Raw genomic sequence first — 144,179 nt, 5'->3', positions numbered from 1 at the left:
AAGCTCTTTTGGAGGTTTGTTAGCACAGTGTCCAAGGAAGGGCCAGAAGTATACAAAATGGTGTCGTCTGCGTAGAGGTGGATCAGGGAATCGCCCGCAGCAAGAGCGACATCATTGATATATACAGAGAAAAGAGTCTGCCCGAGAATTGAACCCTGTGGTACCCCCATAGAGACTGCCAGAGGTCCGGACAACAGGCCCTCCGATTTGAAAAACTGAACTCTGTCTGCAAAGTAGTTGGTGAACCAGGAGAGGCAGTCATTAGAAAAACCAAGGCTATTGAGTCTGCCGATAAGAATACGGTGATTGACAGAGTCGAAAGCCTTGGCCAGGTCAATAAAGACGGCTGCACAGTACTGTCTTTTATCTATGGTGGTTATGATATCGTTTAGTACCTTGAGCGTGGCTGAGGAGCACCCGTGACCGCTCGGAAGCCGGATTGCATAGCGGAGAAGGTACGGTGGGATTCGAAATGGTCAGTGATCTGTTTATTAACTTGGCTTTCGAAGACTTTAGATAGGCAGGGCAGGATGGATATAGGTCTGTAACAGTTTGGGTCTAGGGTGTCACCCCCTTTGAAGAGGGGGATGACCACGGCAGCTTTCCAATCTTTAGGGATCTCAGACGATACGAAAGAGAGGTTGAACAGGCTGGTAATAGGGGTTGCAACAATGGCGGCGGATAGTTTTAGAAAGAGAGGGTCCAGATTGTCTAGCCCAGCTGATTTGTATGGGTCCAGGTTTTGCAGCTCTTTCAGAACATCTGCTGTCTGGATTTGGGTGCAGGAGAAGCTGGGGAGGCTTGGGCGAGTAGCTACGGGGGAGGCGGAGCTGTTGGCCGGGGTTGGAGTAGCCAGGAGGAAGGCATGGCCAGCCGTTGAGAAATGCTTATTGAAATGTTCGATTATTATGGAGTTATCAGTGGTGTTACCTAGCCTCAGTGCAGTGGGCAGCTGGGAGGAGGTGCTTTTGTTCTCCATGGACTTTACAGTGTCCCAAAACCTTTTGGAGTTAGAGCTACAGGATGCGAATTTCTGCTTGAAAAAGCTAGTCTTTGCTTTCCTGACTGACTGCGTGTATTGGTTCCTGACTTCCCTGAACAGTTGCATATCGTGGGGACTATTCGATGCTATTGCAGTCCGCCACATTGCAAAACAAATTAACCCAATGACTGACCAATCAACAGACTCTTGCAAAACCAATGAACAAATATGTGCCAAGCAACACATACAGTGGGGAGAACAAGTATTTGATACACTGCCAATTTTGAAGGTTTTCCTACTTACAAAGCATATAGAGGTCTGTAATTTTATCATAGGTACACTTCAACTGTGAGAGACAGAATCTAAAACAAAAATCCCGAAAATCCCATTGTATGATTTTTAATTCATTAATTTGCATTTTATTGCATGACATAAGAACAGTGCTCCGGGCAGCCGAGCGGAAATGGAGGAAAACTCGCCTCCCTGCGGACCTGGCATCCTTTCACTCCCTCCTCTCTACATTTTCCTCCTCTGTCTCTGCTGCTAAAGCCACTTTCTTCCACTCTAAATTCCAAGCATCTGCCTCTAACCCTAGGAAGCTCTTTGCCACCTTCTCCTCCCTCCTGAATCCTCCTCCCCCCCCCCTCCTCCCTCTCTGCAGATGACTTCGTCAACCATTTTGAAAAGAAGGTCGACGACATCCGATCCTCGTTCGCTAAGTCAAACGACACCGCTGGTTCTGCTCACACTGCCCTACCCTGTGCTCTGACCTCTTTCTCCCCTCTCTCTCCAGATGAAATCTCGCTTCTTGTGACGGCCGGCCGCCCAACAACCTGCCCGCTTGACCCTATCCCCTCCTCTCTTCTCCAGACCATTTCCGGAGACCTTCTCCCTTACCTCACCTCGCTCATCAACTCATCCCTGACCGCTGGCTACGTCCCTTCCGTCTTCAAGAGAGCGAGAGTTGCACCCCTTCTGAAAAAACCTACACTCGATCCCTCCGATGTCAACAACTACAGACCAGTATCCCTTCTTTCTTTTCTCTCCAAAACTCTTGAACGTGCCGTCCTTGGCCAGCTCTCCCGCTATCTCTCTCAGAATGACCTTCTTGATCCAAATCAGTCAGGTTTCAAGACTAGTCATTCAACTGAGACTGCTCTTCTCTGTATCACGGAGGCGCTCCGCACTGCTAAAGCTAACTCTCTTTCCTCTGCACTCATCCTTCTAGACCTATCGGCTGCCTTCGACACTGTGAACCATCAGATCCTCCTCTCCACCCTCTCCGAGTTGGGCATCTCCGGTGCGGCCCACGCTTGGATTGCGTCCTACCTGACAGGTCGCTCCTACCAGGTGGCGTGGCGAGAATCTGTCTCCTCGCCACGCGCTCTCACCACTGGTGTCCCCCAGGGCTCTGTTCTAGGCCCTCTCCTATTCTCGCTATACACCAAGTCACTTGGCTCTGTCATAACCTCACATGGTCTCTCCTATCATTGCTATGCAGACGACACACAATTAATCTTCTCCTTTCCCCTTCTGATGACCAGGTGGCGAATCGCATCTCTGCATGTCTGGCAGACATATCAGTGTGGATGACGGATCACCACCTCAAGCTGAACCTCGGCAAGACGGAGCTGCTCTTACTCCCGGGGAAGGACTGCCCGTTCCATGATCTCGCCATCACGGTTGACAACTCCATTGTTTCCTCCTCCCAGAGCGCTAAGAACCTTGGCGTGATCCTGGACAACACCCTGTCGTTCTCAACTAACATCAAGGCGGTGGCCCGTTCCTGTAGGTTCATGCTCTACAACATCCGCAGAGTACGCCCCTGCCTCACACAGGAAGCGGCGCAGGTCCTAATCCAGGCACTTGTCATCTCCCGTCTGGATTACTGCAACTCGCTGTTGGCTGGGCTCCCTGCCTGTGCCATTAAACCCCTACAACTCATCCAGAACGCCGCAGCCCGTCTGGTGTTCAACCTTCCCAAGTTCTCTCACGTCACCCCGCTCCTCCTCTCTCTCCACTGGCTTCCAGTTGAAGCTCGCATCCGATACAAGACCATGGTGCTTGCCTACGGAGCTGTGAGGGGAACGGCACCGCAGTACCTCCAGGCTCTGATCAGGCCCTACACCCAAACAAGGGCACTGCGTTCATCCACCTCTGGCCTGCTCGCCTCCCTACCACTGAGGAAGTACAGTTCCCGCTCAGCCCAGTCAAAACTGTTCGCTGCTCTGGCCCCCCAATGGTGGAACAAACTCCCTCACGATGCCAGGACAGCGGAGTCAATCACCACCTTCCGGAGACACCTGAAACCCCACCTCTTCAAGGAATACCTAGGATAGGATAAAGCAATCCTTCTCACCCCCCCTTAAATGATTTAGATGCACTATTGTAAAGTGGCTGTTCCACTGATGTCAGAAAGTGAATTCACCAATTTGTAAGTCGCTCTGGATAAGAGCGTCTGCTAAATGACTTAAATGTAAATGTAAGTATTTGATCACCTACCAACCAGTAAGAATTCCGGCTCTCACAGACCTGTTAGTTTTTCTTTAAGAAGCCCTCCTGTTCTCCACTCATTACCTGTATTAACTGCACCTGTTTGAACTCGTTACCTGTATAAAAGACACCTGTCCAGACACTCAATCAAACAGACTCCAACCTCTCCACAATGGCCAAGACCAGAGAGCTGTGCAAGGACATCATGGATAAAATTGTAGACCTGCACAAGGCTGGGATGGGCTACAGGACAATAGGCAAGCAGCTTGGTGAGAAGGCAACAACTGTTGGCGCAATTATTAGAAAATGGGAGAAGTTCAAGATGACGGTCAATCACCCTCGGTCTGGGGCTCCATGCAAGATCTCACCTTGTGGGGCATCAATGATCATCATTCCAGAACTACACGGCAGGACCTGGTCAATGACCTGAAGAGACCTAGGACCACAGTCTCACAGAAAACCATTAGTAACACACTACGCCGTCATGGATTAAAATCCTGTAGTGCACGCAAGGTCCCCCTGCTCGAGCCAGCGCATGTCCAGGCCCGTCTGAAGTTTGCCAATGACCATCTGGATGATCCAGAGGAGGAATGGGAGATTGTCATGTGGTCTGATGAGACAAAAATAGAGCTTTTTGGTCTAAACCACTCGCCGTGTTTGGAGGAAGAAGAAGGATGAGTTACAACCCCAAGAACACCATCCCAACCGTGAAGCTTTTCTGCAAAGGGGACAGGACGACTGTGCCGTATTGAGGGGAGGATGGATGGGGCCATGTATCACGAGATCTTGGCCAACAACCTCCTTATCTCAGTAAGAGCATTGAAGATCGGTCAAGGCTGGGTCTTCCAGCATGACAACGACCTGAAACACACAGCCAGGGCAACTAAGGAGTGGCTCCGTAAGAAGCATCTCAAGGTCCTGGAGTGGCCTAGCCAGTCTCCAGACCTGAACCCAATAGAAAATCTTTGGAGGGAGCTGAAAGTCCGTATTACCAATCCACAGCCACGAAACCTGAAGGATCTGGAGAAGGTCTGTATGGAGGAGTGGGCCAAAATCCCTGCTGCAGTGTGTGCAAACCTGGTCAAGAACTACAGGAAACATATAATCTATGTAATTGCAAACAAAGGTTTCTGTACCAAATATTAAGTTCTGCTTTTCTGATGTATCAAATACTTGCAATTTAAATGCAAATTAATTACTTAAAAACCATACAATGTGATTTTCTGGATTTTTTTTTTAGATTCCGTCTATCACAGTTGAAGTGAACCTATGATATAAATGACAGACCTCTATATGCTTTGTAAGTAGGAAAACCTGCAAAATCGGCAGTGTATCAAATACTTGTTCTCCCCACTGTATCTTGGTCCATCTTAGTATGAAAAACAGAATAAAGTCAGTTTATCTTACACTATGTCAAAATAGTGCATTGTATGTAAGTTTAGTATCACTTTGCAACAGAATAGAAGGTTCGTAGAACTATTATTATTTTTTTATGTTAAAGGATTCAACTACTGAAAACTGAAACTAACAAATGGATCAAACAGATCAATCCCACTTTTCCAGCCTGCTGAAGGCGTGTGGAGTGGTAAACATCAGTCCGGCTCTACCAGGGGCTTGAGGTGGTCTCCCACAGCTCTGCAGCCTTGCCGTTCCATGTCTTGACTGCCCCTGTAACACAGAAAGAAATATATTTAGTCATATTATATAAAACACTAATGGATATGGAGCATCTTTGGCCTCAGTTACACCTGGCACCTAAATATGATTTCTGTCATCCGATCACTCTAAGCTCCATTAGGTTAAGATCTAACAGGATGGGCCTTTGACATAGTCTGGGCGCAGTCAGGCCACCAAATATGCATAAGCAATGTAAAAAGATGTGGGGAAAAGTACATTCTACACAAATTGCCTTCATAATATCAAAGACCAAATGTGTGTGCCTGAGAGGAAATTAACTTGTATACAGCCAAAGAGGGCGAGAAATTGCACCAATATCAGTGGACAATTTGCACTAATGTAAATAAACATGGTTGATGGAACATAGTCCCTTTTGCTTACATGATGAACCACTAAAGGGGCATAAATATTTACCATCTAAACCATCTGTGACCTCTCATCTCTCTGGCTGTAGAAGTGTTCTTCCTAACCAGTCCCTCAACAGCTCTCTGATTGAGCTCCACCCTCACTGGGTCCTCAGAGGAGAGGAAGGCTGAGGAGGGATGGAAGAATGAATGGATCAGTCAGTCAATAACGTGTATAGCTGCCGTCTATGCTGTCTGACAAAATTACTATTTTAGTAGTTCATTAAAGTAATTAAGGCTTTATAACTGCTGAATACCAACTATTAATCACTTAGATCATATATTTTCAGGTAGAGATGCATCCTTGGGATGACCCTAGCCCGTTGAAGCTGACATTTAAAATGTTTAAGGTAGGGTTTAGGGTAGGGATGTCACAAGGATCCCGGACAGCATTGAACATTGTGCATTCTTCTGTCTCTTTTATGTAGCAGGTGATGGGTTCTGACTTCTGAACTTGAAAATATGAAATATCCTTATTATGTGAAATTGAATGAAACAATAATGTATGTTGATGCTAATATGATGTACAATATTCCATTATGTTTCTATATGATAACAAGAGCGTAAAATATTTAATATGTCATATACTATTTTTAACAGTTTCACTAATTAATTTTCATTAACTTAATCATTATGACACACCCCTCACTATTGTCATTGGTTACACTAATTGCACTGTTTGTCTACATAACCTGGTTCAAGTATTCATGACATCACCCTGAGGAAAGCACAGTGATCCCGAAATGATGGTAAATACCCTTTAAATTGATGGGAGTTTATACATGAAGTGTGCGACTTTAATTTGAAAGTTTATAGTTTATTCAGCGTTAGTCAGCACCTCCACACAAACTATTTTTCTGCGTGTGCGCCAGCTCATGTTTTTTAAGGGTAGGTAACAACACATCCCCCATGCTGGGGCCCCTCAAGGGTGCGTGCTCAGCCCCCTCCTGTACTCCCTGTTCACTCATGACTGCACGGCCAGGCACGACTCCAACACCATCATTAAGTTTGCCGATGCCACAACAGTGGTAGGCCTGATCACCAACATCTACGAGACAGCCTATAGGGAGGAGGTCAGCGACCTGGCCGTGTGGTACTTGGAAAACAACCTCTCCCTCAAAGTGATCAAGACAGAGAAGATATTTGTGGGCTACAGGAAAAAGAGGACCGAGCACGCCCCCATTCTCATTGACGGGGCTGTAGAGGAGCAGGTTGAGAGCTTCAGGTTCCTTGGTATCCATATCACTAACAAACTAGAATGGTCCAAGCACACCAAGACAGTCGTGAAGAGGGCACAACAAAACCTATTCCCCTCAGGAGACTGAAAAGATGTAGTCCTCAGATCCTCAAAAGATTCTTCAGCTGCAACATCGAGAGCATCCTGGTTGCATTCCTGCCTGGTATGGCAACTGCTCTGCCTCCGACCACAAGGCACTACAGAGGGTAGTGCGTACAGCCCAGTACATCACTTGGGCCAAGCTTCCTGCCATCCAGGACGTCTATACCAGGCGGTGTCCACCCCCACTCTCTGTTATCATCTATGCAAAGTCACTTTAATAACTCTACCTACATGTACATATTACAACAATTACCTCAACTCACCGGTGCCCCCGCACATTGACTCTGTACCGGTACCCCCTGTATATAATCTAGCTATTGATATTTAACTTCTGCTATTTAATTACTGGTTCCTTTTATTTCTTCTTATTATTTGTTCTTTTTTTAAAACTGCGTTGTTGGTTAGGGGCTTTTAAATAAGCATTTCACTGTAAGATACAATTCAATTTGGTTTGATTTGATAGACTCATAGTACAGAATGAATGACTGACTGCCCAGTTCAACATCAGTTCACCGTCTCACCTCATACTGTATTGGAGCAGCAGCAGCTGACTGCCCAGTTCAACGTCAGTTCACCGTCTCACCTCATACTGTATTGGAGCAGCAGCAGCTGAATGCCCAGTTCAACGTCAGTTCACAGTCTCACCTCATACTGTATTGGAGCAGCAGCAGCTGACTGCACAGTTCAACATCATTTCACCATCTCACCTCATCCTGTATTGGAGCAGCAGCAGCTGACTGCCCAGTTCAACGTCAGTTCACCGTCTCACCTCATCATGTATTGGAGCAGCAGCAGCTGACTTGATCGTTGATGCTAATCAGCATGTTTGAATCTGAGAGTAAATAGAGCCGACTACAACTCTAAAAATGACTGGAGTTGTTCTCAGATCCCCTGATTCTTGGTCAATGAAAAACAGCCCCAAAAGGTTCTTCAAAGAACTTGTTAGAAGGTGGATTCATCGAGGAAACTCCATTGTTGCTGGACTTCTTCCGGGAACATCACAAATACAACTGACAACGATGGTGACAAGTTTGGATGCGACAACAAGTTAAAAACGTTAAGTTGGGTTGATGTTTGGCTCTGAATATGTCTCGAAATAATGTATAATAATTATATAACGACGACAATGACGATTTTGTGTGAATGTCTTCCATATGCTCCAAGATGGCATAGCAGTTCAGACGTCATTTGTCCTCGTCTTGTCGTGTCCCGTAAATATATATATATATATTTACAACTTTCTTCACATACCTTTTTATATATATATTTTATTTTTCATAAACTCATCTTCAAAACACTCTCCTGCAACCCGCCTCACCAATTTATATATATTTTTAAAAAGAAAGTATTATTTACCTCAAATCTGTAATCCTCCATAGAAGCTAACCAGAAGCTAACCAGAAGCAAGCCAGAAGCTAACCAGAAGCTAACCAGAAGCTAGCCAGAAGCTAACCAGAAGCTAGCCAGAAGCTAACCAGAAGCTAGCCTGAAGCTAACCAGAAGCTAATCAGAAGCTAGTTAGCTTCTTTACTGGCTAATCGTTAGTATTCAGCTAACCACGGTTTGTGGTCATCCTTTAGCTCGAAAAATCTATCTCTAGTTTTGCACGGCTCGGACCGGAACATACCGGACCTATTTTTCTCTCCATGTCCCCGGATTTCAACCGCTAACTCTGGACATTTATACCTGGATCTCGCAGCTAGCTAGCTGCTATCCGTGTGACTATCGGCTTTCGTCGATTCCGGAGCAAACATCAATTATTCCGGAGCTAACCAGCTGAAGAGTTCCATCAGTCACTCCTGGGCTACAATCACCTATCACCTATCCCACCTATCCCAATCACAGGACTCGTTTCACGGCCAACGCGGAGCCCCACCGGGCCTTCACAACTGGACTACCGACGTTATATACTCAAGGAAGTTATCTGGCTGGCTCCTCCGTCGCGACGTTACCTGAACGCCCATCTGCGGTCCGCTAATCGTTAGCTGTCTTATCGGCTGCTATCTGAATAGACCTATCGGACAATTTAAAAAATCTATATATATATATATATATTTTTTTTTTCTTGGGCCTCTATAACCTCTTGAAACTCCCCATCCCGGATCCGGGATTGTGACTAAGCCTCAGGCTCATTAGCATAACGCAACGTTAACGATTTCTGAAAATCGCAAATAAAATTAAAATAATGCGTTTGCTCTCAAGCTTAGCCTTTTCTTAACAACACTGTCATCTCAGATTTTCAAAATATGCTTTTGAACCATAGAAATTGACTAATTTGTGTAAGAGTATGCAAAGCTAGCATAGCATTTTGTGTAGCATGTAGCACGCAACATTTTCACAAAAGCCAGATAACCAAATAAATAAAATCATTTACCTTTGAAGAGCTTCTGATGTTTTCAATGAGGAGACTCCCAGCCACATACCAAATGCGCAGTGTTTCCTGAAAGCGTCTGTGTGTAGGAGAAATCGTTCCGTTTTCTACATTGCGCCTGGCTACCGAAACGAACCGAAAATGCAGTCACCTACAACGTGAAACTTTTTCCGGATTAACTACATAATATCGACCGAAACATGGCAAACGTTGTTTGGAATCAATCCTCAAGGTGTTTTTTCACATATCTCTTCATTGACATGCAGTTCTTGGAAGCTTGCTTCTCTGTCTGTGCCCCATGGAAAAATACTGGCAGGTGACTTTTGCGCACCAATTTCGGCGCAGGACACCGGGCGGACACGTGGTAAATGTGGTCTCTTATGGTCAATCTTCCAACGATCTGCCTACAAATACGTCACAATGCTGCAGACACCTTGGGGAAACGACAGAAAGGGCAGACTCATTCCTCTTGCGTTCACAGCCATATAAGGAGATCATGAAAGACAGAGCCTCAAAAATCCTTGTCATTTCCTGGATGCCAAGTCATCTTGGTTTTGCCTGAAGCTCACGTTAAAGGGCACGCACAGAGAAGATATTTGTATTTCTGGACACGTCAGAGTGTTTTCTTTCGAACAGTAGCAATTATATGCATAGTCGAGCATCTTTTTGTGACAAAATATCTTGTTTAAAACGGGAACGTTTTTCTTCCAAAAATGAAATAGCGCCACCATAAGTCCGTCGCGACGTTACCTGAACGCCCATCTGCGGTCCGCTAATCGTTAGCTGTCTTATCGGCTGCTATCTGAATAGACCTATCGGACAATTTAAAAAATCTATATATATATATATATTTTTTTTCTTCTTGGGCCTCTATAACTATATCTATTGTTTGTTTTTTTGCGAATTGGATTCATCCCCTCTACCACACAGAACCCCACTAATCCTACCGACGGAAACGCACGAGGTGGCTAATAACAGACCTCCATCCTATGCTAGCTTGCTACCGATGGCCCGGCTAGCTGTCTAAATCGCCGTGACCCCAATCAACCTCACTACTCACTGGACCCTTTTGATCACTCGACTAAGCATGCCTCTCCTTAATGTCAATAGGCCTTGTCCATTGCTGTTCTGGTTAGTGTTTATTGGCTTATTTCACTGTAGAGCCTCTAGTCCTGCTCACTATACCTTATCCAACCTCTTAGTTCCACCACCCACACATGCAATGACATCTACTGGTTTCAATGATGTTTCTAGAGACAATATCTCTCTCATCATCACTCAATACCTAGGTTTACCTCCACTGTATTCACATCCTACCATACCTTTGTCTGTACCTTGAAGCTATTTTATCGCCCCCAGAAACCTCCTTTTACTCTCTGTTCCAGACATTCTAGACGACCAATTCTTATTGCTTTTAGTCGTACCCTTATCCTACTTCTCCTCTGTTCCTCTGGCGATGTAGAGGTGAATCCAGGCCCTGCAGTGCCAAGCTCCACTCCTATTCCCCAGGCGCTCTTTTGATGACTTCTGTAACCGTAATAGCCTTGGTTTCATGCATGTTAACATTAGAAGCCTCCTCCCTAAGTTTGTTTTATTCACTGGTTTAGCACACTCTGCCAACCCTGATGTCCTAGCCGTGTCTGAATCCTGGCTTAGGAAGACCACCAAAAATTCTGAAATTTTCATCCCAAACTACAACATTTTCAGACAAGATAGAACTGCCAAAGGGGGTGGTGTTGCAATCTATTGCAAAGATAGCCTGCTGAGTTCTGTCCTACTATCCAGATCTGCACCCAAACAATTTGAACTTCTACTTTTAAAAATCCACATCTCTAAAAACAAGTCTCTCACCGTTGCCGCCTGCTATAGACCACCCTCTGCCCCCAGCTGTGCTCTGAACACCATATGTGAACTGATTGCCCCCCATCTATCTTCAGAGCTCGTGCTGCTAGGCGACCTAAACTGGAACATGCCTAACACCCCAGCCATCCTACAATCTAAGCTTGATGCCCTCAATCTCACACAAATGATCAATGAACCTACCAGGTACCTCCCCAAAGCCTTAAACACGGGCACCCTCAAAGATATCATCCTAACCAACTTGCCCTCTAAATACACCTCTGCTGTCTTCAACCAAGATCTCAGCGATCACTGCCTCATTGCCTGCATCCGTAATGGGTCAGCGGTCAAACAACCTAAACTCATCACTGTCAAACGCTCCCTGAAACACTTCAGCAAGCAGGTCTTTCTAATCGACCTGGCTGGGGTATACTGGAAGGATATTGATCTCATCCCGTCAGTAGAGGATGCCTGGTTATTTTTTTAAAATGCCTTCCTAGCCATCTTAAATAAGCACGTCCCATTCAAGAAATTTAGAACCAGGAACAGATATAGCCCTTGGTTCTCCCCAGACCTGACTGCCCTTAACCAACGCAAAAACATCCTATGGCGTTCTGCATTAGCATCGAACAGCCCCCGTGATATGCAGCTGTTCAGGGAAGCTAGAAACCATTACACACAGGCAGTTAGAAAAGCCAAGGCTAGCTTTTTCAAGCAGAAATTTGCTTCCTGCAACACAAACTCAAAAAAGTTCTGGGACACTGTAAAGTCCATGGAGAATAAGAACACCTCCTCCCAGCTGCCCACTGCACTGAAGATAGGAAACACTGTCACCACTGATAAATCCACTATAATTGAGAATTTCAATAAGCATTTTTCTACGGCTGGCCATGCTTTCCACCTGGCTACTCCTACCCCGGTCAACACACAGCAACTCACCCAAGCCTTCCCCATTTCTCCTTCTCCCAAATCCAGTCAGCTGATGTTCTGAAAGAGCTGCAAAATCTGGACCCCTACAAATCAGCCGGGTTAGACAATCTGGACCCTTTCTTTCAAAAATGATCTGCCGAAATTGTTGCCACCCCTATTACCAGCCTGTTCAACCTCTCTTTCATGTCGTCTGAGATTCCCAAAGATTGGAAAGCAGCTGCGGTCATCCCCCTCTTCAAAGGGGGGCCACTCTTGACCCAAACTGCTACAGACCTATATCTATCCTACCCTGCCTTTCTAAGGTCTTCGAAAGCCAAGTCAACAAACAGATTATCGACCATTTTGAATCTCACAATACCTTCTCTGCTATGCAATCTGGTTTCAGAGCTAGTCATGGGTGCACCTCAGCCACACTCAAGGTCCTAAACAATATCTTAACCGCCATCGATAAGAAACATCACTGTGCAGCCGTATTCATTGATCTGGCCAAGGCTTTCGACTCTGTCAATCACCACATCCTCATCGGCATACTCGGCAGACTCAACAGCCTTGGTTTCTCAAATGATTGCCTCGCCTGGTTCACCAACTACTTCTCTGATAGAGTTCAGTGTGTCAAATCGGAGGATCTGCTGTCCGGACCTCTGGCAGTCTCTATGGGGGTGCCACAGGGTTCAATTCTTGGACCGACTCTCTTCTCTGTATACATCAATGATGTCGCTCTTGCTGCTGGTGAGTCTCTGATCCACCTCTACACAGATGACACCATTCGGAATACTTCTGGCCCTTCTTTGGACACCGTGTTAACAACCCTCCAGGCAAGCTTCAATGTCATACAACTCTCCTTCTGTGGCCTCCAATTGCTCTTAAATACAAGTAAAACTAAATGCATGCTTTTCAACCGATCGCTGCCTGCACCTGCCCGCCTGTCCAACATCACTACTCGGACGGCTCTGACTTAGAATACGTGGACAACTACAAATACCTAGGTGTCTGGTTAGACTGTAAACTCTCCTTCCAGACCCACATCAAAAATCTCCAATCCAAAGTTAAATCTAGAATTGGCTTCCTATTTCGCAACAAAGCATCCTTCACTCATGCTGCCAAACATACCGTTGTAAAACTGACCATCCTACCAATCCTCGACTTCGGTGATGTCATGTACAAAATAGCCTCCAATACCCTACTCAACAAACTGGATGCAGTCTATCACAGTGTAATCCATTTTGTCACCAAAGCCCCATATACTACCCACCATTGCGACCTGTACGCTCTCGTTGGCTGGCCCTCGCTTCATACTCGTTGCCAAACCCACTGGCTCCATGTCATCTACAAGACCCTGCTAGGTAAAGTCCCCCCTTATCTCAGCTTGCTGGTCACCATAGCATCACCCACCTGTAGCACGCGCTCCAGCAGGTATATCTCTCTGGTCACCCCCAAAACCAATTATTTCTTTGGCCGCCTCTCCTTCCAGTTCTCTGCTGCCAATGACAGGAACGAACTACAAAAATCTCTGAAACTGGAAACACTTATCTCCCTCACTAGCTTTAAGCACCAACTGTCAGAGCAGCTCACAGATTACTGCACCTGTACATAGCCCATCTATAATTTAGCCCAAACAACTACCTCTTTCCCTACTGTATTTATTTTATTTATTTATTTATTTATTTTTCTCCTTTGCACCCCATTATTTTTATTTCTACTTTGCACATTCTTCCACTGCAAATCTACCATTCCAGTTTTTTACTTGTTATATTGTATTTACTTTGCACCTTGGCCTTTTTTTGCCTTTACCTCCCTCATCTCACCTCATTTGCTCACACCGTATATAGACTTGTTTATACTGTATTATTGACTGTATGTTTGTTTTACTCCATGTGTAACTCTGTGTCGTTGTATGTGTCGAACTGCTTTGCTTTATCTTGGCCAGGTCGCAATTGTAAATGAGAACTTGTTCTCAACTTGCCTACCTGGTTAAATAAATGTGGAAAAAAAAAAACGTTACTATAGTTAATTACCGTAAATATTAGAAAGCCGGGTTTGACCGTCGGCGTTGTATGAGCTACAGTACAGTACCGTTATCTAGCTAGATGCCGTTATGTCCTAACTAGGCAGAACTAGGTTTGGATTATTTCCCTCAACTATATTCGTTCCCATATATTGTATATCGTTTCCATAAAGCCAACATGGCTTTACACTCATTAACGTAAGTTTCCAATCTAGAGCAGTTCTCACTTTTGTGATAATGAACTAACTAACTAACTAACTAACTAACTAACTAACTAAGGACGGTGACCTGTCCAGACAAAATGTTACAACGAACTGAATCGTCAATGGAGTTCTTACTCTTTATATAGCCTGCGACAACATGCAATACTATTAACTCACAAGGGGGCATAACGTTACATGGACAATACTATCCCATTTTGGAGACGTTACATGCACAATACTATCCCATTTTGGAAACATTTCATGTACAATACTATCCCATTTTGGAAACATTTCATGTACAATACTAACCCATTTTGGAAACGTTACATGCACAATACTATCCCATTTTGGAGACGTTACATGTACAATACTATCCGATTTTGAAAACGTTACATGTACAATACTATCCCATTTTGAAAACGTTACATGTACGCCCCCTTGTGGCGGGAAATTAATATCTTAGATGGTAGCTGAAGATGGGATTCAAATTGCATAATGGTATTACAGTGTCTAGACAACCTCTTTTGTATAAATACCGTTCAGAATCCAAACACAGTATTGCTACGCAGCAAAATGTTGTATATAATCTTTCAAGTCAGCCTGATAAAATATTGAACAATTTGTGTACAAAGATATCTTGAAATGTGATATTAGGCCTGCATGGCAGTACTGTTACTGTATGGCAGTACTGTTACTGTATGGCAGTACTGTATTGGCTAGTGCTTTCTCCAATATGTTCTTCTATTTTGCATTCAATTGTATGTCGATGCCATTTATCTTTCAATATTTATTTTATATATATATATGTTTTAATGCTTGTAAGACTATTCTTTGACACATTTTCTCTTCCTTTGAAATTCTTATAGGACAGAACCTGGACACAATGCAATTGGGATCAAGAAGAAGGTACAGATATGTTGTAGGACAGCTGCATTTGAAGTGTACATTTAACCTACATAGCAGTCAATACAAACTGACATATATTAGCATACAAATGTGTGCAAATGATCTTTTCAGATCTTCTCAGAAATGAATAGAGTCCATAGAATGGATAAAGACAAAAAGAGAATTGAAGGACTATCAGAGGTAGAGAGGCGAGGCAGGGGTGAGGACATCATCCTGCTATTTTGACAGTCCCTGAAGGACAATACAGAAGAGGGATTTGCCCTTATTCCTTCCCTTTCTCTAATGTACTTTGTAATAAAATTAGCAAGTGTAGTAAGATCATTGCTTTACTTTACTAGGACTGGAGACCACAGCAGCGATCCTGCTCTTTCCCAACCTCTTCAATGAGGACCCGAGTGGCCTTTATGTCCATCACAAGGTATGCCAATGCACCAATCATATGTTTCTTCATAAACATAAGTGTGCATGCTTATATAAAACTACAGCTGAACATTTGTTCTGTTCTTTGTTAATTGTATGTGTATTAATCTTTCCTTACTTTTGTTGACACAGATTTCACCACTCTTCTCTCCTTTACTGCACATCGGTGGAAATCCATTTCACCATGAGAGTGAAATCCCGCTGGCCTTTGATGGGGAGAACATCCACGTCCTCGAGGACGTCCCCATGGGACTTGAGGCTCTGCTAGGGCTGAATTTGTTATTTTCCCTTAAATTTCCCCAAAATTTCATAAAAACCCTTATGTTCTTAATTCTTAAGTTACTGTGTTCTGGGGAGAAGAGAAGTTGGGGTGGTCATAAAGATGGCAAACTTCCTAACTTAACTAAGTGAATATGATATACACACTAAAGCTGAGAAATCTGTATTTAGCATCAAGTCAACAATATTGTTAGTTTACCTATGATTCATTTTTAATGTATGTTGTGTTTTTATTGTACATCATCATTTCTATTTGTTTTAAATGTCATGAAAAGCACTATACAAAGTAAATGTATTATTTATTATGGTCTGACATGTCTGCAGAAATGTTGCAATTTTGTAATGTGCTTTGTTTGGTAAGTTGTTTTGTAAATATGAATTCACTTTTATGGTGCCACTAAATAAACAATTAATTATTTAAATCAATATTGTCAATATTATTATTATTAAAATATGTTTTTATAATGGAGGGAGGGTGGGCAGGGAGTTAAAAAAAATGAACCCCAAAAGGTTCTTTGAGGAACCATTATAAGGGGTTCTTCAGTCGCTCTGGATAAGAGCGTCTGCTAAATGACTTAAATGTAATGTAAATGTTCCCACAGAAGGTTCTTCAAATAATTTTAGGCGTGCCCCCACAGTTTCAATTTGAAGAACCCCTAAAGGATACTCCAGGAACCTTTGCTTTTTAGAGTGTATATTGATAAAAGTCACCTTGTCCGAGAGACATTTACACAGTTATACACAGCCCAATTTGGGATGACTATTTTGTGGCGAAATAGCGGCCACAACAGACAGACCTGATATCGCCCATAATTCAACGTCCTTGGACGTCACGTGCTGACTGGGTATGACCTAAGTTATTATATTTAGCTACACTTTGTAGTACATTTTTACACTATAATAAATGTTTGAGGCAAAATATTGAAAAACAATTGAAACCACAATTACATAATATGCAATGAACTACTGACTTTTTCATTTGTAAATCATTATTATAATCCAAATGAAACATTTGGTTTATAAGTGTCTACAACTCACAAGTATTATTAAAAATGTGTAAGAAATTGCAATACATAATATATGTACCCCATCTCAATTTTCACAAGAGACATATTCTGAACTTTTAAACAAATTTGTAAACTCTTTACACATACTTATGCTACTTTCACATAACAAAATACAATGTCAGTGTCAGTGTCTTCATCCTTAGATTCTGTGGGGAATGTGTTATATCATGTACATGTTCCCCACTATAGATATTCCTTAACATCATAGATACTAGTACATTAGTAGTACATAACCGTGGAATAATGTAGTACTACAGTACGGACCTGTCTTCTGGATATGTGTAGTACTGTATATAAAAACGTCAGTGACTCTAAGCTTTGAGGCCATGCAGGTCAATTTGTTGCTCTCTTTGCCTTTATACAGCTCTTTGACCTACTGTAAACTCCCTCGGTTGTTAACATCTGCAATAATCATTAGACGTACGAGTCAGAGTTATCATACCCAGTGTCAGGGTTCGCTAACTCTGGAAATTCCTTTGGTTTGTACAGAGTTAGGTAAAATCAGCTCTTTGCCCCTTGCATGGGGAATAATCTCCAAGCCTAAACATTGCTGTTTTTGATGTCTCTAGGTTAATCTCTAGACTGCTGATCAGGCCTGTTACAACATGCTTACAAAACCTTTAAAAGGAGTTTGTGATACCATTCAGTCATGGATGTATGTAAAACATATTTAACACGTATTGCATGTTACAGAAGACTACTGTTGTACATTGAATAGCCATTCATCCCTGTTACATCTTGATGTGATCGTTCTCTATGTCTGGACATGTTTATAATCCACATAGTGTGAATAGTGGTTTCCATATAGTTATTAACCCCCTAAACAGGAATATGAAATTACCTTTATGATCATTTTTACCACGATTACTTTGGGGTTCTAATCTCACTCTTTCAAAATCCCCACTGTGACCAAATTTCTAACATTCATGATCCTTCCCATATATTTTAACCCTAAACCTCCCACAATAACTATTGTCTATTGTTAGTCTCAGTGACCTTACTGACGATATCAACGTTTTATACATATCTAAATACATTGTTGGAGACAGTTTTCATGTCTTTCATTATGCAAACATTTGTTTATTAGATTATATTTCTCATTAAGAATACTGTTGTTTTAATTTTATATGGGTCATGCTTTGCCTTGGTCCCGTGTTCTCTTAGGGGTCATTGCTTTTAGTTACAATATAGCAATTATGTTCTCGGCTCAATTACTTAGAAGGGCTTGTGGTCCCAGCCCTCCCGTGTGTTCCCAGGTCCATATTTGGGAGCCCCTATACATTCAGGATGTAAGGCTTACTAGTTATGTCAAATGTTAGGACGACCTGTTGGTTGTAAATAATAATAATAATAATAATAAAAATAATAGAAAAATACATTTGACCCCATCTTTTCACACACTTCTTATTTGGGTCTTTTTAATTTAGCCTGTTGTATGGCTCCAGTCACTTGGAGGCTGGGTGCATGTACAAAGAAAAAGTACCCAATTCAACCATTGGTGGATGGTAACTAAAATAAGGACAATGCATGTAGTCATGTTAAGGTTTTCATTGTTTTCTTGTCGGAGTTTTATGGTTTTGCATATGCCTGTGCATATGTCGTAATAGGGAAGAGGATCAGATCATGCCTATTGGTATTTTTGATCAATTATTGATTCCCCCAAAAAGACACACCGGTTAGGGGTTAATTCCACAGTTGTTTGCATTGCTTGGTAGTGTATTAGCCTGGTATGAGACACGATAAATAATACAATTTAAGTAAAGTATAAATAAACACTATTATCTTAAATTGTGAGATGAATAAAAACATGTGTTATCACGTCAACCTCCAAAAATCTTTCAGAATGTATCTGTTTTCAGTATAGAATGACATGTATACATATTATATTACAACTTTTTGTGTTTTGTCTTAGTGATTGTTCTTTAGTAAATAGGAAACTCTACAGTGTGTTAGTCCGAGAAAAAGGAACACTGCCTGGTAAACACATTCTTGTAAGTTGTTTACGTTGACATTTCTGGGTATGTCTCGCAAGTAACATAATAATACTAAAGATTCTGATAATAATGTTATATTACTTTTTATAATAATACAAATCTGTCAACCAAATGTATTTCTGAAAACCCCTTTTTTGAATCTTCAGTAGTTGTCACAATGTGTTTTACAGATACCCTGTCTATAAAATCTAAGACCTATCAATGCATATGCCTCAGCACAGCCTCTTGGAAACACTCCCTAGAAGTCATAAACCTAGGAACAAAATTATAGAGGTACCATGCTTTGAGTGGACATTTAAGAGTACATGTGCCCCTTATGGTGATGTTCCAACGTTCGTAGATGACCCTCAGGGCCATATAACAACCAGGGTGGCTGTAGAGTGGGCATTAGTTCAACACTCAGGAGTCAATGTCCTATCTTATGTCTTTTTCATAGTCTGAGAGAGAGAGAGAGAGAGAGAGAGAGAGAGAGAGAGAGAGAGAGAGCAGCACAATTAGACCCAACCAAATCATGAGAAAACAAAAAGATAATTACTTGACACACTGGAAAGAATTAACAAAAAAACAGAGCAAACTAGAATGACATTTGGCCCTAAACAGAGAGTACACAGTGGCAGAATACCTGTCCACTGTGACTGACCCAAATGCTCACTGACTGAACATTCAAAATTACCATGGCAATTATTGATGCATTCACATGCCATCGGAAACTTGGAACCTCAGAAGTTAAAATGAATGTAAGAAATTAGCATAGAACTTCCTACTGGTTGATTCTGATACTTCACAAGTGGGGAACTTGAAATCATTCCATAACAAGTTAGCGAGTCAGAAATGTCAGAATTTCCTAGTTCCGACTTGAAGGGCCTTCTATGATGTAGGGCAGGTCAGTAACCAAATTGTTTTACTGTGCCCAGTCGCACACAGACTTTTATGGTCACACAAGTTGCCACCAGTGGATTCAAAATTAGTAGCCTAACAAGTATTTACATGGCCCCAGGTACATTTACAACCAAATAAGTTTTCTGTGAGAAATCAATAATAGTTGCACACATAGGGTAACAGTCAGCAATTGACAGTGAGCAATGAGCAAGATAAGCATAAACGGGAAGTTGACAATAGCTTATTATTAGGGCAAAGAAATTGTATTTATATGGTTGCAGTCCTCAAAGATTGAATTGCATTGAATTGACTTAATCAGATCCAATGATTTACAGCCCGTAGGGTGGGGTACCGCTAGTCATCATTATTATAATCACCATCTCAATCATTATCACCATACCATCATAGACTTATTCTTCTGTATCTAAGACTCATCTGACACTACCTTAGACATGGCAGTCTGCAACGAAAATACACTGCCCCTGCATGGTGTTCAGCGTCCCCTGCATGTGGTTAATCGAATGCTTAACATCGTTCAGCAGAATCTGAATCTCAAGCCTGCAAGAAATCAAGCGGTTCAACATACTGAGATGACGAGAGGCTTCAGACCATGCCCACTGTTGGAGGAACGGGAGCCAAATTAGAGGAAAGATATCTATAGTTGTTCGGCAATGAAACATTCATGGCATAATGGGGATTGTCCTTCCCTGTGAAAAGAATAACAGCTGGGGTTTACTTTCTCACTTTTAGATAATGTAAAACAATCTTTAAACCCATCAGAAGTGTAGTGCTTACCTCCATGAAAATAATGGTCCATGTTATTTATGGCTGCTTTGTCCCAATGTTGACCACTAGTTCCAACTTGTGATGAGAAGGTCTTGATGAAACGATCAAGTCAACATTTTGTTAGACATTTCAAAGATAACATTAACAATTGTACATGAGACTGTGTGTACATGAGACAGTGTGTACATGAGACAGTGTGTATGTAAAAACAATCTGGTGTGAGTACTCACATGAAAGGTATCCATGATTCTAGATTATGCCAATCATTTATGTGATTACCATCCTATGGGTCAGCAATGGAATGATTGCTACACAGCTTTCAGGCGACTTTATGTCTTGGGCCTGGATGAATCATTGAAATACAAGTAATATTGTGAATTTGTGATGCATAATTGCCATTGTAATTTGGAATATTCCATCAAAGTTATTTGTTTTGACAGTCAACACAACTAACTCTTACGATTAATCACTTGATTTGAGTAACTTGACTTGACGGAAATAGCATCTTTATATTCTGACCTAGACACGGACTTGTGCAGTTATTGGCTCATCATAGTATATAGCAGAGGGTCTCATAGTCCAAAAACAGCATTGGCCATTGGACTGCTCAGTCAAAACAACTCACTTTTACGATTAATCACTTGACTGGAGTAACTTGAGTTCGGATCAAAACATTAAAAGTTGGCTATAGCTTGACGCATATCCTTACCTTGGACAAGCGTATCCAAAAGGCCTATCCAGTCGTGCGTGAAGATACCTTTAGGCAAATAAATGCGCGGTACGGGTTGAGACACGCTCGGTAATGTGAATCTGTAGCACTGATATAAAAACACGTTTTAATTTATAATTTACACTGTAGAATAACCTGCAAACCAATCATAATCTAGTTTTAAACAATACCGTGGGTTCCATGGAACGTCACAAACATATTAGGCCACTTGCGTCACAGATTACAGTCACTGAACATGTGTTTAATAGCTATATTGGCTATATGTACACTGTATACACATCGTATTGAATTGAGATTACATTTACTGCGCCACTGTAATTATGTAGCCTAATCCTATGTGGATCATATGTGAGATGTCAGAATCATGGCACATGAAAATATAATGAAATTGACTGCAGATTATAAAATTCACTGTGACACAATAAACGCACTGGACATCAATGTTGTTTCCATGTAATTTCAATGAAATTACGTTGAACCAATGTGGAATAAAAATTGAATTCATGTATGTGCCCATTGGAAAGGGATCAATTCGAAATGATTGAATACATGCAGTATTACAAAGAAAGAGATACAAAAATGGCTTCTAAAAGCTCGAAAAAGTCTAATTTCCCTAGGCCACCCAAAAGTAAAATGTATATACGCATTACTATACATCGTTTTGGATGAAAGCGTCGGCTTTCAAATCTCTAACTCTCACACATATTTACAATCTCGCGATTATTATTTTTGGCGCTTTCACGTTTGCGGGATTTTGTGAAGTAATTGATGCGCACAAGAGCTCCATGAAATCAGCAGCATTAACGGGTCCAAATCGAGCAAAAGTGTTCAAATTAAAAGTCCTTCGTTTACTTGACCACATCATAAATTGTAGTGTATTCCCCTTTTTCAAGATGCGTTCTGTTTCGTTTCTCTGATCTCTGAAAAGTAATTTAGGTTTTCAGTATTCTTTATTAAATAATATCTGGAATTATAGTTTAATTTCCATTCCAGTAGATGGCACTATCATCTATGCTACGCCCTGTCAGGGGTCTGAGGATTTTGAAACAAAATAGTTTAGGCTCTTGAAACACATCGGTGCGTTGGTAGATGTGCATTGCTATAAAAACTTATTACACTGCTATAGACTTTTACTATCAATGACATTCACTGTTATAAACACATATTACATTATAAATTATGATCCTGTGTAGAGCATGCCGATCCCACCACCAGGGTTGTAGGTTCGATTCCCCGGGCAACCCATACGTAAAACGTATGTGCAAATGACTGTAAATCGCTTTGGATGAAAACATCTGCTGAATGGCATATATTATGACTACATTGTTTAAACAACAGACCTACAATGTGAAAGTCTATTGCTTTTTCAAATGAATATTTGTGTTGGAACTTTACATCAGTTGGAAAGGCAGCACATGTATATGTTTAATTACTACCTGATTAAAAAGTTGTGGACAGAAATGTGGGTATACTATAATACAAGTTAAAATAAAATAATGACAAGCACATCTTGTTCTTTTTGAATTCAGGTTTCATTAAGTCAGGGTAGCTTGGTTATCATGGCTATGTGTAACAGCATTTAGATCCCCTCTGGGACCAGAACTGAAATGAGTATTAATTCAATTTTTTTTTAATGTATTCCATAGACAGAACGAAATATATTTAGATGCATTTTGAATTCCTAAATGTCAATATTTTCTTTTCCTGTGTCATGTCTTTATGACCATTCATGTACATCCTGTATATGTTACCCTTCCAATGACCTTATCATATAAAATACAACGTGAAAAGTACGGTTTACTTCCCTTTTAATCATGTCAGCACAGGTCACAGCCGTTTTACAGTCTTTCTTTAGTTTTTCATTCATACTCTTCCCAATTCACTTAAACTATATTTCTTTATTTCCCATGGGCTTCACCAGAGTACCCCTAGTGGCTGGAATACAACTGTATTAAGCCCCTTACAACACCCCCCTGCAAAAACGAAATGTTGTCCCAAACATTTCACTGGCCTCAAAACAAACAGAAGATGTTAGTACTGGTCATGAGAACAACAGAGAAAACTGCCCTAACAGCCATATAACTATCTAGACATGTCCAGTCTGCCTTTATGGGCAAAGATGCAACCCCCACTAAACATTATCACACTGTGATTAGTAATGTTAAACGAGAAAATATATAGACATCAGAACATCTCTAGTTTGTATCCTGATAAGAGCTTGGCAACCCTAAAGTGCTGTAGGTTAGAATGTCTCTGGGCCTCCTCTGCCGGGCCGAATGGCGGGGCAAGGTCATGGGTGACCCCAATGAATCAGTGTCCACTTCATCATGAGATGACTGCGTCTCTGAGCCCTCAGCTGTTTCCATAATTACCCATGTCCTCTTCGGCACTCCTTCACACTATTATCTGATACTAGTTGTGTGCTACTCTGTCTGCTCTCTTCATCCCTACGTGGCCTATTGATGAATACTGGATAAGAATCCTCATCTGAGCTCTCAGACTCAGCACTCTCCCTATTTTGCTGATTTTGCTGGGGTGGTTCCCTTCTCCACAGACCTCTACTGGGTGATTCAACAGGTTCCTCAAATGATAGGGAATTACTTGACATGAGCATATTGCGATGCAGAACCCAGGCCCTGCCTGTACCCCACTCGGGTTTGACCTCATAGACAGGGCTGTCATCACCTTTCCTGGTTATCACCACATGTATTTGGTCCTCCCAGTGTGATCTTAGCTTTCACGAACCCCCACGTGCTGACATGTTCCTCACCAGTACACAATCCCCTGAGACCAGAACCGAACTCATTTTCTTCCAATCGTAGTAGGCTTTTCCCTTTGCTGTTGATTTCTCCATGTTTCTACTGGCAATGTCATAGGCTTCAGCCATCTGTTGCTGCCACTTCTTAGCATAATCCTGGTATTATTTCTCCTGTTCCTTTATCTGTAACCCAAAGACAAGGTCAACAGGTAGCAGTGGAGCTCTTCCGAATAGCAGGAAATACGGTGAGAACACAGTAGAATCACTGGTGGTACAATTATATGCATGAATGACCTTGTTCAGATAATTACCCCAGTTGGCCTTTTTCTCTTCATCTAGTGTGCGCAACATTGACAACAGTGTACGGTTACATCTCGGATTCCCCTGTGGATGATATGGAGAGGTTCTGGATTTGGCTATTCCCGTACAGTTCTGCGAGGTTCTGAAAAACTGATTTTCAAACTCTCTTCCCTGATCATGATGGATTTTTGACACAAAGCCAAACTTTGGGAAAAAAATAATCGAAAAGCTTTTCTGCTGCAGTTTTCCCTGACTTATTTCTGGTGGGGTAGGCTTGTGCAAGCTTTGTAAAGTTATCTAAAATAACTCAAATGTACTCGTAGCCCCCTCTGCTTTTCTCCAAATGCACATAGTCAATTTAAATCATCTGGAAAGGAGCTGTAGCTCGTACATGTTGCATTGGGGCCCTAGTTATTACACTGGGTTTCTTTTGTTTGATACACTTACACACTTTGGTGATAAAGTGTTCAATGCCATGTTGCATGCGTGGCCAATAAAAGCCTTCTTGTGCTAAGTTCAACACTCTTTCTGTACCTAGATGGGCAATTTCAGTGTGTAAGTGCTTGTAAATCAGTGTTCTATACGGACTTGGTACCACAACTTGTGTCCTTTTTGCTATTTTCCATTGTAATAATCCATCTGGTGAGACATGGAGCCTGTTCCACTCTTGCAGTAACTGTTTGACTTTGTATGACTCTTGTTGACATTCTGTTGGTTTAGGCTTCGTCCTTTGACTTTTCAGTTCCACGATTCCCGATACAGCCGCATCCTTTAACTGAGCTTGCATGATATCGTGTGGAGACAGTCAGTCGGTCTGTAACTGTCCCCCCCCCACCATGACAGCTCATCTTGCACTGATGGCCATAGTGTGACCATGGATATCCGCGTTACACAGTCATTCCGTTGTGTCTGAACCCCCAGGCATTTCCCGATGGATGTGTGTTGCCCCTGATCCTACATCCTACTGCCCAATGGCTATCACTGCCACATTTGTAGCAATGATGTCAAGTCTGTTGACCAGTCTCATAACTTTTGCATTTTCTTTTCTCCCTGTTGGTTGGACTTGGTTTTCTGTTGGAGCGATTCCTAACTGAACGGTCACCCTGGCCCTGCACTGACTGTACTAATGAGGCAACCTGACGGGTCAGTTCTTTGATTGCTTCATTGCGCGCATCAATTTTTACTCAGGAGAGGATTATATTTCTTTTGTTTTCGGACTGTGGTCTGTGAGGGCTCTGCCTGTTCACATTCCTCTCCTCTATCCCCATTATCCTCACTCTATACTGCGTTCACTCGTGTGAGTGTGAACTTACGGGAAATCCTAGCCTTTTGCAATTAACATTTTCTCAAGCAACAGTTCCTCACTGGTGTTAATATTCTGGAGATGCAACTCTGCCCTGACATGATCATTTGTTAACCATTTGTCAATGGCCTGCAGGTATTGACTCTTGACTAACTGTGCCATATTTCAGTCCTGACTGGGCACGAGCTGAGGCTGATAACACTTCCTGTCTCAGGTCAAAGACTCGGACCAGGAAGTCCAAGGCAGACTCTCCCGGCTCTTGTGTTGCTTTGGTCAACTTGTGATACAGTTCAGTAGCATCCTTCTCTGCATAATGTGTTCTCAAGATTTGCCTTAGTGTTTAGAGTGTCATGTCTGTTTTCCCTCCAGATAACTCCTCATTTTAAGCCCTGGGCTCACAGCTCTGATTACTGCTTCTATGGTTTGTAATTCATGATACCCTTTTCTCTGTCCATTTTCAATCTGATGTTCTAGGCTGCTGAAGCTGAGTTTATCTTTTTGATTCTGATCTCCGATCTGTCCATGAATTTTAAAGTCTTTGTAACTGGACCTAATCACTCCATTCTCGCTTCAAATAACAATATGTAAACTATATGCAAATGTTGGCCAATCACTATATGAAACACTTCTCATTCATCATCACCAACAAACAACTAAGTCATGTCGAACCTTTAAAACACGAAAGACCGCTTTTTAAGTTTTGCCAGCCAAGTGCAATCAACCCAGGAGGATCGGGTGATTCAAAGGTAGGATTCATTCTGGTAGGTTAGGTAATATCTGGCAAAAGTCAACATTAACCGGCACAACTACAGAGTAACGTTAGCTAGCTAAAAATTGCAACAGCTAACGTTACCGCGGGGTGCGAGTATGGGTGGCGTCGACTATGCTGAGTGTCATCATTGTAACTTTTATAACGTTTGCACATGTCAGATTTCAATCGTTCGGGAGACGGAATAAAGCTGGAGTCCAAAGGCGGCAAACCGGGAGAAGCAGGCTGATAACTATGAGGGTTTGCCTCATCGCTGACCCTACCATCCGGCAGCTGAACAGGATAGGTACATTTTCCCAATATCCATGTAGTACATGAGGACACAGTGCGGTGCACAGTGCTTGCTTTGTAAGTAAGCTAGGTGTGAATCTATCTTATGTTTAAACAGACTTATTGTAGGTTATTTGACAGATTTAAAGATCATGGACTATTTCCCTGTTTTGTATTAGGATACGTTTTATAACACTTATTTTAAATATACATACCGTCTCTAAACCATGACAGGTTCAAATATTGTCTCAATTCTCTTGGGCTGCTTTAAGCATTAGGGAACCACCCGGACAGCTTCCGAGCACTTTTTGTGTACTCCACAAAGCCTCCCACTGCCAGGGACCTGTTTAAAGTCATCTATTCCATACCCGGCGGCAACCAGCGGTGTTTGGAGAACGACACCATCTGCCACTGGTTCAACTGGCTGGCTGAGGTGCAAGGTAAAATGGCAAATTGTTAAAGTTTATCGGTAACTGTATATTATTCCATTTTGTGATTTAAATATGTACTTTAATGATTTTACTGTGTACCCCTCAGATGGCGATGGTGTTGGAGTTTGCTACTGGGGCAACGGTGGTGCCCCCCCCCTTGGGTTTGAGGACAGCCCGACCATCGAATTCCTCCACACAGCGCAAGGGCGTCTCGCTGGGCAGCAGAAGAAAAAGTACCCAGAGGCCAACACGTGTGCTGTGACACTAAGGCTCCCTCTTCATAGCACCTACAATGCCTTTAGGGAATTCATGACCTCCGGTATTGTGAATTCCCCACATTTCGGTGTTGCATAAAAACATAGTTTTCACGATATATAATTGTATCTAGTAGCACTAGATTACAGTAGCAATTGAGTGTTTGAAAATGTAACTGCACATCAACATTTAAGCATTTATCTACTTACATCTGTATTGTTTGTACAGTGCATTTGGAAGTTATTCAGACCCCTTGACTTTTTCACATTTTATAACATTACAGCCGTGTTAAAAAATGGATACAATAATTTCCCCCCCTCATCAATTTACACACAATACCACATAATGACAAAGCAAAAACAGGTTGATATTTTTGCAAATGTAAAAACAAAAGAGGGAAATATTACATTTATGACCCTTTACTCAGTACTTTGCTGAAGCACCTTTGGCAGCGATTACACCATCAAGTCTTCTTGGGTATGACGCTACATTATTTATTTAATACATTTTAGAACAAGTCTCTAATGTAACAAAATGAGGAAAAAGTTAAGGGGTCTGAATACTTTCCAAATGCACTGTATTTCCATATTGGCTGTTATTGTTCACTTAATGATCATTAAGTTAACAAAAACATCCAATATGGACTGTATAATTTAATATTAATGATCATTAAGTTAACAATAACAGCCAATATGGACTGTGTAATTTAATATTAATGATCATTAAGTTAACAATAACAGCCAATATGGACTGTATAATTTAATATTAATGATCATTAAGCGAACAATAACAGCCAATATGGACTGTACAATTTAATATTAATGATCATTAAGTGAACAATAACAGCCAATGTGGACTGTATAATTTAATATTAATGATCATTAAAAAAAGTAACCTTAACCTGAACCCCTAGCCCAGCTAATGCCAACCAGGTAGCTAACGCTACCCACCAAGCTAGAATTTGTAGCATATCATACGTTTCACAAATTCTTAACATATAATACGTGTACAAAATTTGTAACATATTGTACGTTTTGCAAATTTGGAACATAATACGAATTTTAACATATCATACAAAATTGACAACCAGAAATTAATACATACCATACGAAAGGTAACATATCATATTAACTGGGGTGTCTCGGATTTACATACAGAATACATACTGACTTGCCTAGTTAATTAAATAAAGGTAAAAAAATATATATATAATAATACAAAATGCTCTGAGACCAGGTTGGTCTGCCCCCAGAACAAAGTCTAGTAGATGGCCAGCATGCACGCAAAATTTGGTTCTGAGACTACTGAGCCATACATGGGTTGCCCGTTTCATCACAATATTGTTTTGAACATTCGTTTTAGGACTGCCAGGACAGCCAGCTGAACATTTACTCAATACATCCTCAATAGGCACTGATGAAGATTTGGTCTAAAGTGCATTACTGTGGCTTAAAAACACGATGCAATTTCTAAAGGCAGCAACTTACTAGTAGCAAAACCGTGTGTCTTCATTTTGATGTCTCCAGATTGACTTTAGTTGCAGTGTAATGTTAGCTAGCTAAGAGATTAAGTGGAGACCACCAAACCTTTTCTTACAAACGTTGCTAGCTAATGACAACATTGCCACCTGTCAAAAGTAAATTCGATGACATGGTGATAATGGCAGTCATTTGCTACTAAATATTTGCCTAATTTAGCAATGTCATCGTATTTCGAAGCCACTATAGTGTAATTTAGGTGAAACAGTCATAGCTCCGATTCAAAGTAATTTACTTTTGGACATCAATGTGGCTGTAGAACGTTGATAACAATGCCAACGACTCGACCACGTGATGGGAGTTGCAACCCATGAAAATGTAAGCTCCAATTCAGATACCTAATGACTTTGTCTCTACAAATGTTATCCAAGTTGCTTGTCTCACACAACATACATTACAGATCACATTTACGAAACGTGTCTCTCTCTCATTTACTGTCACCGTCTCTCTCTCAGACACAGACCTTACTTCACCAACCTTACTCTTTGGACCTCTCTCTTCTTGCTCTACACCGACATCTGAAGCTATCACGAGATATCAGGCATGTCCAGTATTAGGCACTTTCAGGTTCTGATGAAAAGCACCAGGCAGCTATAAAGTGTATCTTAACAACTCCACAAGGCTGCAGGGCCAGATGGATTACCAGGACATGTACTCAGAGCCAAGGGCAGGCCTTTGGTTTAAGAAGTGGCGGGAGGTCTGGGGGTCCTCCCTACGAATTTTTGGGGGCATCTAAAGCTAATTTCCTGCACACAATATAATACAACCCCTTTGGGGTCATTTTGTGGTCACTTCTATTGTAAATAAGAATAGAATATGTTCAGGGCCTAAAACTAACATCCACCAACTGCCAAATGCAGGTAGATTTTGGTAGTGTTGAGCAAGATGTCTATTTCACTAGCCACGTTGATGGGTGGTCAGGGCTCCACAATGCCAGCATTTCACTCACTTGTAAATCAAAATTGTCAAGTATGATCACATTTATAGTAAAATAAATGCTGCAGTAGCTGTATTTATGCTGTTTTGTTTCATTGCTGGTAAATGAATCGCACAACGTCAAAGAACTACAAATTCTATATAGCCTATCCCACCTTGCGCTGCAACACTGTCTGGCTGGGGGTTGTGCGCACATAAAGATCTGAGTGAAAGATACATTTTTAGAAGCGCTACTCACAGGAATAAAAGTTGGTCTAATTTACTTAAAACTAAAGTCTACTGGAGGGAGACATTGTCCTTGTGTTTCTTGGCTATTAAGATTGTTTTGTTCACAAGCGACGTTGTTTTTCAATGTTTGAGTTTCAATTCATTCATCCAGAACGCCGCAGCCCGTCTGGTGTTCAACCTTCCCAAGCTCTCTCACGTCACCCCGCTCCTCCGCTCTCTCCACTGGCTTCCAGTTGAAGCTCGCATCCGCTACAAGACCATGGTGCTTGCCTACGGAGCTGTGAGGGGAACGGCACCGCAGTACCTCCAGGCTCTGATCAGGCCCTACACCCAAGCAAGGGCACTGCGTTCATCCACCTCTGGCCTGCTCGCCTCCCTACCATTGAGGAAGTACAGTTCCCGCTCAGCCCAGTCAAAACTGTTCGCTGCTCTGGCCCCCCAATGGTGGAACAAACTCCCTCACGACGCCAGGACAGCGGAGTCAATCACCACCTTCCGGAGACACCTGAAACCCCACCTCTTCAAGGAATACCTAGGATAGGATAAGTAATCCTTCTCACCCCCCCCCTTAATGATTTAGATGCACTATCGTAAAGTGGCTGTTCCACTGGATGTCAGAAGGTGAATTCACCAATTTGTAAGTCGCTCTGGATAAGAGCGTCTGCTAAATGACTTAAATGTAAATGTAAATGTAATTGCTAGGGAGGAGAAGACAAAGCTGCTACGAGTCAGACTCTCAATCTCACAGGTAGTGGTACGGAGTCGACTTCAGAAGAATCGAGTCCGTCCACTCCCGGTGTCGACTACACTTTTTGGGTGTAAGGCGGATTGGGAAGCTTCTCATGCTCAGTTTGAACAGTTAGCTCATTTTAGGGGGTAGTCGAATTAAGATCGGGCACTGCAGTTGGCTTTATGCCTCACGGATGATGCTCTGGCCGGTTTGATATTGATTAGCCCCGAGGACAGATGTGATTATGGCGCTTTAGTGGGAGTACTGAGGAGGCGCTATGGACAGTGTGTACAGCCCGGGCTGCTGTGCTCCGAAATGAGTAATAGATGCAGGCAGCCTGGAGAGCCTCTACGGGTGCTAGCTAATGAAATTGAGAGCCTCTCTCGGTGGGCATATGCTCACATGCAGAGTGAGCTAGCACAGGACCAGTTAATACAGGTGCTCTCTCCTACGGAGCTGCGCATACAGACCCAGCTGGCTATTGCAGATAGCCTTGGAGATGACTTTGGAGAGGGAGCTGGTGTGGGCTGAGACTTTGGTGGGGGTGCAGGGAGACAGACGCGCTGTGCGGGCTGTGGGGCAGAGCAGCCCAGAGCCGGAAAAGCCTGCATGGGTGGCTGAAATGACAGAACTCATTCGTGCTGTGTCGCTACAGGCAATACGAAACACACGCCCTGGTCCCAGGGTCTGCTGGGGGTGTGGCCAACCAGGCCATCTGCGCCGGGTTTGCCCCATGTCCCCCAGAGCTCAGGGAAACGGCTCGGGGTCCGCATAGACCGGGTAGTGCAGACCCCTGGCTCTCTTTCCCAACCACCACCATCTTAGACGGCGAAGCAAGGCTCCACTTCCCCCAGAAGCAGACGAGGGCAAGCTGATAGAGGCTGTTGTTGTGGTGGGCCGGAGCTGTGTTGGGGACTTTTGTCATGTCCCTGTCACTGTGGAGGGGGTGCCCTGCTCTGCCCTGGTGGACACTGTGCCAGGTTGGACTCAGTGTGAACCCGCAACTGTGCAGCTCTGCCATGAAAAGGAAGGGAATAATGACTCTGACAGTAGGGGAGCAGGATTTTGCGTCATCCTGTGTGGGTGGCGGTTGTGCAGGGCCCTTGTATCCTGGGGTAGAAAGGTGGCACTGCACCGGGACAGGACTTTCTTAGGAGCACAGGCTGCCAGTTAGACCTAAATGGGAGCACACTGAGCATCCAGGGAGGGCCTGCAGTCACCATGCCTTCGCCAGAGAGCAGCTGGTGAATGCAGGTGGGAGGCAGAAGAGGAACTATGATGTGCACACCCTGGGAAGGCACTTTGTGGCTGGGGAGCTGTTCTGGTCTACAGCCCCCTAAGGAAAAAAGGCAGATGCCCCAGGTTGGACAGTCACTGGGTGGACCCTGCAGTGTCCTGGAGAGGCTAGGGGAGGTTGTTTTTCCCGGGTGCAGCTTCCTCCCAGGGGTAGAAAGGTGGCACTGCACCGGGACAGGTTAGCCCCATACAGAGGGGCCTCTTCTCCCCAAACCCCAGGGACCCCCACAATTCCCCTATCTGGCAATGACATTCTCCAGGTACCCACCCCCAGGTGCCGCAGACAAGGCTCCAGATAGCCCACTCCCCCTGTCTCCCTCCCTGTGTCACCGCGTGGTTCCCCGGAGCCATGGACTGTATTCCCCGTTCCCGCTTCCTTGTACCCTATATCCCTGCCTTCATCCCCTGGATCCCAAAGGGGCAGCCCACTGCCATGGATGGAGCCCCCTGTTTCACATCTGTACATTCTGCGACCATCACGGCCATGCAGACAAAGGAGACCTCCAGGTCGCTTCAGAGACTTTGTTTTAGTTGGTTGTGTTGTACTTACTAGTACCCAGTGTTCGCGGGGTCCGACATGCCAATCAACCTGCTATCTGCCAATCACGGGAATGCCTGGAATGTTCTGATGCCGGGCATCCTGGTGGTTGGCGTAGTGGCGTGGAGAGGGGTTGGGCAGGGGAATGGAGCATTGGAAGTTAAGACCAGGTTTAGCCATTGTTCTTCCTCTTACGTCTGGACTTCACAAGAGAAGGTCACGGTTGGTTTGTAGGGCATCTTTAATTTATTTGGCGTGGGCTACGGCCAAACAGCAGCCTGTGTAATGTTGGGTAACCTCTTACATCTATGGGGGCGCTATTTCATTATTGGATAAAAAAACGTGCCCGTTTTAAGCACAATATTTTGTCACAAAAAGATGCTCGACTATGCATATAATTGACGGCTTTGGAAAGAGAACACTCTGACGTTTCCAAAACTGCAAAGATATTGTCTGTGAGTGCCCCAAAACTGATGCTACAGGCGAAACCAAGATGAAACTTCAAATAGGAAATGAGCAGGATTTTTGAGGCTCTGTTTTTCATTGTCTCCTTATATGGCTGTGAATGCGCAAGGAATGAGCCTGCCCGATCTATCGTTTCCCCAAGGTGTCTGCAGCATTGTGACGTATTTGTAGGCATATCATTGGAAGATTGACCATAAGAGACTACATTTGCCAGGTGTCCGCCCGGTGTCCTCCGTCGAAATTGGTGCGTCATCTTCAACTGCACGTCTTTTCCCAAGCGATTCAAAGGAGAAAGTAGACATCCACGAACGATATATCAATGAAGAGATATGTGAAAAACACCTTGAGGATTGATTCTAAACAGCGTTTGCCGTGTTTCAGTCGATATTATGGAGTTAATTTGGAAAACAGTTCGCCGTTTTGATGACTGAATTTTCGTTTTTTTTTGGTACCCAAACGTGATGTACAAAACGGAGCGATTTCTCCTACACAAAGAATCTTTCAGGAAAAACTGAACATTTGCTATAACTGAGAGTCTCCTCATTGAAAACATCCAAAGGTTCTTCAAAGGTAAATGATTTTATTTGAATCCTTTTCTGGTTTTTGTGCAAATGTTGCCCGATAAATGCTACGCTAAATGCTACGCTAGCTATCAATACTCTTACACAAATGCTTGTTTTGCTATGGTTCAAAAGCATATTTTGAAAATCTGAGATGACAGTGTTGTTAAGAAAAGGCTAAGCTTGAGAGCTAGCACATTCATTTAATTTCATTTGTGATTTTCATAAATAGTTAACGTTACGTTATGCTAATGAGCTTGAGGCTATAACTGGATGCAGGTTTTTTTCATAGCCAAACGTGAACAAAACGGAGCGATTTGTCCTACACAAATAATATTTTTTGAAAAACTGAACATTTGCTATCTAACTGAGAGTCTCCTCATTGAAGACATCTGAAGTTCTTCAAAGGTAAATGATTTTATTTGAATGATTTTCTTGTATTTGTGAAAATGTTGCTGGCTGAATTCTAGGCTTATAGCTATGCTAGCTATCAATACTCTTACACAAATGCTTGTTTAGCTATGGTTGAAAAGCATATTTTGAAAATCTGAGATGACAGTGTTGTTAACAAAAGTCTAAGCTTGAGAGCAAATATATTTATTTCATTTCATTTGCGATTTTCATGAATAGTTAACGTTGCGTTATGCTAATGAGCTTGAGGCTATAAATAGGATCCCGGATCCGGGATTGCTCGACGCAAGAAGTTAATAAACCGTCAAATCATTTACTCAATCCTCTGTCTTGACAATTGTTCCTTTATGATCTAGTCTGGTCATTACAATACTTATAACTGATTGGTTTGGTTCTGCCCGTTTTCAACGGAAATATGGGTGGGGTTTGTTTATATTTGTTTTGTGGGGGACTTCCGGTTAAGCACTTCCGCATTTAATGTTCGGTAAGGGGATGCCACAATAACTGGCAGAAATGGAAGCTGTTCATGGAGCAGTACGGTTTTGACCACCAAACTTTTTTGAGATTGGAGTGCAGTTGTGCACCTTTTGATTTGCACCCACCTCCTGTGGATGAGGAGTCGCACACCCTATGTGTGTTCCTATCACTTCGTGGACAAGAGGCAGACTGATGCTCCAGTTAGGCTGGACTCATGACATTTTTAACAATGCTTTTTTCTGATAAAAAAACTAGTTCATTGCATTCGCCGTGGAGCCCAGTTTCATAATATTACCATATCCCAGCTGCTTGTTGAAGTTTTTTTTTTAATATTAAAAAACAGGCCTTATTTTAGGGTATTTTTCACCCTGCCAGCTCCTATTAGTTCTATTGAGCACCGTGGCACCAACTCGCTTTCCGAAAGTTCTATTCCCAGCCCATTGTTCTACGTCACAATGCCTGCTTCGCTATTGTTGACAATGAGACCTGCCCACGTTGTAACGTAAACAACAACAAAAAATTGCTCATGGAACTCTGAGGTCGTCCCATTGTTTCCTATAGGGGAAATATACAGTTGAAGTCGGAAGTTTACATACACCTTAGCCAAATACATTTAAACTCAGTTTTTCCCAATTCCTGAAATTTAATCCTAGTAAAAATCCCCTGTTTTAGGTCAGTTAGGATCACCACTTTATTTTAAGAATGTGAAATGTCAGAATAATAGTAGAGGATTTTATTTATTTCAGCTTGTATTTCTTTCATCACATTCCCAGTGGGTCAGAAGTTTACATACACTCAATTAGTATTTGGTAGCATTGCCTTTAAATAGTTTAACTTGGGTCAAACGTTTCGGGTAGCCTTCCACAAGCTTCCCACAATAATTTGGATGAATTTTGGCCCAGTCCTCCTGACAGGGCTGGCGTAACTGAGTCAGGTTTGTAGGCCTCGTTGCTCGCACACGCTTTTTCAGTTCTGCCCACAAATGTTCTATAGGATTGAGGTCAGGGCTTTGTGATGGCCACTCCAACATCTTGACTTTATTGTCCTTAAGACATTTTGTGTGTGTGTTCTGGAGTGTCAGTGTAGTATGTGTAAGTGTATGGTTAGAGTCCAGTGAGTGTATCGAGCCTGTGCAAGTGAGTTAGTGCAGAAAATAATAACAAATATTAATAAAATAAGGTGATCAATGCAAATAGTCCGGGTAACCATTTGAATAACTGTTCAGCAGTGCTATGGCTTGGGGGTGGAAGCTGTTAAGGAGCCTTTTGGCTCTCCGGGACCACTTGCTGTGCAGTAGCAGAGAGAACAGTCTATGACTTGGGTGACTGGAGCCTTCGACAACTTTTAGGGCCTTCCCCTGACACTGCCTGGTATAGAGCTTGAAGAATATTGAAAAGAATAATGGGCAAATGTTGCACAATCCAGGTGTGGAAAGCTCTTAGAGACTTACCCAGAAAGACTCACAGCTGTAATCGCTGCCAAAGGTGCTTGTACAAAGTATTGGCTCAAGGGTGTGAAGACTTATGTAAATTAGATATTTCTGTATTAAATGTTCAATACAATGCAAACATTTCTTAATATATGTTTTCACTTTTTCATTATGGTGTCCTGTGTGTAGCTGGGTGAGAGAAAAACATATTTAATCCATTTTGAATTCAGGCTGTAACACAACGAAATGTGGAATAAGTCAAGGTGTATGAATACTTTCTGAAGGCACTGTAGACAAGGATGGGGGCTTGGGGTTTTGATGGGAAAGGTCTAGACTTTACAGGGAAGGACCATGGTTAGCAGGGTTGACCTTCATTCCATTTCAACTCAATTAACTCTGAAAATGAAGTAAAATGCAGTTCATGAGTTCACTCTGTTCAGGAAACAACAATATCATTGAATTGGATTTTCTACGTTTTCAAATGTCCAATTACTAAATTTGCTGATGTTGAGCCAGACTGGAATCAGAGTTTTGCAGGCTGATCATCCGTGATACAAGTCTATATTCAACATCCATCCATGGCTGAGGATTTTAGGATATGACGTGGAAACAGTGAGCGCTGTTACCTTAAAGTAAGTTTTTTTTTCTAGGACATTGTTGATGTGGAAAAGCATCTGCCTCTGATTCCAAAGGTTTCATGGTTGAATCCAGCGAGAGAAAGTCATTTTTGATAGTTTTGTTTTAAGCCTATCCCAAACCTTACCCCTTACCTTAACCATTTGGAGTTAATGCCTAAACTTAACCCTAACCATAAAATCCAGAGTTAATCCCTACATTTAACCTTAATCACTTTGAGATTTTACATTTGGAGCAACTTTGAAATTTGAAGTTTGAGAAACATGGATGAACTTCTAATTCTGATGTGAGACTGTTAGACCTTGCAAGGATTTTGACTCTGGCTGATAGATTTGTGGATCCATGATCATATGTTGGGTTGTGGCTCCCTCTAGTGGTGTTTTTCCATATAGACTTACCCATACTCCAGGGTTTCGCCAGTGTTTTATGTTAATGTCAGCTCTAAAGACTTATGGCGAGGGCATTAATAACAATCTCTGAATCATTCAAGTCTGTTGCTTTGTGAGAAGGTGTTAAAGTTCAGTTATCCATTGTTATGTAAAAGACAGCTGAAAAGAACACAGAGCATTGCCTTGGCCCCAAGTGAGAGCAGGTCTACCAGATCCATGGGTAAAATACTGGGGTAAATCCTGTATGTAAATGCACCATGAGAAGCTGTATGTAGAAACCAATGGTATAAACTCTGGGTGGTCGTGTTTGTGAGGCACCATCGTTTACTTGAGCATTATTTAGGCCACTGTAAACAAGGGCAACAAAGCCCAAATCCAGTGATGATCAAACAGAACAGAAAATACAACCACTGTTGTAATGAGTGGCGGAAAGAAGCAAACATTATTTTTGTCCCCACCAGTGACTATGCTTTTCCATTTGTGCTCTAACTCAGCTATCCCCCTTTCCCTTTCTTTAAATTTTCTCATGAATGGATTTCACATGAATTCTTAGTTAGTCCCATCTATGCAAATGGTATGTCCGGCATCTAGTGGTGTTTTGCAGTATGACATGACTGGAGTCCTGTCTATCTCTGTAACATGCTGACCAGACCAGATGGGTCGCGTGCGTTGCAAAATAAATGTACACATATGTTTTTCAATCATCGCATCCACACTGAGCATCTGCTTGGCCAGGTGCTAATATAGAACTTGGTTCTATTTGTGACACTGGACATGCTGCACGTCCTGCATCTTCCATCTCCTCATTGGTTTTTAGGAGTATATACCTACGTGCCATCTCCTCATTGGTTTTAAGGAGCATATATCAAATCAAATTTCAAATCAAATTTATTTATAAAGCCCTTCTTACATCAGCTGATATCTCAAAGTGCTGTACAGAAACCCAGCCTAAATCCCCAGAAAGCAAGCAATGCAGGTGTAGAAGCACGGTGTCTAGGAAAAACTCCCAAGAAAGGCCAGAACTTAGGAAGAAACCTAGAGAGGAACCAGGCTATGAGAGGTGGCCAGTCCTCTTCTGGCTGTGCCGGGTGGAGATTATATCAGAACATGGCCAAGATGTTCAAATGTTCATAGATGACCAGCAGGGTCAAATAATAATAATCACAGTGGTTGTCGAGGATGCAACAGGTCAGCACCTCAGGAGTAAATGTCAGTTGGCTTTTCATAGCCGATCATTCAGAGTGTCTCTACCGCTCCTGCTGTCTCTAGGGAGTTGAAAACAGCAGGTCTGGGACAGGGAGCACGTCCGGTGAACAGGTCAGGGTTCCATAGCCGCAGGTAGAACAGTTGAAACTGGAGCAGCAGCACAGCCAGGTGGACTGGGGACAGCAAGGAGTCATCATGCCAGGTAGTCCTGAGGCATGGTCCTAGGGCTCAGCTCCTCCGAGAGAGGGAAAGAAAGAAATAATGAAAGAAAGAGAGAATTAGAGAGAGCATACATAATTTCACACAGGACACCGGATAAGACAGGAGAAATACTCCAGATACAACAGACTAACAATAGCCCCCAGACAAATAAACTACTGCAGCATATATACTGGAGGCTGAGACAGGAGGGGTCAGGAGACACTGTGGCCCCGTCTGGTGATACCCCCAGACAGGGCCAAACAGGCAGGATATAACCCTACCCACTTTTCCAAAGCACAGCCCCCACACCACTTCAACCACCAACTTACCATCCTGAGACAAGGCCTGGTATAGCCCACAAAGGCCTCCGCCACGGCACAACCCAAAGGGTGGCGCCAACCCAGACAGGAAGATCACGTCAGTGACTCAACCCACTCAAGTGACGCACCCCTCCTAGGGACGGCATGGAAGAGCACCAGGAAGCAAATTGATATAAAACATCCCCACAACATTTTTTTAAATGCTCACGAATTTCTACAAAATATGCACAAATGTATGTAAAACATGGCTACAAATTATGAAACGAGCTCACGAATTGTAAAACGTCCACGTACTGTAATATACATCCACAATACTTTTAGGTTTGGATGTTATGATGATATTCCCTGGAGGTCAGGGCCCACAGGGCAGGTGCCCTGCGTGCCCATTCGGTAATCTGGCCCTGATCATCAAGTTAAACCTCAGGTATTGTTGTTACACATCCTCACATTGTCTTGGAGGATAAAACTGTGACTGTAGCCAGCTTCCATTTCACCTAAATTTTATTGTCCAAAGAATGTTCTCATAGTCCAGACGTATTGGATGAAAATCCACAATGTTGGTGCCATACAGGAGCACTGGCCAATCTGCCTCCAAAAGAGGACTGCTGGTTTTGAGGATGGTGTGGAGGTCAGTGGTTGATGATCTGAGCACCCCCTGAGATGGTGAGTATGGTTTCAGTAGACCACTATTGAGCTGGTAGATCAGATAGGAGCTTTGAGGAAAGGTAATTTAGTGCTTTGAATGTGGTTCATATTGTCTTATAGTGGATTTAGGACTTGGACAAGGAGTCAATGCAGTTTAAAGATGCATTTACATGGGGGTTTGGATGATAGTGTCACATTTCTTAGAATGAGTGAAAATATTGGAGTTTGGGGACTGGGGGGGGGGGGATAATAGTCAGGGTGGGAAATGAGCAAATATTTAGATACAAATATATAGTCAAGCTGGGGATTATTCAGATATTCCTGTTGAAAAAGAGAATAGACAGAAAGATATAATCTTACAGTATATTAAATTCATCCCATTGGGACAAATTGGTTGAATAAACATTGTTTCCACCTCATTTCAACAACAAACACATCTGTGTGATGACTGTGAATCAACATGGAAAACACAATTGGATTTTGTTCACCCAACTTTTAACCAACATTTTTTGGTTGATATCACATTTTGGTTGAGTTCCCAAATTTAAATCAAAACTAGACATTGAACTGAGGTCTGTGCCCAGTGAGATTGGATTTCTGTAATCATATCAGCTCATTTGTCACACTTCTTCTAATCATCCAGAGAGAATGTACCTTTCTTTGAGGTTAACCTTTGAGATGACCTCCCTCAAGGATTCTCGCGCTTTCCTCTGAGCGAATTTGTCCCACATTTGAGCAAAGTCGCCATTGGTGGCCAAGTTTCTCAAGATATTGCGACCATGATGCCTGTGGACAAAGATATCAATTTAATCTTAAACGTGCAACATATCAAATAATTTCTGATGTCTGTGATTAAAAACAGTACTCAATTGATGGCAACCTGAGAAAAAATATCCCATCAAAATAAGACATACGAGGAAGAATTTGCAAGAGGGCCGGTTTGAGTAATGCACCGCATTACCTGATCTACAAATCATCTCAACTATCTAACAACTGGGTATTAACCGTTCATTATTATGAAAATCTTAGCGAATCTGCACAGCGCTTGGCTCAGGCTGACCATTGTGATCAAGTAGGGTTGTCTTCATTAGGCACCAAACAGAAGGAAGGAAACTGAATCAGGTACTGACTATTTGGACTCATTTACATTTGTAATTTTTACCCCAATTTCGTGGTATCCAACTGGTAGTTACAATCTTGTCCCATCGCTGCAACTCCCGTAAAGACTCTGGAGGCGAAGGTCGAGAGCCGTGCGTCCTCCGAAACACAACCCAGCCAAGACGCACTGCTTCTTGACCCAATGCCCGCTTAACCTGGAAGCTAGCTGCACCAATGTGTCGAAGGAAACACCATACACCTGGCGACCATGTCAGCGTGCATTGCACCCCACCCACCACAGGAGGTCGCTAGTTGGCGATGGTATAGGAACATCCCTGACGGCCTTTGGCTTCGGGTAAGCTTTTGGCTTTTTAACTTTCAAACCAACATGAGTGCCTGGACTTGGATTTTCCTATAGCACTTATATTATTATTATTATTATTATTATAGCACTTATTTGTGTTTATAATTTTTCCTTTTTATTATCAATTACTATTCCCCTCCAAGAGAACCTGTGGTTGTTTTGGAATACCTAATATCCCCAATTCAATCCATGACACCCTTTAGTATAGATGCTGTAGACATCCGGCAATGTGGCTTTTAAAGGCAATTTCAATTTGTATTCGTGGTAAACGCTGCAGATGTTGACTCAAGAGTAAATTACCTTTAACAGCTGCATTGTTGGTGATCTAGTGCTATAGCGAGCCATGGATTGAACCCCGGACTTAACTGTTATGTTTACAGGAGGTACTTCCCACCTGACTTCCTGTGCAGGGTCCACAACCAGTTTACTGACGGCAATCAAGAAACGGTCGGTGAGATCTTTCTTCCCCGACAGGAGACGAGCCGTCCCCATAACCTCAGCCAGTCTCTCCAGGTGCTGAGCAGTGCAGCTCCTCACCGCAGCGTTACGGTGGCTGAGGAAGGAAAAACAGAGCACATCAGTTACATGTCATAGAGATACATGATTTAGGAGACAAATGTATTTATTTTATTTTTATTTTTATTTTATATATACAAATGATAATGGATTGTATTGATGAAGTCTCATCAATGAATGAAAATGTTTGGTAAGACTTTATACACTGCTCAAAAAAACAAAGGGAACACTTAAACAACACAATGTAACTCCAAGTCAATCACACTTCTGTGAAATCAAACTGTTCACATAGGAAGCAACACTGATTAACAATAAATTTCACATGCTGTTGTGCAAATGGAATAGACAACAGGTGGAAATTACAGGCAATTAGCAAGACACCCCCAATAAAGGAGTGGTTCTGCAGGTGGTGACCACAGACCACTTCTCAGTTCCTATGCTTCCTGGCTGATGTTTTGGTCACTTTTGAATGCTGGCGGTGTTTTCACTCTAGTGGTAGCATGAGACGGAGTCTACAACCCACACAAGTGGCTCAGGTAGTGCAGCTCATCCAGGATGGCACATCAATGCGAGCTGTGGCAAGAAGGTTTGCTGTGTCTGTCAGCGTAGTGTCCAGAGCATGGAGGCGCTACCAGGAGACAGGCCAGTACATCAGGAGACGTTGTTGGAAGCCGTAGGGGGGCAACAACCCAGCAGTAGGACGGCTACCTCCGCCTTTGTGCAAGGAGGAGCAGGAGGAGCACTGCCAGAGCCCTGCAAAAATGACATCCAGCAGGCCACAAATGTGCATGTGTCTGCTCAAACGGTTAGAAACAGACTCCATGAGGGTGGTATGAGGGCCTGACGTCCACAGGTTGGGGTTGTGCTTACAGCCCAACACCGTGCAGGACGTTTGGCATTTGCCAGAGAACACCAAGATTGGCAAATTCGCCCCTGGCGCCCTGTGCTCTTCACAGATGAAAGCAGGTTCACACTGAGCACATGTGACAGACGTGACAGAGTCTGGAGACGCCGTGGAGAACGTTCTGCTGCCTGCAACATCCTCCAGCATGACCGGTTTGGTGGTGGGTCAGTCATGGTGTGGGGCGGCATTTCTTTGGGGGCCGCACAGCCCTCCATGTGCTCACCAGAGGTAGCCTGACTGCCATTAGGTACCGAGATGAGATCCTCAGACCCCTTGTGAGACCATATGCTGGTGCGGTTGGCCCTGGGTTCCTCCTAATGCAAGACAATGCTAGACCTAATGTGGCTGGAGTGTGTCAGCAGTTCCTGCAAGAGGAAGGCATTGATGCTATGGACTGGCCTGCCCATTCCCCAGACCTGAATCCAATTGAGCACATCTGGGACATCCTGTCTCACTCCATCCACCAACGCCACGTTGCACCACAGACTGTCCAGGAGTTGGCGGATGCTTTAGTCCAGGTCTGGGAGGAGATCCCTCAGGAGACCATCCGCCACCTCATCAGGAGCATGCCCAGGCATTGTAGGAGGTCATACAGGCACGTGGAGGCCACACACACTACTGAGCCTCATTTTGACTTGTTTTAAGGACATTACATCAAAGTTGGATCAGCCTGATCATACCTGTCTTTTCATTCTTTAGTTGTGGACACTACATAACCACACTCCCTCTCTTGCTCTTGGTCCTCCTCATCTTTGTAAGTCACCTTGATTTTTCACCCGTGTGTTTTATCAGATTCTTTATGAAGATATTTAGAATATTAGATGACAGTAGCTAAAGCAAGGTGCTATAGCAGCACACAAGTAGAGTACAAATGCATGCATGGCATGCCCTGAGCTTGTACAATGAGTGCTACTGGAGCACTACTGGAGAGAAATTGGAGGGGGCGAGAACGCCGAAGCTCCAGCCTCTGGGAAACTCGCTCCAAGCTCCAGTCAAATAGGGCAAGCTCCACTCCTCACTCAGCTCACATACTCTAGCATGGCCGCTCACACCACACCCTAGGTGGGACTGACTGTGCAGCTATCTGTATCTCAGTCAGACATGTCGCTTTGGAGCCTATTTGTGCTCTATTCTAACAAATCTTGCTGTGCATCATGTAGAAATGACCTAGTCAGATCATGCTCTTTTACGTATGCTTCAAGTTCTGTTGCAATTGCTCTATGTTGCGCTCTGATGTCCTCTGGGAAGTTCATCAGTAGTTTGCTGTGTTGCCGAACCTGACAGAATGGGGTCTGTTGGTCAGGAAGTCTCTGGTCACCAGAGTAAAAACACAGCAAGCTTTAGAATTAACATTATCTTGAATTGTTTCTTAAGCATGTTTTAATTTTTTTAAATTTAATTTTACCTTTATTTAACTAGGCAAGTCAGTTAAGAACAAATTCTTATTTTCAATGACGGCCTAGGAACAGTGGGTTAACTGCCTGTTCAGGGGCAGAACGACAGATTTGTACCTTGTCAGCTCGGGGGTTTGAACTTGCAACCTTCCAGTTACTAGTCCAACGCTCTAACCACTAGGCTTCGCTGCCGCCCCATGTCAATACATTGAGTATACAAAACATTAAGAACACCTTCTCTTTCCATGACAGACTGACCAGGAGAATCCAATTATCGATGTCACTTGTTAAATCCACTTCAATCAGTATAAATGAAGGGGTGGTGACAGGTTAAATAAGGATTTTTAAGTATTGAGACAATATGGACAATATTTAAGTGCCTTTGAACGAGGAGCTAGAGTCATTCTGTTATATCCGGTGTAATTCTCCTCTCTTATCTGGTGTCCTGTGTGATCTTATATATGCTCCCTCTAATTCTCCCATCTCTCTCTCTCCCCTCTTGGAGGACCTGAGCCCTAGGACCATTACTCAGGACTATCTGGCCTGACGACTCCTGGCTGTCCCCGTCCCTAGTCCACCTGGTCGTGCTGCTGACCCTGTTTCTGCTGTTCTGCCTGCTGCCATAGAACCCTGACTTGTTCACAAGACCCCCCCGCCCCCTATGTTTGGTATATTCAGTGTATATTGCCAGTACTAAAGAATTTCATCCCTATTCGAATCAAATGTGAGAACATTCTTGCCTTTTTTGATCAATTCATTAATACGAGTCAATTTCCATAATTCAAAAATATAGATTGCTTGCATATTCGCCTTCACATAGGCCACATGTTCATTATATATGTTAATTTTAATACTTATTTACAATGACGGCCTAGGAACAGCCTTGTTCAGGGGCAGAACGACAGATGCGCTAAGCTACCTGCTGCCCCAATAGAATAATATAATAGAATAAACTCAAATTTAGTCCAAAGTATCTGTATGATATATCACATCGGGGTCACCATTTACTATAGTGTCAAATTACAGGAAATTAACTTTAATATGCACATGTTTCTCGCCGCCGTTAAGAGGGGTGCTATCATTTTTGGGGGCCCGCTTGGTGGGCATCGCCCCCAAGAGGCTTGAGCCAGCCCTGCTCTGGAGCATCACTTTCATATAAAGTGTTAACAAATGTTCTTGTGTAGAGATGACACACATCCACTGCTAATTAGTTCCGGGACGATACCAGTATCCAAAACATGAAGCGGATTTAACTTCTTTAGGAAATCAGACAAATATCATTATGTTGTCAAAGTAATATTCATTTAATTTCCACGCTATATCACACAATATTTTACATACAGCAGGTTTCTAAAGGACCAAAGAGTGAGATCTGCTTTGCGTTTTCATTTTTGGCATTGAAAATATATTGCGATACTGGTATTGTCCCGGCCCTAATACTAATTTTCAATCTGTCACTGCCGCAGCAGTCGACCGCATCAAGCCTGAATGACCTACGACCTGTCGCACTCACCCCCACGATCATGAAGTGCTTCGAAAGACTGGTTTTGTTCTACCTTAAGTCCTGCCTCCCTCCAACACTGGATCCCCACCAGTTTGCCTACCGACCGAACAGGTCTGCAGAGGATGCCATCTCCACAGCTTTACACTCTTCCCTGACAAAAGCAACACCTATGTGAGAGTGAGAATGCTGTTCATAGACTTTAGCTCAGCATTCAATACGGCCATTCCCTCTAGGCTGGTCACCAAACTCCATGACCTAGGGATCAGCCCTTCACTCTGTAACTGGACTTTGGACTTCCTGACCAACAGACCCCATTCTGTCAGGTTAGGCAACTTCACCACCTCAACCCTGAACCTGAACACTGGTGTGCCACAGGGTTGCGTGCTGAGCCCCTTCCTGTACTACTCCTTCACCTACGATGTGAGTTCCTGTACACGGTATCAACACCATCGTTGGTTCACAGATGACAGCACAGTGGTAGGTCTGATCGGTGACAATGACGAGTCAGCCTACAGGGAGGAGGTCAAGCATCTGGCTGCATGGTGCGCTGACAACAACCTGGCCCTCAATACAAAGAAAACCAAGGAGCTCATTGTGGATTACAGGAAGTCTAAAAGCTGCAGCCACGCCCCAGTTCTCATTGATGCACTGAAGTGGAGTGTGTGCCCAGCTTCAAATTCCTGGGTGTCTACATCTCCGATGACCTTTCCTGGACCCTCAACATGTCAACCCTGGTCAAAAAGGCGCAGCAGCGCCTGTTCTTTTTGAGGAGGCTGAAGAAGGCCTGCCTGTCTCCCAAGATCCTGGTGAACTTTTCCCACTGCACGGTTGAAAGCAATCTGACTAACTGCGCCACAGTGTGGTTTGGCGGGTGCTCCGTGGCCAAACGGAAGGCCCTGCAACGGGTGGTGAAAACCACCAAGCACATCACTGGTGCCCAGCTCCCTGCCATCGTAGACCTCCAGCGCAGGGACCCTTCACATCCATGCCACAAACGGTTGCCCTCCTACCATCAGGCAGTACAGGTCTCTATATTCCCACACTAGCAGGCTCAAGAACAGTTTCTTTCCAGCTACTGTAACCCTGCTGAACTCTGTGGCACGGCACTAGCCATATCCACCCGCCCACATCTTAGTACTGCCTCTCAGGGACCTTGTTGCACTACTCTCTTTGCACTCTTCGTGGTACTACTGGACTCTGACATTGCTTTGCAAAATCTGATTAAGGACATAATTCAGTTGTACATTTACATGTCTACCTCGGTAACCTCATTGCTGCTTTCCCTGCATTTCAGTTGCATGCCTCCTTGCACTTGCCATTTGCCTTCATTGCACATTTATACATCCCACTTAATAACATACTTTGTACTTAATTGTTTTACTTGTAAATTTTTTGCACTCTTATTTGCACTTCTGGTCAGATGCTAACAGCATTTCGTTGTACTGTACTTGTGCTTGTTCAATGACAATAAAGTTGAATCTAATCTAATGTGTGGTATTGTCACACTCCGATCATAGTTTGCGTTGTTTGTTTCTATGTTTTGGTTGGTCAGGGTGTGATATGACTGGGCATTCTATGTTGTATGTCTAGTTTGTTTGTTTCGATGTGTTTGGCCTGATATGGTTCTCAATCAGAGGCATGTGTTAGTCGTTGTCTCTGATTGGGAACCATATTGAGGTAACCTGTTTTGTGTTGTGGGATGTGGGTGATTGTTCCTGTTTCCAGTGTTCCTGTTCACGTTACGGGACTGTTTCGTCTTCATTCATTTTGTCAGTTTATTGTTTTTTGTTAGTGGTTCAAGTATTCTATTAAATAATAGATAATCATCACGTTGCATTTTGGTCCTCTCTTTCGCCCGATGAAGAACGTTACAGGTATGCCTAAGTGAGCAGTGACCATTTTGCACCAGAAAGTTCACTACATATCAATTATTTTATTGTATTGTCACATCATGGATATTTGGAGTGAATCCTAACTTCCACTCGAATCAAACTTTCAATGTGAGACAAAGTGAACATTTGTGGAAGTCCGGATCTACCCTTAGTGAGTGTTAATTGACCCCTCTCCCTCTTTACCTCAGCCCACCGACCAGCAGGGAATTCATGACACGGGTAGGGGTGCAGCTCTGCACCATATGACCCAGGGCAAAGTTGGCGCCCTGCCGGATGAAGGTGTTGGCCTCGCTGGCTTTGTGCAGCAGCACGCGTGCCGTCCCCTCCACCTCACTGTCCATGGCCCTCTGGAGGTGAACGTACATGTCACCCAGTGTGGCCATGGCAGCACAGGACACTGCAGAGCGCAGGTTCTTCACCTGAATCATCATTATAACACACACAGGACCAGCTATTAATGTTGAGCAGTACAACACACAAACATCAGAAACATGACACAATAATTTGACTTGTTCTCCAAATGTAGCAGATTTGTGCAGATGAATGAATAGGGCAGTGAATGAATACAGCTACCTCATTTATAATGGCAAGGCAGATATCATGGAGTTTAGGCATCAGTATGTCCATGTGGTTCTGAGCCATCACACGGAGAGAGGTCAAGCCCTCGATCTTCTTCTCCCTGCAATTCAGTGAAAGAAACATAAGCAATTTCCACAACATTTTCCAAAAACATAATGATGTTAATCATTTAGGACTCTGGTCTCTTAATTTCAGAAGTTTCTACACTCTGTAGCTCAAATCTACATTTCCAAGGACACTACACTGTGCTTCCTTTAGCCTAGCTCCATTGGTCTCATCTACAGTGAATGCTCACCAGTCATCAGAGGCAGAGTGGAGCAGCTTGAAGGTCTTAGTCAGGGCCTGCTCTGGGTTGGACAGGGGCTGCAATCTGGCCTGGTTCTTTATTTGGCCCTTTGGCTCACTGGCTGCCTTCTTGTCTATGGGTTGACAGCAGACATTTATCTCTATGAACAGTTTGTATTCATTTATGTATTTACCAATTTCCATATCTGTTTGTAGCTTTAAACACTAGAACATCTTAGTTCATTATGATATCATATACTTTTTAATTTAGCACAATTTTTTTGGTGCTCACCCTGCACAGAAGCAGGGTACAATTAGCCTTGAGTAAAGGTTATCTCACTGTGAAACAGGCAAATCAAGTGTGGCCCTGGGCTAAAGCCATTTGTGTCCCTTCCGGCTGTCTTTCTGTCACTCTACCTAGCTTCATCTCCCTGTCTAATATACATTAGTGTGAGTACATGAGAGGGACTGACCTGAGTCGGTGGCAGCCTTTGGCAGGCTAAGGAACCTTATAGGCCGAGGCAGTTTGCTCCTGGGCTTGGTAGGAGGGGGAGCAGGCCTGGGTGGGCTGTCACGCGACTTGACCGGGGTCCCGACATCCAAGTACTCACGGAGCTCCGCAGGGGTGTTCATATCCACTGAGCTCAGGGTTCCCGGAGAGCTGGTGGCAATTTCCCCCATGGACATGGCCGAGCCCAAACTTCTCCTGCCCATGGCCTTCATCTCATGTACCACCTTTGGCGTAGACCAGAAAAGAATGCTCCCATCATAGAAATACATATAGAACTAGTATATACATAAACTAATACACAGAGAGATCCTGTATTCTAGGATAGATTCTATCATGCTGTCAAAGAGTATCCTTTCTAACTTGTACCCCCTGCACACTGACTCGGTACCGATGCCCCCTATTTATAGCCTCGTTATTGTTATGTCATTGTTACTTTAATTGTGATTTTTTACTTTAGTTTATTTGGTAAATATTTTCTTAACTCTTCTTGAACTGCACTGTTGGTTTCACGGTAAGGTCTACACTTGTTGTGTTCGGCGGATGTGACAAAGAAAGTTTGATTTGATTTTAAGACATGGAACCACTATCTGTTTTGGCAATTTAGCAGTCCAAGTATAATTCTGAACTGCAAATTTTCACATTTACAATAAATTCGAAGTCCATCTTACCTTCCAGCCCTCCTCCTTCAGATGAGCCTCGATGTCCCTCACCTCCTCCATCAGGTCAATGGGTCCGTTGTTGTCAGCACATCCCTGGTCCGACTGGACTTTCAGGGCTTTGACTCCCTGCCTGCCCTTCTTCTTCTTGCCCCTCTTGGAGGGAGCTCCAGTGGGAGGGACGGGAACAGGCCACACGCTACTGCTGCTGAATGATTTATTTACCTGGATGGACTCCAGAGAGTGAGATCCAGGTCGAACTTGGGCTCCGTCCACTCCCACCACGTTCTTCAGTGGGGCCAGAGCTATGTGTTCAAGCCTTCGTGGCAAAGGCCTCGGTGGAGCCTTTGGCTCCGGATTACACTGAATAGAGGGGGCAAAGTGGTGCGCGAAGGTGCTGCCAACCCCGATGAGAGCAGTCCGGACATAATTCTCATGGATAGCACTTATCTTTCTTTGCTTTACTTCCATGGCCTCTCTCTCAGCTCTCTGCATCTGCAGAAGTCTGGCATCACTGATGAAGCCACGATGGCCCTCTGGGATTGGGTATCTCTCCTGATAGCCCTGGATCACAATGGGACAGTATGAAATGAAGTGAAGTAGGCAAAATAGTTTCTACAGTGTGTCATAAAAAGCTTTTAAGCTAAAGATTTTATGGATGTAGGTCTACTGTATGTCTATGAAACCACAAAATAAACACAGTGATATTTTTGAAAAATGTTTGAAAAACTGATGAGCCTTACAAAAGTTGAAAACTTGTGCTGGTCATCCTGTTGGTTTAAAGCCATGTTTTGCTTCCTCAAGTTTTCAATGACGCTCCTCATCTGAGAGTTCTCCTTCTGGAGTTTGTCAAACTCACTTGATTTTCTTCCTCGATAAGCCATTGATGATAAATATTAACACTCTCAAAATAAGAACTTAACCTATCTCTGTGAGAGATCTATCATGAAATGAATGCAAATGAAATGTTGCTTGTCAGATGGAACCAGCAATGATATCATGACAAGGCTTCCATTACATTGTGATGTCATAATGGGGTCTGTTGACAGTGCTGAGCACATCAGCACATGGTGAACATTCATGAAAGCTTTTTGATTCCCATATAAACCCATAAATGTGCTGATATATATATATATATATATATATATATATATATATATATATATATAGATATATATATATAGTATTTACAAATTCACCACATTTATGATTTTATATATATTTTTATATATATATAAACTCAGCAAAAAAAGATGTGTCCCTTTTTTAGGACCCTGTCTTTCAAAGATAATTCATAAAAATCCAAGTAACTTCACAGATCTTCATTGTAAAGGGTTTTTAAACACTGTTTCCCACGCACAATCCCTCCATCAGTGCTCAGACTGTCCGCAATTGGCTGAGAGAGGCTGGACTGAGGGTTTGTAGGCCTGTTGTAAGGCAGGTCCTCACCAGACATCATCGGCAACAGCGTCGCCTATGGGCACAAACCCACCGTCGCTGGACCAGACAGGACTGCCAAACAGTGCTCTTCACTGACGAGTTGCAGTTTTGTCTCATCAGGGTTGATGGTCGGATTTAGGTTTATCGTCGAAAGAATGAGCGTTACACTGAGGCCTGTACTCTGGAGCGGGATCAATTTGGAGGTGGAGGGTCCGTCACAGTCTGGGGCGGTGTGTCACAGCATCATCAGACTGAGCTTGTTGTCATTGCAGGCAGTCTCAACGCTGTGTATTACAGGGAAGACATCCTCCTCCCTCACATGGTACACTTCCTGCAGGCTCATCCTGACATGACCCTCCAGCATGACAATGCCACCAGCCATACTGCTCATTCTGTGCATGATTTCCTGCAAGACAGGAATATCAGTGTTCTGCCATGGTCAGCGAAGAGCCCAGATCTCAATCCCATTGAGCACATCTGGGACCTGTTGGATCGGAGGGTGAGAGCTAGGGCCATTCCCCCAGAAATGTCTGGGAACTTGCAGGTGCCTTGGTGGAAGTGTGGGGTAAAATGTTACAGCAAGAACTGGCAAATCTGGTGCAGTCCATGAGGAGGAGATGCACTGCAGTACTTAATGCAGTTGGTGGCCACACCAGATACTGGCTGTTACTTTTGATACTTTTGACACCCCCCCCCCTTGTTCAGGGACACATTATTCCATTTCTGTTAGTCACATTTCTTTGGAACTGGTTCAGTTTGTCTCAGTTGTTGAATCTTGTTCATACAAATATTTACACGTTAAGTTTGCTGAAAATAAACACAGTTGACAATGAGTACGTTTCTTTTTTTGCTGAGATATATATATATATACTGTATACAGTTGAAGTCGTAAATTTACATACACCTTAGCCAAATACTTTTAAACTCAGTTTTTCACAATTCCTGGAATTGAATCCTAATAAAAAATCCCCTGTCTTAGGTCAGTTAGGATCACCACTTTATTTTAAGAATGTGAAATGTCAGAATAATAGTAGAGAAATTGATTTATTTCAGCTTGTATTTCCTTCGTCACAATCCCAGTGGGTCAGAAGTTTACATACACTCAATTAATATTTGGTAGCATTGCCTTTAAATTGTTTGACTTGGGTCAAACATTTCAGGTAGCCTTCCAAAAGCTTCCCACAATAAGTTGGGTGAATTTTGGCCCAGTCCTCCTGACAGAGCTGGTGTAACTGAGTCAGGTTTGTAGGCCTTCTTGCACGCACACGCTTTTTCAGTTCTGCCCACACATTTTCTATGGGATTGAGGTCAGGGCTTTGTGATGGCCACTCCAACACCTTGCCTTTGTTGTCCTTAAGCCATTTCCCATTTGTGACCAAGCTTTAACTTCATGACTGATGTCTTGAGATTTTGCTTCAATATATCCACATAATTTTCCTTCCTCATGAAGCCATCTATTTTGTGAAGTGCACCAGTCCCTCTTGCAGCAATGCACCCGCACAACATGATGCTGCCACCCCCGTGCTTCACGGTTGGGAGGGTGTCCTTTGGCTTACAAGCCTCCCCCTTTTTCCTCCAAACACAAACAATGGTCATTATGGCCAAACAGTTCTATTTTTGTTTCATCAGACCAGAGGACATTCCTCCAAAAAATACAATCTTTGTCCCCATGCACAGTTGCAAACCGTAGTCTGGCTTTTTTATGCGGTTTTGGAGCAGTGGCTTCTTCCTTGCTGAGGGACCTTTCAGGTTATGCTGATATAGGACTTGTTTTACTATGGATATAGATCATTTTGTACCTGTTTCCCCCAGCATCTTCACAAGGTCATTTGCTGTTGTTCTGGGATTGATTTGCACTTTTCGCACCAAAGTTAGTTCATCTCTAGGAGACAGAACGCATCTCCTTCCTGCGCGGTATGATGGCTGTGTGATCCCATGGTGTTTATACTTGCTTACTATTGTTTATACAGATGAACGTGGTACCTTCAGCCGTTTGGAAATTGCTCCCAATGATGAACCAGACTTGTGGAGGTCTACAATTTTTTTCTGAGGTCTTGGCTGATTTCTTTTGATTTTCCATGACATCAAGCAAGGAGGCACTGTGTTTGAAGGTAGGCCTTGAAATACATCCACAGATACACCTCCAATTGACTCACATTATGTCAATTAGCCTATCAGAAGTTTCTAAAGCCATGACATCATTTTCTGGAATTTTCCAAGCTGTTTAAAGGCACAGTCAACTTAGTGTACATAAACTTCTGACCCACTGGAATTGTGATACAGTGAATAATAAATTAAATAATCTGTCTGTAAACAATTGTTGGAAAAATTACTTGTGTCATGCACAAAGTAGAGGTCCTAACCGACTTGCCAAAACTATAGGTTGTTCCCAAGAAATTTGTGGAGTGGTTGAAGTTAACTGTAGGAATGTCTGTCTATTTCGCCAAATATCTCGCAATGTGTATATTTAGATGTTTTAAAATAGAACACCATTTTAATAATGAGAATCTCCTCTTTATAATTATGTAATCAGACTCTAGCCCCAAAATATCTTTTTCCATTGGAATGCTGAGCACCCCCCATCCTTTTCCTATGGAGAGGCATGCTGGTATATTTCGCCAAATATCTTGCAATGTCGAACACCATCTTAGTCAGGATAATCTCCTCTTTCTAATTACATAAAGTTGGGCAGCATACTCTGATGTCATCCATTGCTAGACCAGAAATAGTCAGAAGTTGCCATTTTTTTCCTACTTCCTCATTATGTAGACATAAGCACACTTGGTACAATCAAGGTGCGGATGTGCACTTCCTAAATAAATTGTTATTTTTCAGTTTCATCCTAAAAACAGATTATAGTGGTAAAATTAAAAAGGATACATTTTTTTGGGCCATTTAGGCGATTAATTTGCTATGTGCTCGCGCTAGTGTTCCAGTTTAGCCTACGTTATTTTGCCATTTTTCAGTCTTAGGTGAATTTGGATTTATTCTATTGTCCAGCCTACAATAGAAGTCTCATCAGGACATCAACAAATACAGGTACTGTTACTGTTAGATAGCTGCTACTCGCTACATAACCATCAGATATGGGTTGTCCTGAATCAAGCAGAAGTTAGCTAGCTTACTATGTTAGTAGTAGGTAGCCACTCCTAAATCCTAACATACTGTAACTAACAAACTGTTGCCTAGCATACTCACTTAGCTAGCTAGCTTGTGGGCTGCCCATCTGATACAGTGTTGCTAGCTAACTAGCCTAGCTAGTTAGTCCCTACATTGTTAGCTGTCCAACGATTTCTGTCTGACTATGTCTCCCCAATGCCATGATTATCCCCATCATTGCTGGTGATGCTCATGAAATGTCTAACTAGCTAAATGATTAAATGTTCAAGTGTTTTTTTTTGTTTTTTTGTTTTAATTTTTTTTTATACCTAACCATGACCAGTAGGCTGTCTGTGTATGACATTTTGTTCAACTCGTGGTCTCTCTTATGTTTGTTTGACAACTGTGGTGATGCAGCGTCCGATCTGAGTGTCCCAATGCCACCGCAGCATCAAGATGCTGATACTCAATGGGAGGTTCAAGCACTGACTGATCACAGCTAAGTGTCAAGAGAACCAGTCAACAAGCCCACCTGCCACAAACAAACCCAATGTGGTGGTGCAGAGCCATTGACCCACACCATTGTGAAGAAGGACACTAGCTCTGTGTTGTATACTGGCCTTCCTCTTAGTGTTTTCTTTGACGATGTAGCATTTCTGCAGCAATTTGACACACATGCATATCACTGATCGAATACTGATAACCTTAATTCACCAATTTGTAAGTCGCTCTGGATAAGAGCGTCTGCCAAATGACTTAAATGTAAATGTAAATGTAAGTTTCCCAACACCACTTGCATCATCGATTGCTATAAAAACACTCTTCAGATAGCACATATTATCGATTCCAGAGGGAGGTCATACAGACACTATTATTCCAGCAATACTCTACAGTATTTGTTTGTCTTTGCTCCATGTGAACTCATTATGTTCATTTCTCCTGCATATAGAGGCAGATGCAGTGACCAGTTCATCACCCAAAACTCTGGCTTCCTGGAATTAGGCCTTCGCAATGAAGTTATGGCACTTGCTTCACCATTTGAGATCTGCTGTATGAGAGGAAGATAAACCATGCCATACTGTAGCAGTCTTCACTCAGAAAGGAGGCCAGCTGTCTGACGAGGAGGATGGCTAATGGCTAATGTGCGTATACATGTTGAGAGAGTTATCAGACCACACAAGGTGTTAGAAATCCTCTCCCAGACTGTTCCCATCAATCTGAAATGTAACTTTATACATTATAATTTCATCCACATAATAGTTTCCTGTTAAATCTGAATCATTTTAATGTTCCTCCATTTGAAATGTACTGTAACTTTGCCTGTTCCTGAAAATTACAGGCATCCACTAGGTGCCGCTATCATGCCTTCTTAAATATATTTAAAATACCTTTTCTTCAACACCAAAATGTCTCTAACAGACCAAGAGGGAAGACAACTGTTTATCAAGTGCCACACTTTTGTTCATTTGTGCCCTTGAACACCAAACCCAGAATCAAGCTGAAAACACATTTCAAACCCTTAGACATGCCTCCTCTTTCTTAATTTCAAAATGTTAAGTATAAAAGAAAATGTCAACAAAGTGGAATTACATTGTGTTTTTATTAACACCATAATTTGCCAAGAGCAAGATGAGTTACGGTATGCTTAGATAAGTTCATGAAGTGCCATATGAGAAGAAAAAGCTATACAAGGTACAATATAATATTCATAAATCATAAGGAGTTAAACATGTATGAAGAGAGCTGTACAAGGCAAAACACCAAGAAGAATTATGCAAATATAATCAGGTTAATGTGCACATGAAGAGAACTATGCAAGACAAAAACAACACCAAGAGTTATGCTCAGATATTAAGGTAGATCTGACAGTGAGCTATACAAGACACCAAAAAAATCACTATTTACAAACAAATTATTAGGCCCCCGAGCCTTGATACCACATAAATTAACATATTTGGAGCATATATTTAGTCTACCTGACTGGAACTCATATAATATCCTTGACAGCATATCTGTGAAATAGTATGCCTTTAGTTTAGAGATAACATCAGCACAGAACTTCGCATCAAAAGGCACATCAATAACAACCTGCTCGGATGGAGCCCAGATAGCAGTTTGCATCTTTTCAGTCATGTGCATAACATGCCCATTTGGACTTGCATGTAGTACCCAAAGGCTCCATTAGGTTGCAGCTGAGGAACCCCATCCACCAGCGTCATTTGCCAGAGAACAGTTCAGTCAGAGACTCACACTTCTTACTCAGAACAGGACATTTGATTTCTAGAAGTTCTTGAGAGTTTAACACTCCATCTGGACTTGCAGAAAACCCTGGCTCCTTGACACTCACTACTGTGCCTCCAGACTTAACCCACAGCTCTCCATCCATGTGTAGGCCACCTGCTTGTTCTCCTTACCATATGTGGTTGCTGAGTTCCCATGGAACCTGGGGAAGAGATCCTCCCGCACAATGTTGTCAGGATTTGTTGAGGTGCACACAGGAACCTTCTTTGCTGAGCTAGCAGTGATCCGAAGTTTACGTGCGTCATACCACACATAGGAGGCAATCTGTGCTTTCGCGACCTCCAAGCTGGCACATTTACACTCCTCCAGCTTAACATAAATGTTATAAAATGACAAGCATTTCTGACACTGTTGATGCCGTGTTCACCATGAGGCTGCTGTAGCTGTGTGGCTGCTGCTGGAACTTGCTGACTGTTTGGTTGCGCTTTGATGCACTTGTGCAGAAGGCACCCCATTGGAACATTGGACCCTTCCAAACTATTCTTATGTGCGTTGTGGGAGTGGTACCCAGGAGTTGGAGGTAGAGATGGAGAAGCGGCCGGGGGCTGTCAGAGAACTCAACAGATTTCGCTAAATCTTTTTTGAGCTAAATTCTGCTGCGTCCCCAAGTTCCACAGGCATTGTTCATCTGCACAGGCCACCCCTGTCTCCTGGACTGATTTTCTTTATTGATACATTGATACAAATGTCACAGAACGCAAAACTGCAAGTTGAGGTACAGTACAGAACACTAGTTTACATGTTGTTCACAATTGAATAGTTTACGCAGTTCCCTTTAAATTAGGAGGTTTAGGTTATGCTGGTAATTTCCTATTTGATTGTAAAACTCACCTTGATTCTGTACCTACCTCATTGCAATTCGAGATTAGACTGATATACTTACACAAGGAGCCATTGAAACCAAGAATCGTGTGTGCATGTTGTAATAATTAACGCTATCAGTTCTAGTCTGTGATATGGTATCTTCACAATTAGCTATCGAAGTAACTAGCTAACATCAAACGTATGAGTCATAGAAAGGGCAAGTTATGATAAACAAAAAGCCAGTGAGCTAGCCAACTTCCATAGTAACCCAAGCTGCATGACTGCAAGACTTTGACCTGCCCTGAAACACAAGAACAGTCTGCACTGTGTCGACAGATGATACAGGAATCCAGGCAGAAATTATGATTCGTTTTGCTCTGACTGGGCTGGACATCTGCTTACCCGTATCTACAGGTGCGAAACACCAGGTTGTCATCCTCAAGATTTAAGCACCCGCCCAAGTTTGTAGCTGTGGAGGTACTGATATGACTCTGTGCTTTTGTAGTTCCTCATCCCTGACCCATCCACACTGAGACACAAGACAAAATCATTTAAGCTGTTTTCGTAGGTAATATGTGGCCATTTTGTCATATGACCTCCCACTCTTGAATAATCCGCAGATGTGGCACAGACTTGCCATTCAACTTTGAAAGGTGTCTTGGTATAATTGCACAACATTTGAGCTAGCTACCTTTCGCGTATCTAAGTCAAAACGTTAAGAACGCCACAACAGAAGTCCTCCACAAAACAGAACGTTCAGACATGATTTTGTTTCCGGGTTCTTAAATAAGGTGAATAGTGTTGTCCGGTTAGAACATGATGTTGAGGCCCATCACGGTACTCTTGATAATCACCAACACACACAGACACACCTGTTTCCATTTGAAGAGGTTGTTATGGTTTTGGTAATCTGAATGACTTGGAATCTTATTGTTGTGGTTCTATAAAACAAAGATATACACACATGTAAATAGCATTAGTTAAGGGTTATAACTGTGCAATGTACATATATGTACATGAATAAATGGCAAATGCATTACACTTACAACATGTCTATAAGGGGCTATAAACACAGCATCAATATAAACATAAACTTAAACATTCACCTCTTGGAGAGAGAGAGAGAAACCAATTACTTGGATTGACAAAGGGTCAAGATTTATGGCACCCTCTCTCTCCAGCCTTGTGTGAGAATCTACCAGGCTGAGACCTTATCAGATCTGCCCTGGCGCCACAGGGTCATAAATTACTCTGTGCATGAGCAAGTTCCAAGAGCTGTCTGGGATGACTCTCTAACCCACCCATGGCAACGCAATAAACACCTTAATAAAGGCCACTATGGAAAACACTGGTAGCGTGCACATGCAAAAAAAAAAAAACGATGTTTACCAATACAACAATTAAACCACTTCTGCAAAAGTACTTGTGCAACCAATGCAATAACACTTATGGCAATATGGAATAATACTACATACAATAAACAATAAGCAAAGTAGTATTGGCAACTCTAACATGAAAGAATCGTAACAGCCATACAGTAGAACACATGTCTGAAAGCTATCAAAGTGACAGTAAGTAATTAGTGGTCATTACAGTGCCTTCAGAAAGTATTCAGACCCCTTGACTTTTCCACCCTTTGTTTTACGTTACAACCTTATTATAAAATGGATTTAAAAAAATCTACACACAATAACCCATAATGACAAATATTTGATCAAGGAGGTGACCCAAGAATCCAATGGTCACTCTGACAAGAGTTCTAGAGTTCCTCTGTGGAGATGCGAGAACCTTCCAAATGGACAACTATCTCTGCACCCTTCCACCAATCAGGCCTTTATGGTAGAGTGGCCAGACGTAAGCCACTCCCCAGTAAAAGGCACATGACAGCCCGCTTGGAGTTTGCCAAAAGGCACCTAAAGACTCTCAGACTACGAGAAACAAGATGCAGTTAGGAGGTCACGGTGGTGTGAAAGGTTTATTTGTTCAGTTATCTGATGAAACAAAGATTGAACTCTTTGGCCTAAATGCCAAGCGTCTCGTCTGGAGGAAATCTGGCCCCATCCCTACGGTGAAGCATGGTGGTGGCAGCATCATTCTTTGGGGATTTATTTCAGAGGCAGGGACTGGGAGATTAGTCAGGATCGAGGCAAAGATGAATGGAGCAAAGTACAGAGAGATCCTTGATGAAAACCTGCTCCAGAGTGCTCAGGACCTGTGACTGAGGACAAGGTTCACCTTCCAACAGAACAACAACCCTAAGCACACAGCCAAGACAATGCATGAGTGGCTTTGGGAAAAGTCTCTGAAGGTCCTTGAGTGGCCCAGACATGAACCCGATCGAACATCTCTGGAGAGACCTGAAAATAGATGTGCAGCAATGCTCTCCATCCAACCAGACAGAGCTTGAGAGGATCTGCAGAGAAGAATGGGAGAAACTCCCCAACTACAGCTGTTTCAAGCTTGTAGCGTCATACCCAAGAAGACTTGATGCTGTAATGAAGGCCAAAGGTGCTTCAACGAAGTATTGAATAAAGGGTCTGAATATTTATGTAAATGTGATTTTCCCGTTTTTTTTATTTGTAATGAATTTGCAAACATTTCTAAAAATCTGTTTTTGCTTTGTCATTATGGGGTATTGTTTGTCGATTGATGAGAATGTTTTTTTTTTTACTTCCCGAAAGCACAGTACCACAGTACCTTGCGAAAGTATTCGGCCCCCTTGAACTTTGCGACCTTTTGCCACATTTCAGGCTTCAAACATAAAGATATAAAACTGTATTTTTTTGTGAAGAATCAACAACAAGTGGAACACAATCATGAAGTGGAACGACATTTATTGGATATTTCAAACTTTTTTAACAAATCAAAAACTGAAAAATTGGGCGTGCAAAATTATTCAGCCCCCTTAAGTTAATACTTTGTAGCGCCACCTTTTGCTGCGATTACAGCTGTAAGTCGCTTGGGGTATGTCTCTATCAGTTTTGCACATCGAGAGACTGACATTTTTTCCCATTCCTCCTTGCAAAACAGCTCGAGCTCAGTGAGGTTGGATGGAGTGTCACGTTCTTTCAAAATCGAACCCAGAAGCAGACCAGGACAAGGAGAGTAGGAAGAAGGTGAGTATTTATTTACAAGTGAATATGAATGGGTAGATATATCCAGGTGGAGTAGCGGGCAGCGGTGGTGAGTTGATGGGAGTAAATAGGTGGATCCAATGGGGTAGCGGAATTCTCCGACGACCAGGCGGGAATGGGGTAAATGATCCGGGTGAGTAACTGAAGACAGAACAAACGGAGGTAAGTTTAAGGCAAGCAATATGTAAAAAACAACAAAACAAATTCTATCTAACTTGAGGCTGATACTATGGCACGACATACTGTTCATGGCTAACGATCCGGCAGGGAATGGATGTCAGGTCAGAGCTTTTGAAGGGGAGAGGTGATGATCAGGACAGGTGTGCAGATTACTGATGGGATACAGGTGCGGGTGAACATCGATCTCCCAACAAGCTAATTCGCCCGGCAACCAGACAGGGTGCGTTCCAGGACACCGGAAACACACTCCAGGACAGAAACACAGGTAAACACAGACTCAGGAAGCAGGATTCGTGACAGTAACCCCCCTCCGACGAACGCCACCGGGCGGACTACCTGGAACGCCAGGGTGGAGGCGGTAGAAGTCACGAAGCAGGTCGTCATCAAGGATCTGACGCCGAGGAATCCAACTCTTCTCCTCTGGACCATATCCTTCCCAATCCACGAGATATTGGAAACCTCTACCCCGCCGTCTGGAATCCATTATGCGGCGCACTGTGTAGGCAGGACCACCTCCGATCATCCGAGGAGGAGGAGGATGAGGAGGAGGGGGCAACAGAGGACTGAGGCGAACCGGCTTGAGGCAGGAGACATGAAAGGTGGGGTGTACTCGAAGCGTTGCCGGCAATTTGAGTCGGACCACAACAGGGTTAATGATTCTCTCCACCACAAACGGACCAATGAACGTTGGTGACAGTTTCCTCGACTCAATCCGTAGAGGAAGATCCCGTGTAGCCAACCAAACCTTATCTCCGATGGTATAAGCGGGAGCAGGAATACGGCGACGATTCGCCTGGATCTGATACCGGTCAGAAACTCTAAGGAGGACCTTCCTGGCCCGATGCCAGGTCCGGTGGCAACGACGAATGTGGGCCTGGACAGAAGGAACCGAAAGATCCCTCTCCTGAGAAGGAAACAAGGGAGGTTGGTATCCGTACAGGCATTGGAAGGGGGACATCCCAGTGGCAGATGAAGGGAGAGTATTATGAGCATACTCGACCCAGGGTAATTGAGATGACCAAGAGGTGGGATCGGAGGAGACAAGACAACGCAGCGTGGACTCCATCTTCTGGTTGGCTTTCTCCGCCTGACCATTAGATTGTGGGTGAAATCCAGAAGTGAGACTGACTGTAGCTCCAATGGCCAAACAGAAGGATTTCCAGACAGCAGAGGTAAACTGAGGACCACGGTCAGAAACAATGTCACTGGGCAATCCGTGGACCCTGAAAACCTCCCTAACCAGGATCTCGGACGTCTCCGTGGCAGATGGAAGCTTGGAGAGAGGGAAAAAATGACCGTGTTCCCAACAGAAGGGGGCAATCCCGTGACAAAATCCAGGGCCAGATGCGACCAAGGTCGCCGAGGAATAGGTAGGGGGTGAAGAAGCCCAGAGCTGGGCCGATTGGTACTTTTGTTCTGAGCACAAACAGGACATGCGGAAACAAACCTGCGGGTATCTTCTCCCATGGCAGGCCACCAAAATCGTCTGCGCAGTAGCGCCATAGTCCGAGCAACGCCAGGGTGACAAGCTATCTTGTTGGCGTGGGACCACTGAAGAACAGCAGAACGGACCGACTCAGGCACGAACAACCGCTACCGGGGCCGGGCTGCGTCCGAAGGGCCGCCATCACATCCTCCTCAATCCTCCATGTAACGGCTCCCACGACAAGGTTCTGGGGAAGAATCGTCTCAGTCTTGGCCCCACTCTCATCCGTCTTGGAGAACATCCGGGACAAGGCATCCGCTTTGCCGTTCTTCGACCCAGGTCGGAACGTCAGGTAAAAATTGAAGCGTCCAAAAAACAAAGCCATACAATCCCATAGAATGCATTGACAGAGTAATTCATTCTGATTGGGAAAAAAACACCCTCCCAGCAAAGTACATTTCGATGCACGCACAACATTCAGACATTCGTGTTACTGTCCAAAAACATTATCAAAAACATGTATTGTCTCCCTTCGGACGACTATAACACTCTGACCTGAGTGGGTGGGTGCAGTGTCCAGATGCGCATTTCAACCCGCTCTGATTGTTTGGGAATAGCAAATCTATAATGGGTGAGGGATAACTGAGCAGCCAAACAAACAGGACTTAAGGGACTGTGGGGGGAAGTTGGGTAGAGAGGAGAGGAGCAGGCGGGCCTGTTTTTACGTCATCTTTATTCAGCAACGCCTCGTAATTTTAACCAAAAGTATATTAACGTATATATTAGGATATCAAATCAAATTTATTTATATAGCCCTTCGTACATCAGCTGATATCTCAAAGTGCTGTACAGAAACCCAGCCTAAAACCCCAAACAGCAAGCAATGCAGGTGTAGAAGCACGGTGATAAGGAAAACTCCCTAGAAAGGGCCAAAACCTAAGAAGAAACCTAGAGAGGAACCAGGCTATGTGGGGTGGCCAGTCCTCTTCTGGCTGTGCCGGGTGGAGATTATAACAGAACATGGCCAAAATGTTCAAATGTTCATAAATGACCAGCATGGTCAATAATAATAAGGCAGAACAGTTGAAACTGGAGCAGCTGCACGACCAGGTGGACTGGGGACAGCAAGGAGTCATCATGTCAGGTAGTCCTGGGGCATGGTCCTAGGGCTCAGGTCCTCCGAGAGAGAGAAAGAAAGAGAGAAGGAGAGAATTAGAGAACGCACACTTAGATTCACACAGGACACCGAATAGGACAGGAGAAGTACTCCAGATATAACAAACTGACCCTAGCCCCCCGACACATAAACTACTGCAGCATAAATACTGGAGGCTGAGACAGGAGGGGTCAGGAGACACTGTGAACCCATCCAAGGACACCCCCGGACAGGGCCAAACAGGAAGGATATAACCAATGAGTATATCAATGAGTATGGCTAAGCTATTCTTCATAGTGCCAGTGAACATTTTGGAAATGGCAAGTTCACTTTCTCATCAGTAAACACAGTCAAGTGCAAATACGGTTCAGCAGCTCAAATCAGCAGAATGTGGGGAATTGTTATTAGGAAGGACGTCTACCATGGATGGATCGCTAAAATAATGATTATGATCACACTTCATCAATGTAAATATTATGGGGAGACTATACGTTCAGCAGCCACGCACAAGTTATCAGTGTAGCCTATTATTGTCTCGACATGATGTTGAAATAACTTCACACCTAGAATAAAAACCACATGTTTATAATAATCATAAAACCAACGTCTCTAGTAATATCCGTCCGAATAGGGATATAACATGGCAAAGAACAGGCTTTTCAGAGTAGAGTGGCGCAGCGGTCTAAGGCACTGCATCTCAGTGATAAAGGGGTCACTACAAATCCTGGTTCAATTCTAGGCTGTATCACAACCGGCCGTGATTGGGAGTCCCATAGGGTGGCGCACAATTGGCCCTGCGTCATCTGGGTTAGGGTTTGGCCTGGGGTAGGTTGTCATTGTAAATAAGAATTTGTTCTTAACTGGCTTGCCTAGTAAAATAATATTAATATATAATATTAATATATAATATTAATATAATATTGAAGGTTAAATACTATTCTAGTTCCTACACATCACCCTCTTTCTATATTCAAACAAAAAAGGCCTTTTATAGGCAAATGGGCAGCATCATGCTCATGTTAGTCCTCTAGAATGCAAATGTCGTCATCCTAGTAGGACTGCAATAATGAGAAGGCGTGTATGTGTGTGCGCATCCGTTTCTTGTGATTGGAGTCGAAAGGAGTCGACTCTTGTTCAACTCCGACTCATGTGGAGTCGCGTCTTGCTCGACTCCTTTCGACTCCAATAATCCTGGAGTTATGCACCAGTACTCACAGGCACAAAAATGACTGAGTCATGTTACCACAGTAACATCCCGCCCTTGAAGGGGCAGGTGAATATTTTTGTCTCATCTGTGATATTTCGGTTAAAAGAAAAAATGTCATGAAATTAAACAATATATCATATTACTTCTTACTGGTAATACATGTATTGTTTTAGAAACATTGCAAAGCATGCTCATTCATTTTTTTGTTGGTGTTATTTTTGTGGGGAAACTTTATTTTGGCTGGTAAAATATCTGAGTGGCTGGTAGATTTGAAAAATGTTGTTGAATATGTTTCTTAACACTTCTACATGAATGTGGATGCTACCATGATTATGGATAATCCTGAATGAAATGTGAGTAATGATGACAGAGAAAGTTATAGATGCACAAATATCATAACCTCCCCTGTAATTGTAATGGTGAGAGGTTTGCATGTCTTGATGGTATGATATAAAATGATAACCTCCCCTGGTATTGTAAAGGTTAGCATGTCTTGATGGTATGATATAAAATGCTAACCTCCCCTGGTATTGTAAAGGTTTGCAAGTTTTGATGGTATGATATAAAATGCTAACCTCCCCTGGTATTGTAAAGGTTTGCATGTCTTGATGGTATGATATAAAATGCTAACCTCCCCTGGTATTGTAAAGGTTTGCATGTCTTGATGGTATGATATAAAATGCTAACCTCCCCTGGTATTGTAAAGGTTAGCATGTCTTGATGGTATGATATAAAATGCTAACCTCCCCTGGTATTGTAAAGGTTAGCATGTCTTGATGGTATGATATAAAATGCTAACCTCCCCTGGTATTGTAAAGGTTTGCATGTCTTGGGGGTATGATATAAAATGCTAACCTCCCATGTCTTGATAATTGTAATGGTAAAGGTTTGCATGTCTTGGGGTATGATATAAAATGCTAACCTCCCCTGGTATTGTAAGGTTGCATGTCTTGGGGGTATGATATAAAATGCTAACCTCCCCTGGTATTGTAAAGGTTTGCATGTCTTGGGGGTATGATATAAAATGCTAACCTCCCCTGGTATTGTAAAGGTTAGCATGTCTTGAGGGTATGATATTTGTGCGTCTGTAACTTTCTCACTTATCACCTGTAATGGGAGCATCCACATTAATTTAGAAGTGTTTAGAAACATATCATATTCTTATTTACAATAAAATTGACTTGACTATTTGCAATAAAATTCCTTGACTACACAATACATTATTTACCATTCACTTTGATTGGGCACAACATAATCTGAAACACAACTAAAACAAACATCAAATGCATCCAACAAATTTGTAGAGTCATAAGCTTGATGTAGTCATTGCATGCTATGTATGTGGGACCAAATACTTAACTTTTTACTACATTAATACACATACAAGTGAATTTGTCTCAATACCTTTGTCCCCTTAAAATGGTTGGACTATGTACAACATGGGCTGTCATTTGTAAATAGTTCCCCTAGTCTGCACTTTAACTTCATAGTCATTGTTTGATTTCAAGTACAGAGCCAAAAGATGAAAAAATGATTCACTGTCATAATAATTACGGAGTGCACTGTATTTCATATCATAGGGCTAATAGTACTCTAGAGCTCTTTTTACTTGCACACAATATAGCTGCCCCTAGGGGTCCACCACCCTGCACTGCCCCAACCCAACACATCCCACTAAGCTTTAGGGTCTTAGTGAAGCGTTCATTATTGGTTTCAGGTGTATTAGGCCAATGCCAGAGTGACAACCAACAGTATGGGAGGGTCAGGACTGAGCAGCATAGCAGCTAGGGATTGCCTAAATAGGTATCTCCACTGACCGGGGGCATCTTTTCAATAGGCATCCAGACCTTATGAAAATTGCCCAAGTATACCCATAATCTTGTAGTGATACATAACTCAACATTTATGCCATCCATTGTGACATTGTGAGAGGATAACAAACGTTCCATTAATGGCAATGCATTTCTTAGCCGCTATAGGTTACACAATTTCTTCTGATAACAGTCTCCAGTATCAACATTTCCAAGCAAACAAAAACAGGGAGAAGGGAGAATCTGTAGACATGCTGAGATAAAAGAACATGCCAGAATTCAGCCAGCCTTCACAAGAATGTAACATATTGAAATATATACCCTTTTGTGTTTTACTCCTGCAGCAGAGGAACTACATTTCTGAGTGCATGATATTCAGTTTCACTGGCATAAAGTACGTTCTATGGATGGTCTTATACTGCAGTAATTGACTTGCAAGATGATATGAACATGACTGGGCATTCAAACATATCCGTATCCATCATCATCAGTAGTGTCTCCCAGGTCTTAATCACATTTTTGTTTTACATGTTGTGTGTCACCGGGAAAAGCCTATCAACCCTTGAAACAGTTTGGAAATCAACTTTAGTGGTTTAGTAGACTGCCTTAAAATAGTTTCATTCTTTGACGCTTTTGGCTTGTCCAGTGTTTGATGCACAGATAGAATAAAGTGTTGCATATGCAAAAGTTCACCTCAGTGCCGTGACAGACTGGTCTTTCCTGGCTGCCTGACCTGCCGAGACTCCTCTCTTTATCCAAGAATAGAATCAATATTTCAATTATTGAAATTATCATTATTCACAAATCCAAAACATGTTCTACAAAACATGTTCACATACAACAGCTGTTAGACACTGCTACCTAACAGATAGCTAGAGGCTTGAGCTGAACTGGCTGTGGTAGCTACTAGCTAGCTAGCTGGTTCATTCACTTCAGACAGAACTCCTGTCGAGAGGGGATGAAACACTAGCTGACATTACATGTCAGTTATACTACTTGCTCAGCACTGGGAATAAATATTTTTTTCTATTAAGTCAAACAGTAATTCCCCCCAGTCCCCACTGAAAGTTGAGCACCTACTCAGAGCATGTGCTGACCAACTTGCAAGTGCCTTCACCTACAACACATTCAACCTCTCCCTGACCGAGTCTGTAATACCTACAGTACATGTTTCAAGCAGACCACCATAGTCCCTGTGCCCAAGGTGACCTCCCTAAATGACTACCGACTGTACCGACAATGAAAATAAAACCTAATATAACTCAAACGGAAAGCATTAAAGTGGTCCTATGGACAGATGCTCCAATCTCCTCTATGCAGCTTTGCAGCTTCTTCAGGGTTATCTTTGGTCTCTTTGTTGCCTCTCTCTTTGTTGTCGCTCATTCAGCCGACAGAAACTTTCAACCGGTTTTCCCCATTAAGCAACGGGTCGGAGTCAGTGGCCGAGCCTTCTCTTGTCTCTACTCCTCCCGTTACGGGGTCTGAGACGCTGAAGCTTCCCACCATTAGCTCTGACAAATTGAAAACTCTAGTCATTGGCGGCTCCATTACCCGCAGTATTAGACTTAAAACGAATCATCCAGCGATTATACACTGTTTACCAGGGGGCAGGGCTACCGACGTTAAGGCTAATCTGAAGATGGTGCTGGCTAAAGCTAAAACTGGCGAGTGTAGAGAGTATAGAGATATTGTTATCCACGTCGGCACCAACAATGTTAGGATGAAACAGTCAGAGATCACCAAGCGCAACATAGCTTCAGCGTGTAAATCAGCTAGAAAGATGTGTCGGCATCGACAAATTGTCTCTGGCCCCCTGCCAGTTAGGGGGAGTGATGAGCTCTACAGCAGAGTCTCACAACTCAATCGCTGGTTGAAAACTGTTTTCCGCCCCTCCCAAAATATAGAATTTGTAGATAATTGGCCCTCTTTCTGGGACTCAACCACAAACAGGACCAAGCCTGACCTGCTGAGGAGTGACGGACTCCATCCTAGCTGGAGGGGTGCTCTCATCTTATCTACCAACATAGACAGGGCTCTAACTCCTCTTGCTCCACAATGAAATAGGGTGCAGGCAAGGTAACAGGCTGTTAGCCAGCCTGCCAGCATAGTGGAGTCTGCCACTAGCACAGTCAGTGTAGTCAGCTCAGTTATCCCCATTGAGACCGTGTCTGTGCCTCGACCGAGGTTGGGCAAAACTAAACATGGCGATATTCGCCTTAGCAATCTCACTAGGATAAAGACCTCCTCCATTCCTGTCATTATTAAAAGAGATAGTGATACCTCACATCTCAAAATAGGGCTACTTAATGTTAGATCCCTTACTTCAAAGACAATTATAGTCAATGAACTAATCACTGATCATAATCTTGATGTGATTGGCCTGACTGAAACATGGCTTCAGCCTGATGAATTTACTGTGTTAAATGAGGCCTCACCTCTTGGCTACACTAGTGACCATATCCTCCGTGCATCCCGCAAAGGCGGAGGTGTTGCTAACATTTACGATAGCAAATTTCAATTTACAAAAACAAAAAATGACGTTTTTGTCTTTTGAGCTTCTAGTCATGAAATCTATGCTGCCTACTCAATCACTTTTTATAGCTACTGTTTACAGGCATCCTGGGCCATACACAGCGTTCCTCATTGAGTTCCCTGAATTCCTATCGGACCTTGTAGTCATAGCAGATAATATTCTAATTTTTGGTGACTTTAATATTCACATGGAAAAGTCCACAGACCCACTCCAAAAGGCTTTCAGAGCCATCATCGACTCAGTGGGTTTTGTCCAACATGTCTCTGGACCTACTCACTGTCACAGTCATACTCTGGATCTAGTTTTGTCCCATGGAACACATGTTGTGGATCTTAATGTTTTTCCTCATAATCCTGGACTATCTGACCACCATTTTATTACGTTTGCAATTGCAACAAATAATCTGCTCAGACCCCAACCAAGAAACATCAAAAGTCATGCTATAAATTCACAGACAACACAAAGATTCCTTGATGTCCTTCCAGACTCCCTCTATCTACCCAAGGATGTCAGAGGACAAAAATCAATTAACCACCTAACTGAGGAACTCAATATAACCTTGCGCAATACCCTAGATGCAGTCTTCCGACTAGCTTGGAAAGACAGTACCGTGCAGTATCGAAGAGCCCTTACTGCTGCTCGGTCATCCTATTTTTCCAACTTAATTGAGGAAAATAAGAACAATCCAAAATTCCTTTTTGATACTGTCGCAAAGCTACCTAAAAAGCAGCATTCCCCAAGAGAGGATGGCTTTCACTTCAGCAGTAATAAATTCATGAACTTCTTTGAGGAAAATATCATGTTTATTAGAAAGCAAATTACAGACTCCTCTTTAAATCTGCGTATTCCTTCAAAGCTCAGTTGTCATGAGTCTGCACAACTCTGCCAGGACCTAGCATCAAGAGAGAGACTCAAGTGTTTTAGTACTATATCTCTCGACACAATGATGAAAATAATCATGCCCTCAAACCTTCAAGCTGCATACAGGACCCTATTCCAACTAAACTACTGAAAGAGCTGCTTCCTGTGCCTGGCCCTCCCGTGTTGAACATAATAAACGGCTCTATCCACCGGCTGTGTACCAAACTCACTAAAAGTGGCAGTAATAAAGCCTCTCTTGAAAAAGCCAAACCTTGACCCAGAAAATATAAAAAACTATCGGCCTATATCGATTTTTTTTTTAAAGGCTGTCAATGCCTTCCCGAAGACAAACAATGTATACGAAATGCTTCAGTCTGGTTTTAGACCCCATCAAAGCACTGAGACTGCACTTGTGAAGGTGGTAAATTACCTTTTAATGGCATCAGACCGAGGCTCTGCATCTGTCCTTGTGCTCCTAGACCTTATTAGTGCTGCTTTTGATAACATCAATTCTTTTGGAGAGATTGGAAACCCAAATTGGTCTACACGGACAAGTTCTGGCCTGGTTTAGATCTTATCTGTCGGAAAGATATCAGTTTGTCTCTGTGAATGGTTTGTCCTCTGACAAACCAACTGTACATTTCGGTGTTCCTCAAGGTTCAGTTTAAGGACCACTATTGTTTTCACTATGTATTTTACCTCTTGGGGATGGCATTCGAAAACATAATGTTAACTTTCACTGCTATGCGGATGACACACAGCTGTACATTTCAATGAAACATGGTGAAGCCCTAAAATTGCCCTCGCCAGAAGCCTGTGTTTCAGACAAAAGGAAGTAGACGGCTGCAAACTTTCTACTTTTAAACTCGGACAAAACAGAGATGCTTGTTCTAGGTCCCAAGAAACAAAGAGATCTTCTGTTGAATCTGACTATTAATCTTAATGGTTGTATAGTCGTCTCAAATAAAACTGTGAAGGACCTCTGCGTTACTCTGGACCCTGATCTCTCTTTTGACAAACATATCAAGACTGTTTCAAGGACAGCTTTTTTCCATCTACGTAACATTGCAAAAATCAGAAACTTTCTGTCCAAAAGTGATGCAGAAAAATTAATCCATGCTTTTGTTACTTCTAGGTTAGACTACTGCAATGCTCTACTTTCCGGCTACCCGGATAAAGCACTAAATAAACTTCAGTTAGTGCTAAATACGGCTGCTAGAATCCTGACTCGAACCAAAAGATTTGATCATATTACTCCGGTGCTAGCCTCCCTACACTTCCTGTCAAGGCAAGGGCTGATTTCAAGATTTTACTACTAACCTACAAAGCATTACATGGGCTTGCTCCTACCCATCTCTCTGATTTGGTCCTACCGTACATACCTACACGTACGCTACGGCCACAAGACGCAGGCCTCCTAATTGTCCCAATAATTTCTAAGCAAACAGCTGGAGGCAGGGCTTTCTCCTATAGAGCTTTTATGGAATGATCTGCCTACCCATGTGAGAGACGCAAACTCAGTTTCAACCTTTAAGTCTTTACTGAAGACTCATCTCTTCAGTGGGTTATACAACACATTTCCCAAAAAGTAGTAGCATTAGTCACTTAAACACAGAAATAAACAAATGGCACATTCGATTCCTAATTTCAAAAATAAGTGGTGCTTTTCTTACCGAGGAGACAAAGTTAAATAAATTACTACCACCAGTCTGGCCCAGGAGTGTAAAGGTGAACAGAAAGGCTCTGGAGCAACGAACCGCCCTTGCTGTCTCTGCCTGACCGGTTCCCCTCTTTCCACTGGGATTCTCTGCCTCTAACCCTATTACAGGGGCTGAGTCACTGGCTTACTGACCCCTGCTGTCTCAGCCTCCAGTATTTATGCTGCAGTAGTTTGTGTCGGGGGCTAGGGTCAGTTTTTTATATCTGGAGTACTTCTCCTGTCCGATCCGGTGTCCTGTGTGAATTTAAGTATGCTCTCTCTAATTCTCTCTTTCTTTCTCTCTCTCGGAGGACCTGAGCCCTAGGACCATGCCTCAGGACTACCTGGCATGATAACTCCTTGCTGTCCCCAGTCCACCTGGCCGTGCTGCTGCTCCAGTTTCAATTGCTCTGCCTGTGATTATTATTATTTGACCATGCTGGTCATTTATGAACATTTCAACATCTTGGCCATGTTCTGTTATAATCAGCCAGAATCAGCCAGAAGAGGACTGGCCACCCCACATAGCCTGGTTCCTCTCTAGGTTTCTTCCTAGGTTTTGGCCTTTCTAGGGAGTTTTTCCTAGCCACCTGTGCTTCTACATCTGCATTGCTTGCTGTTTGGGGTTTTAGGCTGGGTTTCTGTACAGCACTTTGAGATATCAGCTGATGTATGAAGGGCTATATAAATAAATTTGATTTGATTTGATGTTGGAAGACCGCCGCATTAATTCTTCTGACAACAACAGCAGAATGGCTACCCCAAACTGCATGATAATTGCCTAAAACTGGTTATTCATCACCCACAATAATTTTCTGTAGAATATTTGTCTGCTCAAGACAGGAAAGACAACAAGAAAAAAATATGTTTACAGATTCCCCGCAATTATGAAACACCATTGGTGACACCAAGATAGGACTCAAGAACTGTCAAAAAAGCGAAGAAACCTTTTTCCAGTGCAGACCTGAACCCAGACAGCTGTCAGTAACGCGTCTGCTATGATCATTTCATCACTGGAAAGTTGTTGCTGTAAATGAAAATGTGTTCTCAGTCAACTTATCTGGTAAAAAAAAATAATAATTTAAAAGTCTGATCGATTTCGAGTTTAGTTTAGATGTTATGCTAACCAGGTGTTAACAACAACACTAAATTAGCCAAAATTATATAGCTAGATAGCTTGTAGTCTAGCAATTAGCATGTGTAGCGTGTTTCAAGTTTTGGGGAAGCTATTTTTCACCATAAAAAAAATCACCTTTATAACATCATCGCGTTTGCAGACAAATGTAAGCCTAATATTCCTAATGTTATGAGTCGTTTGGATAGTATAATTTAGGCTATTAATAAGCGCGTAGTGACATAGGTTTATAGGCTATATCAAAGATGTTTCCTTTACACAGGAAAAATATGGCATTTGAAAAACATCAAATGCAATTCTACTACACTTTAAATTATACACTTTTTTAATACAATGGTAACGTAAGCTCACCCCATTCCGTACAAATGTGCGCAACCACGACATTCAAACAAGGCTGCAAAGAAAACTAATGGGACTGTAGCGACTGTGTTGACTTCAAAATCTGGGGTGTGAACTCGGTTTCTATTCAAGCGTTGATCGACATGGTAATGGCTCTATAGTATTGGAGAAAAGTTGAAAAAAACGGACCCTCCGTTACATCATGACGAGTCATGTCGTAACGTACAGCACGCATAAAGCAACCATTTCTCTTACAAGCTCTCTTCCACCAGGTGTAGCACTTCTCTCATCATTTAAAAACAAGAAATGGACAGTGACGGAGTAGGGTGGGGATACCTAGTCATTTTTTGCGTCATCACTGCATGCGATCATGACTCTCAAAGCCGCTGTTTACTTCTGAAGATCACTTTCGCACCGCCCTAAAAACCCGATTTATATTCGACACAAAACTTCAAATAGGTATGTAATGACACATTATATAAACTCTTTATAGTGTTCTATTTACATTTTAGAGGATGATAAGGTGATAAGTTGGAAAGATCGAGTGAAAAAATAAGTTAAATAAGTTTTCCCACACAAGATCTGTCCTTCTCACTATCACGCATTAGTTCCGCCTCCCCATCCGCCATTTTTAAAAAGAGCTAATTTCCTTCTTGAATCATACAGAAACGGGCAGCGTGGGGGTCATGTAATTGATTCTGTTGGAAAGGGGAGAAATTGTGCTTTACAATGGTATTGACATTACAGTTGATCTGGAAGTATTACGTTTTTGGGGCGCTAAAATAAGGTCAAATGTACGGATCAAGGTGATGTACAAAAGTGAGTGAGTTTACGTTAGTCTAGGCCTACTCTTCTGACACTGACAACAGATAAAATAAAAATGACCTTGTCTTGAATGCAACCATGTAATCTAGGCCTATGAAAAAGGGTTCCTGTCTAAAAGGAATCCAGCTTTTAGCAAATTGTTAAAGGTATTTTTTTTTGCATTTTAGCTAACCTTAACTTAATTCTCCTAACCTGCCTAATTATCCTAACCTGCCGCCGAAATTCTCCTAATATGCTACGAAATATCAAATATGACATTAATTTTACAAAAGCTGGATCCCTTCTAGCCATGACCATGAAAAGGGGAGACGCAAATTGTACAATACGACGTCCGAATACTCCAGTGGTTATCATTTATTCATATTCATATTGGGTTATCAATAATTTGTTGAGAACTGTATTCATAAGTTGGGGGGAAATGTATGGACATTACAGTATAGGACAAAGGCCTCAATGGCATAGGACAACCTGCTGTGTTGACTATTTGTTGTTCAATCCCAACAATAGATTTGATCTTTATATGACACTAAAACACCTGAATAAATTAAACACAACCAAACAATAAGTGGTGGAAAAAGTACTCAAAAGTCATACTTGAGTAAAAGTAAAGATACCTTAATAGAAAATGACTCAAGTAAAAGTGAAAGTCAACCAGTAAAATACTACTTTAGTAAAAGACTAAAAGTAGTTGGTTTTAAATATACTTAAGTATCAAAATTAAATGAAATTGCTAAAATTTACTTAAATATCAAAAGTAAATGTCCAGTATTTCTGCGTTCTTGAGTCTTCCTATAGATTTTTCTGATTTTCATTCTCAAAATCGCAACTTTATTTTTATAGAAAAAAAATGTGATGGTCTAAGTCCACAACAATGTTTAAACCATATCAATCTGATTGGGTGGGCCTGGCTCCCCTGTGTCCACCCAGGCCCATCCATATCTACGCCTCTGATGTAAACAGCGAATCATGATAATTGCGCATCACAAATAGCCTACAAACCTACACTTCAGACTAAACATCAACAACTGACACCCACGAAGCATTGTTACCCATCGCACCAAAAAAGCCGCGGGGGGAACTACTACTTCAAGGTCTGAGAGCACGTGACGTCACCGATTGAAACGCTATTTAGCGCGCACCGCTAACTAAGCTAGCCGTTTCACATCCGTTACACTACCCTACCAGCTACAGATGTAATTCTTCTGTGAGCTGCTCCATGTCAAAACCAGTTGAGAGCTGCACAATCTTGCTGCATGCAGATGATATTCCGCTGAAACTAGGCTATGTGTATGGTGCCCATGTGAATATATTTCACGTGCTTTGCGGTTGTGTAAGGTATTTTGTGCATGATTTCTCAATACTACATAAATTATGTTGTATACCTTCACAACACTACTTTGATACACTTCAGGAGGGATTAACAAGTGAGTATACTTAATATCCACTGAAAAAGTGAGTATACCAGGGTTTTCCCTCCACTATACCACTGGCCCTGTGTTTTACATAAAGTCCATTCTCCTACATGAGTGCACTGGTATTACAGTAGCTGTCCTTTCAGAATCACAAACCTGTCGCACACTGACGGTCAATAGGTTCGCCACTGTGCAAACATGTCTATAATAGATATAGGCTGTGAAGATATTAATGTTTCAAGAAAGGAGTGTACATATTTGGCCTGGTGAAGCGGTTTTATGCACTGCCTGAATGGAAGTTGATAATTATGAGTTTTTTAATCCGCTGGACTCGGCTGGTCTCTGGAAGAAATGAGGAGTCCTCACTGTCCAAGACCAAGTACAAATGTATCCGAGACAAGACCAAGACACTCAATATGTGGTCTCAAGATTGGACTCGGTCTCGAGTACTTCAACACTGCCAGAAGAAGTGATATTCTAACATCAGGTGCGCTTTTCATTTGTTTATGTACTGCTGTAAATTCACCAGCTGACCTCTATCAAGACACCTCGACTAGATTCCCACTGTGAGGATGAGCAGCGCTGCAGCAACACCAGTTAATACTTCCACTGGGTTGTCCTTTTCCAGATATGAAAGGAAACATCTCTCAATTGTACGAGATGGTTGTTATATGCTGTTCTTTGGTCAATCTGAACGATTCTGTTGCACCATTTGAGTAGAGCACCTTCACCTTGTCGTCATGACAAAGCAGACTATTGTTTTTGATATTGTAAACATACTGTACTTTGATAATGGGGTGAAATGAAAAGTATTTTGTAATCTCTGCTTTGCAGAAAATATATATCTTATATCCCAACTATTTTCTTTCTTTACAATTTAAACACATTTACCATAGACAATATAATTGTTGTGGTAGTCTTAGGCAAACCATCTTTATTATCTTAAATGTTTTATTTATTTCACCTTTATTTAATTAACAAGGTAGGCTAGTTGAGAACAAGTTCTCATTTACAACTATGATCTGGCCAAGATAAAGCAAAGCCGTGCGAAACAAACAACACAGAGTATACAGTCTATATACAGTCTGTGCAAATAAGGGAAGATAAGGGAGGTAGGCAATAAATAGGCCATAGTGGCAAAGTATTTACAATATACCAATTAAACACTGGAGTGATAGATGTGCAGAAGATGAATGTGCAAGTAGAGATACTGGGCTGCAAAGGAGCAAAATAAATCAATAAAGAACAGTATGTGGATGAGGTAGTTGGATGGGCTATTTACAGATGGGCTATGTACAGGTGCAGTGATCTGTGAGCTGCTCTGACAGCTGGTGCTTAAAGTTAGTGAGGGAGATATGAGTCTCCAGCTTCAGTGTGTGCCACTCAGACCTTGGAGAAAAGTATCTGGCATTGAACTTGGTGGGAGTAGTTGTGTGTATATTTTAAGCTAAGGACCCTATCATCTCTTGCTTTCAGACCTAGATTACAAGGGTTGGATTTGCACCAAAAAATGTAATATCAGCACAAGGCATGTACAAAATCTAGTATAATGATTAGCCTCATATACATTGTCTACTGGTGTCACGTTAGTTGTATGGATGAGACCAAGGCGCAGCGTGATGTGAATACATCTTCTATTTTAATGAAACGAAGAACACTTCAACAAACTTACAAAAACGAACATGCCGCTATATAGTATAAGTGCAGACACATGCAACTAATACATAGACAATCACCCACAAATTACCCAAGGAATATGGCTGCCTAAATATGGTTCCCAATCAGAGACAACGATAAACAGCTGCCTCTAATTGAGAACCAATCTAGGCAACCATAGACATAGAGAACACCTAGACTAGCATACAACCCCATAAACATACAAAAACCCTAGACAGGTGCAAAAAACACCCCTTGTCACACCCTGACCTAACCAAAATAATAAAGAAAACAAAGATAACTAAGGTCAGGGCGTGACAATTGGAATCGTTTTTAAATAACAATATGTAAGCAGTGTAAAGGGGTGCATTGCAAATGCCCATAAGGCTTAAAGGCGCTCCATGGTCAATCCGTGGTCTGCATTGGCCGTTCAGCATTTACGGTTGATACGTCCTCTGCAGAAGTCAGGACATTCATAGTTCTTGCTTTTCGCAGAGCAGCGCAGCCCTGTTGTGAAGGAAGTTGTCAGGGAAGTGTTTGTTTATACAGGACCTCCCGCCCCCACCTATTGTCACTGAATCATGTCAGTGCGGAGCCCTCTGCATTGTTACAAAAGGGGTTGAGAGGCGTACGGCGAAGCGGTACGGAGCTCAATTTTGGGCTCTTGGTGCCTCCCGAGGCTTCGAAATTGCATCACATCATCTACACCGCGCCTCAAGCATAAATTGTCTCTAATGCCATCATACTGTAGGCCGGTTGTTCCTAACTCCGGTCGTCAAGTACCCCAACAATACAGTTTAATCTTTGCCCATTGACAAACACACCTGATTCAACTTCTCAACTAATCATCAGGCCCTCAATTAGTTGAATCAAGTATGTTTGTCCGGGGCTACAACAACGATTTGTGCTGTTGTGGGTATTCAAGGACTGGAGTTGGAAACCACTGCTGTGGGCCTATGGCTGCATTGGCGTTGTATGCCATTATCATCTGCAAAATAGGTTCACATGGCTGATATCCTGAAAAAAATTGTGACAATCAAATGAAACTAATTGGAGAGCTTATGACTGAACAAAAAGGTCATGTTCATTTGAGAATATAACACAAAAACACAGACAAATTAGAGACAGATTCCCTTCCCCTTTTTATTGCAGGATTGTGATCTGTGATTAATCAACCTCAACACTAGTTAATCTTGAAAAAATGTTAAATTAACAATTAAAACAAGTTTAAACACTTAATTTCAAAGAATCAACATAATTTCAAAGTGTACAAGTAAGCTAACTCAAATGTAAAGGTTAGACATTTTAGTAACAAGTAGGCTATTATTACTAAAACGTCTGATAAAAAGAACATTCTTATCTAGACCAATATCAAAAACAAGGAAGTGGGGAATGTATTACGTCTGGCATTCATAAGAGCACACAGTGTAAACATTTTTTTTGTAATTTTTGTTATATTGTTGTGATGAACCTGTGTGTGCTTGCTTAGCAGCTTAGCTTCCTCCCTCTCTGCATACAACCCAAAGTGTACAACAACTCGAACCAGGGCCCCATGGCCGGCCATAGCCTTTTGGGGGCCCTAAGCGAGATATTAAGTTTTATACAAATATATATATATATAATTTGTGCAGTTTTAAAACACATTTCATACAATTCTCCTCATTTTGCCATGGGGCAGAGGGAACATTTTGCAGTTTTAAAATGAATTTCATGTAATTCTACTTATTTTGCCATGGGGCTGTCACGCCCTGGCCTTAGTATTTTGTGTTTTCTTTATTATTGTGGTTAGGCCAGGGTGTGACATGGGTGATTATGTGTTTGCCCCTCTGTCCCGAGCTGGGCCCCAGTCCAGTGGGGCCATTTAGAGGGGTCGCCGTGTTCAGGAGGCCACAGAGGCGGACAGTGAGGCGGAGAAAGACTGTGGTGAAGTGGGGTCCACGTCCCGCGCCAGAGCCGCCACCACGTACAGGCGCCCACCTAGACCCTCCCCTATAGGTTAAGGTTTTGCGGCCGGAGTCCGCACCTATGGGGGGGGGGGGCTACTGTCACGTTCTGACCTTTACAGTGCCTTGCGAAAGTATTCGGCCCCCTTGAACTTTGTGACCTTTTGCCACATTTCAGGCTTCAAACATGAAGATATAAAACTGTGTTTTTTGTGAAGAATCAACAACAAGTGGGACACAATCATGAAGTGGAACGACATTTATTGGATATTTCAAACTTTTTTAACAAATCAAAAACTGAAAAATTGGGCGTGCAAAATTATTCAGCCCCTTTACTTTCAGTGCAGCAAACTCTCTCCAGAAGTTCAGTGAGGATCTCTGAATGATCCAATGTTGACCTAAATTACTAATGATGATAAATACAATCCACCTGTGTGTAATCAAGTCTCCGTATCAATGCACCTGCACCGTTAAAAGCGCAGAGAGCATCATGAAGAACGAGGAACACACCAGGCAGGTCCGAGATACTGTTGTGAAGAAGTTTAAAGCCGGATTTGGATACAAAAATATTTCCCAAGCTTTAAACATCCCAAGGAGCACTGTGCAAGCGATAATATTGCAATGGAAGGAGTATCAGACCACTGCAAATCTACCAAGACCTGGCCGTCCCTCTAAACTTTCAGCTCATACAAGGAGAAGACTGATCAGAGATGCAGCCAAGAGGCCCATGATCACTCTGGATGAACTGCAGAGATCTACAGCTGAGGTGGGAGACTCTGTCCATAGGACAACAATCAGTCGTATATTGCACAAATCTGGCCTTTATGGAAGAGTGGCAAGAAGAAAGCCATTTCTTAAAGATATCCATAAAAACTGTTGTTTAAAGTTTGCCACAAGCCACCTGGAAGACACACCAAACATGTGGAAGAAGGTGCTCTGGTCAGATGAAACCAAAATTGAACTTTTTGGCAACAATGCAAAACGTTATGTTTGGCGTAAAAGCAACACAGCTCATCAACCACAACACACCATCCCCACTGTCAAACATGGTGGTGGCAGCATCATGGTTTGGGCCTGCTTTTCTTCAGCAGGGACAGGGAAGATGGTTAAAATTGATGGGAAGATGGATGGAGCCAAATACAGGACCATTCTGGAAGAAAACCTGATGGAGTCTGCAAAAGACCTGAGACTGGGACGGAGATTTGTCTTCCAACAAGACAATGATCCAAAACATAAAGCAAAATCTACAATGGAATGGTTCAAAAATAAACATATCCAGGTGTTAGAATGGCCAAGTCAAAGTCCAGACCTGAATCCAATCGAGAATCTGTGGAAAGAACTGAAAACTGCTGTTCACAAATGCTCTCCATCCAACCTCACTGAGCTCGAGCTGTTTTGCAAGGAGGAATGGGAAAAATGTCAGTCTCTCGATGTGCAAAACTGATAGAGACATACCCCAAGCGACTTACAGCTGTAATCGCAGCAAAAGGTGGCGCTACAAAGTATTAACTTAAGGGCACTGTATTTCCGTTGTTTTGTCATTATTTAGTATGGTCAGGGCGTGAGTTGGGGTGGGCAGTCTATGTTGGTTTTTCTATGATTTTGGGATTTTGTATGTTGTATTTTTCGGCCTAGTATGGTTCTCAATCAGAGGCAGGTGTCATTAGTTGTCTCTTATTGAGAATCATACTTAGGTAGCCTGGGTTTCACTGTTTGTTGGTGGGTGATTGTCTATGTTGTTGTCTATGCTTGTGTCAGCACAGTTCTCATTAGCTTCACGGTCGTTATTTATTTTATTGTTTTTGTATAGTGTGTTTCAGTGTTAAATATAATATAAAGATGAATTAATGAATTATTAAATATAAAGATGAACACAAACCACGCCGCATTTTGGTCCTCCGATCCTTCTCGCCTCTCCTCTTCAGATGAAGAGGAGGAAGACCGTAACAGAATCACCCACCACAACAGGACCAAGCGGCGTGGTGACAGGCAGCGGCAGCAGGAGCAGCGCAAGGAGGAATGGACATGGGATGATGTGTTGGACTGCAAGGTTTGCTACACTTGGGAGGAGATCCTGGCGGGAAAGGATCGCCTCCCATGGGAACAGGTGGAGGCAGTTAGGAGAGCAGAGGCAGCTGGAGAGAGGAGCCGGTGATACGAGGGAACACGGCTGGCAAAGAAGCCCGAGAGTCAGCCCCAAAAATGTCTTGGTGGGGGGCACACAGGGATTATGGCGAAGCCAGGTAGGAGACCTGCGCCAACTTCCTGTGCTTACCGGGGGCTAGAGAGACCGGGCAGGCACCGTGTTATGCTGTGGAGCGCACGGTGTCCCCAGTGCGGGTGCATAGCCCGGTGCGGTACATACCAGCTCCTCGTATCGGCCGGGCTAGAGTGGGCATCAAGCCAGGTGCCATGAAGCCGGCTCTATGCATCTGGTCTCCAGTGCGCCTCCTTGGGCCGGCATACATGGCGCCAGCCTTACGCATGGTGTCTCCGGTTCGCCTGCACAGCCCAGTGTGGGTTATTCCACCTCACCGCACTGGCAGGGCGACCGGGAGCATTCAACCAGGTAAGGTTGGGCAGGCTCGGTGCTCAAGAGCTCCAGTGCGCCCGCACGGTCCGGTCTATCCAGTACCACCTCCACGCATCAGCCCTCCAGTGGCAGCTCCCCGCACCAGGCTTCCTGTGCGTGTCCGCTGCCCAGTACCACCAGTGCCAGCACCACGCACTAGGCCTGCAGTGCGCCTCGCCTGTCCAGCGCTGCCAGAGCCTTCCTCCTCTCCTGAGCTGCTAGAGTCTCCCGTTTCTCCAGAGCCGCCAGAGTCTCCCGTCTGTCATGAGCCGCCAGAGTCTCCCGTCTGTCATGAGCCGCCAGAGCCGCCAGTCAGCATGGAGCAGCTAGAGCCGCCAGTCAGCATGGAGCAGCCAGAGCCGGCAGTCAGCATGGAGCAGCCAGAGCCGCCAGTCAGTATGGAGCAGCCAGAGCCGTCAGTCAGCATGGAGCAGCCAGAGCCGCCAGTCAGCCAGGATCTGCCAGAGCAGCCAGTCAACCAGGATCTGCCAGAGCCGCCAGTCAGCCAGGATCTGCCAGAGCCGCCAGTCAGCCAGGATCTTCCAGAGCCGCCAGTCAGCCAGGATCCTTCAGTCAGCCAGGATCCGCCATTCAGCCAGGATCCACCAGTCAGCCAGGATCCGCTAGAGCCACCAGTCAGCCAGGGTCTGCCAGAGCCGCCAGTCAGCCAGGATCTGCCAGAACCGCCATTCAGCCAGGATCTGCCATAGCCGTCAACCTGCCTGAACTATCTCTTAGTCCTGAGCTTCCTCTCAGTCCTGAGCTTCCTCTCAGTCCTGAGCTTCCTCTCAGTCCTGAGCTACCTCTCAGTCCTGAGCTACCTCTCAGTCCTGAGCTAACCCTCAGGCCTGAGCTTCCTCAGTAATGAGTCACCCCTCGTCCAGGTGGGCCCTTTGTTAAGGTTACTAGGCCAATGTCGGCGGCGAGGGTCGCCACTCAAGGGATGCTAAGTAAGCGGACTAAAACTATATTTGAGTGGGGTCCACGTCCCGCGCCAGAGCCACCACTGTGGACAGACGCCCACCCAGACCCCGGACTGTCACACCCTGGCCTTAGTATTTTGTGTTTTCTTTATTATTGTGGTTAGGCCACATGCGTGATTATGTGTTTGTCTTGTCTAGGGGTTTTCGTAGATTGATGGGGTTGTGTTCTGTGTAGTATTCTAGGTAAGTCTATGGTTGCCTAGAGTGGTTCTCAATCAGAGGCAAGTGTTTATCGTTGTCTCTGATTGGGAACCATATTTAGGCAGCCATATTCTCTGGGTATTTCATGGGTGATTGTTTCCTGTCTCTGTGTTTTGCACCAGTTAGGACTGTTTTGGTTTTTCCCACGGTTTCTTGTTTTGTATATGTATATTGTTCACGTTATCATCTTTATTAAAGATGTTCAACCATAACCACGCTGCCTTTTGGTCCTCCTCTTCTTCCCAGGAAGAAAACTGTAACAGGGGCGGAGATACAATTTAGCGGTTTTAAAGCTTATTTCCTGCAATTCTACACAATTTGTAATTGGTTGGAGGGAAGTTTTTGCAGTGTTTCATGCAATTCTAAAATTCTAAAGCTCACAAGAAATAGCAAGCATTTTTGAAGCCGTCTGTTTCAGATACAAGTTTTAGGTGTGGTTTTTAACTTTTTTTTCTCTCTTTAATTTATGCTTTGGTCACAGGTACAAGTCAACAACAGTATTTGGATATGTGTGAACAGAATATGAGCTTCTAAATATGACATTTTCATTGGAAGTTTATAGTGTCCAATTAAACTTAAACGTTGCTTTAAGTCTGTTAAAGTGGCACCACATCTGTGTGAGACAAAATCATAGAGTGGGCATAAAGTTCAAAGAAGCTGTCCACCGTCTGGCCTGGAAACAATTGTTAAAGGCCCAGTGCAGTCAAAATCCTGATTTCCTTGTGTTTTAAACACACTATGAGGTTGGAATAATACTGTGAAATTGTGATAATTATCACGAATATTACCGAAGGTGACTCCCCCTTCTTGTTCGGGTGGCGCTCGGCGGTCGTCGTCGCCGGTCTACTAGCTATCACCGATCCGTTGTTCTGTGTTCCTTTGGTTTTGTCAGATTGGTATCAACTCTTTCTTGTTTGGTTGTTAGGGTAGGGTTATACATAGTTTGTTCAGCCCGCTTCTGTTTCATGCGGGCTTGTTCGTCTGTTCTATGTTTGAGTGTATTTTGTTTGTATTTTGGGTTTCGCGCTGTCCGTTAATATTTCTGATCATTTGTTTTCCTACTTTTGTTCATGTTATTTTTCCTGGACATTAAAGCGTGTTTTTTCCCACATCTTTTGCTCTCTGCGCCTGACTCCACACCTCCTCACTCACCTCCTCACTGTGGTAACAATAATGCCCTTTTAGTGTAAGAGCTGTTTAAAAAGACAGCCTGAAATTTCAGCCTGTCTTGGTTGGGTGGAGTTTTGGCCTGCCTGGTGACATCACCAGGTAGTAAATTAGTTAATAGACCAATAAGAAAGAGTTCCACATATCTCTGCTAATAACAGTTCGTTTTCAGTTTTCCCCTCCCCAGTCAGACCACTTCCAGAAAGTCCTAGCAAAATTCTTGCTTGAGAAATTGCTCTTTGCTAAGAAGCTATTTTTGTTAATTTTTGACCATTTTTATTGAAAGCAATCACAGTAAGGTACTTTTTTTATTGAATCCATGTCAAGGTTGTCATAATAACATTTGGACCAAAGAGCAGCGTGAAATCGGTTCGACATTTTATTAGAAGTGAACCGCACAAAAAAAACTATAAAGCGCAAACGACACGTGAAGCTATGCTCACAGGCAACTACACATAAACAAGATCCCACAAAACACAGTGGGGAAATGGCTGCCTAAATATGATCCCCTATCAAAGACAACGATAAACAGCTGCCTCTGATTGGGAACCATACCAGGCCAACATAGAAATAAAACAACCTAGATTACCCACCCTAGTCACACCCTAACCAAAATAGAGAATAAAAAGGCTCTCTGTGGTCAGGGCGGGACAATCCAAAACATACAATATACTTGCAGTGCTCAGCAACTACACCACACCAGTCATCCAACAGACTCCCATTCAGAGCGACACAGAGAAGTATCCAGGGTCAATGCCCTGCTCAAGGGCATGTCGACAGATCTCCCACAAGGCCAAACACGGGGACCTGAACCCTCCAAGATCCCCCACAGTTCCCCAATAGCTGCCCCTCAACCAAGTTTTATTTCAACTTTATTTTTCTAACTTTTATATGATGTTTTCTCAATAATACCATTACCTAATAACAGTGTGACAATGCCGACTAATACACCTGTTGACCTAGAAATTGGTTTTACCTAGAAAGTCTGATGGCAGAACATAAAACATCTTGATAAACTGGCAATGTTGATCAATCATATGAATTTAGATTCTCAGATGACTCTACTTTCTAATCTAGACCAATATCAAAAACAAGGAAGTGGGGAATGTGTTATGTCTGGCTGGCATTCATAAGAGCATATAGGTAGTTCCTCCCATTTTCAGTCTGTTTTCTATACTATAAATAGGAATATCCTTTGAGGATGTCCATAACATTAGTGCTTACTCCAAGTGAAACTACGAAATGGAGCTGCAGACATGGCTCCTGATGGTCTTTACGTGCTGCTATGCTGTGCCAGAAGGTAAGACTGAAATCTTGGAGATGGCCCAAAATACTATCATGAATTGTTGAATAATTACATGTGTTTCAGTAGTACTTACTGTATTTACTATACTAATAGGATTGCAAAATTCCCTGTAATTTTCCTAAGTTCTACAAATTTTCAAACACTACATTTTGAAAGTTTTCTCCCTTTGCAACTCTAATAATTAATTTTATTCTAATTGTAACAGACATGTCAGGGAAGCAAATCATTTTCCCAGTGAAGTCAAACACTGCCTATGTCAAAATAACCCCTGACATGAACAAAATCTTCTTTGCTGTGACTGTCTGCGTTCGATTTTTCACCGACTACCAGACAAAGGAGCTGACCATTTTCTCATTGGCCACGCCTTCTCATGCTGATGGTTTTGTAATCTTCAGGGGAGATGGGGGAAATTACAGGGTGTACATTGGGGACCAAGGTATCTATTTCCGGGGATTGCCAGACAAAATGAACGAGTGGAACTCTGTTTGTGGGACGTGGGATGCCAGTACAGGATTGACTCAACTGTGGGTGAATGGGAAGCCAAGTGCAAGGAAAGCCCTCCAAGCCGGCAGCTCCATCTCTGGTACTCCCAGTATTATTTTAGGTCAGGACCAAGATGCATACGTTGGTGGGTTTGATGTGTATGACTCCTTTTACGGACATGAGACTGATGTCCACATGTGGGACAGAGTGCTCTCCCCATGTGAGATCCAAAGCTACATGAAGGGGGAGGTGTTATCTCCAGGGAATGTGGTAAATTGGAACGCACTAAAATACACAAGGCATGACTATGTGGTTGTTGAGAGGATGCAGAACCTGACCTGTTAAACATTTGACCTCAAGAATCACAAACAGATCATTTCAAACCATGCTTACTTTTGTATACGATCATGTGCCTGTTATGCGTGGGAATAGTGTGGAACAGATTTCCAAAATTAAAATCACTTGGAGCTGATTTCCTGGTGGTTTTACAGTATTTTATGTCCAGCAATGAAAATGAAAACAAGAAAAGTGTTGGGGGAGGAATAAAACCACCCAGGGGCCAAATTTGGTCTGTGTGCCACCAGCTGGGGAATCCTGCTGAAGGGGGTTGTATCAATTATGTATTAAAACACTAGATTGTTGATTATAAAATTTGATTTGATATGTATTGGCCATTGAGAGACTTTAAAGCCACTGTCCCCATATTGGTACTTCTCAGGAGCAGTCCTCCATAGGAATGAATGGAATGCTACATTATTTCAATTTAAGGGCAAAATTACATATATTTAAGCATTTATTTGTTGTAGAGTGAACAGTAACATTCGTATTCTCAAAAAATTATACTTTAAGGAAAAACTATTTTTGTTTTGTTTGTTCATATAATACAATTTAAAAGTATGCATTGAGGTGTCTGTTATGTAATATGCTTGTGTGTTGGAGGGGTACAAAAATGGTGACAGTCACTTCAAAATAGTGCCACCTGTCAGTCATCTAGTGTTTATATGCACCATTGGTTTGTATGTGTGCTAGAGCAGATGGAAGTTATGGCTCCCTGCGTGGAGGCCACGTCAAGCAGTGTTCGGAATAAAGAACCAAAAAGGATGTAGCTGTGCCTGCCCACTTATAATTGTTGATATCACAATGCCAAATTACTTTCTCATGTTAATAAAATCTCAATAGTAAATACAATGAAAATGTACAACCACGTCTTTATTAATTGGTTGTGTTTCCATGACAGCCTAATTTTTGACACCACAGTAAAGCAGACAGAGGGCTTTTTACTGTATCACCCTTCCCCCAGAAAGGGCAGGTGTAGAAGAGAGCATGTTGATGGGTATGGACAGAGAGCCATAGGATTTATCGTTACCACTGTGGTCTGCACACTCCTGACCAGGGGGACCATGCTGTACAGAACTGTCTACCCCTTCAATACATCCTAAAGCCCCACTGAAGCAGAGTTGGATGGAGTTTGTGGTCAACACCCTGGGAGTGGCAGGGTGGATGATGTCCATACTGGCAATTATTCTGTTTCCCCATTACATTGGGGTTGTAGCTTTGGCCATCACCTCCATCACCAGCATCCTTGGGCCAAGTGCACTGAATACCTCAAGTGTAATTTGTCCATAGACTAGGTGACGGTCATTGGCTGGAACATTTCTCATCCTGGCCGGTACCGCTCATCTGATCTTTGTCTTCTTGGTTGCTCTTGATGTAAACTCGAAAGCCAAAAACGACCAAATCATGAATCATCTTGGTGTTTTTTCTGAATGCAATAAGTGGGCCCCTGTCCTGCTCCTGATAGTAGGGACCATACTCCTGGTTAGAGCAGAACAAGCCAGACTCTGCTATTCACTCAACCTCTCTCTAACAGCTCTGTACAGCGACTGTCATTTGCTGTTACGTAAACAGTGTTGGCAGAGCCATCATCAACATTTATTTAGGGAGTTTCCTCCATATTCCTTGCACATATTTTATTCCTTCATACATTTGTAAACACCAAAAGAGTAGGGACTAGAAAGAGGTCATTGGCTTTCCTGTGGATGTGATGTGAGACAACACCTGGGAAGAGAAGTTCCTGAGGAGACTCTGCAATGAAGGGATATAAATTCAGACATGGGTGAAAAAAATGTATATTTCCGCTGTGCTTGATTGAGCTTGCCCTTTACAATGGAACCAATTGAAAGGTCAGTAATTACATACTGGAATTTATATTTTAAAGTTAATGCAAACAATACATACATAAACTGCTCTCTAAATGTTGTCTTATTTACATGTCAACTGATTTATTGATACATGAATAGATCAATGGCAAATAAATACAGTTTGAACAAAAATTCAAACCAGCGAGTTCGGATACTAGCCCAACGCTCTTAACCGCTAGGATACCTGCCGCATTCAGTTGGGTCTGCCAATTCTCCTGTTGATAAACTCATTGGTCAGATGTGACCACATGATGGCGATGGTGTATAGCCAGAGAGAATAGTCATGCCGGTATTCTTGCAGTCGCTCTCACTCACTTTCAACCTCTGCTCAGTGGTTAGTGAAGGTATCGCACACATGCATACGTGCAGATACACACACACACACACACACACACGAATTCAACTTCAGAACTGCAAGGCTAATAGGTAGGTGTCAGTTTTTGTTTTTTTAAGACAAAGGTGATATTAACGTCTGCAACAACTGACAGATCACTGATCGCAGGTCAGGATGCTCCTGTAGCGCACAGAGGGCCGTGTTCATTAGGAAGGACTTTTAAAACTTTTAAAACTGTTTTGCAATGGAAAACGAGCATGTCAGTTTCAGTCCATTTTCTTCTGTTTGGTGCCTAATGAACAAGACCCAGTTACCAAGCAATGAGTGCCAGGACACAGAACAGCACCGCAGTCAACATATACCTGCAATGTGAAAATCACTACCGCAGTTTGCAAAAAAATGTGAAAACTTCTATCTTATTCGAGTCAGTGCAGCTCAAGCTATTAATAGCCTTTTTACTCAACTAAGCCAAACCGGGCCGTGACTCGTTGTACTGTACTGGTCTGGCGTGGTTACTCATCATCCTAAAATTGTGATGCAAAGGATCATGTGAAAAGAAAGTATCCAAATTAGCGAAGTGCGGTTTGAGTCGGCTCTATAGTGCGCATCAGGCAATAGCCGGACAGTGTCACAACCTTCGGTCGAGGGACATCACGCACAGTCTTTTGTACCTTTTTTTAATAACACTGAGAGATCCATCCGATGGAGACCACGACAACCCGTCCGACAGATAAGTACATATGGGTACACTTCTTTCATCACCCCAAAATTCAAAACAATATTTTTTTTGCATTGGTTCACTTAATACATATTATTTTTCTCCATAGCTCATTTTTACACCGGCATTCTTCACATAATAAAGGCCAAAAATCAATGCAACAAGCAAAAACAGAAACTTGGCAAATAATGATGATTCCTTGCAGTGCAATGACATCACATTCAGGGACTCTGTGTGTGTTGTGTGTCAACTTTGGATATTAAAAGTTTAAAGAAAGCAGACTATTCCAAGTTGGGTTCTTTCATCTCTCTCCTCTACATCCCACCATCCCTTTTCCTTCCCTCTCTCCCACCATCCATCCCTCTTTCCCCATCTGTCCACAGCAGCAGCGGGTGATGGCAGGAAGCTTCTCTCATATCAGCTCAGATCCGACGGCTTGTTCAATTCTACGTTTACTCCCTTTTCTCCTGCACCTATAGGACGGAATAGAGAAGGAGGGTGAGCGGGAGAGTTATATTTTATTCAATTTTATTCAACCCGTTAAGAAAGAATTCTAATTTTATTCATTTTTATTCAACCAGTTAAGAACAAATTCTTATTTCTTATGACTTCATATAAATTATTCTTTCTTCAAATCAAATTGTATTAGTCACATGCTCCCAATACAACAGGTTCACCTTACAGTGAAATGCTTACTTACAAGCCCCAAACCAACAATGCAGTTTAAAAATATGAATAAGAATAAGAAATAGAAGGAACAAGTAATTAAAGAGCAGCAGTAAATTAACAATAGCGAGACTACATACAGGGGGTACAGTACAGAGTCAATGTGCAGGGTAATATGTACAGGTACAGTGCCTTGCAAAAGTATTCATCCCCCTTGGTGTTTTTCCTATTTTGTTGCATTACAACCTGTAATTTAAATATATTTTCATTTGCATTTCATGTATAAAATAGTCAAAATTGGTGAAGTGAAATGAAAAAAAAAACAGTTGTTTAAAAGAAAACAGGAAAGTGGTGCATGCATATTGATTCACCCCCTTTGCTATGAAGCCCCTAAATAAGATCTGGTGCAACCAATTACCTTCAGACATCACATAATTAGTTAAATAAAGTCCACCTGTGTACAATCTAGGTGTAACATGATCTGTCCAATGATCTCAGTATATATACAGTCGTGGCCAAAAGTTTTGAGGATGACGCAAATATGAATTTTTCACTAAGTCTGCTGCCTCAGCTTGTATGATTGCAATTTGCATATACTCCAGAATGTTATGAAGAGTGATCAGATGAATTGCAATTATTTGCAAAGTCCCTCTTTGCCATGCAAATGAACTGAATCGCCCCCAAAAAAATTTCCACTGCATTTCTGCTCTGCCACAAAAGGACCAGCTGACATCATGTCAGTGAGTCTCTCATTAACACAGGTGTGAGTGATGACGAGGACAAGGCTGGAGATCACTCTGTAATGCTGATTGAGTTTGAATAACAGACTGGAAGCTTCAAAAGGAGGATGGTTCTTGGAATCATTGTTCTTCCTCTGTCAACCATGGTTGCCTGGAAGGAAATACATGCCGTCATCATTGCGTTGCACAAAAAGGGCTCCACAGATATTGCTGCCAGTAAGATTGCACCTAACCATTTATCAGATCATCAAGAACTTCAAGGAGAGTGGTTCAAATGTTGCGAAGAAGGCTTCAGGGCGCCCAAGAAAGTCCAGCAAGCGCCAGGACCGTCTCCTAAAGTTGATTCAACTGCAGGATCGGAGGCACCACCAGTACAGAGCTTGCTCAGGAATGGCAGCAGGCAGGTGTGAGTGCATCTGCACGCACAGTGAGGCGAATACTTTTGGAGGATGACCTGCTGTCAAGAAGGGCAGCAAAGAAGACACTTCTCTCCAGGGAAAACATCAGGGACACACTGATATTCTGCAAAAGGTACAGGGATTGGACTGCTGAGGACTGGGGTAAAGTAATTTTCTATGATGAATTTCCTTTCCGATTATTTGGGGCATCCGGAAAAAAGCTTGTCTGGAGAAGACAATGTGAGCGCCTCCATCAGTCGTGTCATGCCAACAGTAAAGCATCCTGAAACCATTCATGTGTGGGGTTGCTTCTCAGCCAAGGGAGTGGGCTCACTCACAATTTTGCCTAACAACACAGCCATGAATAAAGAATGGTACCAACACATCCTCAGAGAGCAACTTCTCCCAACCATCCAGGAACAGTTTGGTGACGAACAATGCCTTTTCCAGCATGATGGAGCACCTTGCCATAAGGCAAAAGTGATAACTAAATGGCTCAGGGAACAATACATTGATATTTTGGGTCCATGGCCAGGAAACTCCCCAGACTCCCCAGGCGGGTGAACAAACATAAACCCACAAATTCTGACAAACTACAAGCATTGATTATGCAAGAATGGGCTGCCATTAGTCAGGATGCGGTCCAGAAGTTAATTGACATCATGCCAGGACGGATTGCAGACTGATTCTTGAAAAAGAAGGGTCAACACTGCAAATATTGACTCTTTGCGCTGGAGAGAGCACCTTGCCACAATAAAAGCCTTGGACACTTATGAAATGCTTGTAATTATACTTCAGTATTCCATAGTAACATCTGACAAAAATATCTAAAGACACTGAGGCAGCAGACTTTGTGAAAATTAATATTTGTGTCATTCTCAAAACCTTTGGCCACGACTGTACACCTGTTCTGAAAGGCCCCAGAGGCTTGCAACACCACTAAGCAAGGGGAACCAACAAGCAAACGGCACCCTGAAGACCAAGGAGCTCTCCAAACAGGTCAGGGACAAAGTTGTGGAGAAGTACAGATCATTGTTGGGTTATGAAAAAAAGATCTGAATCTTTGAACATCCCACCGAGCACCATTAAATTCATTATAAAAAAATGGAAAGAATATGGCACCATAACAATCCTGCCAAGAGAGGGCCGCCCACCAAAACTCACGGACCAGGCAAGGAGGGCATTAATCAGAGGCAACAAAGAGACCAAAGATAACCCTGAAGGAACTGCAAAGCTCCACAGTGGAGATTGGAGCATCTGTCCATAGGACCACTTTAAGCAGTACACTTTTAAGCAGTACACTCCAGAGCTGCGCTTTACAGAAGAGTGGCTAGAAAAAGTAATTGCTTAACCTCTTACACGTTCCCGTTTTAAACAAGATATTTTGTCACAAAAAGATGCTCGACTATGCATATAATTGATAGCATTCGAAAGAAAACACTCTGACGTGTCCAGAAATACCAAGATATTCTCTGTGCGTGCCCTAGAACGTGAGCTTCAGGCAAAACCAAGATGAGATGGCATCCAGGAAATGACAAGGATTTTTGAGGCTCTGTTTTCCATTGTCTCCTTATATGGCTGTGAATGCGAGAGGAATGAGCCTGCCCTTTCTGTCGTTTCCCCAAGGTGTCTGCAGCATTGTGACGTATTTGTAGGCAGATCATTGGAAGATTGACCATAAGAGACCACATTTACCAGGTGTCCGCCCGGTGTCCTGCGCCGAAATTGGTGCGCAAAAGTCACCTGCCAGTATTTTTCCATGGGATACAGAGAGGAAAGCAAGCTTCCACGAACTGCATATCAATGAAGATATATGTGAAAAAACACCTTGAGGATTGATTCCAAACAACGTTTGCCATGTTTCGGTCGATATTATGTAGTTAATCCGGAAAACGTTTTACGTTGTAGGTGACTGAATTTTCGGTTCGTTTCGGTAGCCAGACGCAATGTAGAAAACGGAACGATTTCTCCTACACACAGACGCTTTCAGGAAAAACTGCACATTTGGTATGTAACTGAGAGTCTCCTCATTGAAAACATCAGAAGCTCTTCAAAGGTAAATGATTTTATTTATTTTGTTATCTGGTTTTTGTGAAAATGTTGCGTGCTAAATGCTACTCAAAATGCTATGCTAGCTTTGCATACTCTTACACAAATTAGTCAATTTCTATGGTTCAAAAGCATATTTTGAAAATCTGAGATGACAGTGTTGTTAAGAAAAGGCTAAGCTTGAGAGCAGACGCATTATTTTCATTTTATTTGCGATTTTCAGAAATCGTTAACGTTGCGTTATGCTAATGAGCCTGAGGCTTTAGTCACAAACCCGGATCCGGGATGGGGAGTTTCAAGAAGTTAAAGAAAAAAATAGGCACACAAGTTTGGTGTTAGCCAAAACGCATGTGGGAGACTCTCCAAACATATGGAAGGAGGTAGTCAGATGAGACTAAAATTGAGCATTTTGGTCATCAAGGAAAACGCTATGTCTAGCGCAAACCCAACACCTCCCATCACCCCGAGAACATCATCCCCACAGTGAAGCATGGTGGTAGCAGCATCATGTTGTGGGATGTTCTTCATCGGCAGGGCCTGGGAAACTGGCCAGAATTGAAGGATGGTGCAAAATACAGGGAAATTATTGAGGGCAACCTGTTTTAGTCTTCCAGAGATTTGAGACAGGACGGAGGTTCACCTTCCAGCAACATTTGAGTGGTTTAAGGGGAAACATTTACATGTCTTGGAATGGCCAAGTCAAAGCCCAGACCTCAATCCAATTGAGAATTTGTGGCATGATTTAAAGATTGGGGTACACCAGTGGAACCAATCCAACTTGAAGGAGCTGAATAAGTTTTGCCTTGAAGAATGGGCAAAAATCCCAGTGGCTAGATGCTCCAAACTTATAGAGACATACCCCCAAAGACTTGCAGATTTAATTGCTGCAAAGGGTGGCTCTACAAAGTTGTCACGTATGCTCTCTCTCCAGCGCTCTAGGTCACCATGCTCCCGCACCTAAGCTGGATTGACAGGTTCCTGCGCCTTAGCAGAGGTGAACGCTCCGCTCCTGATGCCCGGGATCGTCATCTTGGTCAACGTCCTGTGGATGGAGCCGCGCGTCGGGGAGGCGGATGGAGCCTGTGGATGGAGCCTCTAGGACCTAGACTTGGTGCACCGGTACCCCTTGCCGCCGTGAGGTAGCAAAGAGAACGTGTGCTCCCTCTCCGGCCTCTAGGTCACCGGTCTTCTCGTTATGGGGCACACCTGTCACCATTGTTACGTGTATTATGACTTATTATTTTATCTTATTTCTTGTTTGTTTCATAATAAAGAATATTTTGCATCTTCAAAGTAGTAGGCATGTTGTGTAAATCAAATGATATCGCCCCCAAAAAATATATTTTAATTCCAGGTTGTAAGGCAACAAAATAGGAAAAATGCCAAAGGGGGTTGAATACTTTCACAAGCCACTGTAGGTAGAGTTATTAAAGTGACTATGCATAGATAATAACAGAGTATCAGTGGCGTAAAAGAGGGGGTGGGGGGTTGGGCACTGCAAATAGTCAGGGTAGCCATTTGATTAGATGTTCAGGAGTCTTATGGGTTGGGGGTAGAAGCTGTTTAGAAGCCTCTAGGACCTAGACTTGGTAGGACCTAGACTTGTACCCCTTGCCGCCGTGAGGTAGCAAAGAGAACAGTCTATGACTAGGGTGGCTGGAGTCTTTGACAATTTAGGGCCTTCCTCTGACACCACCTGGTATAGAGGTCCTTGATGGTAGGAAGCTTGGCCCCAGTGATGTACTGGGCAGTACGCACCACCCTCTTTCGTGCCTTGCGGTCAGAGGCCGAGCAGTTGCCAGACCAGGCAGTGATGCAACCAGTCAGGATGCTCTCGATGATGCAGCTGCAGAACCTTTTGAGGATCTGAGGACCCATGCCAAATCTTTTCAGTCTCCTGAGGGGGAATAGGTTTTGTCGTGCCCTCTTCACAACTGTCTTGGTATGCTTGGACCATGTTAGTTTGTTAGTGATGTGGACACCAAGGAACTTGAAGCTCAATCTGCTCCACTACAGCTCCGTAGATGAGAACGGGGGCATGCTCAGTCGTCCTTTTCCTGTAGTCCACAATCATCTCCTTTGCCTTGATTACGTTGAGGGAGAGGTTGTTGTCCTGGCACCACACGGCCAGGTCTCTGACCTCCTCCCTATAGGCTGTCTCGTCGTTGTCGGTGATCGGGCCTACCACCATTGTGTTATCAGCAAACTTAATGATGGTTTTGGAGTCGTGCCTGGCTGTGCAGTCATGACTGAACAGGGGCAGCACACCCGGGGGGGCTGAGCACGCACCCGAGGGGCCCCTGTGTTGAGGATCAGCGTGGTGGATGTGTTGGCACTATGGTGTTGAACGTTGAGCTGTAGTCAATGAATATCATTCTCACATAGGTGTTCCTTTTGTTCAGGTGGGAAAGGACAGTGTGGAGTGCAATAAAGATTGCATCATCTATGGATCTGTTAGGGTGGTATGCAAATTGGAGTGGGTCTAGGGTTTCTGGGATAATGGTGTTGATGTGAGCCATGGCCAGCCTTTCAAAGCTCTTCATGGCTCCAGATGTGAGTGTTACGGGTCGGTAGTCATTTAGGCAGGTTACCTTAGTGTCCTTGGGAACAGAGACTATGGTGGTCTGCTTAAAACAGGTTGGTATTACAGACTCGGGCAGGGAGAGGTTGAAAAAGTCAGTGAAGACACTTGCCAGTTGGTGAGTGCATGCTTGCAGTACACGTCCTGGTAATCCATCTGGCCTGTTTAAAGGTCTTACTCACATCGGCTGCGGAGAGAGTGATCACACGGTCATCCGGAACAGCTGATTCTCTCATGCATGTTTCAGTGTTATTTGCCTTGAAGCGAGCATAGAAATAGTTTAGCTCGTCTGGTAGGCTCGTGTCACTGGGCAACTCTCGGCAGTGCTTCCCTTTATAGTCTGTAATGGTTTGCAAGCCCTGCCACATTAGACGAGCATCAGAGCTGGTGTTCGATCTTCGATCTTAGTTCTGTATTGGCGCTTTTCCTGTTTGATGGTTTGTCAGAGGGCATAGTGGAATGTCTTATAAGCTTCCGGGTTAGAGTCCCGCTCATTGAAAGCGGCAGTTCTAGCCTTTAGCTCAGTGCAGATGTTGCTGTAATCCATGGCTTCGGGTTGGGGTATGTTGGGGTATGTACGGTCACTGTGGCGACGATGTCATCAATGCACTTATTAATGAAGCCAATGACTGATGGGGTGTAGTCCATTGGAAGAACATATGCCAGTCTGTTCTAGCAAAACAGTCCTGTAGCTTAGCATCTGCTTCCTCTAACCACTTTTTATTGACCGAGTCACTGTTGCTTCCTGCTTTAATTTTCGCTTGTAAGCAGGAATCAGGAGGATAGAATTATGGTCAGATTTGCCAAATGGAGGGAAAGCTTTGTACGCGTCTCTGTATGTGGAGTAAAGGTGGTCTGGAGTTTTTTTTCCCTCTGCTTGCACATTTAACATGCTGATAGAAATTTGCTGTAACGGATTTAAGATTCACTGCATTAAAGTCCCCGGCCACTAGGATTGCCGCCTCTGGATGAGCGTTTTCCTGTTTGCTTATGGCGGAATACAGTGCATTGAGTGCGGTCTTAGTGCCAGCACCGGACTGTGGTGGTATGTAGACAGCTATGAAAAATACAGATGAAAACTCTCTAGGTAATTAGTATGGTCTACAGCTTATCACAACATACTCTACCTCAGGCGAGCAGGACCTTAAGACTTCCTTAGATATCGTGCACCAGCTGTTGTTTACAAATATGCATAAGCCGCCATCCCTTGTCTTACCAGACACCGCTGTTATATCCTCCCAATACAGCGTACTACCAGCCAGCTAGCTGTATGTTGATAATGTCGTCTTCAGCCACGACTCCGTGAAGCATAAGATATTACAGTTTTTAATATCCTATTGGTAGTTTATTCTTCCTTGTAGGTCGTCAATTTTATTTTTGAATGACTGCATGGTAGCTAGTAGAACGGAAAGCAGTGGAGGTTGATTCGATTGCTTATGAATTCTCAGAAGGCAGCCCAACCTCCTTCCTCTTTTCTCCATCTTCTCTTCACGCAAATGACAGGGATTTGGGCCTGTTCCCAGGAAAGCAGTTTGTCCTTCACGTGGGCTCGTCGGACTTGTTAAAGGAAAAAGCTTCTGCCAGTTCATAGCGAGTAATCACTGTTCTAATGTCCAGAAGTTATTTTCGGTCATAAGAGACGGTAGCAGCAACATTATGTACAGAATAAGTTTAAAAAATCAGTTACAAACAACACAAAAAAATGAACAAAAAATATGTTCTTATGAATATCACTTTGACCCTGTATTCATAACGTGTCTTAGTCCCACATTGCTGATCTAGGATCAAGTGCTGATCTACGATCATTTTATCTTATTTATTATCATCCAAAAGGCAAAACCGATCCTAGATCAGCACTCTTACTTTGAGATGTTTTATGAATACGTGCCCAGGACTCCATCTTACTTGTTAGATATTTCTCCTTGGCCCGAGCTCGTTCATCAGCATCAAAATACCACACTGTTATGGCATACCTGGACAGCGAGTGAGACAACGGAAACAGAGAGGTCAACTAACATACAATTATTCACATAATAGGTATACCTACTAACACCAACACTACCATTTGTCATGGTCCAACTTTTCTAACAGTATTGAGCATTTTCCAATATATTAAAGCTGGATATTGTTGGTGGTGCTGCTTAATGTGGTAACACTTTACAATAATGTCATGATCATCGGCATACATTAACTTAATGTAAACTATGTCACAATTCAGGCTTCAGCCAAGTTCTCAAAATGGCCTGTGAAGGATGCTTTACTTAAATGACATTACAATAAGCAACACAAAACAGGAGGTTTGGGATTGTGATGGAAGACAAGCAGAAAACCCTGGGTCCAAGGTCAGGAGTATTGACATTTTCTCTGGGGTCAAAAGGTCAGAGGTCAAGCTAAGAGATTACCCTACCTGGTGTAGTATGCCGGCTGCACCTCATGGGGGTTCCGCCGGTCTGACCAGAAGAAGAGCAGGCGGTCGAACTTGGGTTCGATGTCGACGAACTGCGCCTTGGCCTCTGGGAAAATCCTCAGGATTCCTCCGTGTTTCTATGTGACAATACAAGTCATGTGTGACATCAATACATTATCCAAATAATGAATTCATTCATTCAGAAATTAAGTCCAAATTTAATAAAAATGTATTCTCCCATTTCGATTTGTCAAAGAACATAGAACCAATCCCCTCATAAAACAGCAAAATGTGTGAATAGAAAGAAAAATCACATCGAATAAGAAGCTTTAAAAACATCTACTGTTCTGGGCATCGAAACATAACTTTTTTCAAAATACCTTGCGTACATTGTTAATATGACAAGCTTTCGCAGGGAAACCAAGCACCAAGTTTCATTAGTAATAGCAACTATCATCGAACAATAACTTTTGTAATAAATATTATTTGAAATAGACTACATGGCCAAAAGTATGTGAACACCTACTCATCGAACATCTCATTCCAAAATCATGTGCATTAATATGGATTTGGTCCCCCCTTTGATGCTATAACAGCTTTCACTCTTCTGGGAAGGCTTTCCACCAGATGCTGGAACAATGCTGCATGGACTTGGATCCATTCAGCCATAAGAGCATTAGAGAGGTCAGGCACTGATGTCGGGCGATTTGGCCTGGCTCGGCGTTCCAATTCATCCCAAAGGTGTTCGGAGGGGTTGAAGTCAGGGCTCTGTGCAGGCCAGACAAGTTCTTCCACGCCGATCTCGACAAGCCATTTCTGTGTGGACCTCAAACAGGGGCATTGTCATGCTGAAACAGGAAAGGGAATTCCCCAAACTGTTGCCACATAGTTGGAAGCACAGAATCGTCTGGAATGTCATTGCATGCTGTAGTAATAAGATTTCCCTTCACTGGAACTAAGGGGCCTAGCCCAAACAATGAATAACAGCACCAGACCATTATTCCTCCACCACAAAACTTTACAATTGGCACTATGCATTAGGGCATCTGCCAAATCCAGATTTGTCCTTGGACTGCCAGATGGTGAAGTGTGATTCATCACTCCAGAGAACGCGTTTCCACTGCTCCAGAGTTCAATGGCGGCGAGCTCTACACCACTCCAGCTGACACTTGGCATTGGTGATCTTAGGGTTGTGTGCGGCTGCTCAGCCATGGAAACCCATTCCATGAAGCTCCCGACAAACAGGTATTGTGCTGACATTGCTTCCAGAGGCAGTTTGGAACTCGGTAGTGAGCGTTGCAACCGAGGGCAGGCGATTTTTACGCGCAACACGCTTCAGCACTTGGCTGTTCCATTCTGTGAGCTTGTGTGGCCTACCACTTCATGGCTGAGCCTATGTTGCTCCTAGACTTTTCCACTTCACAATAACAGCACTTACAGTTGACAGTAGTTACAGTAGCTTTAGCAAGGCAGAAATTTTATTTTTAACTGACTTGTTTTGGAAAGGTGGCATCCTATGACGGTGCCACGTTGAAAGTCACTGAGCTCTTCAGTACGGGCCATTCTACTGCCAATGTCGGTCTATGGAAATTGCATGGCTGTGTGCTCAATTTTATACACCTGTTAGCAAAATCGTGGCTTAAATAGCTGGATCTACTAATTTGAAGGGGTGTCCACATACTTCTGCCCATGTAGTGTATGACGTGACCCTGACTGCATAAAAAAGTGATGTGAGGTTTGGGAGCCAAACAGGGCTGTATTTTGGTTCAAACCATTTGTACCAGATTCACCTTCAGTTGAAGCTAAATGAGGAAGTATGTGTGTTTGTTGCTATTTACTTCATGCAGATAAGTGTGGTTTGGTGTACACACATGACAAGGAAAACAAACAAGAGGAGCAATCACGTCCACCTCTTCCCAAATGCCACATACAAAGCTGTTACCATGTGAAGTGTTTCCTGGGAGTTGGGTTAGTTTGAGTTAAGAGGAAAATTAGTTACACCAAGATAACAAACACAATAACACACACGCCAAAATACACATTATAAACTGGGTGGTTTGAGCCCTTAATACTGATTGGCTGACAGCTGTGGTATATCAGACCGTATACCAGGCATGACAAAACATTTATTTTGACTGCTCTAATTACATTGGTAACCAGTTTATAATAGCTATAAGGAACCTCTTGGCTTTGTGATATATGGCCAATATACCACGGCTAAGGGCTGTGTCCAGGCACTCTGCGTTGCGTTGTACATAAGAACAGCCCTTGGCTGCGGTATATCGGCCATATATCACACCTCCTCGTAACACACACATCCCAACACATGATCCTGACACACACATACAAATAAATGCATGCAAACACACATAGGTACACCCAGCAGCACATGCATCCCTACACACACACACACCCCTTGAAACACGCAGGATAGGAATGTTAAGGGTGCGAAAATGTTAAAAGGAGAATGGCTTTTCATGTGTGGGGCTACCTTGTTGCAAAAACATGACTCATAACTGCAGGTTCGCGTGAACTGCTTGGGGGCCAGTGTGTGACAGGTATGTGTGAGGGGTGTGTCCATGGGTGGGGTGTGTGTGTGTTTGCATGTGACTACTAGGGGGCCGATGTGTGTGTGCAGTGTGTAAAGAAGACATGAGAGCGGGGTCTGTTGATTCAACATGATTAAATTCAGAATCAATTTCTGTTGGCTCTAATATCACTCCATAGTGCCATGTGGATACACTTGCAGTCCCAAAGCATGACAGCATTGAATCCAAGATTGCGTAGCAGTGGGATGTTTTGATTTTTCTTGTCCCGTCCTTTGTATATATAGTTTCTTTCTTTGTATGTATTTTTAATCAAATTTTTCCATCTACGGACTGAACATACTCTCCTGCAACCCGCCTCACCCAATGCTGTATGGATCTGCTATTTTTTATACTTTAGAACCGTAATCCCCTTCAAGCTAGCCAGCTACTACCTAGTAGTCAGAAAGCCACTGCTCGTTAGCCATCACCGTTAACAAGGGACATCTGCCAGCTTCAGCCCGGGCAACTCCTGCCAGCCTGCACAATGCGATATCAACCCAGAGCATATCGGACTGCTTTTCTCCACCATATCTCCGGATTCCTACCGCAAGCTCTGAACCTTTACTCTGGATCATCGCAGTTAGCTAGCTGCTATCCGAGTGGCTACTCCTGGCTAACGTCTCTGTCACGAAGCAAGCACCAGTTAGCCTGGAGCTAGCCTCGAATCTAGGCCCGTCTCCCGGCTAGCCGAATAGATCTATCAAGAATTCCTGGGATTCAATTACCTCTTTGGCCAATTGGCCTGGACCCTTTGCTGCCGACACGGAGCCCCCGCCAATCCATCATGACTGATCTGCCGACGTATTTTTTATTTTGAATTTAACCTTTATTTAACCAGGTAGGCTAGTTGAGAACAAGTTCTCATTTGCAACTGCGACCTGGCCAAGATAAAGCATAGCAGTGTGAACAGACAACACAGAGTTACACATGGAGTAAACAATTAACAAGTCAATAACACAGTAGAAAAAAAAGGGGAGTCTATATACATTGTGTGCAAAAGGCATGAGGAGGTAGGCGAATAATTACAATTTTGCAGATTAACACTGGGGTGATAAATGATCAGATGGTCATGTACAGGTAGAGATATCGGTGTGCAAAAGAGCAGAAAAGTAAATAAATAAAAACAGTATGGGGATGAGGTAGGTGAAAATGGGGGGGCTATTACCAATAGACTATGTACAGCTGCAGCGATCGGTTAGCTGCTCAGATAGCAGATGTTTGAAGTTGGTGAGGGAGATAAAAGTCTCCAACTTCAGGGATTTTTGCAATTCGTTCCAGTCACAGGCAGCAGAGTATTGGAACGAAAGGCGGCCAAATGAGGTGTTGGCTTTAGGGATGATCAGTGAGATACACCTGCTGCGGCGTGTACTACGGATGGGTGTTGCCATCGTGACCAGTGAACTGAGATAAGGCGGAGCTTTACCTAGCATGGACTTGTAGATGACCTGGAGCCAGTGGGTCTGGCGACGAATATGTAGCGAGGGCCAGCCGACTAGAGCATACAAGTCGCAGTGGTGGGTGGTATATGCGCTTTAGTGACAAAAGGGATGGCACTGTGATAAACTGCATCCAGTTTGCTGAGTAGAGTGTTGGAAGCAATTTTGTAGATGACATCGCCGAAGTCGAGGATCGGTAGGATAGTCAGTTTTACTAGGGTAAGTTTGGCGGCGTGAGTGAAGGAGGCTTTGTTGCGGAATAGAAAGCCGACTCTTGATTTGATTTTCGATTGGAGATGTTTGATATGAGTCTGGAAGGAGAGTTTACAGTCTAGCTAGACACCTAGGTACTTATAGATGTCCACATATTCAAGGTCGGAACCATCCAGGGTGGTGATGCTAGTCGGGCATGCGGGTGCAGGCAGCGATCGGTTGAAAAGCATGCATTTGGTTTTACTAGCGTTTAAGAGCAGTTGGAGGCCACGGAAGGAGTGTTGTATGGCATTGAAGCTCAATTGGAGGTTAGATAGCACAGTGTCCAAGGACGGGCCGGAAGTATATAGAATGGTGTCGTCTGCGTAGAGGTGGATCAGGGAATCGCCCACAGCAAGAGCAACATCATTGATATATACAGAGAAAAGAGTCGGCCCGAGAATTGAACCCTGTGGCACCCCCAGAGAGACTGCCAGAGGACTGGACAGCATGCCCTCCGATTTGACACACTGAACTCTGTCTGCAAAGTAATTGGTGAACCAGGCAAGGCAGTCATCCGTAACCGTGCAAGGGGGTTTCAACACGCTTCCCCGTTGCGACGTCCCCCTGAGGCCCATCTGCTAGCCCCGGTCTGCTAGCTGTCTGAATCTCTGTGCCTACTCACTGGACCCTATGATTACTTGGCTACACATGCCTCTCCCTAATGTCAATATGCCTTGTCCATTGCTGTTTTGGTTAGTAATTGTTGTCTTATTTCACTGTAGAGCCGGCAGCCCTGCTCAATATGCCTTAGCTAGCCCTGTTGTTCATTTACATATTTACATTTAAGTCATTTAGCAGACGCTCTTATCCAGAGCGACTTACAAATTGGTGAATTCACCTTCTGACATCCAGTGGAACAGCCACTTTACAATAGTGCATCTAAATCATTTACGGAGGGGGGGGTGAGAAGGATTACTTATCCTATCCTAGGTATTCCTTGAAGAGGTGGGGTTTCAGGTGTCTCCGGAAGGTGGTGATTGACTCTGCTGTCCTGGCGTCGTGAGGGAGTTTGTTCCACCATTGGGGGGCCAGAGCAGCGAACAGTTTTGACTGGGCTGAGCGGGAACTGTACTTCCTCAGTGGTAGGGAGGCGAGCAGGCCAGAGGTGGATGAACGCAGTGCCCTTGTTTGGGTGTAGGGCCTGATCAGAGCCTGGAGGTACTGCGGTGCCGTTCCCCTCACAGCTCCGTAGGCAAGCACCATGGTCTTGTAGCGGATGCGAGCTTCAACTGGAAGCCAATGGAGAGAGTTGTTCCACCCCCACACATGCAGTGACAGCACTTGGCTTAAATAGTGCTTCTAGAGACATAACCTCTCTCATCGTCACTCAATGCCTAGGCTTACCTCCACTGTACTCACATCCTACCATACCCTTGTCTGTACATTTTGCCTTGAATCCATCCTTCTGTGCCCAGAAACTTGCCACCTTTACTCTCTGTTCCGAAGGCACTAGACGACCAGTTCTTTTAGGCTTTAGCCGTACTCTTATACTATTCCTCCTCTGTTCCTCTGGTGATGCAGAGGTTAACCAAGGCCCTGCTGCCCCCAGCATCACTCCCATTCCCCAGGAGCTCTCATTTGTTGACTTCTGTAACCATAAAAGCATTGGTTACATGCAAGTTAACATTAGAAGCCTCCTCCCTAAATTTGTTTTATTCACTTCTTTAGCACACTCTGCCAACCCGGATATCCTAGCTGTGTCTGAATCCTGGTTTAGGAAGGCCACCAAAAATCCTGAATATACATCCCTAACTATAACATTTTCCAACAAGATAGAACTGCCAAAGAGGGCAGAGTTGCAATCTACTGCAGAGATAGCCCGCAGAGTTCTGTCATACTATCCAGGTCTGTGCCCAAACAATTCGAGCTTCTGCTTTTAAAAATCCACCTTTCCAGAAACAAGTCTCTCACCATTGACACTTGTTATAGACCCTCTTCAGCCCCCAGCTGTGCCCTGGACACCATATGTGATTTGATTGCCCCCCATCTATCTTCAGAGTTCGTACTGTTAGGCGACCTAAACTGGGATATGCTTAACGCCCCGGCCGTCCTACAATCTAGGCTAGATTCCCTTAATCTCACACAAATTATCAATGGAACACACCAGGTACAACTCAAAATCCGTAACCATGGACACCCTTTTAGATATCATCCTGACCAACTTGCTCTCTAAATACACTTCTGCTGTCTTCAACCAGGATCTCAGCGATCACTGCCTCATTTCCTGCGTGTGTATTGGATCTGCGGTCAAACGACCAACCCTCATCACTGTCAAACGCTCCCTAAAACACTTCAGTGAGCAGGCCTTTCTAACCAACCTGGCCCGGGTATCCTGTAAGGATATTGACCTCATCCTGTTAGTAGAGGATGCCTGGTTGCTCTTCAAAAGTGCTTTCCTCTCCATCTTAAATAAGCATGCCCCATTCAAAAAAATGTACAACTAAGAACAGATATAGCCCTTGGTTCACCCCAAACTTGACTGGGGTTGACCAGCACAAAAATATCCTGTGGCGTTCTGCATTAGCGTTCTGAATAGCCCCCACGATATGCAACTCTTCAGGGAAGTCAGGAACCAATATACTCAGTAAGTTAGGAAAGCTAAGGCTAGCTTTTTCAAACAGAAATTTGCCTCCGGCAGCACTAATTCCAAAACGTTTTGGGACACTGTTAAGTCCATGGAGAATAAGAGCACCCCCACCCAGCTGCCCACTGCACTAAGGATAGGAAACACTGTCACCACAGATAAATCTACGATAATCGATCATTTCAATAAGTAGTTTACCACGGCTGGCCATGCTTTCCACCTGGCTACCCCTACCCCGGCCAACACCTCAGCACCCCCTACAACAAACTTGCCCAAACCCCTCCCCCATTTCTCCTTCACCCAAATCCAAACAGCTGATGTTCTGAAAGAGCTGCAAAATCTGGATCCCTACAAATCAGCTGGGGTAGACAATCTGGACCCTCTATTTCTAAAATTATCCTCCAAAAAAGCTGCAACCCCTATTACTAGCCTATTCGTCTTGGATAAGCTAAATAACTCAGTTATCTTTGTATTCACACTGCCCCTGCCTTTAAAATGAGAACTCAACTACTTTGACAGTTCACGTCACCTATTCTGTGATCCGAGTCCTCTTTGCATTGAAATTGATATGTTTCGAAAGGAACCAATAACTTTTTCTAACATTCACTCAATGCACTCAGGGTGTTGTCGGACAGTTATCGGACAGCCTACATACATATTGGAAGCTAATAGATTGCATTTAGTTAAAAGATTAGACAATCAATTTTATCAGAAGCTACTATTACACGTGCCTTCAGAAAGTATCCACACTCCTTGACATTTTCCACATTTTGTTGTGTTACAAAGTGGGATTAAATTGTGGGATTTAATTGTCATTTTGTGTCAAAGGACCTACACAAAATATTAGAGCTGAGTGTCTTTCTGGGTAAGTCTCTAAGAGATTTTCACACCTAGATTGTGCAACATTTGCCCATTATTCTTTTCAAAATTCTTAAAGCTCTGTCAAATTGGTTGTTGATCATTGCTAGAAAACTATTTGTAGGTATTGCCATAGATTTTCAAGCAGATTTAAGTCAAAACTGTAACTCGGCCACTCAGGAACATTCCCTGTTTTCGTAAGCAACTCCAGTGTCGATTTGACCTTGTGTTTTAAGTTATTGTCCTGCTGAAAGGTGAATACATCTTCCAGTGTCTTGGGGGAAAGCAGACTGAACCAAGATTTTGCCTGCGCTTAGCTCCATTCCGTTTGTTTTTTATTCTGAAAAACTCCTCAGTCTTTAACGATTACAAGCATACCCATAACATGATGCAGCCACCGCTATGCTCAAAAATATGGAGAGTGGTACTCAGTAACGTGTTGTATTGTATTTTTGATTCAGGACAAAAAGTTTGTTGCAAACAGGATGCTTAAAAAATGTATTCTGTACAGCTTGTCTTCTTTTCACTCTGTCAATTAGGTTAGTATTGTGGAGTAACAACAATGTTGTTGCTCTATCCTCAGTTTTCTCCTATCACAGACATTAAACTCTGTAACTGTTTTAGTCACCATATTGGCCTCATGGTGAAATACCTGAGTGGTTTCCTTCCTCTCCTGCAACCTTCCTGGCCTTTATGGTTGAATCTGTGTTTGAAATGCACTAATCGACTGAAGGGACATTACAGATAATTGTATGTGTGGGGTATAGAGATGAGGTATTCATTCAAAAATGTTAAACACTGGGGTTGAATACTTATAGACTCACATGTTAACTTTTCATTTTTTATACATTTGCAAAAAATTTGACAAAATATAATTCCACTTTGAAAAATCTAAATTTAAAACATTTTTAATTCAGGCTATAACAACAAAATGTGGAAAAAATAAAAATAAATAGCAAAAGAATAACTGCAGATTAAATCATGCATTCATTCAAAATTGTACACCCAATTTAGGCTACTGCTCCCTTAAGAGCTAGAATTGATTTTGGACCCTATGTTGTGATTCTCACCAAATATGATGTTGAATAAACAGCTTATGAAGCTCTCTTAGCCTATAGATCACATATTGCAAACAAATGGTGTGAATTGCAAATGGCATGGTGTAAATGGCACTAAACACACATACTTTCTAATTAGTCCTGCAGTTTGTTTTATAAAGTCTCTTTATCCATAACTGAAGGCACATCTGGGCTTACCCAGGCCTCCTTTTAGAAACTTGATCTGTTAATAATCCTATATTGCAGATGAGTATTTCTTAAAACCTGTTTGTGGAGACCCAAAGGGCTGGACATTTTGCTTTGGCCTAGCACTACACATGTCATTCCACAAATCAACTCACCCTCTAACCTTTGATTAGTGGATTTGTGTAGGGCTAAGGCAAAAACTAAAATGTGCACCCCTTTAGGTCCCAAGGACCAGGATTAACACTGCTGTAGATGGCACAGACCAAGTCATGGTGTAATCTAACATCCTACTAGTACCCTCCAAGCTCGTCATCAAGCTCGAGACCCTGGGTCTCGACCCCGCCCTGTGCAACTGGGTACTGGACTTCCTGACGGGCCGCCCCCAGGTGGTGAGGGTAGGCAAAAACATCTCCACCCCGCTGATCCTCAACACTGGGGCCCCACAAGGGTGCGTTCTGAGCCCTCTCCTGTACTCCCTGTTCACCCACGACTGCGTGGCCACGCACGCCTCCAACTCAATCATCAAGTTTGCGGACGACACAACAGTGGTAGGCTTGATTACCAACAACGACGAGACGGCCCACAGGGAGGAGGTGAGGGCCCTCGGAGTGTGGTATCAGGAAAATAACCTCACACTCAACGTCAACAAAACTAAGGAGATGATTGTGGACTTCAGGAAACAGCAGAGGGAACACCCCCTATCCACATCAATGGAACAGTAGTCGAGAGGGTAGTAAGTTTTAAGTTCCTCGGCATACACATCACAGACAAACTGAATTGGTCCACTCACACAGACAGCATCGTGAAGAAGGCGCAGCAGCGCCTCTTCAACCTCAGGAGGCTGAAGAAATTCGGCTTGTCACCAAAAGCACTCACAAACTTCTACAGATGCACAATCGAGAGCATCCTGGCGGGCTGTATCACCGCCTGGTACGGCAACTGCTCCGCCCTCAACCGTAAGGCTCTCCAGAGGGTAGTGAGGTCTGCACAACGCATCACCGGGGCAAACTACCTGCCCTCCAGGACACCTACACCACCAGATGTTACAGGAAGGCCATAAAGATCATCAAGGACAACAACCACCCGAGCCACTGCCTGTTCACCCCGCTATCATCCAGAAGGCGAGGTCAGTACAGGTGCATCAAAGCTGGGACCGAGAGACTGAAAAACAGCTTCTATCTCAAGGCCATCAGACTGTTAACCTCTTGAAACTCTAGGGGCGCTATATCATTTTTGGATAAAAAGACGTGCCCGTTTTAAGCGCAATATTTTGTCACAAAAAGATGCTCGACTATGCATATAATTTATAGCATTCGAAAGAAAACACTCTGACGTGTCCAGAAATACAAAGATATTCTCTGTGCGTGCCCTAGAACGTGAGCTTCAGGCAAAACCAAGATGAGATGGCATCCAGGAAATGACAAGGATTTTTGAGGCTCTGTTTTCCATTGTCTCCTTATATGGCTGTGAATGCGAGAGGAATGAGCCTGCCCTTTCTGTCGTTTCCCCAAGGTGTCTGCAGCATTGTGACGTATTTGTAGGCAGATCATTGGAAGATTGACCATAAGAGACCACATTTACCAGGTGTCCACCCGGTGTCCTGCGCCGAAATTGGTGCGCAAAAGTCACCTGCCAGTATTTTTCCATGGGATACAGAGAGGAAAGCAAGCTTCCACGAACTGCATATCAATGAAGAGATATGTGAAAGAACACCTTGAGGATTGATTCCAAACAACGTTTGCCATGTTTCGGTCGATATTATGGAGTTAATCCGGAAAACGTTTACGTTGTTGGTGACTGAATTTTCGGTTCGTTTCGGTAGCCAGATGCAATGTAGAAAACGGAACGATTTCTCCTACACAAAGATTCTTTCAGGAAAAACTGAACATTTGTATGTAACTGAGAGTCTCCTCATTGAAAACATCAGAAGCTCTTCAAAGGTAAATGATTTTATTTATTTTGTTATCTGGTTTTTGTGAAAATGTTGCGTGCTAAATGCTACTCAAAATGCTAAGCTAGCTTAGTATACTCTTACACAAATTAGTGATTTGCTATGGTTCAAAAGCATATTTTGAAAATCTGAGATGACAGTGTTGTTAAGAAAAGGCTAAGCTTGAGAGCAGGCGCATTATTTTCATTTTATTTGCGATTTTCAGAAATCGTTAACGTTACGTTATGCTAATGAGCTTGAGGCTATAACTGGATACAGGTTTTTTTCATAGCCAAACGTGAACAAAACGGAGCGATTTGTCCTACACAAATAATATTTTTTGAAAAACTGAACATTTGCTATCTAACTGAGAGTCTCCTCATTGAAAACATCTGAAGTTCTTCAAAGGTAAATGATTTTATTTTAATGATTTTCTTGTTTTTGTGAAAATGTTGCTGGCTGAATTCTAGGCTTATAGCTATGTTAGCAATCAATACTCTTACACAAATGCTTGTTTAGCTATGGTTGAAAAGCATATTTTGAAAATCTGAGATGACAGTGTTGTTAACAAAAGTCTAAGCTTGAGAGCAAATATATTTATTTCATTTCATTTGCGATTTTCATGAATAGTTAACGTTGCGTTATGCTAATGAGCTTGAGGCTATAAATAGAATCCGGGATCCGGGATTGCGTGACGCAACAGGTTAAACAGCAACCACTAACATTGAGTGGCTGCTGCCAACACACTGACTCAACTACAGCCACTTTAATAATGGGAATTGATGGGAAATGTCAAATATATCACTAGCCACTTTAAACAATGCTACCTAATATAATGTTTACATACCCTACATTATTCATCTCATATGTATACGTATATACTGTACTCTATATCATCTACTGCATCTTTATGTAATACATGTATCACTAGCCACTTTAACTATGCTACTTTGTTTACATACTCATCTCATATATACAGTGCCTTGTGAAAGTATTCGGCCCCCTTGAACTTTGCGAACTTTTGCCACATTTCAGGCTTCAAACATAAAGATATAAAACTGTATTTTTTGTGAAGAATCAACAATAAGTGGGACACAATCATGAAGTGGAATGACATTTATTGGATATTTCAAACTTTTTAACAAATCAAAAACTGAAAAATTGGGCGTGCAAAATTATTCAGCCCCCTTAAGTTAATAATACTTTGTAGCGCCACCTTTTGCTGCGATTACAGCTGTAAGTCGCTTGGGGTATGTCTCTATCAGTTTTGCACATCGAGAGGCTGAATTTTTCCCATTCCTCCTTGCAAAACAGCTCGAGCTCAGTGAGGTTGGATGGAGGGCATTTGTGAACAGCAGTTTCAGTTCTTTTCACAGATTCTCGATTGGATTCAGGTCTGGACTTTGACTTGGCCATTCTAACACCTGGATATGTTTATTTTTGAACCATTCCATTGTAGATTTTGCTTTATGTTTTGGATCATTGTCTTGTTGGAAGACAAATCTCCGTCCCAGTCTCAGGTCTTTTGCAGACTCCATCAGGTTTTCTTCCAGAATGGTCCTGTATTTGGCTCCATCCATCTTCCCATCAATTTTAACCATCTTCCCTGTCCCTGCTGAAGAAAAGCAGGCCCAAACCATAATGCTGTCACCACCATGTTTGACAGTGGGTATGGTGTGTTCAGGGTGATGGGCTGTGTTGCTTTTACGCCAAACATAACGTTTTGCATTGTTGCCAAAAAGTTCAATTTTGGTTTCATCTGACCAGAGCACCTTCTTCCACATGTTTGGTGTGTCTCCCAGGTGGCTTGTGGCAAACTTTAAATGACACTTTTTATGGATATCTTTAAGAAATGGCTTTCTTCTTGCCACTCTTCCATAAAGGCCAGATTTGTGCAATATACGACTGATTGTTGTCCTATGGACAGAGTCTCCCACCTCAGCTGTAGATCTCTGCAGTTCATCCAGAGTGATCATGGGCCTCTTGGCTGCATCTCTGATCAGTCTTCTCCTTGTATGAGCTGAAAGTTTAGAGGGACGGCCAGGTCTTGGTAGATTTGCAGTGGTCTGATACTCCTTCCATTTCAATATTATCGCTTGCACAGTGCTCCTTGGGATGTTTAAAGCTTGGGAAATCTTTTTGTATCCAAATCCGGCTTTAAACTTCTTCACAACAGTATCTCGGACCTGCCTGGTGTGTTCCTTGTTCTTCTTGATGCTCTCTGCGCTTTTAACGGACCTCTGAGACTATCACAGGGCAGGTGCATTTATACGGAGACTTGATTACACACAGGTGGATTGTATTTATCATCATTAGTCATTTCGGTCAACATTGGATCATTCAGAGATCCTCACTGAACTTCTGGAGAGAGTTTGCTGCACTGAATGTAAAGGGGCTGAATAATTTTGCACGCACAATTTTTCAGTTTTTGATTTGTTAAAAAAGTTTGAAATATCCAATAAATGTCGTTCCACTTCATGATTGTGTCCCACTTGTTGTTGATTCTTCACAAAAAAATACAGTTTTATATCTTTATGTTTGAAGCCTGAAATGTGGCAAAAGGTCGCAAAGTTCAAGGGGGCCAAATACTTTCGCAAGGCACTGTATATACTGTACTCGATACCATCTACTGTATCTTGCCTATGCTGCTCTGTACCATCACTCATTCATATATCCTTATGTACATATTCTTTATCCCCTTACACTGTGTATAAGACAGTAGTTTAGGAATTGTTAGTTAGATTACTTGTTGGTTATTACTGCATTGTCGGAACTAGAAGCACAAGCATTTCGCTACACTCGCATTAACATCTGCTAACCATGTGTATGTGACAAATAAAATTTGATTTGATTTTTTATTATGTGCTCTGAAATAAACTGAACAAAAATATAATTGCAACAAGTGTTGGTCCCATGTTTCATGAGCAGAAACAAAATATCCCAGACATTTTCCATATGCACAAAAAGCTTATTTCTCTCACATTTTGGCACACATTTTCTTACATCGCTGTTATTAGTGAGCATTTCTAATTTGCCAAGATAATCCACCAACCTGACATGTGTGGCATATTAAGAAGCTGATTAAACAGCATGATCAGGTGCACCTTGTTCTGGGGACAATAAAAGTCCACTCTAAAATGTGTTGTGTTGTTGTTTTAGAGAATTTTGCAGCACATCCAACCGACCTCAGAACCGCAGACCACGTGTAACCACGCCAGCCCAGGACCCCACATCTGGCTTCATCACTTGCGGGATTGTCTGAGACCAGCCGATGAAACTGTGGATTTGCACAACCAAAGAATTTCTGTCAGAAACCATCTCATTGAAGCTTATCTTTGTGCTTGTCGTCCTCACCAAGGTCTTGCAGTTTGGAAGTCGTAACCGACTTCATGGATGACTACCGGGCAGATGGCAGACAGTGTGTATGGTGTCGTGTGGGCGAGCGGTTTGCAACGAAAACAATTGCATTTTATTGATTGCAATTTGAATGCACAGAGATGCCGTGACAAGATCCTGAGTCCCATTGTCGTGCCATTCATCCATCGGCATCACCTCATGTTTCAGCACAATAAAGCACGGCCCCATGTCACAAGGACCTGCACACAATTCCTGGAAGCTGAAAATGTCCCAGTTTTACATGGCCTGCATACTCACCAGCCATGTCACCCATTGAGCATGTTTGGGATGCTCTTGATCGACGTGTACGACAGTGTGTTCCAGCCAATATCCAGCAACTTCGCACAGCCATTGAAGAAGAGTGGGGCAACATGCCACAATCAACAGCCTGATCAACTCTATGCGAAGGAGATGTGTTGCCCTGCATGAAGGAAAATGTGATCCACTCCCTTTCTTTTAAGGTATCTGTGACCAACAGATGCCTATCTATATTCCCAGTCATGTGAAATCCATACATTAGGGCCTAATTTATTTATTTCAATTGACAGATTTCCTTATGAACTGTAACTCAGTAAAATCTTTGAAATTGTTGCATGTTGCGTTTATATTTTTCCTTCACAGTGTATTAGCAGCTATTAAGACCCACTGGAATCATCTACCTCTTAGTAGAGTTCCTAATGTAGACCATTATAAAACAGGTTGTTTGGATCCTGGATGCTGATTGGTTGATCTGTGGGACAACAACTCCCGCAATATACCATGACGTGTTCATTCCACTGTCCCGCAGCCCAGGCAGGAAATTCATAAACTTAATCTCCCTTGGGAAAAAAATACTATTTGGTTTGCAACAGTTGTCTGCGTCATGTGCAACAATGTATCATTTGACAAATGCGATCTCTGTGCCAGTAGGCTATCTAGCCCAAGAACGAACGTGAACCTAATCATTTACCATGGAAACCGTAAACACTCTTCGATTCCGTGATTAACCAGCGCAGTGTGGGATATGTATTAATATTTATTAAATCCTTATTTATTGAAGTTCTTGTCTCTCATCATCGAATGCTATCTACATGTCAACGATTTGTTTAGCATAGCAACGTCGAATGAATATAATTAACGACTGGGCCAAAACATGAGAAAATAACACGACCAGTTCTTCCATTCGTGTGCCATCAACGGAAAACGTAACTATTAACATCACCAACTAGCCTATTGGATATTTATTAAATCATTATTTGAGGTTCTTGTCTCATCATCATTGAATCTCTGCTAACTAGCTACATGCCAATGATTTGTTTAGCATAGCTATGTTGAATGAATATTATTTGAATTAAGGACTGGGTAAAAACATGAGAAAATAACTAAAGACCAGCCAGCTCGGGGAGCAATTTCAGAATGCAAAACCAAATGTACTTGTAATGAATATTTTTATAAATATGTTGGCAAACATTTTCTAAAAGCAATAATGCCCACATACCCAGAAATGATCATGTGACAACTCCCTCCAAGAGCTGTCTCCCGGCCCTTGGCTTCACCTAGGGTCTCAGAACAGCCCTTGACGGGAGCTGTCTGACAATAATTCCCGGGTTCTCAGGTATTATTTTTTAAATAAGTAAACCCTGGTCCCCAACAGCACACATTTTTGTTGTAGCCCTGGACAAACTCACCTAATTCAACTAATTGAGGGCTTGATGATTAGTTGACAAGTTGAATCAGGTGTGCTTGTCCGGGGGTACTGGATGACTGGATGTTGGAAACACTGATGATGCATCTATTGATAGAACCTCAGCTGCTATCAACTTCTCCAGCATTCCTCAAACCATTCCACGGAGACCTCTAGCCATTCCATTTATGTGATATTCCAGAGCTAGCACACCTGATTTAACTCGTCAACTAATCATCTAGCCCTTGATTAGTTGAATCAGGTGTGCTGGTTTAGGGCTACAACAAAATGTTTTGGGTGTCCGATGGTGAGGCATTTGCAAGTTTACTGTCGTGCTCAGTAGGGCACACCATAGGCAAATTAAACAACAGTAAATTCAAATCTGTGTCCTTATTGGAAAAGTTTAGGTAGTTCCTTGTTTCACTCCGTTTTCTCCTTACTGAACATGACCCAGGTAAAATCTCTAAGTGGTCCTAATTTCCTAATTAGCTGCTAATCTTACACCAGGCCTGTAGGGCAGTGAGACTGACAGCTTCTCTTCTGTTGAGTCTTACTAGGACCTTGGCTGCAGCCCTACTATACGACCCCACTAGCGGATTCCAAACTGATAACTCCCTATCTCCTTATTCACGTTGATTCTTTCAGATCTGAGAGGAGGGTCAGCAAAGGCAAAGATCAGGGGAAAAGAGAAGGGAGTGTGAGAGGAGCTGCCTCCCTGTCATCCCCATTCCAGCATAGTTTCCACCTGCAATCACAATGTTCTAGTGGTAGCCCTGGGGTTGGTTCTAGCAGTTACTGCCACTCCCTTTGGTGCATGAATGCCTGTGTGTGCGCGTGGGATTGTGAGCATTATTTGTGCAATTACATGAAAATGTAATAGCAGTGAGTGCCCACATTAGCTGTAAATTATGCAGACTGTGTCCATTACATGTTTTCCGTCCCAACAGGACTCCATAGTCAGCCGTCACACTGTAGCATGTATGGCTGCCATATTAGAACAGATTCACAAGGTGTTGGTGTCCATCAGAGGCTGTCCTTATATGGACACCATACATATGGTATGGAGTCAGTTACCTGACGACGCAAACTGAGTTCTTCCGCTGCTCTATCATTTGCTACACACTTCAGTCAGACTGCCATTGTTAAAGTCGTCTGTGGTGACGTCAAAATGAGGGGTGCTTTCCAAAACAAAGTCATCAGTGATTGGATCATCTCTAACCAATCAGAGTATCAAAGCCAATGATACATTTTCAAAATGACTTCTGCCTCTGGCCCAACCCACTGGTTTCTGGAACAAGGAGTTTCAGAAGCCAGGCAATGGAGTCATTGTATAGTATGTGTGGGATTCATCCATAGCGTGTCAGTACCTGCTTAGACACCCCCCTTTCCCCTCACTTTATCGATCAACACTTCTCCCCTCTGCATAAACTCATTTAGTGGGCTGGTTGGTGAACTTTGGAAGTACATCCAGAAACTGACCTCTAAAGGGTGACTGAACTGTGACTGGCATGGAATTTATTTAACTAGGCAGGTCAGTTAAGAACAAATTCTTATTTACAATGACGGCATGGAATTAACAGAGTCAATATACAAAGTTGTTCCCAGCAGAGAAAACTGGTTGCAACGACGTCATTATGGCATCTTTGATGAATAGGCCTTGTATAGGTCTACTGTTTTTTTTAAGGAACCAGAAAAATAAGGAATATGTTTTTTTTTACTGGTTAGAATTTGACCAAAATATGTAGTCTTTCCCATGCCATCTTCATCTTGTAATGAAAAATACTTCTTTACCTGGTGAAGTCTCCACAAACTGAGAATCAGTTTACAACCAGAAAAGGCAAATTTGGGGTTAGTAGCAGAAAACATTTAAAAAATAAACTAAATATTGGACATAAAGTTTGCTTTCAGTTCATTGTATTGACATACCTTAGCCTCCCAGTCTTTATTGAGATAGTAAATACACGTTACACATCTCCCATCGCCGTTAGGGTTATCCACATGACGTACATACCCAGTCCCGTTGCCTGGGTAACAGGCCACCATGGCCTGAAAAAGAACATGAGAAGGACATGTTAGGAGGAAATATTTTGGGCAGCCATTTTGACAGTGTTGTAAAAGTTGTCACAAGATAAAAATGCTTCCCAACAGTAGACATACTTTCAACACCTATTTCTGAGCTGTCCATGCAAGTCAGCAATAAATGACACCGGTTGAGGATATCATTGCAGATGCAATTCAGTTGCTTGGCTGTTGCTTCCAAATTCATTTTTAAATACATTTTGTGACAATCATTACAATGCGTTTCACAACAAATGATTAACGCATAGCCAATTGTTTAAAGTGACCCCTTTTAACAGGCTATTCTATGTCACTTCAGAATACTTGCCTCCACGATTAGGCTACACTCTGGTAAAGCATATAACAGAACAGCATATTTCCTATTATGAAATTGTCATGTCATTTCAGAAGTCTCGTTGATTCATAATTGATAATACTGCTGTTGAAATTCATATGTGTATAAAAAGTATATACAAAATTATTCCCGTTCAATGCATGCTAACAAAAAAGAGAATCACAAACAAAAAGGGGAGCTTGTTATTCATAATTGCTGATATGTGAAAGACGAGGCAGAGAGGAGATTGACACGCTTGCTGGGCTGATATGAAAGAAAAGAGGCTAATTGGAGTAGCCAAGTTGTTTTTGCTGTGTCATCGGTCTGGCCTTTACTTCAAGTGTTAGAAAACAATTATTTATTATGTCGGTCTCTGGGTCACACGGCACAAGTTGTTACGTAATAAACCGTGGGTGGGAAGAAAAAAAAAGCCAGCTGGATTATTTTTATACACAGATACATCCTCTTTATTTTATTTTTGTATAAATGGATACATCCTTTTGGTTCTCGGGTATTGCCACGGGACCAGGCCAAAGTGGAGGGACAAACACACACACACACACGTCTTTTGCTCAGTCATTGGAGATGTATAGTACTTCCAAGGACATAGACTACAATTGAGTAGTCGCAAAGTAGTATATTTTGTCAGACTTTATTTGGATAGTCCCATATAGATGATCTACATATCAAAAGAGACGGCACTGTGCTCTGATATTGATTCATTCATTGTTAGGAAAGAGCTTGCAAAAAAATCATTTCACTGTACTTGTGCATGTGACAATAAAACTTGAAACTTGAAAGTACAGATGGTCAAACAAGGCGACAGTAAACATGTCGTCCCCCATGAATGATGCCGCACCCCCCTTGGTTCAATTAGTGTAATTTTATAAATGACAGATCTCTGTTGCAAGATGCATCATTCACCCAAATTTAATCAAAATTGGGCCAGTGGTGTCTGAGATATCGCATGGGTTAGCTAGACTCATATCCCTGAGCATGTGTGCCAAATTTCATGTTGTTTTAGGTACTAGTCTGGAAAATATTGTGTTGAGAGACTTTTGTCCATAGATGCCACATTTTTTGTCTGAGTTGCATTTTAAGTGTTTTTCACAAAATTCTAAAGGGTGGAAAATCCCTGGGTTCCTGAGGCAAATTTTAACTAGCTTGTTAATGCGCCACCATCTGGACAATCAGTGTAATTTTGTAAATGCCAGATCTCTGTGGCAAGACACATCATTCACGCAAATGTTTATCAAAATCAGTCCAGTGGTGCCTGAGAAATCATGTGTGGCGAACAAACATACTGACGGAAGGGGACTCATTTAGTCATGGGGGACAACTATCTGTTGATAAGCAATTGCTTGCTAAGGTTAAGATTAGGGCTAAGGTTAGTGGATAGTTAGTTGAAATGTTGTTGACAGTTATTGAACTGTCAACTACTGAACATCTACAAATCATATACAAACCACTTATTTTGGACTATCCAAATAAAGTGTTACCGTATATATTTCATATCTAATCACAGAAACAGAAGACATTGATGCTACAAATCTGTTACCATTCAATTCCAAAGTATGCAAACTGACAACACTCTGAATTCGACCTGCTTTCCAAACAATATTCCTGTCAAGTTCCTATAGCAAGTCCTCTTCAATTATGTTCTACAATAATCATAACTATGCTAAACTAATAACAGAATTCCGATAGGTCCTTAGACTGTCAACGAGGGCCAGAGTGTAATCCACCACCCCACAGGACTGTATGATACTATGACATGAGACTGCTTACACTGCCGTTTTCCCCAGATCGCTGGGCTCTCTCTGTATGTGTTTATTTGTGACCTGGAAGGCCTTCTGATCTCTTTTCCATCTGTGGAGGAGGGATGAGGACGGAGGGGTGAGATGAGATGAGGGGAAAGGGGGACGGGAGGCTGTTAACCACCAGGATGTTCTGCACGTCTCACGTTCACGCCGCTCTGCCAGGGTCATTTCCAGATGGTGGAAACCCCCTCGTCTTTTTATTTAAGAGAGGCCTGCACGCAAAAGAAAGGAAATCAAAGGGAGGAAAGGGGGTCGGAGGTCACGAAATCGGTCACCGGCGCTCTGGGTCAGACCTTGAGTCTAACTGGTATAGGCAGTGGTGACCATAGGTGTGTGTGTGTGTGTGTGTGTGTGTGTGTGTGTGCGTGTGCGTGTGCGTGTGTGTGTGTGTGTGTGGAAACCATGCCGTGAAGTGAAGGCCAGAGTTGGTGATAACCAAGGTCTTTTTTTTTTTTTTGCACAACAGAACAATCCATCCTAGAAAGTTTTGGAATGTTGAGGTCGGAACATTGGGAACAAGGGCACGCAAAGATTTGAGGGAAAAAAAATCTGCTTAGCTCATCAGGATAGGGCGGCAGGTAGCCTAGCGGTTAAGAGCATTGGGCCAGTAACTGAAAAGTCGCTGGTTCCAATCCTGAGCCGATTAGGTGAAAAATCTGTTGATGTGCCCTTGAGCAAGGCACTTAACCCTAAATACTCCTGTAAGTCACTGGATAAGAGCTTCGGCTAAATGACGTTACATTTTTGGGGGATAAATTCTTAGATCTCGCTGCGCTCGCCCTCGGATTCCGTAGAGTGATCTCCACGCTGCAGCCGGCAGTCAGTGACAGGCTACGCATGACAGATGACAGCCCCCACAATCCATTATTCCAACCATTAGTGCTGTGCAAGAGCGATTTCCATCGAGAGAGGGCATGTGAATGGAGAGAAGGGTGGGTGAGGGGGTTGGCAGCCATACCGCCTTCATACAGACAGTGCCCATATTAAACCTGGGGTTGCAAAATTCCGGAAACTTTCAACAACTTCCCTGGTTTTCTAGAAATCCTGTTTGGAGGATTACGGAATTTCTGCTTATTCGCTCCTGAATCTGGGAATCCTCCAACTGAGATTTTGGGAAAACCAGAGAATTGATTCAAAGTTCCAAGAATGTTGCAACCCTACACATACCTTATTATGACACAACAGCAGTCTACAAAATACAAGAAACATCTTATACTGTAAGCACTTAATATGCATAACAAGACTGTTATGGGGGTTGAGAGTCATTTGGTAACTATGACCTGACATTTCTGCTCGTTACTTTATTTTCCAGATGCTTAATGAACGCTTTATGTTAACAAAGTTGGTGATCAGTTACATTGTCTTCCGCACTGCTGCAAGCAGATATGACAAAGCCAATGTATGCGTTATGGAATAAAAATGTATTGGAGCGAGGTACTCGCTTACTGTAGGCACAATGCATGAATGGGTCACAGCTCTGAACTGTATAAGGCCACATAAATGGAATAGGCTATATTGCACTTGTAGGCATTGCGCACAATACACTTCAACACTCCACTCTTGCACACTTGGAGTGAGTGTGTCTGTATCTGAGTGAGTGTATCTGTATCTGAGTGTAAATGTCTGAGTATTCCTGTGTTTGTGTGTCTGAAGGTGAGGGTGTCCGTGCATATTTCAGTCTTTCTGTGTAATTGCATGGTTTGAAAATGAGTGTGTGTCTGTGTGAATGCACCTCAGTGAGTGTGTCAGTGTGTGCGTGAGAATGGTCTGCTGCTCTCTCATCCTGCTCGATCTCTCACACGCGCCACCTCCAGAGTAGGGTTGGGTAGTATCCACATTTTCATATCGTGATACCATCCTTCTCTCATTCCGGGATATTACCGGCATAGCACACAAGCGGGAGCTAAAAACGCAAGAAAAGCTAATTGGCCTTCTATTACCGGAATGCTAACAACATTAGCACAAAAACAAAAATCAAAGACACTGCTAACTGCTAATGAGTGAAAAACAAACAAACTAATTGCAAAGGGAAATCGAGCTCATAAAGTTACCGAAAGTCAAGAGAAATTGAGAAATTGTGTAATAAGAGAAATAAGAGAAATTGTGCAAATGAACAAAGTTGTGATGCATGCTTTTCTGAAGGAAGAGCAGCATGTGAACACTGAGCAGATGGGAGAAAAACGGAGGAGGGAAAAAAATGCTAATAGTAAGCACAGAGGAAGAAATGTAGCTGTGCAAATAACTCATCCAGAGTTTGACTTCCGGCAGAAAGGCATTATAAGATATCTGGTGAATTACATACAAGCGTAAATTCATCACCTCATGTGCGCCGCACAACTGAGACTTGCCGATATGCATAGAACGCTATGGACTCACCGGCTCCTGCTGTGCTATTTAAAAATAAACACACGACGAGCTCATCTGTTCTGGGGAAATATGGTAAGCTTCATAATGGAACAGGTAAAATGAAGAACTCAATCTGCTTTATCTCCTAACGTAAAACACAAGTTGACTGCAGGGAGGTACAAATATTCACATTTATTGAAAACTTAATATAAATTGTTGACAGTATTGAAAAACCATCCTGTGGCTTTGTCCAATACCCCGGGTATACCACAGGAGGTTGGTGGCACATTAATTGGGGAGGACTGGCTTGTGTTAATGGCTGGAGCGGAATTAGTGGAATTATAGCTGTTCTGTGATGACAGACGTGTGACGTGATGCAAGTACAGGGTGTGGATTTAATAATACATTTACATGAAACAAAACAAGAACAGCATCTGGACAGGAGAAACATTAACATCAATGCTGACTTGGAAATGAAACTGAGGAAGTGACAAATATAGGGGAGGTAAATGACGTGATGGAGTCCAGGTGAGTCCCATAATTAAGCGCCGAAGAGCGTAACGATTGTGGCAAGTGTGCGTAATGAGTGAACTGGTGACCTCGAGCACTGGAGAGGGGTAGCTGGAGCAGACGTGGCAGTACCCAGTCCTCTAGGGGTGACACCTGGCGTCCAACCTGAGCGAGCCTGGCGGGCCCGGTCGAGGTGTGGGAGCCGGACGAATTGAAAGTACAGGGTGTGGATTGAATAATAAATGGACATGAAACAAAACAAGACCAGCGTCTGGACAGGAGAAACATAACATCAATGCTGACTTGGTAAATGAGTTGATAGAGTCCAGGTGAGTCCCATAATTAAGAGCAGGTGCGCGTAATGATGGTGGCAGGTGTACGTAATGATGAGTGAACTGGTGACCTCGAGCACCGGAGAGGGGGAGCGGGAGCAGACGTGACAGGAACGGTATCAAATACATCAAACACATTCTTTCCATGTGTTTGATGCCATTCCATTTGTTGCGTTCCAGCCATTATTATGAGCCGTCCTCCCTTCAGCAGCCTCCACTGCAGTATATGGTATAAACGGTATACTGCCCAAGTTACTCCAGGGTGACGAGTGGCTGAACTGATCTAAACTCAGCGGTGGCTGTGTCGGCAGCTGGAGCCCATCCAGACAGGATTTATTTTAATGATCGCGCTACGTGCAGTGCGTGAGGCTGCCTGTCTGTCTTCTAGCTGGCTGCTGTTCCTCTAGCGGGGAGTGGGGACCTGCCCTGGCACTAGAAGAGCATCCAGGCCAGGCTCAACCAGTGTTGGAGTAAACACATATGTTATGGTCAAAGGGAGGGAGGTTAGCGAGCCAATTGAGGATTGAGACGGGTCATGCACAACCCCCGCAGTGTGCAGTTTACGTTTAATGAGTTACTGTATGACACAGACACTTAGTGTTGTTTGAGATGGAGTACCTGAACTGCCTTCAAAGTGACCTTTTAATGTGAGACTGACTTTCACGTCGGTTGTGCACCGTTTTATGCCTTAAGCTAGATTTACTTAAAGCAGCTGTTTTAAAAAGCAACTGTTTTCACTCTTTCAATGCAACTTCACTTATAACAGGAAGCAACTCATCCATGTTTGAAATTGCATGCAATATCCAATTAAATCATAGTCAATAAATATGCTCTTCTTTACGGCAGTGTTCAACAATTTAGGTCCTGGGGATCACCAAGGGTGTGGACATTTAAGTTCTATCCCAGAGCTAAACACACCACATTAGAACTTATCAGGGGCGTGAATGTGCAAAAGCTGTGGGTCCCCTAAGATCACGACAGAAGAGCATTGCACTACTGTAAGAATTTGCTACAACAAGTCGTGCCATCATATCAAAGCTTTCTGTGCAGCTGGAGACGAAAGTCGGTAGCCCCACTCAAACCATTGGTAAAGCAACATTATTTCAGAAGCACATGAGAACCCATTTGGACCAGGATTCATTTGGTTTTCACATATGAGCTGCAGCACAGAAAAGGAGTTAAAGCACTCAAGGATCCAAAAAAAAGGACGTTGCTATGATATGAACATTTCTTAAATAACCTCTCAAACAGAGCAACATAAAACTCTTATTTCCTGTCAGTTTCAGACTGTACTGAGGGGGACTTTCCACAGGGAATCTACAGAGCCACTGTGAGTTCTGGGCGACTGGAGCAGCCTTGGTCTTCTGAATTAAAACAACGGGGCAAAACCGTCTCTCCTTAGTCTGTGCATCTGCACCTTAGAATGTAAAGAGAGGCATTGGGCATTTCCTAGAGCTCCAGCACCGACCCACCAACAGGGAGGAAGTATAGGCGGACAGACCCAGAGACACCAGGGTCGTACTCATTAGGGCACGCAACGGAAAACAATTTTTGCCACGAAAAATGAAAATGTGTGTTTCTTATTGGACACTGACCCTGTTCTCAGCCTGTTCTCAGCCTGTTTTGTTTACATTCCCTAAATTGCTGTTTTAGCACCCATTAGCCTTTATCTCCTTAGCCTGTGAGGGTCAACCCGTTGCATCGCTGCCTGTCCAAACAAGCCCCTAAATTAATCAATAGCGCTTCCTAGACAGGAGAAAAATGGCGAGAAAACTGCCAGGACTGGTTCAAACAACCCTAACGCAGCCTATAACTCACCAAAGGCGTTTGGAATTTTATATGAGGCCTGAGTTAACCAGTATAGACAACCAGGAGGAATTATGCCATAAGTTTCCAATTACCACGTGTGGACCACTGCATTTTGTAGGTCCCCATAAGTAAGATTCTTTAGGAAGCACAGGTGGATCCAAAATTTAGACAATGGGCCATGGGGATAGTGTACAATTATTTGCCTAGTAACTTGAACATTTTCTCATTGTCTAGTAGGTGCTAACATGCTATTGTGCTAATGGTCAGAGAAACCAGCATGGCCCTGCTGCCTGTATCAGTGTCTGCAGGAAGTACTGCTTCGGCGCTTCTGGAAACATCCTGTTGTAGTGCACGGCCACAGATGACACAGGGACCAGCTGCATTGAACTGTTGCCAATTTCCTTGAATGTGTACAAAAGTGTATCTGGTGTTGTGCTTTTTCCAAATATCGCCTAGTATCTTCCATTTGTTCCCAATGGAATAAGTCTATCAATTGCAGTTGACATGTCCTTTGAACTGTCAAACAAAAAAGTACACAGGAAAATCTTCTAAGCAATTTTAACACCCACAGTGTTCAAATAAACACTTTCAACATGTACATATAATTATCCGGAAAAGCGTTAAATTAAAACTTTGAACACATTTTAAAAGTCACAGTCCATCAATCAAGAACTTTAGCGTGTTAGGCTCCAAACACTTTGGGTGATCATGTATATTTCAAAATAGTGACAAGAGACAACACATAGATGTGCAATATTTGGGGGAAAATTAGTCAAAGCCTTGCAATCACAGAAAGGGGACATTTTCTTATCCTTTAAGACCTTGACAGAGTGCATTTGTGCAAAGTCCCAGGACCTCTGGAAAACAATCAATAAGGAAACAATAATGTAGTTTCTGTTTTTTGTTAGCTGATACAGCAGGTCCCAGGACCGCTGGAAAACAATCAATAAGGAAACAATAATGTTTTTGTTTTTTTAAATGTTAGCTGATACGGCAGGTCCCAGGACCTCTGGAAAACAATCAATAAGGAAACAATAATGTTTTTGTTTTTGTTTTTTAGCTGATACGGCAGGGGAGTCTGAATACTCGCCGCACAATATCATGGTCAGTCTGTTTATTTTCCTACTGTTTAGGCCTAACACCCGGAAAATGTTCAAATGAAACCTTCAGGCCTGGACACCACTCTGCTTCTCACAAACTAATGACTGAGGCAAACGTCCAATTATTATAGAAAATAAACATGCTTGCAGGGCGGATTACTTCCTATCAAATTTCTCTTGAAAGCCCTATCTGTACTCTAGGTAGAGGATTGTTTTCCTTTAAGATCATACCATAGTGTTATTTCCAGTGTAGTATTGCTGTAATTTCATATTACTTTGAGATCTTGACACCAGATACCAATTCTTGTAACCACAAAAGCCAGGCTTTGCTTGTAGTGAAATGTTGTGTTTGCATTCCCCACGTCAACAACAGAACCAATCATTATAGATAGAAGATACATCACATCAAGACACAGAGCATGTTAGGGTTCCAAAAGCAACATTCTCAGAGTAGTTTAGATGTTTCTGGTTTGGTTAGACACTCGGATATAAAGGTCACAGACCTTGAATCTGGGGCTTGCGTGACAAGCAAGCAGAGCTGCACTGTTTTCCACAAAGTTGAGCTTCATGCGTGCGTCTGTCTGTGTGTAGGGCCTGATAAGGGAAGCCCTCCAATCTACAGTCCAAACAGTCACGGATCTATCAGGGGTCGTCCTTCTTCACAGCTGTGACAAAACAAGTCACCTTGCTAGCCAACAGTGTGGAGAGAACTACAGCAGCTCGAAGGGTTCAGAGACACACACCCAAACAAAACCCATCAGTAACTGACACATCAGTGTATTTTTTTCTCTATTGGTCAAACAACTTAAAGAGGCTATATGTAGCATCTGCCCAGAGGTGCTCTTGAGCCAAAGGAAGTACCCTAAATGGACAGAAATAACCCATTGTCCAGAAATGACCTCATTGGACAGAGTGGCACATCACAACCATGAGAAAAAGCATACATTGTTTCCCTAATACTATTAAATGGATGTGTGATTTCATAAAACAGGAAATGAATGTATTAACGTATAATATGCAGACAACATTGAAGCAAAAATTTGACTTAAACAATAACAAAACTAAACTTCCGTAGTGTATCTTTAAGGCAATTGTCCTCTAAAACAAAACACAACCTTTTTGAGGCATGGGCGCAAAGCTGACGGTTAAGGGGCGTTCCTCGCATGCAGGAAATGTGAAGGTCGTCCTGGCGATGGATGACTCAAATACAGCCTATCAGTAGCATTGGGTGCAGCCTGCCAGGAAGTCCCTGTTTAAAGAAATGGACTCTAGTTTTTATATCAGAGAGTTCAGAACAATAGAGAGAGAAGATACACAGCAGTTTGGCTGTGGGCCTGGGGACTGCAATGAACCCCTGGCGAGAACCTATAAGGGCCACAGCAGATGCATACCTTAGTGAATTAGTCCTCCCGAGGGGGACAGATTGTGGAATGAAGTAGAGTTTGGCAGTAGAGTACCATTAACAGCTGGTGAGAGAGGCACAAGGGGCAGCAATGCAACTCAATCGAAGGTATTCGAAATGCTATGCATTTAATTATTTTCCATTGTTTTGTAAAAACTGCATCACTTGTCAACCGGTTAACAGTACACACCAACTCTGTATATAGAATGGTTAAGACTTCAGAGTTTGCCAAGAGATTAGACTTAATGAGTGCATACGAGCAGCGTGGCTCAACTGGTGTGTGTGGAGATACTGGAGGAATAACACAGTACTGTATTATAACCCTAGAACAGTTCTGTCTCGTGTAGGGGTGAAGACTGATCTCACACACAAGTATAGGTTGCGTTCCTGCCCGACTAGATGTGTACCAATGGTTGTGTGCCACATCATTAACTGTGCAGTCGGGCATCAGATGGCTATATCATATGATGTGGTTAGCGTATATGTTAAATACATATCCAAGTGTGGTAAGGTCTGGCATGTAATGAAGCAATAAAGTCAGGCAGGAACTCAATCATAAAGTAGGGGACGCAACGGAACCAACGATCAGTCCAACACCGTCAGTGGTCGACCATTGCTCACAGGTGTGTGCCGCACCCTCGCCGTTAGTTGGACGTGAGCGATTGGCCGTCATTCCCAAATTCATGTATAATCTTGTTCAGGGCGGACAAAGGGTAAAGAATGGCCAGCCAATGTGGCCAGCCAATGCTAAATCCTTTCTGTTTTAGGCTTAACACTTTTGACTGCCCCCTACGTTCTTGACTTTTCCTAAATAAGTGTTAGAATGGTTATCCCCCGTTGCCCCTGCTTCTCCGAACAGTTGAAAGGGGGGGGGGGGATACCTAGTCAGTTGTACAACTGAATGCCTTCAACTGAAATGTGTCTTCCGCATTTAACCCAACTCCTCTGAATCAAGTGGTGCAGCGGATTACCTTAATCAACATCCACATCTTTGGCGCCCGGGGAACAGCTTTGCTCAGGGGCAGAACGACAGATGTTTACCTTGTCACACCTTTCGGTTACTGGCACAACGCTCTAACCACTAGGCTACCTGCCATGCCCATCACCCCAATAATTGACTCGAAACTAAACCTGAACTATACCGAAACTGATTTCACACATGTAACAACAGATTAAATAAATGAAGTAAAGTATAATGGGGGAAAAGGGGGTAAATAAGGGGGTAAATGGGTTGATGAGCGAGGGAAAGCGAACAATGTATAATTATGTAATCACCAACTGTGAATAAAGAACAGGACGGGCCATTCTATTGTATTGATTTGTTCTAATTATAATCTACAAAATGGTATGTACCCTATATCAGGGTTGGCAAGGGGAGAAATGGAAAATTTCTTTACTCCACTGTCAATGGCAGTGTTTTTATACACTTTTGCAAATGTAAAAAATAAAAAACCTGAAATATCACATTTACATAAGTATTCAGACCCTTTACTCAGTACTTAGTTGAAGCACCTTTGGCAGTGATTACAGCCTCAAGTCTTCTTGGGTATGACGCTACAAGCTTGGCACACCTGTATTTGGGGAGTTTCTCACATTCTTCTCTGCAGCTCTGTCAGGTTGGATGGGGAGCGTCGCTGCACAGCTATTTTTAGGTTCTGGCTGGGGCACTCAAGGACATTCAGAAACTTGTACTGAAGCCACTCGTGCATTGTCTCGTGCATTGTCTTGGCGGTCAATGTCCTGTTGGAAGTTGATCCTTCGCCTCAGTCTGAGGTTCTGAGCGCTCTGGAGCAGGTTTGCATCAAGGATCTCTCTGTACTTTGCTCCGTTCATCTTTCCCTCTATCCTGACTAGCCTCCCAGTCCCTGCCGCTGAAAAACATACCCACAGCATGATGTTGTCACCACCATGCTTCACCGTAGAAATGGTGCCAGTTTTCTTCCAGACGTGACGCTTGGCATTCAGGTCAAAGAGCTCAATCTTGGTTTCATCTGACCATAAAATCTTGTTTCTCATAATCTGAGAGTCCTTTAGGTGCCTTTTGGCAAATTCCTTTTACTGAGAAGTGGCTTCCGTCTAGCCACTCTGCCACAAAGGCCTGATTGGTGGAGTGCTGCAGAGATGGTTGTCCTTCTGGAAGGTTCATCTCCACAGAGGAACTCTGAGCTATGTCAGAGTGAACATCGGGTTCTTGGCCACCTCCCTAACCAAGGACTTTCTCCTCCGATTGCTCAGTTTGGCTGGGCGGCCAGCTCTAGGAAGAATCTTGGTGGATTCAAAACTTCTTCCATTTAAGAATGATGGAGGTCACTGTGTTCTTGGGGACCTTTAATGATGCAGACATGTTTTGGTACCTTTCCCCAGATCTGCGCCTTGACACAATGCTGTCTCGGAGCTCACAGCAAAGGGTCTGAATACTTACGTAAATAAGGTATCTGTTTTTTTTATTTTTAATACATTTGCAAACATTTCTAAAAACCTGTTTTTGCTTTTCATTATGGGGTAATTTTTTTTTACTAGGCAAGTCAGTTAAGAACAATTTCTTATTTTCAATGACGGCCTAGGAACAGTGGGTTAACTGCCTGCTCAGGGGCAGAACGACAGATTTGTACCTTGCAGCTCGGGGATTTGAACTTGCAACCTTTCGGTTACTAGTCCAACGATCTAACCACTAAGCTACCCTAGTGTGTAGACTTGTAAAAAAAATATATGTACAGTGCCTTGCGAAAGTATTCGGCCCCCTTGATTATGTTAGATGTTAGAATGGCCAAGTCAAAGTCCAGACCTGAATCCAATCGAGAATCTGTGGAAAGAACTGAAAACTGCTGTTCACAAATGCTCTCCATCCAACCTCACTGAGCTCGAGCTGTTTTGCAAGGAGGAATGGGAAAAAATTTCAGTCTCTCGATGTGCAAAACTGATAGAGACATACCTCAAGCGACTTACAGCTGTAATCGCAGCAAAAGGTGGCGCTACAAAGTATTAACTTAAGGGGGCTGAATAATTTTGCACGCCCAATTTTTCAGTTTTTGATTTGTTAAAAAAGTTTGAAATATCCAATAAATGTCGTTCCACTTCATGATTGTGTCCCACTTGTTGTTGATTCTTCACAAAAAAATACAGTTTTATATCTTTATGTTTGAAGCCTGAAATGTGGCAAAAGGTCGCAAAGTTCAAGGGGGCCGAATACTTTCGCAAGGCACTGTAATACATTTTACAATAAAGCTATAACGTAACAAATGTGGAAAAAGTCAAGGGGTCTGAATACTTTTCGATTGCACTGTGTGTCAAGCAAGTGAAAAGTATGAAGATTTTTGTCAACTGTTGGACAACCGATAACAGCTAAATAAAATCCAAATTATGCAATTGCGTGACGACGCACACAATGTGAGCATGAGCTGACAATAATTAACTATTTTTGACTGCTGTCATAGACACTTATTTTCATTATAATGCCATTATTGCTTTTCTGATGATTTGTACAATTTATCAAGGTTACTTGTCGCTTATAATGATGTTTAGGCTACTGATGTTTTAATCATTTGACCACGCATCTTGCTGACTGTGCGTCTTGGTGGTTGGGGCATTTATTTTATTTTGTCATTATAAACAGAAGCTGTTACCGAGTTCGAACACATATGCTTTCTGTTTCATTGTTGTAACAATGGCACTCCACAAATAAAATTGATTCACCACTTGAATTTGGGTGTTTTCTGTTTTTACATACAGTAACATAAACTAATGGAAATGCTGTAGTGTTATTTGAAATAAAATAACAATTGTATTCTAATGTTACCCAAGGCCTTCATAAACACAATCAAATTATAATTTTTGCCATATCATATATGAAATGTATGAATTACACTGTTAGAGTGTTGCAGACAGAATCACTCCTCATTCGCTTGAACGGGGTTCCTCGAGGCCCAGCGGTTCTAGTGTTAAGAGGGAAAGGTTGTTGTGTGGGAGTGTGGCACATTGGTAGTGCTGTAGTCTCCCAAGCACATATGGCCAATAACTGCATGAAATCAAATCCTGCCACCACTTTCCTCATGAATAAACTGAAAAACATACGTTAGGATGACAGAGCTCCATTGTCCTTACAACGAAAAAGGAGGTAGTGATGGAGGGAAAGAGAATCTGGACTCTTTAGTAATCGGGAATACCCCATTCTCTCTGTTTTTTTGTCATAAGACTCAAATATCCTAGCATATGGAAAGTAGCATATCGTAGTAATAGTTTAAGTCTTAATAAATGTATGTAATATTAAATGAATTAAACAATTTAATAATCAAGTAATTTTGGTGATTTTGTTTTGTTTCAAGCAGTGGTGTAAAGTACTTAAGTAAAAAATGCTTTAAAGTACTTTATATATTTTTTCCAGTGTAAATTGTAAAGTAAACGCAACATGTAAAGTGTTGATCCCATGTTTCATGAGCTGAAATAAAACATTCCAGAGATGTTCCATACGCACAAAAATGTATTTCTCTCAAATGTTGTGCACAAATTTAGTTCACATCCCTGTTCGTGAGCATTTCTTCTTTTCCAAAATAATCCTATGCCCTCCCAGGCCCACCCATGGCTGTACCCCTGCCCAGTCATGTGAAATCCATAGATTAGGGCCTAATGAATTTATTTAAATTGACTGACTTCCTTATATGAACTGTAACTCAGTAAAATCTTTGAAATTGTTGCATGTTGCAATTATATTTTTATATTTTTGACAACTTTTACTTCAGTACATTCCTAAAGAAAATAATGTACTTTTTACTCCATACATTTTCCCTGGTCATCCCTACTGCCCCTGATCTGGCGGACTCACTAAACACAGATGCTTTGCTTGTAAAGAATGTCTGAGTGTTGGGAGTGTGCCCCTTGCTATCCCTAAATAAAATAAATAAAACATTGACAATTGTGTTGTCTGGATTGCTCAATATAAGGAATTTTAAATTATTTACACTTTTACTTTTGATAAGTAAGTATATTTTAGCAATTACATTTACTTTTGATACTTAAGTATATTTAAAACGTAATTCACTGGGTGACTTTCACTTGTGTCATTTTCTATTATGGTACCTTTACTTTTAGTCAAGTATGACAATTGAGTACTTTTTCCACCACTGGAATGCAATGTGCACTATTCAATTATTATTTCCCCCCATTAAATGACTGTTATTTGACTGACAGACGCAGGGACCTGACTGGGTACCAGCTGGAGAAAGGGGGGGGGGGGCTTGTGAGCTCTCTGCAGGATGGGGGTAGTGTGTGTAGGCTCCTTAGTACGTTCAGAACTCTTGGTGTAAGGTGTGAGGTGTTGGACTGACAGACTCAGGGACACGGGTTCCTATCCATATCAGGGCTACATTCCAAATTTTCGTTCATACATTGCATTCAGAAAGTTTTCAGACCCCTTGCCTTTTTCCACATTTTATTACATTACAGCCTTATTCTAAAATGTATAAAATTAATGTTTTTCTTCCTCAATCTACACCACAATACCCCATAATGACAAAGTGAAAACAAATTTTTAGAAATGTATGCTAATTTATTACAAATAAAAACCAGAAATACTTTGCTATGAGACTTGAAATTGAACTCATCCTGTGCATCCTGTTAACATTGATCATCCTTGAGATGTTTCAACAACTTGTAGTCCCACTGTTTTAAATTCAATTGATTGGACATCATTTGGAAAGGCACACACCTGTCTATATAAGGTCCAACAGTTGACCAGTTCATGTCGGAGCAAAAATGTCTGCAGCATTGAAGGTCCCCAAGAACAGTGGCCTCCATCATTCTTAAATGGAAGTTTGGAACCACCAACAATCTTCCTAGAGCTGGCCGCCCAGCCAAACTGAGCAATCGGGGGAGAAGGGCCTTGAACGGGGAGGAGACCAAGAACCCGATGGTCACTCTGACAGACCTCCAGAGTTCTTCTGTGGAGATGGGAGAACCTTTCAGAAGGACATCCATCTCTGCAGCACTCCACCAATCAGGCCTTGTTGGAGTTTTCCAAAATGCAGGATCAAGGGAATGATGAACAGAGCAAAGTACAGAGAGATCCTTGATGAAAACCTGTTCCAGAGCACTTAGGACATCAGACTGGGGTGAAGGTTCACCTTCCAACAGGACAACAACCCTAAGCACACAGCCAAGTCTCTGAATGTCCTTGAGTGACCCAGCCAGAACCCGGACTTGAACCTGATCTAACATGTCTGGAGAGACCTGAAAGTAGCTTGGCAGCGAAGCTCCCCATCCAACCTGACAGAGCTTGAGAGGATCTGCAGAGAAGAATGGGAGAAACTCCCCAACTACAGGTGTGTCAAGCTTGTTGCGTCATACCCAAGAAGACTCGAGGCTGTAATCGCTGCCAAAGGTAAATGTGATACTTCCGTTTTTTTATACATTTGCAGATTGTAGATTGGTGAGGGAAAAAACCATTTAATCAATTTTAGAAGTCTGTAAAGTAACAAAATGTGGAAAAAGTCAAGTGCTCTGAATACTTTCCGAATGCACTTGATATAGGCCAATGCTTATTCCATATTATTTCAAGAATAGGCCTATCTGTTATTATAGTATGTATTATATATTCTTATAGTATAATTAATGATACCATATTCATATTATTATTATTACACATTTAAAAATATTTTATTATTGTTTTCAATATTATGATTATTATGTTGCTGCAAAAATAAATGCTTAAGACTTTCATAACTTTTAAATATGCCTACCTGGAGAAGATAAATAGCTATTTCAATGAGTTAAAATCTAATAATAATGTGCTACTCACTTTCAGTGTTTACTTACTTTCGTCCTTCCATTTATTCTGTAGTTTCCCAGTTTACCATTACAGTGTCGGACCATGTCGTCCATGCGACTCATGAGAAAGGCTACCTTCTCACAACCAGGTTCTCTTCCTTCAGTCCAGGTTATTTTGTCTCCTCGTATATCTTTAGTGGAGTCGCTTCTTTGACTAACCAACTGCCCATCAGTAAATTTACCAGTCTTGTGGAGGGCTCTCACATCCTCCAAAATGCTCAGTCCAGTCTCTTCTCCAAGGAAATTGTCAACAACACAAATGCCATGCTTATTCATACATGGAACAATATAGTCCATAGCCAGTTTTTGCGGGGGGGGCATCGTTTGTCCGTTGGTCTTAGAGCTGAGTTTAATTCCTTCCCCAGTCTGCTTGCTGTCAGACACACTACCCGAGCGAGTTGCTGAAGTGATCAAATCTTTCATTCTTTCGCCACCTGCAGGCGGATTTGAAAGCCCAGTGTTTGTGGTGCTCTGAGAAGCTGTTTTACTCTGTTGTTCTGTGCTTTTCTTTTTTAGCTGCTTGTCTTGCCCTCCTTTCGCAGTCCGTGCGGGCTGTTGTGTTGATTCGGGCTGTGGCTGACACTGTGGTTTCTCGGCCTCTTTACAAAACTGCTTGTGCTTCTTCCAGTCCGCTTTCTGGTGTTCTTTACTACAGTAGAAAGAGTTCCGACACCGTCCACATTTAAGCAGGTTTTCCATCTTTCCACAAAGCTCACAATACTGCTGGTCCATGTCCAAATCGGTCCCGGCGGCCCTTTCCTTTACGCTCTCTCTCTCTCCATGCTTATACAAGAGCGAATGCCACTTTAAACCGAGGTCTTTTCACGCGCTTCTACCGTGCAAGTTTAGAAGGCTCCTGAAACAATACAAACGAAACCGGAGAGCGGGGGCTCCCAGGTAAATCAATGAATCACGCGGTGACTTGCGCTCCTTTTGGGTTCCGTAGTATATAAAATACTGTTTGAACGCGACATAACAAATTGTCTGACTCTTGTTTGCAGTGTGACGTTCTGGTCGAGTCGCATGGCGACGACGCACCGTACACCCCCCAACCCCCCCAACTCACTCCACACGTAGCCCAAAGTAACCCAACCCCTGGCGTCAGCATAACGAGGGCATGGCCAACCATTAAGGGCCAAGGCCCATTCATAAGGTTGAAACGAAGAGTTGTTGTTGTTTGTTTTTGTCATTCAAATCATTATTAACTATAACCACTCATTATTTTATATTTTCAGTTAAAGTTAATGTGGTTGTTTACATATGCATGTTATGTTTACTGCTTATGAATGTGTTTCTAAGTTATGAATGTGTTATGAAGTCCTTAGGTACATTTCATGATTTGATGTTCCCAATATTCTTCTCATCATTAAATAGAAAGTGTTTCGACCTGCAATGAAGCTTTGTTAATTTGCAATATGTCTTTCATCAAATTTACTTTTTATACTAGGATAAAGAGTGAACTTATTAGCCTAACATATAAAACGGTATATTCAGAGTTGATTTTAAAAATATATGATACTACATTATAAATATAATATCATAATAATCATAAACCAGAAATATGTCGCCTACATCATAAACCAGAAATACCTGGACTGTAATAAGAAGAAACAGCAACACCTTATCAAAACTGTGGACAACAATTCACCACCGATTGATGTTTGACTCATTCACTGAAAATAGATACTGGCAAACGGTCATGTTCCTTTACCTAGAAATTCCTCTGCACCAGCAGCATAAAATAAATGAGGATTAATATCAAACCGAGTTGAACACCTGCTTGGTAAATACTGGCACTCTTACAGGAACTGTAGGAACTGAGTCTGGCTGCACGTACACAGTCAGCTTCAGTCTTTTTAGAGGGGAGGACCTCATATAGCATTCAACCTTTACCTCTCCCGAAGAAGAAGGCATGAATGTGTTTCATTGTAAAAACAAGGAAGACCAACCTGCAACCTTACTGTCTCCTAGCAGGGTTATAATAAACCATGAGTTGGAAGTGCATCATCAAAATTATACTGCTCAACTTTGGAATAAAAGGGTGTTGGTGCATTTAAAAAGTTGAGCATGCACTTTAAATAAAACATAGTTCAAATATCAACAACAACAGAAAGATTTTGATTGTGATAATACCCATTTTTGCTGTATAAACAGAGGGACACAAATGCAATTTTAAAAAACAACAACAACACAAATCACCAAGTAGAAACGTTTGGTAACACTTTCTATGAGGCACCAAAACTTTCAAATTGCGTTATGCCTTAAGATATACTTACAGTAAATTATAACACTAGAAAGTGTTACCAAGTTTCTTCTAGGCACTAGGGCAACTCAGCCATTACATGAAGTGTGTCAAGGCACTGATTATGACATGCCGCCCTTGGATAAGACATACAATTACCCAAAGATTATTATTTCTCATTGCTATCTTAGGGAGAGGTAGAGAATTGGACTGAGGCAGACATTATGTCTGCCAAGTTTTTGAAGGGAACATTAGGGCCTTTTTCTAACTGCTTTTTTCTGTAGTTATCTTAAAGCTTGAAGTTAATTTTAGAGTAGAGTCCTAGATGAATTGATTTTTCATCCATGCTGACTTGACCACTAGCCCTTTCCCAACAATTCCAGATTTCTTAAAAACAAATATAGTTTTTAATCAACATTCCAAAATTGATCGACAGCCCAACATTGTGGTGGTTATCTCACAGCAAAACAGCAAGTGTTAAATCAGAAGTGTCTATATTATCCTACACCACACGGTGTTAGCTACCTCTGTGTAGTGTGGAACAATATAGACACATTTTTGTGTTACATTTAATCCTATAAGTGTTCGCTTTCGGGGAGTTTCAGTAACCGCAAAGAGTTGAAAATGAACACTAATACAGTTGACTACTTTTGAACACTGTAGAGTTGTAACTTGAATTATACAATGTAAAACGTTAAGGTTAAGATGTTCTCACAGAGGGCTAATCTTTAGAGTGGTTGTTGTTTGCACAGTAACCATTAACATCTCTCAGTGGCTACATCTGGGGCGTAATTATCCCTGATATGAAAAGTGCTTTGATAAGGTCTGTCTGAGTAACAGTTGGCTTGCTGGAACTTTTTCTGCTAATACTATCTTAGATACGCTAAGAAGGGAGGGTGTTTTCACAACAACTTTTGGTAACTTTCTATGAGGCACATGCATTTATAATGCCTTATGATAGGCCTACCCTTGTAGTGTGTTATAACACTGGCTGTGAACTGTCATAAGAACTCGTAAGTAGATATAACATCCTTATAATACACTCTCTGAACTCTTTGCATTGATGACAGCTTTGCAAACTCTTGGCATTCTTTCAACCAGCTTCATGAGGTAGTCACCTGTAATGCATTTCAATTAACAGGTGCGCCTTGTTAAAAGTTCATTTGTGGGATTTATTATTTATTTATTTATTACTTATTTGGTAAAAGACCGAGTCCATATTATGGGAAAAACAGCTCAAATAAGCAAAGAGAAATGACATTCCATCACTACTTTAAGACGTGAAGGTCAGTCAATCTGGAAAATGTCAAGAACTTTGAAAGTTTCTTCAAGTGCAGTCGTAAAAAAACACCAAGCACTATGATGAAACTGGCTCTCAAGAGGACCACCTCAGGAAAGGAAGACCCAGAGTTACCTCTGCTGCACAGGTTAAGTTCATTAGAATAACTGCACCTCAGATTGCAGCCCAAATAAATGCCTCACAGAATTCAAGTAACAGACACATCTCAACATCAACTGTTCAGAGGAGACTGTGTGAATCAGGCCTTCATGGTCGAATTACTGCAAAGAAGCCACTACTAAAGGACACCAATAAGAAGAAGAGACCTGATTGGGCCAAGTAATACGAGCAATGGACATTAGACTGATGGAAATCTGTCCTTTGGTCTGACGAGTCCTAATTTGAGATTTTTGGTTCCAACCGCCGTGTCTTTGTGAGACACAGAGTAGGTGAACGAATGATTTGTGGTTCCCACCGTGAAGCATGGAGGAGGAGGTGTGATGGTGCTTTGCGGGTGACACTGTCAGTGATTTATTTAGAATTCAAGGCACACTTAACCAGCATGGCTACCACAGCATTCTGCAGTGATACACCATCCCATCTGGTTTTCGCTTAGTGGGACTATCATTTGGATAATGACCTAAAATGCACCTCCAGGCTGTGTGAGGGCTATTTTACCAAGAAGGAGAGTGATGGAGTGCTGCATCAGATGACCTGGCCTCCACTATCACCAAAACTAAACCCAATTGAGATGGTTTGGGATGAGTTGGACCGCAGAGTGAAGGAAAAGTGTCCAAAAAGTGCTCAACATATGTGGGGGAACTCCTTCAAGAGAGTTGGAAAAGCATTCCAGGTGAAGCTGGTTGAGAGAAGACCAAGAGTGTGCAAATCTGTCATCAAGACACTGGGTGTCCACTTGTTTTGTGTACTACATGATTCCATATGTGTTATTTAATAGTTTTGATGTTTTCACTCTTACTCTACAATGCAGAAAATAGTACAAATAAAGAAAAACCCTTGAATGAGTAGGTGTGTCCAAACCTTTGACCGGTACTGTATGTTTGGATAGTAGGTAGGCCTATTATATTCACTTCATGGCCAGCCTGACTGTCATCTCCTCGGTTGCTTATTAGGCCCACTTTGCTGCCACATATAAAATGACACAACAACATCGGCACTGGGGCACAGGGTATGTCTGGCAATAACTCACCTTCTCCTTTCTGCTCCATCTGACGGCGGCAGTGACTTTGCACGCCCCAACACCGAAGGCTTTGTTAGGCCCTGCCATGATGGTACGTGGTGTTGACGTTGGCACCTGCGGGTAGGCCTGAACCGATCCGTGGTGTTGGAAGCATCACAGTATTGGCATTGCCAGTCTTGGCTTGCAGCTGAGTGTGCCTCTCCGATGCACGTGTATGCAAAACAGCTGTGTGTAAAGTGACCTTTTGCAGTGTTATGGATGAAACGTCATGGATGAAACACCAGTTCGTTATGGAAGCAGAGTCAAAATCATAATCAATGATTGGATAGAATTAACACAGCAATTTATGGATAAATACTCTAGGCTAACCTTAAATCGTTGCAATTTATCCATTATTCTCACATGGGGGCTTTGAAAAAGCCATACCTTCACAGAAAAAGTCTGTAAGCATTTAAAGAGAATGTGGAGAGAGGACTCAAGCAACTGCGCATTCACGACCCACATAAACTCCCACATCGCTCAGTCTGTGATATGTATTGTCTCACTAAGAAAGGCCCAGTCGACCCAAAGTGATAAGCGCACTGGGTTTCTTAACAGATGCATACCAAATATAAATTCCTGCCCCTATCTACATGGCTGTGATATTACCACCTCCTTTAGAGGGTGTCACAATATACCAACCCCCCTTAGAAGGTGTTGCAAAAGATGGAGGTATACTATTTAACCGTCTGTTTTGCCCTCATTTTTATGTCACTTACGCGGTTCACCGCTCCCATGGAAAACATGGGACCTGGTTTTGTCGATGTGGGCAGACGTTTTGATATTCTTGGATGCCTACCACGCCAGCGCATTTTCAAGGTTGCATCTGAAGTCTTACCCTATATTCTTCCGATCTAGTGCACCTTTGACCAGAGCCCTATGGTCCAGAGCCCTATGCACTACACAGGAAATTGCAGAGGTTTTGGACTCGAGTCACATGACTTGGACTCGAGTCACAAATATGATGACTTGTAACTCTACTTTGACTTTAACACTAATGGCTCGTGACTTGGACTTGAGCCTTTTAACTCAAACTGACTTGATACTCTACCCAATCCCAAATATAATAAATTATGCTATTTAAAAAAGTGTGCAGTATATCAACTCTTCATTTAATGGGATCACAGTTGGAATCAGACAGCAGCCAATCAAATTGTGCCAGCTGAGAGAAAGTTGTGCGTGGCAATGCAGAGTAACGTGGGCAGGTGAATTCAGATGGAGCCCTTGGAAAGATGATACCCAAAATGTATTTTCGGATATAAAGACTATGCTGTATCAACAAAAAAAGGATTGCAACTTGCAAAACATGCAGGAAGAAAATTACAGACGGAGATGCAACAATTTCCAACTTTGTTCGACATTCGAAGCTGCACAAAGAACGGCGTGGCGAATATAGCCGACAGCTATATATTTAATTACTTTACTAGTGTAGGCTAACATAACGTTAAATCAATGACCCTCCACACAGTCAGTCAGTGCGGGAACGTGAACATTGCACCCAAGATTGAGCTACAACTGGCTACGCAGTTGGTAGCCTAAATCCTGCCTGATGTTACTGCTGTTCCTAAAACCATTGACATTAGTTAGCCTACTGCAACCACACAGAAAGTGTGTGTGTGTGTGTGTGTGTGTGTGTAAGGTTGGGCAATTGTGTACAAGCCTGCATCACCCGACTGCGTCCCATAGTGAGCCTCGATAGTCGATCCCTATTGGGGGGGGTGTCTTTCTCATGGCTACCCATGTTTTTCCACGGAAATATAACGTTTATTTGGAAAGTAATAAATATATAGATATTTTTAAAAGCTTTCATGATTTGCGTAAATGTAATATACTGTCTTACTCTTGTTAAAAATATGAAATGGTATAACATTTGGTGAAGAGCACATTATGACTTGTTTAGGACTCGAAACTCAAAGTTTAGAACTTGAGACTTGACTTGATACTTGACGGTTTTAATTTGAGACTTGACTCAGACTTGCCTGTCTTGACTTGGAACTTGACTTGAGACTTGAGTGCTAAGACTTGAGACTTATTGTGACTTGTAATACAATGACTTGGTCCCACCTCTGGGAAATAGGGTGCCATTTGGGATGGATCCCAACTGTTTATTGTGGAGAAAGTCAGGTGTGCTGTCTTTTTTTCTCTTTCTCTCCTTCTCCTTCTCATCCTTTTCTCCTCATCACCTTAAATAAACCAGACTGTCCCTGTATTATTTCAGATCATCAGCGTAGGGGGAAAGTGTGGCCTGAAACATGGCTGAATGTTGAATTGAAAAGGAATTTTGTTTCATGTAAGTAACCTTTGAGTTACTTTGTATATATAGTTTACTTTAACGTATTAAACATGTTTTATAATGGCCCTAATTGAAATGATAACAATCCTTTTTTAAGCATTGCACAATGGATTTTCTCATGGGTTTGGGAATTACTGTCCCACCTTTTGCGAAATAATGACTCAACCCATGTTAGGGAAAGGTGGGAAAAGTTTAAGCCTCATCTCTTGCCAATCCACTGATCCAATACTCCACGAGTAACCTAATAGTCACCTTAATGGCATATTACTGCCCAAGTGCCAAGGGAAGGAATGTTGGACACTCCACAAATCATCCAACCGTGGGCACTGCCAGGCACCTCTCTGACACAAAAGACACCAAGACGGCGTAGTTTGTCCTCTCGTGTACTTTTGTATTTTTCGTATTTTTCGTATATATATTTAAATTTATTTTCAATCTCTTTTCAATTTTTAATTCGATTATACCTTCCGGTAACCTGCCTCACCCAATGTGATACGGAATCGCTATTATTTTCAATTTTAGAACACATTCAAGAACCTCCAGAAGCTAACCAGCTAATTAGCTACAAGCTATTTAGTCATTGTTAGCCACTGCTAGCGGCTTTACCTTCTGCACAGTTACCAGCCCTGTTTTTAGCCTGGATAATACTCACTAGTCTACCAGTATCGGACTGTCTCTCCACAACAACGCCGGATTCCTGCCGTAATCCCTGGACCACTACTTCTGATCTTCACAGCTAGCTTGCAGCTAGCTAGCTCACAGATAGCTTGCACTCACCGTGGCACCCAGTAGCGAAGCTATCCCTGAGGCCCACCTCCCAGCCTACTCAGCTGTTCACCCGAACCCCACTCATACATGGCTAGAGCCCAATACTCCACCGGATCCTTGCTGTAAACTCTGGACCTTGGCACTGGATCACCGCTGCTACCGATTGGCTATAGTGGCTAACACCACTGCCACGAAGCTAGCACCAGTTAGCCGTGTTAGCTGTGAGCCAGGGGCATCTCCCGGCTAGCAAACTAAATTCTACAATACCTCTTTTGCCATCTGGCTTGGATTCTCTGTTGACACGGCGCCCCGCCGCACCACCACGACTGGTCTGCCGACGAATGCTCCATCCGCTGTGCCTTCAACCGGCCTCCGTCGGAGCAGACGCTCCTACTTGCCCCGGGCTACTAACTTTAAACGCCGTGTCGCCCGCGTGCTAACGTAGTGGTGGCTTCCCTGTTCCATCTACTGCTGCCCCCTAGACACTATGATCACTTGGCTACATAGCTGATGCCTGCTGGACTGTCATTAATCACGGTACTCCATTCTGTTTATTTATTTTTATCTGTCGGCCCCAGCCACGAACTCAGGCTCTGTGTGTAGTTAATCTGACCCTCTCTGCCTAGTCATCGCCATTTTACCTGTTGTTGTTGTGTTAGCTGATTAGCTGTTGTTGTCTCACCTGTTGTTTTAGCTAGCTCTCCCAATCAACACCTGCGATTACTTTATGCCTCGCTGTATGTCTCTCTCAAATATCAATATGCCTTGTATACTGTTGTTCAGGTTAGTTATCATTGTTTTAGTTTACAATGGAGCCCCTAGTTCAACTCTTCATACCTCTGATACCTCCTTTGTCCCATCTCCCACACATGCGGTAACCTCACCCATTACAACCAGCATGTCCAGAGATCCAACCTCTCTTATCATCACCCAGTCCCTGGGCTTACCTCCGCTGTACCCGCACCCCACCATACCCCTGTCTGAGCATTATGCCCTGAATATATTCTACCACGCCCAGAAATCTGCTCCTTTTATTCTTTGTCCCCAACGCTCTAGGCGACCAGTTTTGATAGCCTTTAGCCGCATCCTCATTCCACTCCTCCTCTGTTCCGCGGGTGATGTGGATGTAAACCCAGGCCCTGCATGTCCCTCATTTGTTGACTTCTGTGATCGAAAAAGCCTTGGTTTCATGCATGTCAACATCAGAAACCTCCTCCCTAAGTTTGTGTTACTCACTGCTTTAGCACACTCTGCCAACCCTGATGTCCTTGCCGTGTCTGAATCCTGGCTTAGGAAGGCCACCAAACATTCTGAGATTTCCATACCCAACTATAACATTTTCCATCAAGATAGAACTGCCAAAGGGGGAGGAGTTTCAGTCTACTGCAGAGATAGCCTGCAAAGTAATGTCATACTTTCCAGGTCCATACCCAAACAGTTCAAACTTCTAATTTTAAAAATGTATCTCTCCAAAAATAAATCTCTCAGTGTTGCCGTCTGCTACCGACCCCCCTCAGCTCCCAGCTGTGCCCTGGACACCATTTGTGAATTGATCGCCCCCCATCTAGTTTCATAGTTTGTTCTGTTAGGAGACCTAAAATGGGATATGCTTAACACCCCGGCAGTCCTAGAATCTAAGCTAGATGCTCTCAATCTCACACTAATCATTAAGTAACCCACCAGGTACAACCCTAAATCTGTAAACAAGGGCACCCTCATAGATGTTATCCTGACCAACTGGCCCTCCAAATACACCTCCACTGTCTTCAATCAGGATCTCAGCGATCACTGCCTCATTGCCTGTATCCGCTATGGGTCCGCAGTCAAACAACCACCCCTCATCACTGTCAAACGCTCCCTAAAACACTTCTGCGAGCAGGCCTTTCTAATCGACCTGGCCCGGGTATCCTGGAAGGATATTGACCTCATCCCGTCAGTTGAGGATGCCTGGTCATTCTTTAAAAGTAACTTCCTCACCATCTTAGACAAGCATGCTCAGTTAAAAAAATGCAGAAGTAAGACAGATATAGCCCTTGTGTCACGCCTTGGTCATTGTATTTTGTGTTTTTGTTATATATTTGTTCAGGCCAGGGTGTGACATGGGTTTATTGTGTTGTCGTATTGTTTTTTTTTGTAGGCATTGGGATTGTGGTTGATTAGGGGTGTGTCTAGTTTAGGCTTGGCTGCCTGAGGCGGTTCTCAATCAGAGTCAGGTGATTCTTGTTGTCTCTGATAGGGAACCGTATTTAGATAGCCTGGGTTTCACTTTTGTATTTTGTGGGTGATTGTTCCTGTCTCAGTGTAGTTTCACCAGGCTGTAATTAGGTTTCACGTTCCGTTTTGTTGTTTTGTATTTGTATCAGTTATTTCATGTACCACGATTCATTCATTAAAGACATGAGTAACCACCACGCTGCATTTCGGTCCGACTTTCTTTTGACAAACGAAGAACGCCGTTACACCTTGGTTCACTCCAGACCTGACTGCCCTCGATCAGCACAAAAACATCGTGTGGCGGACTGCAATAGCATCGAATAGTCCCAGCGATATGCAAATGTTCAGGGAAGTCAGCTTTTTCAAGCAGAAATTTGCATCCTGTAGCTCTAACTCCAAAAAGTTCTGGGACACTGTAAAGCCTATGGAGAACAAGAGCACCTCCTCCCAGCTGCCAACTGCACTGAGGCTAGGTAACACGGTCACCACCGATAAATCCATGATAATCGAAAACTTCAACAAGCATTTCTCATCGGATGGCCATGCCTTCCTCCTGGCTACGCCAACCTCGGCCATCAAGCCCTGCCTATCTAAGGTCTTCGAAAGCCAAGTCAACAAACAGATCACTGACCATCTCGAATCCCACGATATCTTCTCCGCTGTGCAATCTGGTTTCCGAGCCAGTCAACGGGTGCACCTCAGCCACGCTCAAGGTACTAAACGATATCATAACCGCCATTGATAAAAGACAGAACTGTGCAGCCGTCTTCAGCGACCTGGCCAAGGCTTTCGACTCTGTCAATCACCATATTCTTATCGGCAGACTCAGTAGCCTCGGATTTTCTAATGACTGCCTTGACTGGTTCACCAACTACTTTGCAGACAGAGTTCAGTGTGTCAAATCGGAGGGCATGTTTTCCGGACCTCTGGCAGTCTCTATGGGGGTACCACAGGGTTCAATTCTCGGGCCGACTCTTTTCTCTGTATATATCAATGATGTTGCTCTTGCTGCGGGCAATTTCCTGATCCACCTCTACGCAGATGACACCATTCTGTATACTTCTGGCACTTCCTTGGACACTGTGCTATCTAACCTCCAAACGAGCTTCAATGCCGTACAACATTCCTTCCGTGGCCTCCAACTGCTCTTAAACGCTAGTAAAACCAAATGCATGCTTTTCAACCGTTTGCTGCCTGCACCGGCACGCCCGACTAGCATCACCACTCTGGATGGTTCCGACCTAGAACATGTGGACATCTATAAATACCTAGGTGTCTGGCTAGACTGTAAACTCTCCTTCCAGACTCATATCAAACATCTCCAATCTAAAAATCAAATCTCGAGTCGGCTTTCTATTTTGCAACAAAGCCTCCTTCACTCACGCCGCCTAACTTACCCTAGTAAAACTGATTGTCCTACCGATCCTCGACTTCGGCGATGTCATCTACAAAATAGCATCCAATACTCTACTCAGCAAACTGGATGCAGTTTATCACAGTGTCATCCGTTTTGTTACTAAAGCACCTTATACCACCCACCACTGCGACCTGTATGCTCTAGTCGGCTGGCCGTTGCTACATATTCGTTGCCAGACCCACTGGCTCCAGGTCATCTACAAGTCCATGCTAGGTAAAGCTCCGCCTTATCTCAGTTCACTGGTCACGATGGCAACACCCACCCGTAGCACGCGCTCCAGCAGATGTATCTCACTGATCATCCCTAAAGCCAACACCTCATTTGGCCGCCTTTCCTTCCAGTTCTCTGCTGCCTGTGACTGGAACGAATTGCAAAAATCGCTGAAGTTGGAGACTTTTATCTCCCTCACCAACTTCAAACATCTGCTATCTGAGCAGCTTACCGATCGGTGCAGCTGTACATAGTCCATCGGTAAACAGCCCACCCAATTTACCTACCTCATCCCCATACTGTTTTTATGTATTTACTTTTCTGCTCTTTTGCACACCAGTATCTTTAACTGCACATGACCATCTGATCATTTATCACTCCAGTGTTAATCTGCAAAATTGTAATTATTCGCCTCCCTCCTCATGCCTTTTGCACACAATGTATATAGACTCTTTTTTTCTTTTTTTTCTACTGTGTAATTGTTTACTCCATGTGTAACTCTGTGTTGTTGTCTGTTCACACTGCTATGCTTTATCTTGGCCAGGTTGCAGTTGTAAATGAGAACCTGTTCTCAACTAGCCTACCTGGTTAAATAAAGGGTAAATTAAAATGTAAAAAACCCCAACATTTATCACCCTACACTGCTCTGCGCTGGCACTCCTGGTGGTGGGGTTTAGAGATAGTAAAAACAAACAAACAAATACAGAGAAAAACAAAAAACACAAGCTTGGCAGACTGGCGAGGAAGGGTTTGTGTGCCTGCCTTGTCACAAGGTAAACATAACAACTTGTCATACGCTGACATAACTACCCTGTCATACGGTAGACATAAGGTTGTCACAAGGTAGACAAAAGTCAGCAATGTTTCAGGCCATAGGGCAGCTATACTCTACCCCATTGTTATGAGGTAATAAGCAGGTTTTCCCAAACCTATTTATAACATATTTTCACATGCACCCATACATAGGGCAACTATCACTGTAAAACCTGATTAGTTACATTTTCTCAAATGGTTGTAGGAAACCAATGGCACTGAACCATTTGAGAATATATATATATTTTTTGAGTATACTGCACTGTCAATGTTTGAGTAAGCATAACAAGTGTTCTTGTTAACTGTACTTAAATAAACAGCTCAAATGTAACGTAACACGATGATGTTGGCTTT

General features: G+C 42.9%; 3 protein-coding genes and 1 long non-coding RNA gene across 5 annotated transcripts; 2 read left to right on the top strand and 2 right to left on the bottom strand.

Annotated features, from left to right (window-relative positions):
* Nucleotides 1–39,630: 39,630 nt before the first annotated feature.
* Nucleotides 39,631–49,853, bottom strand: LOC135520435 (TOG array regulator of axonemal microtubules protein 2-like). Its single transcript, XM_064946004.1, has 7 exons — nt 49,111–49,853; nt 48,405–48,666; nt 47,942–48,065; nt 47,641–47,746; nt 47,251–47,486; nt 41,252–41,410; nt 39,631–40,181 (listed from the first exon to the last, which is right to left on the bottom strand). Exons 1-7 carry the CDS (start codon nt 49,591–49,593, stop codon nt 40,031–40,033), a joined length of 1,521 nt encoding a protein of 506 aa, XP_064802076.1. The 5' UTR covers nt 49,594–49,853; the 3' UTR covers nt 39,631–40,030.
* A 9,214-nt stretch (nt 49,854–59,067) lies between these two features.
* On the top strand, nt 59,068–71,336 carry LOC135520431 (uncharacterized). The gene is made up of 3 exons (XR_010452376.1): nt 59,068–59,250; nt 59,773–59,858; nt 71,061–71,336. It is a non-coding gene; the product is annotated as an uncharacterized LOC135520431 (long non-coding RNA).
* Nucleotides 71,337–84,174: 12,838 nt separating this feature from the next.
* On the top strand, nt 84,175–85,965 carry LOC135521223 (C-reactive protein-like). The gene is made up of 2 exons (XM_064947153.1): nt 84,175–84,282; nt 84,494–85,965. The coding sequence occupies exons 1-2, from the start codon at nt 84,225–84,227 to the stop codon at nt 85,114–85,116; spliced, it is 681 nt and encodes a 226-aa protein (XP_064803225.1). The 5' UTR covers nt 84,175–84,224; the 3' UTR covers nt 85,117–85,965.
* LOC135521209 (egl nine homolog 1-like) lies at nt 85,960–132,400 on the bottom strand. Of its 2 annotated transcripts, none has more exons than XM_064947140.1 (5): nt 131,338–132,400; nt 114,746–114,865; nt 96,866–97,002; nt 96,322–96,431; nt 85,960–88,497 (listed from the first exon to the last, which is right to left on the bottom strand). In XM_064947140.1, the coding sequence occupies exons 1-5, from the start codon at nt 132,079–132,081 to the stop codon at nt 88,442–88,444; spliced, it is 1,167 nt and encodes a 388-aa protein (XP_064803212.1). In that variant the 5' UTR covers nt 132,082–132,400; the 3' UTR covers nt 85,960–88,441. The 2 variants fall into 2 exon arrangements, with proteins under 2 accessions (XP_064803212.1, XP_064803218.1); XM_064947146.1 differs by having other exon boundaries at nt 96,364–96,431.
* Nucleotides 132,401–144,179: the final 11,779 nt, after the last annotated feature.

This window comes from Oncorhynchus masou, chromosome 4 (genome assembly GCF_036934945.1).
Source record: "Oncorhynchus masou masou isolate Uvic2021 chromosome 4, UVic_Omas_1.1, whole genome shotgun sequence".
Lineage (NCBI taxonomy): Eukaryota > Metazoa > Chordata > Actinopteri > Salmoniformes > Salmonidae > Oncorhynchus > Oncorhynchus masou.
This window is presented reverse-complemented; position numbering and strand designations above follow the sequence as displayed.

Bases quoted from the DNA above. Each gene is read 5' to 3' on its own strand.
- LOC135521223 (XM_064947153.1), top strand. From the start codon at position 84,225: ATGGAGCTGCAGACATGGCTCCTGATGGTCTTTACGTGCTGCTATGCT. The intron at 84,283-84,493 runs GTAAGACTGAAA...TAATTGTAACAG, and splicing joins CTGCTATGCTGTGCCAGAAG to ACATGTCAGGGAAGCAAATC.
- LOC135521209 (XM_064947140.1), bottom strand. From the start codon at position 132,081: ATGGACCAGCAGTATTGTGAGCTTTGTGGAAAGATGGAAAACCTGCTT. The intron at 97,003-114,745 runs GTATGTCAATAC...ATTGTCACATAG, and splicing joins ATAAAGACTGGGAGGCTAAG to AAACACGGAGGAATCCTGAG. The intron at 88,498-96,321 runs GTAAGAGTGCTG...TCCGTCCTATAG, and splicing joins TATTCATAAAACATCTCAAA to GTGCAGGAGAAAAGGGAGTA.
- LOC135520435 (XM_064946004.1), bottom strand. From the start codon at position 49,593: ATGCAGAGAGCTGAGAGAGAGGCCATGGAAGTAAAGCAAAGAAAGATA. The intron at 41,411-47,250 runs GTAAAGAGGGAG...TTCCTTCCTCAG, and splicing joins CTGCTGGTCGGTGGGCTGAG to CCACCGTAACGCTGCGGTGA. The intron at 40,182-41,251 runs GTGGGAAGTACC...CTTTGTCCACAG, and splicing joins GACCCTGCACAGGAAGTCAG to GCATCATGGTCGCAATATCT.